The sequence below is a fragment of the Boleophthalmus pectinirostris genome, unplaced genomic scaffold, assembly GCF_026225935.1.
Source record: "Boleophthalmus pectinirostris isolate CB_2022bp ecotype Guang Dong unplaced genomic scaffold, ASM2622593v1 HiC_scaffold_21, whole genome shotgun sequence".
NCBI classification, from domain to species: domain Eukaryota; kingdom Metazoa; phylum Chordata; class Actinopteri; order Gobiiformes; family Gobiidae; genus Boleophthalmus; species Boleophthalmus pectinirostris.
The window spans coordinates 2,785,702-2,915,701 of NW_026571175.1; the positions used below are offsets into that span (position 1 = coordinate 2,785,702).

The following is a 130,000-nucleotide window of genomic DNA, read 5'->3' on the forward strand; positions in this document are numbered from 1 at the left end:
AGCTCCTCAGACCTGAACCTGTACTTGATTATTGGGTACTGATGATGTCATAGTGATAATAGTAGTATTTGTTGCTATAGTAATAATATACACCTGTGTTAGTAATAAAAGTATTTCCAAATAAAAACCAAAGCTGTTTAACAATGTGTGTATAGATTTATTCCACTTGCACAATGTGGCGTTTCATTTTGAGACATTTCACAGAAATGAGATGAAGGACCAACATGGCCGACGCAGTAGAGATGAATAAATAACAGACACGTAAAAACAACACTACAGCATAAATAATGAGGAGTTCTAATATGAACACAGTGAGTTTCAGTCGTGATTCAGTGATTTTAGCGTTAGATCTGCTTTGTTCACACCGCAAAAAACAAATCTCGAGTCAAATGAAAACATAAAATTCAGAATAACGATCTGGATTTGTGTCGTTTTGTTCAACCGTTTTTCAGTTTGTGTTACATTTTTGACTTATTTGAAGATCTCACAAACTGGTTCAATGTGTTTTCTAAATATAAGAAACATGTCTTTGCAAAGCTACACAGTGGTTAGTGTTTCAGTCTCATAACCAGAAGGTCACAGGTTTGACCCCTGTGGAATTTTCATGTTCCTGCTTTTCTTCCAGATAAAACGTGTACAAAAATCTCCCCCTCTCTCAGTGTGACTACCGTGGTTTCATAGAAGAGAAATAAATGACCTACCAGTGGAAAAAACTTCAACTCAAGAGAAGAATTATGCAACAAATCTGTATGTAAAGCTAAAATAACTAAACAAGTCCAAGAGGGAGTATTCACTGTGTATTAATTAATGCCTGTGAGAGATCGCTATATTACTCAAGCATGCGTGGATGATTCTAATGATTCTACAATCTCTTCAGGCGTGTTTCTGATGAGAGAATAATGTTATAACAAGGTAGAAAGCTCCAAAAAGTCAGTTTGGCAAAATACGCTCTACTCAAAATACACCCACTCAAACCTTCTGATTACAAATATTTTGTTACAGTGTACAACAGTAGTATCAACTTTTGTCCAGTGTTTTGTGAAATGATTTTGGTTTTTGTTTAGTTTTCTCCACAGTTTAAACAATGAGGCTTATTCTGAAGTCTGAATTGATTAAAAGCAACACTGCGTAACTTTTTAGAGGCAATTCACCTGTAGATTCCATGGAAACAGAAAGTTAAAACTTCAGAACATTTACCAATTTTGGATTGTGTTCTTTGTTTAGTTTTCTCCACAGTTTAAACAGTGAGACTCATTCTGAACTTTGAATTGGTCTAAAGCAACATTGTGTAACTTTCTAAAGGTGGCAATTCACCTGTAGATTCCACGGAAACAGAAAGTTAAGACTTCAAATCATTTTAAATTTTTGGATTTTGATTTTTGTTTAGTGTTCTCCACAAACATGAAACAGTGAGGCTTATTCTGAACTCTGAATTGGTTTAAAGCAACACTGTGTAACTTTCTAGAGGCAAATGACCTGCAGATTCCATGGAAACAGAAAGTTAAGACTTCAGAATATTTCCCATTTTTGGATTTTGTTTTGTGTTTAGTTTTCTCCACAGTTTAAACAATGAGAATTACTCTGAACTCTGAATTGGTTTAAAGCAACACTGCGGCAATTTACCTGCAGATTCCATGGAAACAAAGTTAAAACTTCAAAACATTTTCCATTTTCCCAATTTTGGATTTTGTTTTTTGTTTAGTTTTCTCCACAAACATAAAACAGTGAGACTTATTCTGAACTCTGAATTGGTTTAAAGCAACACTGCGTAACTTTCTAGAGGCAATTCTGCAGATTCCATGGAAACAGAAAATTAAATCCACACTTGAACATTATAGCTAAAGGAACAACATCTCCGTGGAAACAAGCAGGTGGGGGTAGGTTTGTGGAGATGCAAGCGCAATTTGTGGATCAGAAGTTTGGAGGTTTCTTTCAAAGACAGTGAATCTCGTCAAATTTTAGAACGTGGACAGAGATAATTTTGGCTAAAAAGTTCCACGGTGGAGCTTTAAGCGTGTAGTCCATCTGTGGCCTCCAAGTTTCTCATTGTCCCCAGCCTCAGTCCAACATAAAAACCCGTATTCAAAGCACAGTTCCTCCTTGTATCTTCTCGTTGGTGGACCCAGAGCCAGAGAAGGTCCCGTCAGGTTTGAACTCTTCCAGATGTTTCAAAGACACATGGAAAAGTGGAGATGGTTCATGTTTTTAGCAGGTTGAGCTGTTGGGGTCTGCTCCTCTCTTTTCTCCTCATCCTCCACTTCTCCAGAATGGTTCGCGTCTGGACCACGGCTCTCAGCTTCGGGGACAGAATCACTGTGTGCCGCTGTGGGGGAAATAAACAAAAGAAAAGATTAGATTCAGAAAAATATAGAAGTGTGTAAAGTACAAAATAATGACTCAAGTACAAACGAGTGGTCCCAGAAGTAAAAAAAAGTATTTGCTGAAACTATTAAACGCAATTTGAATAGTCAGAAAAAGTTCATGTAACAGTAACAAAACAGTGTTGTTTAAATCTTTACAAACACGTTCTGAAATATCCTGTGTGTCAGATGCCCTCCCTGTGTCTCCATGAGGTCTTCTTCTGTGTAAAAGCTGATAACCCTGAACTTTAAACTTCTGAAAATGTTCTGAAAAGTCAACTTCCAATGGACCCTAGGATGGCACTTTTTGAAGTACCAACTGTTGATGTGTTTTAACAGTAAGCAAAAAATGTTCTGAGTTTTGTTACGCTACTGGCCAGGCACTTGACTTTACTGAATTGGAAAAGCAAAAAAAAAACAACCCACCAAAATCTTTTGAGAGCAATGAAGCAATACTTAGAATTAGAAAAAAGTAAGAGAAACAAACTTTTATGCTATCTTCAATCTTTAAATGACTCTTTTAATAGTAGGTAAATATTGACACAGCCCTATAATATATCATTTCTAAAATTATTGTATATTTATTTATTTTATTTTTTGTGCAGGTGTTTTGTTATTTTATTTTATTTTATTGTATTATAATTTTTTTTTTAATTGTAAATATTTCATATTTTTATTTGTGCCAAACTGTTTTGGTACAGTATTTATTTATTTATTTATTTATTTCGGTCACAGGTATATTTTGACATTAATTAATATTTAACATACACAGACTGAAAAGGTGCAGGCTGAAGCTTAAGCTTATTCTGCCTTTACCCTTTATTCCTTTGTCAGAGCTTCATCTGACACCAGTTCATCTTCAAAAATACAGCAGGAAGAAACAAACAAATCAGAAACAGAACAACAAAGTTCTACAGCACAAACTAAGTCTCATATTTCATGTATCTGTCCAGAGTTAAACATTTAAACTTCTTTATGAAGTGAAAGAAAGTGGTGCACAATTTGAGGTTTTCTGTACAGTTGTTCCAGAGCTCCAGCCCCTTTAACAGATTTACACAATTTCATAATGTTTGTTCTGATTTTCTTTTTAATAAACATGGTCGTGCCTCTGAGCTCATATTGGCTCTTTCCGGATTTTGAATATGTTCTGTAATGATTTTGACAGGAGATTGTTGTTTACTTTGAACATGATTATCAGAGTATAAAGGTCGACTACATCATAAAATTTCAGCGTTTGAAGCTTTATAAATAACACATTGGTTGGTTCGTTATAAGTTGATAATGTGATGCTCTTATTGCCTTTTTTTGCAGGTAAAGACTGGATTTGTATTAGTCTTATATGTATTGCCCCAAATCTCAATACCGTAGGTTATGTAGGGCATTACCAGTGAGTTGTATATAATAAAAAGTCTGTTTTTATCTAGGGTATATCTATATTTATATATAATTGTGATCACTTTGGATCATTTATTTCTAATTGTATTTATGTGTGATTTCCAGTTTAAATTATGATCTATAGTTACTCCTAAAAATTTATTTTGAAAGACTCTTTCTAGTGGTGTATTATTGAGCATAATTTGTACATAATTTTGTACATTCGGTTTGGTACACGGCTGTGCACGAGTGAGTTCGTTCAACTTTGTATGTGTTTCCTGCAGTGCTTTATAATTAAAGCACCCGCCTTGACAACAATTGCCCCCCCGCCTTGACTCTGTCCCTCTGAACCACATGAATCTTTGCAAAACTACAGTCGTCGTGACCCCCATACACTCTTCCTCGCCAAAGTGTATTTTCAGTCGCTGGGGACGTTGTACCTACAGCAGATCTGCACTTGACAAGTTGTTTTTTCTGGCCAAAAATCTGAAGATTGTACCCCAGAGCATTTTATCACCCAAGAATCAGGTTATATTTACTTGGTTAGTAGTTAATAGTTGCTTTACCCTGATGACAGACTCTGCTCTGGTTTCTAAGAGTTGTGAAAAGCGATTATAACCTCATCGTGGTGAGTAATTACTATGCGCTGGACCACTAAAACTGTTTACAACAAGAGAGTTTTGTTTTCTGTGTTTTCAAGGCGGTAAAAATCCGGTACAGAGACTTGAAACCTGGAGTGATTCTTTAGAAGAGACACAAACATTCTTGATTGTGGTTCCTCCGGGAGCTCCGCCTCGCCTTAATGTGTGCCCTCAGGTGAATGCGAAGTGTTGGCAACGATCCGGAGCGATTCCAAACTTGTTTTCATGTACGGATAATACTTTAGCTCGCCGTCTCTCACTGCTTTCATTCTGCACGGGTTGATTGATAAACAAGAGGAAAGTGCTGATGGATTTTGAACTTTTGTAATGCTCTTTCAAACGACCTCAACTTGTTATTTTTGGCTCCCTATTTTTGGCTCCCTACATATGTGAATTACCGATATTTAACACATGTTTCCCAATATTATGCAGAATACTAAGGGCATCTGACACACATAGATATATGAGAATGGGAGGGCATCTGACACACAGCAAAAACTGGAGGCTTCAAATTTCAGGGTAAAGGTTCAGGGTTGATATAGTTGAATTTAATGTTAGTGCTAGTGTTCATTCAACTTTCCTTAGTGTTAATTCAACTTTCACTAGTGTTAATTCAACTTCCCTTAGTGTTAATTCAGCTTCCCCTAATGTTAATTCAACTTCCCTTAGTGTTAATTCAACTTCCCTTAGTGTTAATTCAACTTCCCTTAGTGTTAATTCAACTTCCCTTAGTGTTAATTCAACTTCCCTTAGTGTTAATTCAACTTCCTTAGTGTTAATTCAACTTCCCTTAGTGTTAATTCAACTTTCCTTAGTGTTAATTCAACTTCCCTTAGTGTTAATTCAACTTCCTTAGTGTTAATTCAACTTCCCTTAGTGTTAATTCAACTTCCCTTAGTGTTAATTCAACTTTCCTTAGTGTTAATTCAACTTTCCTTAGTGTTAATTCAACTTTCCTTAGTGTTAATTCAACTTCCCTTAGTGTTAATTCAACTTTCCTTAGTGTTAATTCAATTTCCCTTAGTGATAATTTGGCACCTCAGACCCACCACTTCAAACTCCTGCGAGAGAAGACCAGTTTGAAGCAGTTTTGTACATAATTTCATCTTAAATTAACTCAAATAAAGTGTAAAAATAAAACAACTCTGTGTGTTGTTTAGCTAAATCAGGATAACTCTACAAAGTGTTATTTGTTTACTCTCAAAATGTTAATCTAACTCTTGATTTTGGAGTTAAACAGGAACTTTAGTCCAGTGTTACTTAATTAATATTTCCAAAATCTTAAATTAACAGATTGGACTCATAAAAACTCTGAGAAATTGTTCAAATTGACTCTGTGAGAGTTAATTTGAACGCTCCACTTTTTGCTGTGTACATAAGAACGGGAGGGCATCTGACAGTAATTGTGTCTTCTTTTCATTTGTAACATTCCCTTCTCTTCATGACGCCGCACGTTTGACAGACGATGTCATTTGAAATTCTTTGCGATTTTGAGGTTTTTGCCGTCGGCTTTAGCGAACAGCCGACTCGGAGCTGACACGCGTCATCTCAGTCTTCACTTCTGGAATGACATTTTTCAACTAAAATTGTCGAATTCATCACGTCCAAAAATGAAACACAATGTACCAAAACAGCCCTTACGTAAGAGTCACTGAGTGTGTTTGGAAATAAAGCTGGACTTGGGTTTGACCTAAAAACCACAGTACCAGAATATTGGCTTTACGAGTGCTACCTTCAATAAACAAAACCAGGTCTAGACTAAACCAAAACTGTATGATCAGGTCTAAACCAGGACTACAACAAGGACCAACGCATGTGTAGACGAAATATGACATCACGATTAGAAAGAAAGGTGTAATGAGGAATAAATGAGGACTAAAAATGACCTAAACCAAGCCTGAACCCTGTCTAAACTAGGACTAAACTAGGACTAAATAAGATCTAAACCAGGTCTAACCCAGGACTATACCAGGTCTAAACCAAATCTCATCCAGGATTTAATCAGATCTAAACTAGGACTAAACCACTTCTAAACAAGGACTAAATCAGATCTAAACCAAGCCTGAACCCATTCTAAAATAGGACTAAACTAGACCTAAACCAAGATTAAATAAAAACCAGGTCTAACCCAGCACTATACCAGGTCTAAACCAGGACTAAACCAGGTCTAAACTATGTAGTAACACCAAATTAAATTAACTTAATTGGACTAGGTCTAGACCAAGTCTAAATCAGGACTAAACCTTGTCTAAACCAGGTCTAAACCGGGACTAAACCAGGTCTGAACTGGGACTAAACCAAATCTAACTCAGGACTAAACAAGGACTAAACCAGGTCTAAACCAGGTCTAACCCAGGACTAAACCAGGTTTAAACCAAGTCAAAACCAGGACTAAACCAGTTCTAAAAAAGGGTCTAAACTGGGTGTAAATCATGTGTAGCGCAGGTCCTCACCTCTGCGCAGACGTGAGGGGTGGAGGCTGTTGACAGCGGCTGCTGGAACACTCCGGGCTGTGGACAGACGACATGTTTTCAGACTTCTCCCTGAAACAGACACAAACGCTTTCAGGAGACTGACGCTGACTCACCGGGTTCAACTATTACAGTAACAAGGCACAACAAAAACACGCAGGGAAACACTGATCTCACGACAGAAATCATCTACAAACACCTCTCTTTAGTTCAGCTCTCAGACTCTCGACTCGTGGTTTGACAAAAATGTTATAACTGTCAGAACTTGCTATTGCATGCAACATTTGAAGGACTTTTCCCTTTCAAACGATGTCATAGTTTGTTTTCAGTTGTTAACAGCTATGGCAACGCTTTTCATCTTTCAAGATTCTGAACATTCGATAAGATTACTCAACTTTGACAGGTTCAAACTTTTTTTTTTTTCTTCGTTGTTTGTTCAATATTAGGGGGCGGATGGTTCTAAACGAATCCCATTTTAAACCTGCTGTAGACTTGTAGATGCAGTTCTGGTCTAGTCCAGGTTAAGTTTTGGGTTTAGTTCTGGTTTAGTCCCAGTTTTGATGTGGTAAATGTGTAAATGTGATAAAGCCTTAGTGTCAAAATAAGCTTATACAAGAGTTTCTATGGTATGCAGGGTTTGGCTATTCACTCCCAACAATAGTTTTTGATCAGAAACAGCAAATGGAACTTGGACAACTGAAAGAATCTTTTGGGAACTTGCATTTGTTGATTTCATGTTTCATCAGGATTACCACAATATGATTTTAGTAACATTCATTCAGATATACTTGATTTCTTTAAAGTTACTGCACATGGCACGTCACCTGCATGATTCCGTGGAAAGTTAAAACCACACTTTAGAACCTTCTCCGTGGATTTCAGATTCTAGGATGTGATTATGTCATACTTCTGGATGGGGGCAGAAGTATGTTTGAACTGTTTGAATCGTTTTGGTTGTGGGTGCAGTGTTCGTTCACACTAATCCGATTGAAAACGGCTCCAGAGACGGAACGATCTGGTGCCTCCAGCTCCTACGAATCTGAGTACAGATCTGATCCGGCACTGTGTGGACGTCTGAAAACACTGATACTCTGATGGAGGTCTGTGCGTCACGAAGTAATTCACCGCCAAAACACTAAGAGGCTAGAATATATGTCCATTCATATAAATGTGTGTCTGTGTGTACGACCTGCAGACTTATAATCTCTGAAAAGTTTCACATGAACCATCTCCAACACGACAGAAACACAGAACAGACTCACCATAAGCAGAACACCCCTCTGTCACAGAAAGAACACTCATATTCCACTGAGTCATGCTCTTTAGTCCGACAGAAGCTGAACTGCATCAGCGCACAATAGCGAGCTGTTTTTTTGAGCACTTAATTTATGCAAATGAGTCATGTGGTCTTAAGTTTTGTTTCTTTAAAATGTAAACAAATATGCTCAAAGCTGTGTGGATAGGGAAGGATTGCGGTCACAGAAACGACGTGTGTGGACGCAGATCATTTCCGATACGGTGATACGGTGATACAGTGATTCATTTAAGTATAAACGTAGCCCCAGTTTTTCCTTTTAATTCCATTGTACTTTGCCATGAAATATCAGGAAGGTAAATTCACAAATATGGAACTTGGAACTTTGGAACTTGGAACAGGTGAACAATACAAATTTTAGCTGTCCCCATCTGTATTAAATAATATTGGCCTATAGAATGCTGTGATGTCAACTGAAATACAGGAATATCCAAAGGAACAACGTCTCCATGGAATCAAGCAGGAACATTTTATGTTCTCTCGAGCTTAAACAGAAGCGTAACCCACCTGTGCTCTTGTGTTCGGGGTTGGCAGAAGTGGTCACAGGTCCGGTCGTCCCTCTGGAGACACACGCAGCGGGTGCTCTCGGTGCTCCTCGACCCCGGGACAGAGCGCCTCCTCCTGGGAGCGTTCCCCAAACCGTACGACACCACCCTCCTAGAACGAAAACACGCGAACATCAGCACACGGTCCAGGTATCCAAACGATCTCTAACTATTATTGTGTGTAGTTTTATAGTTTCTTTTTAGCTCTTATGTCACTCTCTTTCATTAATGCCACAGGATTTGAATAAAAGTTTGATTTACATAGACATAGACTGTCTTTTTGTGTCTTTTAAAGAAATGTGAACTTTTTGGGTGCACTGGCTTTCACAATTGCATGCTGGTTCCAGTTTTTCTGTGTTATGACGTACATCTTTTAGGGATGGGACAAGATCTCTCTCAAGATCTTGAGAGATTTTGTTCCAGGTGTTAACATTTGAACCGAACAAAAACGTGTTAAGTACCGATGAGTTTAATCTTTTACAGTTTCGAAACAAGTACTAGAATGTTAACAAAACTATGAAATCAAAGAAATTAAAAATGGTGAGACCAAAACTGGAAACTGAATCGTGAAATTGAAATATTAGAAGTTATGTTTAAATCTCATGTCTTGTCTCGTCCCATCCCTAACGTCTAATCACATCAATATTCATATCTATTATAATGAGCTGAGCTTTGTTCCGCCACATTCCAAACTATATGAGGCGGTCACCTTTCACATGTGTGTATTTACTAGACCAAAATGAGTTTATTGCTATAAAACGACTTTATTATAGAGCATTTAGCGCTCTTAAACTCTCCAGATTTGCTGCGTCAGGTGCACAGTGTTGGCTACGTTCAACCCAAATGAATGACTTTGCAATATGAAGATTTCTTATCGTGTTTTTCTTATCACAATTTTCACAACAATAACACGCAAACCTTTAAATGCTACTGGAAGCGTCTGGTTTTACGCGTCGTTTCCAAACTTGCTTATTCTTTGCAACATTTTAAGATCGGATCGGATCTAAACCAGGTCTAACCCAGGATTAAACCAAGACTAAACCAGATATAAACTCTATATTAACACCAAATAAAATGAACTTCATTGGACTAGATCTAAACCGGGACTAAACCAGGACAAAACCAGGTCTAAACCAGGTCTAAACCAGGACTAAACCAGGTCTAAACCAGGTCTAAACCAAGACTAAACCAGGACTAAACCAGGTCTAAACCGGGACTAAACTAGGTCTAAACCAGGACTAAATCAGGACTGGTCTGGCTTTACGCACCGTTTCCAAACTCGCTTATTCTTTGCAACTTTCCAAACAAAAAGATATAAGATGTTGTTTTAAATTGTTAATCACTATGACAACGGCCCTGAACTGCACTCATCGTGAGCCCCGTGCGCAGACTTACTCGGGCGTGTTGACCCAGATGATGTCCAGGTGGCAGAAGTACACGCACTCTTTGTCCAGGAACGTGGCGCACGAGCAGCGCTTGGTCCGTACGCGCCCGCCGCCGCTGCTGTGGGTGGGGGAGAGGTCGCGCGGGTGCTCCGTGGGTGCTGCCAGACCTGGGGGTACGAAAACACGACATCAGCACGCGGCTCTGATCTTGTTACCTTTGGATGTGACCGTGCGTAAAAGTGGGAATATTCGATTCAGTGTAGTTATGTATTGCCCAAAAGCACAAAAGCAGTCACCTTGCAGGACTTAACACTAGAGCTAGATACATTTTGAACAGAAAATTACTAAATTAAACAGTGATCAAAAACAAAACATAAACAAAACGCGCGCATGACTCTAAGAAAAGTAACGAACCAAAACGTGTGTCCAATGTGCGTAAAGTGCGCGCGTCAAAATCGGGACTAAACCAGCACTAACCCCAAACCTAAACCTGGATTAGACCAGAACTAAACCAGGACTAAACCAGGACCAAGCCAAGTCCACATGGGGACTAAAACGAGCTCATTTTAACACCAAATAACAACAACAACAACAAGTGTGAACGCACCGTGAGATAAGAAACGAACTCAAATACGCAGAGTTAAATATTAAACTAAAAAGAAACTATTTACGATGTATGTGGTGGTTAATTGATAAACAAGGCAAACAATGAAATTATTCCTTGAAACACACCGCTCCCTTTACTGCTTTTAAGAACAACACGTTTATTTTGATAACACCAGACTTTTGTTTGATATGCAAATAGTTTTACTGATTCTTTTTTGATTCTTTTTTGCACGTTTTTAATTTTTGCAATGAGTCTTGACTGAGGTTTTAATTGCACTGTGAAGCACTTTGCAACGTGGTTTAGAAAAGTTAAAAATTTAAGAATGAAAATATGCTCTTAACACACGAATTTACTTCTTAATTCGATTATTTCTAAAAAAGCAAGCGTTAATTGCTATTCAAATGATCGAATTTTCACAAAAAGACGCACTACGCACCTGCGCTCAACACGACAGAGAACATCCCCAACACCGCGGAAATCAAAAAGTACAAATCCATTTTCAGAAAAGTCTCCAAAAGTCGCGTGTAATCCACAAAATATCTAAAAGTTCTTATAATATTTCCTCCGTTCGCTCTTGCGCCTTCAGCCGTGCGTCTTGGCGCGCGTAAAAGTATCCAGAGCGAGTCTTGGTTCAGTTTGTGTCTCCACATGTGCGCGCGTGGCTTTATACGCAGGTCCCTCCCCTCTCCTCCGCTCCCTCTCTCTTTCCCTCCGTCTCTTTCTTTCCCTCCTTCTCTCCGGGTGTTGTTGTTGTTCTGGCCCGCGACACAAAGCGCTTCTCCGGCTGCGTGAGGGCGATAAGGCTCGGGGCTTGGAGCTTTCTCATCTGTGGTTGAGAAAGTGCCAAAGTTTAATGAGGCGCGGTGAGGGAGTCTGACAGCAGGGGGCAGAAGAGAGCGGGGCTAGTCAAACCGCAGTGTTTCACCACATATTTGCAGAATTGGGAGACAGATTTAAGAATCCAGATTTAACTTTTTTGGAATTTGAAGGTGCATTGTGTAACTTTCCTGGAGGAGGGTCTGTCAGGTGGTTGGTGGTTCAAATCCTGCTCTTGACATAAACATCATTGGTTGAGCAGTCAGATCCACTGACCCACAGGTTGGCTGCTGTCGTTGTGACCTTGAGCAAGACACTAAACCCACCTCACCCCCAGTGTCTGTACACTGGTGTGTGAACGGGTGAGGGGCTCCTTGTTGTAAAGCAGGCATGTCCAAACTATGGCCCGGGAGCCAAATGCGGTCCTCATACAAATTTTTCTTGGCCATCAGACTTCCAGATGAATTGGCCCAAATTACCTTGCATCAATTAAAAAAATATATTTTTTTTTACTGCAAGTTTTTTGAAAATCTGCCTTGATAAAGCCAATATTTAATATTTAGTGTTTGGCTTTAAGGATCTTGGCATGAATAAAAACTGATGGCTCATTCTAACATGATAAACATGCACACATTTCAATTATTCCCTGTACTGAGTCTGGCCCTCGATTGGCCCTCTGCTTCATCTGTGTTTAAATATGTGGCCCTTGATGAAAAGGTTTGGACACCCAGCCGATCCTTTTTTCAAGAAAGCTGCTTTTCTGTTGTTTACAGTGTGTATGTATACCTGATTATTGTTTCTCTCTTGGCACAAGCTCAAAATAAAAATGAATGAATCAATCAATCAATAAATTTCATAGACATATGTCACAAAGATGTTTTACAGAGTATTATTCATTCACTCCAGACCCAGTGGTGGTAAACTACTATTAAACTACTAACTGCTGGAAGTGAAGCTGCAAATCTGCTCCATCAGTCCCTCCGACCACCACCAACACTCACGCTCAAACCACTTTCACACTGGGCAATGTAGATGAAGTGTCTTGCCAAAGGACACAATGACAGTTTTTGTGACTGGTGCCCCCCTGTGGCACCTGATTTTCCCAGAAGTTTCCCATCCAAGTCCTGACCAGACCCGACCTCTGACCTCCTGAGATCTGAGGGGATCAGGTTTGACAAACTGAAATGGCCACAAACTAAAACAACCTGTGATTGAATAAATGTAAAGTAGAGCTGTTTAATGTCACACTGTGGAACATTCCAGGCAGAGAAATGAGCAATGACATCTCCTTAGAAACAAGCAGGTGACAGACCCCTAACCAAAACGTATTTTATTAGAGAAAAAAAAAAGGAACAAAAAGTGTCAAAGTGTCTATTTTTTTAATACGTTGTTCACATTCTAAAGCAGGGGTGTCAAACATACGGCCTGGGGGCCAGATCCGGCCCTCCAAGACCTTTAATCTGGCCCTCGGCTGATTTTCAACTAAAATATTTTAATTATACTTTCTATTAAAATCTTGTTAATTTTCTGCGGTGTTTATCACAGCAGCGTCTCCAGCGTCTCTGTACGTGGCCCCTCCCACCAGAGCAGCACAAATGAAGACTTGTCTCTTTCCAAACGCTCTTAAAGGACGATCGTTTTGACTGTTGACCGTGACACCCTCATCAGAAAAATGTCCAACATGAGAAAAGTTGGACGCTGAGTGCAAGATACAAGTTCATGTTGAAACATTGTGTTGAAATTGCATTTTTCTTAAAGTTTCAGGTTGTTCATAATATTATAAGATTTTGTAAAAGAAAGAGTTCATCAATTAAAAAAGATTTCTGTAACAGATTTGTGTTTCTCTCCACAAATATTTGAACTTATTGTTATTTTTGGGGTTTATATGACATGAGTTTTCTGATCCGGCCCCTTTGAGATCAAAGTAGGTTGGATACGGCCCCCGGACCAAAATGCGTTTGACACGTCTGCTCTAGAATGTGATGACGTAATAGTTACACATGGAGGGCAGGGGCCTGTATAACTCTTCACTATTTTTGGAAGAAATCTCCAAACTTCTGATCCACAAATATTTCTCCTTCTCGTTATTTGTTTGAAGTCGGCTCCGCAAACTTGTCATATTAATCTTACGGCTTAAAGTTCTTTCACCTGACAACAAACACATTTTTGGCGAATACTGGCACCACTTCCTGAAGCGATTATGAAAAAATAGTTTCTCTTTTGTTTATTTACACTGGCAGAGATTACTTTGAACTTTGTGCCAGTTTTTGTTTCATGTGGATAGGCCCAGTAATTACAGATATGAACCATAAACCAGGTCAACAAATCTGCATCTGACAGTTCCACAGCAGACTCCACCTGAGAACTAGTATTTTCCCAAGAACACAGGGATAATATACAATGACCAAAGCCGGAATTGAACCGTCAACAATCCCGGTAACATGTGGGTCAAATACATTAGACACAATTTCCTGTGAAGTGTAAACCTGAATAACCTTGCTCTTTGTTTGGTAGGAGTCGTGTCTCACAGTTGTGGGTGAACTCCTCCTGCTGCAGCTGTGCCTAAGAATAGTCCAAACTAAACTACACCCAACATTCCAGCAAAAGTCAACAGCTCTATCTGCCATTCTGTCACTCAGCAGCACCACCTGTGTGTGTGTGTGTGTGTGTGTGTGTGTGTGTGTGTGTGTGTGCGTGCGTGTGTGTGTGCGTGCGTGTGTGTGTGTGTGTGTGTGTGTGTGTGTGTGTGGTGTGGGGGGGGGCTCTAGAGTGACACCTGTGGATCATTTGGATATTTTAAATCACAATATTCATTTAAAACAACTTACTAATACTCCCTACAACTGTACAACACCTCACTCTTATGTAACAGACTCCCTACAACTGTACAACTCACTCTTATGTACACAATAATACTCCCTACAACTGTACAACACTCACTCTTATGTAACAGATAATAAGATAATACTCCTACAACTGTACAGTAACAACTCACATTATGCAACTTAACACTGTGTGTGTGTGTGTGTGGGGGGGGGGGGGGGGGGGGATCATTTTAAAAATCACAATATTCATTTAAAACGACTTACTAATACTCCCTACAACTGTACAACACCTCAACATTATGTAACAGACAATACTCCCTGTAACAACTACCTTATGTAACAATATATACTCCTACAACTGTACAACACCTCAACATTATGTAACAGACAATACTCCCTACAACTGTATAACAACTCACCCTTATGTAACAGATAATACTCCTACAACTGTATAACAACTCACCTTATGTAACAGATAATACTCCCTACAACTGTACAACTCACCTTATGTAACAGATAATACTCTACAACTGTACAACTCACATTATGTAACAGATAATACTCCCTACAACTGTATAACAACTCACCCTTATGTAACAGATAATACTCCCTACAACTGTATAACAACTCACACTTATGTAACAGATAATACTCCCTACAACTGTACAACTCACTCTTATGTAACAGATAATACTCCCTACAACTGTATAACAACTCACCCTTATGTAACAGATAATACTCCCTACAACTGTACAACTCACCTTATGTAAAGATAATACTCCTACACTGTACACTCACCCTTATGTAACAGATAATACTCCCTACAACTGTATAACACTCACACTTATGTAACAGATAATACTCCTACAACTGTACAACTACTTATGTAACAGATAATACTCCCTACAACTGTACAACAACTCACTCTTATGTAACAGATAATACTCCCTACAACTGTATAACAACTCACCCTTATGTAACAGATAATACTCCCTACAACTGTAACAACTCACCCTTATGTAACAGATAATACTCCCTACAACTGTACAACAACTCACTCTTATGTAACAGATAATAAGATAATACTCCCTACAACTGTACAACAACTCACTCTTATGTAACAGATAATTAGATAATACTCCCTACAACTGTACAGCAACTCACCATTATGCAACAGATAATACTCCTTACACTGTGTGTGTGTGGGGGGAGGGGGGGGATCATTTGGACATTTTAAATCACAATATTCATTTAAAATGACTTACTAATACTCCCTACAACTGTACAACACCTCAACATTATGTAACAGACAATACTCCCTACAACTGTACAACACCTCAACATTATGTAACAGATCAAACTGTACAACCCTTATGTAACAGTAATACTCCCTACAACTGTACAACTCACCCTTATGTAACAGATAATACTCCCTACAACTGTATACAACTCACCCTTATGCAACAGATAATACTCCCTACAACTGTACAACTCACTTATGTAACAGATAATACTCCTGTACAACTACTTATGTAACAGAAATACTCCTACAACTGTACAACTCACCTCTATGTAACAGATAATACTCCCTACAACTGTATAACAACTCACCTTATGTAACAGATAATACTCCCTACAACTGTACAACAACTCACACTTATGTAACAGATAATACTCCCTACAACTGTATAATAACTCACCATTATGTAACAGATAATACTCCCTACAACTGTACAACTCACCCTTATGTAACAGATAATACTCCCTACAACTGTATAACAACTCACCCTTATGTAACAGATAATACTCCCTACAACTGTATAACAACTCACACTTATGTAACAGATAATACTCCCTACAACTGTACAACTCACTCTTATGTAACAGATAATACTCCCTACAACTGTATAACAACTCACACTTATGTAACAGATAATACTCCCTACAACTGTATAATAACTCACCATTAAGTAACAGATAATACTCCCTACAACTGTACAACTCACTCTTATGTAACAGATAATACTCCCTACAACTGTATAACAACTCACCCTTATGTAACAGATAATACTCCCTACAACTCCCTACTACCACTATTACTTCTAGGACTACCACTACAATTAATAACCTGTGCAGCACGGGGTTACTACTATACTACTGCTCTTACTACTACTACTACTGCTTCTACTACCACTACTACTTCTTGGACTACTTATACCTCAAATAGCCTGTGCAATACTGGGTTATTACTCCTGCTACTGCTACTATTACTACTGCTGCTGCTAGTACTACCACTACTACTTCTAGGACTACTCCTAGTACATTGAATAGCCTGTGCATTACTGGGTTACTACTGCTACTGCTACCATTACTACTTCTAGGACTACTACTATGAGTACTACGACTACAGTACTACTACTACTACTACTACTACTACTACTACTGCTACTGCTACTACTACTACTGCTACTACTACTACTACTACTACTGCTACTGCTACTACTACTACTACTACTGTTACTACTACTACTACTGCTACTACTACTACTGCTACTACTACTTACTACTACTACTACTACCGCTACTACTACTACTGCTACTGCTACTGCTACTGCTACTAATACTACTACTATTACTATGACTACTACTACTACTACTACTACTACATTGAACAGCCTGTGCAGTACTGGGTTACTACTGTTACTACTACTGCTACTACTACTACTACTACTACTACTACTACTACTATTACTAATATAATAAATGGCCTGTGCAGTACTGGATTACTACTGCTACTATCACTACCATTAATATTTCTAGGACTACTACTATGACTACTACTACCACTACTACCACTACTACTTCTAGGATTACTCCTACTACATTGAATAGCCTGTGCAGTACTGGGTTACTACTATTACGATTACTACTTATAGGACTACTTCTGTGACTACTACGACTATAGTACTACTACTACTACTACTACTGCTACTACTACTACTACTACTACTACTACTATTACTACTGCTACTACTACTACTACTGCTACTACTACTATTACTACTGCTACTACTAGTGCTACTGCCTTTACTACTACTACTACTACTACTACTACTACTACTACTACTACTACTACTACTACTACTACTACTACTACTACTACTACTACTACTACTACTACTACTACTACTACTACTACTACCACTACTACTACTGCTGCTGTTACTACTACTTCAAAACAGTATTTTAATAAAATAATACAATATATCCCCCATTTGATGTTTGTAACTTCTCTTAAACGTCTCTCCTTGTCTGCAGTGTTGTTCAGTGGCCGGTAGGTGTCTCTGTTTCCTCGCCTGTGATTCCCGCTGCAGTTCCGTGCTCGTCCTGAGTGGGGCGCCATAGTCCGCGTGGCGTGGGTGCCGGATGAGTCACCCTCTGAGCGCGTGGGCCCTGGTGCGCGTGGACACTGCAGTTATGAATGGACACGCGTGTTTGTGTGGACGTTTGAGGGATTTAAAGGGACAGGCCGAGCACTGGGAGCGCGCCTCTGTCATTCAGAAAGAGCGCGAGGGCTCGATTTAATCACGTCTGAATCCATCTTGAAGGAATCTGTTTTTACTGAACAGAAAATCCTGCACATGTGCTTTAGAGAACGAATACACTCACTTTGTCATGTCATGTTAGAAATTATTTTATTTCTACTTGTCACATGCTGGGATTGTTTATAATATTTTCGATTTCCCTTTTCACAAATACATTTTCAGAAGGTACAACAACTATTATCGCTACATGAATACTACTACTACAGTTACTTCTAGGATCACTACTACTACACTGAATAGCCTGTGCAGCACTGGGTTACTACAACAGTTATTGCTACTGCTACTGCTACTACTACTACAACTATTACTATTTTTAAGACTATTACTATGACTACTACTACGACAATTACTGCTACTACACTGAATAACATGTGCAGTACTAGGGTACTACTGCTACTGCTACAACTGCTACAACTGCCACTACTACCATTAGTACTTCTAGGACTACTTCTATGACTACTACGACTACTACTACTACATTGATCAGCCAGTGCAGTACCGGGTTACTACTACTACTACTACTACTACTACTACTACTGAATAGCCTGTGCAATACTGGGTTACTAACTGCTACTATCACTACTACCATTAATACTTCTAGGACTACTACTACTACTACACTGAATAGCCTGTGCTGTACTTGATTACTACTACTGCTACTGCTAGTTCTAGTACTACCACTACTACTTCTTGGACTACAAGTATATTGAATAGCTTGTGTAGTACTGGGTTACTACTACTGCAACTGCTACTAATTCAACTCCTACTGCTAGTACCACTACGACTTCTAGGACTACTACTATATGGAATACCCTGTGCAGTACTGGGTTATTACTACTGCTAGTACTACCACTACTACTTCTAGGACTACTACTATATTGAATAGCTTGTGCAATACTGGGTACTGAGCTACTACTACTGCTTTTGCTAGTACTACTACTTCTAGGACTAGTACTACGACTATAACTTTGACTACTACTACACTGAATAGCCTGTGCATTATTCAGTTACTGCTAATCGTGCAGCTGCTACTACTACAACTACTACGACTACTACAACATTTTTTATGAATTACTATGCTTTTTTATTATTATTAATTACTACAAGTACTAATAGTACATGTAGTCTGTGCAGTAGTGCAGTTGTGTTTTTGTGAATGACGACTGTAACACCAAACAGTTATAAAAATGATACAGAACTCAGCCTGTGTGAATCTAAAAATATCTTTTATTTTTGTTACATAAACATTTTAATTTTAGCCTGTGTGTTCTGTATCGATCATTTTGTCCAATCACGGCTCAGTGCTGCTGCTGCTTCCACCCACGTGTACTTTCCTGTACCTCACTCTTATAACGAGCTACAAGTGCAACAAACTCTACCAAGTTTGAATGTCAGGTTTGGAACTTTGTACGCCTTTTCCTAGACTTTTAATTTAGAGATCCACATCGCCCTGTGGAAATACAAGAGTGTTCTCTGTTATTTCATCACATATACAGTAGCTCATATCCAATTAATGCTTTTCAGATTCTAGAATGTAATGAGGTCACACTCGCAAATGGGGGCAAGGGTCAGACTTTCCCATTGATTCCATTGAACTTTGTCATGAAATATCCAAACGGTAATGTCATAAACACTGACCCTGGTAGATTCAGTTCATTACTAAACCCTAGAAGTCACTGTATTACAACATCATTTTGCTTTTTAACAATATTTTTTTTTAGCTGCCTGCCATTTGTCTTAATTAATAAGCCCTATAGATCCTGTGATGTCATCTGAAACCACCAATTGGAAAGTAAATGTTCCATCTGAATGGCCAACCATCCTCAAAGTGTCACCTTTTAAACTAAAGCTAAAGCTCATTAATAACAGTGGCTCAGTGCAGCAGTGCTCCCTCGACCTGAAGGTCAGACGATCGATTCCTGCTCAGACCGAGTTCTGTTCTGTTCAACTACAACGAACAAACGTGGTGGTAAGAGTGAGTCGTGGTGGGAGGAGCCAGTGGTATAGATTGGCACCCCACAGATTCCAGATGATTCCAAACAGCACATGACGTCTGCAGTCTTCATTTTACACTGGATTTGATCAGTCGGTCTGTGAGCCCAGTGTCGGGAACTACACCAGAAGTTTCATCGCATGTTTCCAAACGTCTTCCTGGTTTGTGACGTAAGCGTGAACAGAGCGTAGAGTAACTTAACACCACCGAGTGTGAGGTGAAAGAATAATGACCACAGTGCAGAACTTTGAGATTCTTCAATAAGCTTTTTATCAGTGCAGGGCTTTTTTGGAAGGTCAATATACTCTGTGGCCTGTCCAACCATCAACACACACACACACACACTCACACACACACACACACACACAGCAATTTACTTCAATCCCATTTCGATTTAAAGAGCCACTAATTGGTGGTTTACTGATTTTAGACTGTAGTGATGTCAAACTCCCAAATGGGGGAAGCGGCCATGTTTCCCTATAGCTTCTATTGTACTTTATCTTGAAATATCTAAAAGGTAAATGCACAAATGTGGAATCAGATCATTTCTATTAGTGACTAGACTCAAGACCCTGCTACATTGCAACAAAAATATGCAATTAAACAATATTCATTTTAGCTGCCTCCCATTTGTTCTCATTCATATTGGTAGTTTTCAGATTCTACAATATGATGATGTCATACACCCACTTGAGGGGCAAAAGCCAGATATTACTATTAATAACATTGTATTTTGCCATGAACTATCTAAAAGGTAAATTCACAAACACTGAACCTAATAATTTCATTTACGTATTGGCTAAATCCAAGAACTCACTATCCATCCATCCATTTTCTTCCGCTTATCCGGGTCGGGTCACGGGGGGCAGCAGTCTAAGCAGGGACTCCAGCTCCTCTGGGGGGGACCCCGAGGCGTTCCAAGGCCAGCCTTGAGACATCGTCGCTCCAGCGTGTTCTGGGTCTTCCCCGGGGCCTCCTCCCGGTGGGACATGAAGACCTCCCGAGGGAGACGTCCAGGAGGCATCAGAACAGACGTCCGAACCTCAGCTGCTCCTCTCCACATGAAGGAGCAGCGGCTCTACTCCGAGCTCCTCCAGTGTGAATGAGCTCTTCACCCTATCTCTAAGGGAGCGTCAGTCACCCTGCAGAGGAAACTCAATTCAACTGCTTTTATCCGTGATCTTGTCCTTTCGGTCATTACTGACCTCACTGTATTGCAACATAGTTTTACATTTTAAATATATAAATTTTAGCTTAGCCCATCTGTATTTATTAATACTGGACTATAGAATGATGTGATATTATCGAAAATCCAGCAATTGTCCTATAGAATACTGTGATGTCTTATGAAACCTACCGATTGTTAATTGCTATGGCAACTGGCAACTCGTGAATAGAATTTTGATCTGTCCTGTCCAGTCATTACATGAATGTCAACATTTAAACAATACATTATATAAGCCAGGTCCTGTTCAACAACATATTTTTTTCTGACTTATTCCCATCAAACACGTGTCCTGTTAAAACTATATTAGTGTGTCGATGTGCTGAAAAACAGTCACTGGAGACAGATTCCGTGACATCACTTGTATTTTATTACCAAATATTTTACTGATACATTTAAGAATATTGATACAGCCATGTAGAGCTACCATCATAATGCACATGAACCTATGGACTGAAACACCACTCGGAGGAGCAGAATAAATATATAACATCACATCTGTACACACGCTGCTCCCGTCCAGAGAAATGTACAATTACTGATACAATCCATCCAATTTACGAAAAAAAAAAAAAAGATCAGAATTCTCAAATTACACAAGCCACTACGCAAAGAAAATATGTACAAGTTACTCCATAAAGGCACAATTGTCTATACAACATTTACAAAAAGAAAAGTCAAAACAAAAAGTGACAAAACGTAAAAATAATTGGTCGTAATAATAATAATTGATAAGATTGCACCGTTGTTACGAATGTCAGCATCTGTGCTTTTTGACAGCGATTTGCAAACACACAAACCCCTGAAGAAGTGTTTTTCAAAAGTCTTTAAAAGTGACAAAAGTTACAAAAATTTCACGTTCTCGTTCAGGTGGCGATGACCAACCGATCCTCATCATCGCTGGACGCTTCGTTGTAATCCTCCGTCGATTTCTGCCACGTTTTGGCGGGTTTCATGATCTGGCTTTCAGGAACTGGTGATAATTTTTGCTCTGTGAATGCGTTCACTTCCTGTTTATCTGCTGGTTTTGCGTCGCTGCAAACGTGTGCAGGGCTGGCGCTTAACATCGGAGGACTGTTGGCCACCATGGGAGCGGGCGATACTGGCATTTTCACCGGACTTTGCCCGCGTTCCGGTTGCGCTTCCGGGCTCCCTTGCCTCTCTGCTCCCGCTGGTAACGGACTCAGAGCCGGGATGGGACTCATGGACGGTATAATCGCCGGTAAAGCGATATTAACTATTTGCAACCCCGGTACTTGCGTGCTACTTTGAGACGTCGGGCTCGCCGCTAAAACTTGCAAACCCAGCGTGGCGTTTAGCGTCAGGCCTTGTTGTTGGAGCAGCTGCGTCGACGCTAGCCCCGTATTTGCGATTCCCATGATGTTCAGCGTCTCTAAGTTCAGCGGCTGTAGCGTTTGCGCCACAGGGAAGCAAGGAACTACGCCAGCTGGGTCTTGCACCAAAACGGGATTACTCTGGATGCCCTCCCCCGGCTGCGGAGACATATTCGGGGCCGGTAGAGGGCTCGTGTTACGGTGGATCACCCCGACGGCAGGTATGGTGAGCTGAACTTGCCCGGCTTGGATTGGCACAAACGTAGAGTAAGCGGCTAAACCGGCGGGGACCAGCTGGATGCCCCCTACTGGCAGCATGTTGTAGTTGGAGCGCGGGGGTTGCTGGGAGTGGAGGGGGAGGTGGCTGAAGAGGTGGGTCTCTCCGTTGAGGGGCAGAGCGGAGGGGCCGGCAGAGGGCGCAGGAGAGGGGTTTTGGGGGAAGAGGAGAGGAGTGTGACAGGGGAAGATGGACGTCTGGGTCCCGCGGTCGACGGGGAGGGACAGATCTGAAGAGGGGGCAGAAGAGGGCGCTGGAGAGTCCTGTGGAGAGAAAAGAAGAAGGAATTATTATTGTTTGTGTTTTTTTGTGTACTATCATTGCAAAAAAGCTTGGCCATTTTGGGAAAATATTGCAACCGTAATGGAAGAGGTATTTGGCTATAAAATACTACTAATAATACAATGATCCACAGGTTATGTATTTTGGTTTGTTGCATGAAAACAATATTTGACCTGAGGACTTGTTCAAAGCAGGAGTCTCCAACCTGGAGCTCGAGAGCTACCGGTAGCCAGTGTTGGGGAGTAACAGATTACATGTACCGCAAATACGTAATCAGAGTACAAATTATGAGTAACTGTATTCAGTTACAGTTACTGTTTCAATGAGTGGTAATTGGATTACAGTTACTTTGTTGAAATAAATGGATTACATGGCGATATTTTCCTGTTTTCACGTTTGGGGCTATATCCCCCCTTTTTTTTTTTCCTCAGTAATTCCACTCATTGCTGGACACTAAACCAGGTCTAAACCAGGACTAAACCAGGTCTAAACCAGGACTAAACCAGGTCTAAACCAGGACTAAACCAGGTCTAAACCAGGTCTAAACCAGGACTAAACCAGGACTAAACCAGGTCTAAACCAGGTCTAAACCAGGTCTAAACCAGGACTAAACCAGGTCTAAACCAGGACTAAACCCAGGTCTAAACCAGGTCTAAACCCAGGTCTAAACCCAGGTCTAAACCAGGTCTAAACCAGGCCTAAACCAGGAATAAACTAGGTCTAAACCAGGTCTAAACCAGGTCTAAACCCAAGTCTAAAACCAGGTCTAAAACCAGGTCAAAAGATAGGTCTAAACCAGGACTAAACCAGGACTAAACCAGGTCTAAACCCAGGCCTAAACCAGGTCTAAACCAGGAATAAACCAGGTCTAAACCAGGTGTAAAACCAGGTCTAAACCCAAGTCTAAAACCAGGTCTAAAACCAGGAATAAACCCAGGTCTAAAACCAGGACTAAACCAGGTCTAAACCAGGTCTAAACCCAAGTCAAAAACCAGGTCTAAAACCAGGTCTAAACCAGGTCTAAACCAGGACTAAACCCAAGTCTAAAACCAGGTCTAAAAGCAGGTCTAAAACCAGGTCTGAACCAGGTCTAAACCCAAGTCTAAAACCAGGTCTAAAACCTGGTCTAAACCAGGTCTAAACCAGGACTAAACCAGGACTAAACCAGGACTTAACCAGGAATAAACCAGGTCTAAACCAGGTCTAAAACAGGATTTAACAGGACTAAACCAGGTCTAAAACAGGATTTAACAGGACTAAACCAGGTCTAAAACAGGATTTAACAGGACTAAACCATGCTGCGCAGACCGTATCTCCTCCTCTTCATCAATAATATTTTTAAAGATTTGGCCTTTTCATTTTCTTTTAGCAGATAAAACATCTTATGTGAAGATTTCCTCATCTTTGCTTCTCTACAGCAAATCAAGTAATCCAAAGTATTCAGATTACTTTACTCACTTTAAGTAATTTAATGGATTATGTTACAAACTACATTTTGGGGTGTGTAATCTGTAATCTGTAGGGGATTACATTTTAAAAGTCACCTTCCCAACACTGCCTGTAGCTTTCCAACCCCTACCAAGTAGCTCGCCAAGGGATTTCTGAATTACTTATATAGTGCAGAATAAGTACAATTTGATTAATTGAATGCCTTTGTACACTAATAAATGTATAATGGTTAATCTATTATAAACATCTAACTTAAAGTGACCAGATTCTCACCCCTGGTTTGAGGTGGTTGGTAATAAAATTGTGAAACGAGCGTAATTAAGGAAAACTTTTCTGCACTCGACTCGTTCATTACTAGTGACATTTTCTTTGTGTTTTGGTCGTTTTTATGCAGCTTTTGTGTATTTTACCTAAACAAATGAGAATTTATGTCTCTCTTTACTGCTGGCAGATATTAAATTGGTGAAAAATAGGAACACCTGGGACATTTCTTCTATAAAACTGGGACAAATCACAGCTTTTGGATAAATCTGCTGGGAGAGGGGACACAAGGCTCAAAACTGGGACTGTCCCAGGTAAACAGGGACATCTGTATCATCTGTGTCATCTAACTGTATCTAAGGCTCGCGGTGGCGCTTTTATATACTAAATTTCTTGTAAAAGCTAAAACTAGTAGCTCTCTGGCATTTTTGTTTTGTAGCTCACAGGAGGAAAAATGTTGGAGACCCCTGGTTTAAAGTGATGTTCTTAGCTTGCAAGAAAGTATAAGAAGGAATTGGCTGAAGAGTGACCCTTTGAAATTGCAACAATGGACAGATATAATGGAGGAAATTTATGTGATGGAAAAAATAACTTATTATATGAGATTGAAAGCTGGTAAATTTGAGAAGTGATGGTCAAAATGGTCTATTTACAAGCTCACACCAATGGATAATGTATTTGATTTTTTACATTTTTGTAGAACTCTAAATTGTGTGTTCTTCTATGTACATTTGTTAAAACCTTCAAAAAGCACAAATAAAAAGTAAAAAATAAAAAGCTTGGCCAAAATTTAAGACATAAACACTTGAATCTATCAGGAAATGACTTAAAAGTGGTGAAATGATGTGTCCATGCAGCAAGATCATTTTACTTGATGAGTTCTCTTAAAATAAACGACCTCTAGACTAAAATGAAACATCTCAGAACTAGTAAGTGAATAATAAATCTGAAAACAAGATGAATAACATGATTTAAGTTTTAAAATCTTGGCCAGATCAGAGAAATTGGCAGTGATTTTATTGACAGGTTTAACCCAGAGCTACTGAAGAATGGGTCAAATGCTGAAGAAAATATTCTGTGTTAACTACAAATTAGAAAAAAAATCATTCTGATTATTTTTGACTGATCAATATGAAGAAAGAAGACAAAAAAAAAAAAAAAAAAAACATATCAGGAGACTAAGAAACCATTTTTCAAAATTCAGTATGACCGACCCCCACACTCCAACATTAGACCAATTTTAATCTTGGTATGACCAGTGTTTTAATACACATAATTGGAGAGATAAATTGGACAATATTTTGGATTCAATTCTATTAATTTTGAAAGCCATACAAATATGCAAAATTTGGAAAAACTTCAAATTTCAACAAGAATTGCCAAAATTATTGGACTGCGAAACGATGTCAAATTCTTTGGGACACCCTGTATTATGAGACCATCAGGAAACTTACAAAACATGCGTATATTTTTGACTTCTAAGATGTTTCTCTAACAAAGGCATAAAACAGAGTCTAATTTTTGGACAAAGTGGATAAATCAACATCATAATTTTCCGTACCTGTCCGTTCTTGGCCGCGTTGTTCCCAGGAGCCGTGGGACTGGGTGGCCCTTCGAAGTCTGGGAAGTCAATGGACATTTGTCTGCACGGGGACACTGGACTCATCATGTGGACCGACTCTGTATCTGACACCTCTGCCACTCCAGCAGGGGGCGCTACTGCTGCCGAGTGAGACTTGTGCACATCCAAGACCCCCAGTGCCACGCTTGCCCCTCCGCCGGCCGTCAGCTGCTTCGGACTCAACATGGGGACCGAATCTGTGTCGGAAACGCCCGACTCGGTGAGCTGCTGTTGTTGGCACAGCGGGAGCACGGAGCTGATGGACATTTGAGCGAGCAGGGCGCTTGGCGGGGCATCTGACTCTTTGCAGGGGAAGTGCTGAGGGCTGGCGGACACGGACGGGTTGGTGGAGAGTCCAGATTCGGCCTGACTGTCCTCCTCCTCTTCCTCGTTCTCGTCGTCTTCATCTGAATCGTCTGCGTCCGAGTCGGGGCGGTCGGCGCTGCTCACGTGGCTCCGGTCTCCTGAAGGAAAAACAGAAATAATGTAAGAATTCTGCAAAACTGAAACATCTGAGTAATCCAGTCCAACTTTATTTGTATCACACATTTTACCAACACAAAGTCTCAAATAATACTGAATAAATAGTGAATAAAATAGCAAGAATAGCAAATAAAATCAATTTTTAAAAAAACCACACAATTCTCACATGTTAAAAGTCAGTGAGTAAAAGTGTGTTAAATTTTCTGGGAGTGGCATATCCCCTGCACAATTCCTTAGAAATAGAAAGTTAACTTCGGAATATTTGGAGACAGAGCAGTTTTATACCAAGATTATAGCCAAAGGGATATTTCCATCGCCTGATTCATCAGCCGGTTTCACTTTGTGGAAACTGTCTGACCTCAAAGCATTAGGATTCATTCGCTCGACGGTAGGTACTTTTTTAAATTTAACCAGTCGCTGCTATTTGGTTGTGACATATGTAATGTGCCAAATCCTGTAGTAACGTTTTTCCCCTTGATAAAATTCACCAAACATTCTCTTTGTTCCAGCTTTAAATCCTCAATCCCGGGAATCGTTGACAACACAGAATGTCTGTCTTCATCTACGTCCATCTCGACGCTTTGTTTACTGTTGTGCTCTAACACAAAAGGGACCAAGACAGACGAGATGAGTTTGACGTCATGGCTTCACAGCTCACAGATGATTGGCCGGTGTGTGGTCTACAGCTTCCGGGGTTCATGCAAACCATCTACTGCAGGGGTGTCAAACTCATTTTGGTCCGGGGGCCATATCCAACCTACTTTGATCCCAAAGGGGCCGGATCAGAAAACTCATGTCATATAAACCCCCAAAATAACAATAAGTTCAAATATTTGTGCAGAGAAACGCAAATCTACAGAATTATACAGATTTATTTTTTTAAATTGATGAACTCTTTCTTTTACAAAATATGATAATATTATGAACAACCTGAAACTTTAAGAAAAATACAATTTCAACACAATGTTTGAACATGAACTTGTATGTAAACAGGAATAATTCTTAGAAAATCCTGCACTCGGCTAAACTTTTCTCATGTTGGACATTTTTCTGATGAGGGTGTCACGGTCAACAGTCAAAACCATCGTCCTTTAAGAGCGTTTGGAAAGAGACAAGTCTTCATTTGTGCTGCTCTGGTGGGAGGGGCCACGTACAGAGACGCTGGAGACGCTGCTATACTAAGCACCACAGAAAATTAACAATGTTTTAATGGAAAATATAACTAATATATTTTAGTAGAAAATCAGCCGTGGGCCAGATTAAAGGTCTTGGAGGGCCAGATCTGGCCCCTGGACCATATGTTTGACACCCCTGGTCTAGTGTATTCTGATTCCTGACCTAGAGGTCGCTGGAGAGAAATGAAGTTGAGCGGAGGCACTAGGTGGCACCAAAAAAACAACAACAGCATTTTATTTTTCTGCATTTTTTGGTTAAAAAGTTACATACTTGGGCTTTAATCTTATTATCATTGTTTGAGTAAAAATGTGTAATAATCTTTTGTCTGGCTGACTAATCAAAAAGTAATTTCAGACCATTACAAACCGTTACTCACAACCCTCCACCTCCTTCTCCCCTGATTCACCATGTTAACAGTGCACTGCAAACAAGCTTGGCCAAAATGTAAGATATAAACACTTAAATCAATCAGAAAATGAGTTAAAAGTAATGAAATGATCTGTCCATGCAGAAAGATCATTTTACTTGACAAGTTCTCTTAAAATAAACTTCTCCTAAACTCAGAAAAAACAAACAAAACTGGGACATCTCCATTTTTGTGGTGGCTGGTAATAATAAAATTGTGGAATGAGTGTGTAATGAAGGAAAAATGTCATCCAGAGACCATTCAAAACAAAACAAACATGTGCCAGTATAGTCACATTTTCTTTGTGTTTTGGTCGTTTTAAAGCAACTTTTCTGTATTTTACCTCAACAAATGTCAATGCATGCCTCTCTTTACTGTCAACAGGATCAGATTGGTCAAAAATAGAGATACCTGGGACATTTCTTGTATAAATCTGGGACAAATCACTGGTTTTGGGTAAATCTAGAATCAGAGAAGTCTCAGAACTAGTAAGTAGGTAATAAATCTGAAAACAAGATGAATAACCTGATAAAAGTTTTAAAATCTTGCCCAGAACAGAAACATTTGTGGTGTTTGCTTGTACATTTCGCCCATTTCCTCCGCCCGGGCTTTAAACAGGCGGTGTTGTCGTGTTCGTTGCTCTAATTGGACTTTCTAAATGCAGCGCTAATGCTAACTCTGCAGCGCTAACTCTGCGGCTAGCGTGGGCGGCTAGCAGCTCCGCGCCAAGGAAACTGCAGAGGCTAAATTTAGAAAAACTAAACAAAAAAAAACAGAAAAGAGGAGGGAGGTCAGTGCTGTCACGCTGGGAGGAAAACCTGGAGGAGGAATTCTGACAAACATGGAAAACGCTGGAGGATTAGTGGAAAATGATGTGAAAAATCGAACATGGAAATAAAGGAGAAACGAGTTACGGAGAGAGTTACATAAAAATCCCTCTGTCCGCCCACAGCAGCACAGACCTGCTGTTTGTTACAAGTTTAAACTGGACAAAATGTGTTCACCGATTCAGTCAGCAACTGTCACAAAACAGAATGATTTAATGCCACCGTATGGAACTTTTAAAGGGCTCATATTATGTTATTTTCTGACCTATGTTCTAATTAGGGCTGGGTATCGTTGAGAAGTTGCCGATACGATACATATCTTGATACACAGGAGACGATACGATACATATCTCGATACACAGGAGACGATACGATACATATCTCGATACACAGGAGACGATACCATACATATCTCGATACAGTGCATTATGGGTTTGATACGATACATTTCAAATCGATTCGATACAGTTCAATTAAAAAATAAAGGCTAAATCTGGTCTGTGATATTAAAAGTCTTTGTTAAACCACTTCTTGTGCAAAGTTCATATGAAACAAACATTTTAATCATCAAAACAGTGGAAATGTCAAATGTGTTGGTGCGATATCTAAACAAACAACAAAACTGTGGTGCTGTAAGTGAATAATTTAGTGAAATATACCAAAAAATACTCTTGTCGATATATCGATACAGAAGCCCACAATATCAATACTGTATCATCACATTAAGCGATAAGATATATCGATATTTCAGTATTTTTGTACACCCCTAGTTCTAATGTTGTTTCCTCATCACAAATGAACCTGGAGTTGTATTTTGTTTCATTCATACTTTTAAAACAAAAATCCTGCACATTTAGGCTGAAATTTTCTCTCAAACAGAAAACACTCGGTTCCACCTTGTGATGTCATGCAGTATAAGGCTGCAGAAAGTGCTCCACTGTGTTTTTAAACTCCACACACCTTCAGTAAAATCATGTTGGATAATTTCAGCCCTGGAATTGCCGATCTCTGTTGAACTAAAAGTAAAAGGAACTATTAACAGGGTTCCCACTCTTTTTCACGGACAAAATTTCAAAACAGTTTCCATGATTTTTCATGACCTAATGCAAGGCATGTCCAAATGCGGCCCTCAGACAAATTTTTCTTGGCCCTCAGACTTCCAGGTGAATTGGCCCAAATGACCTTGCATCAATTAAAAATATTTTTTACTGCAAGTTTTTTGAAAATCTACCTTGATAAAGCAAATATTTAATTTTTACTCTGTGGTTTTAAGGATCTTAGCATGAATAAAGACTGATGGTTTATTCTAACATAATAAACATGCACAGACTTCAATTATTCACTGTACTGAGCATCAGTCTACAGCCCTCGATCAGCCTCTGCTTCATCTGTGTTTAGAAATGTGGCCCTTGATGAAAAAAGTTTGGACACACCTGACCTAAAGTGAATTTTCCATGGCTTTACAGCACTTAAATATGTAGATTTGATCAGACTTTTAGGGCTTAATATGAAATGTTAACCTTTCCATTCACCTTATGGTTTGGGAATATAGTTTTGAACATTCAAAATCCTGTCAGTGCATTTATTGTCGTCTCTTTTAAACAATAGGTTCAGACATTCAGAAATAATAACAGCCTCATGAGAACTTAACAAAAAGCTGGAGTTGTGTGAAAGAGATACTAAAGTTCCATGACTTTTCCAGGATTTCCATGACTGTGGGAACACTGTGTTAACTTGAAACACATGACAAGGTGGAACACAGCATTTTGAGCTTTGGAGATAGACAATAATACTGTATTTTCTGGGTTATTAGGCGCACTGTCATTAAATGGTCTATTTTTGAACTTTTTTCACAAATAAACTGCACCGGACTTTAAATGAAACCCAACAGTGTGATGGGTGAGTGGTTTTGTTTGTTTGTTCGTTCACGGTGACTCTGGGCTTTGTTCAGTTGTGGCGTGTAGGGAGGGTGTGTCTGGGACCAACGGATTGTCGGCGTGTTCGCAGTGACTCAGTTGTTCAATTGTGTCTAGAAGTGGCACATTGCACTCGCTTTTTCGGTTCGTTCCTCCGTTCCGTTCCTCGTCGGCGTGGAGTGATGAGTGTGTCTGTGGGTGTGTTTCCCTGTGCGGTCGCTGTCTGCTCCGTGTGTGTTTGTGTGTTCTGTGGGTGGTGCGGCTTTGTAGTTTACTGAAGTCGTGCTGGGACACCTGAGTGGATTGGTGTATAGGGTGCTCTGGATTGTGGCGCACAGTCGTTTTTTGATGGGGTAAGAGGCTTAAGAGCGCGACTAATAACCCGGAAAATACGGTAATAATAAAGGAGTTACTCAAACATGTGTGAGTGAAACAAAACTCCAGGTCTGTTTTGAGGAGGTAACAACATTATAACAAGACTTAAAGCTCACAGGAGTTCATTTTACATAATATAGGAGCTTTAAGATCAATAGACGGAATAATAATAATAACAACTTGATTTCTCACCAGAGTCTTCTGCGTCCTGGTCGTCCAGCGGACCCTCGGGGACCCCCATCTCCAGACACCTCTTACTGTGGCCTTTGGACTTCATGTGCTTCGTCAAGTTCCCTAAAACAAATAAAATAAATCACATAAAGTTGAGTTTTGATCTTTTACTGAATTGTTCTGGACTTTTTCAACATCAGTTTAGGCTTGTTTGAACATGTTTATTCTCCTTTCAACAGAAAATCCCAATGGAATAAGACTTTTAGATGTTCTTTATTTTTTTTATTTGGATGGTGATTGCCATTGTAAGTTTAAAAAAAAAATCTCAGACCAGAAATATGCAAGCAGCAAGGATAGATACAAAAACTATATATAATAATAAATAAAAGCATTTAATTCAACATTACATAAAACATGTAATTAAGCAGGTTTGCATTGTAAGATTGTGAGGACTTTCTCTTGGTTGTTTTCCTCGAGTTGCTCCTCCCTGTGCCTCCTGCAGCAGTCGAGTGGAGGTTGGTGGAGGTTTGTGCTCTGTGTTTCTATGATTCACTGCAGGAGCCCACGCCTCACATCACATCAGCCCACGTCCAGATCAACCTCTCCTGCTCTTCTGCCTTTGCTCCTCTGCCTCTGCTAAACTCAAAATGCTCTGTTCCACCTGGTGATGTCACGAAGAGGTGGTTTTCAAGTGAATTGCTCCTTTTACGTTTAAGTCAGTAGAGATTGAAAATGACACGTCTGAAATCATCTAAATCATCCAAATGATTCTAGTGAAGGTGTACGCAGTTAACAACACAGTGCAGTACTTCCTTTATTACTACATGACATCACAAGAATCCGTGTATTATTCGATCATCGTTTTTCAATATAAAACCAAAAATAAGAAAACAAAAAAACAACAGTTTTCTTCATTATTTGTCTCCAAAACCAAAATGAAAAAACAGAAAATGATTTGTTTTTTCAGTTTTCGATTTTGTATTTAAATGAAAAATGGAAAAAATGGATAATGGCCGTTTACGTGACTTCTGTGACTGCGATGCCGGACTTTTACACCACATATGGACTGAACCAGGTCCAGGACCAGACCAGAACCAGACCAGGACTGAGACCGGGACCAGACCGAGACCGAGACCGAGACCGAAACCAGACCAGGACCAGAGCGGGACTGAGATTGAGACCAGACTGGGACCAGACCGGAGGCTCAGAGACCATGGCAGGGCTGAAGCCCGAAGCTGAGGCTCGGACCCGCGGAGGCTTGGAGTCAAAGCTCGGAGTCCACTCTGGTCCCGCTCTGGTCCCGGCCTGGTCCTGGTCTGATCTTGGTCTCAGTCCCGCTCTGGTCCTGGTCTGGTCCCGGTCTGGTCCCGGTCTGGTCCCGGTCTGGTCCCGGTCTGGTCCCGGTCTGGTCCCGGTCTAGTCCCGGACCTGGTTCAGTCCTGGTTCAGTCCTGGTTCAGTCCGTATGCGGTGCAAAAGTCCGGCATCGCAGTCAAAGAAGTCACGGAAACGGGAAACGGTCGTTATCGTTTTTTCCATTTTTCATTTAAACACAAAATCGAAAACTGAAAAAACAAATAATTTTCAGTTTTTTCATTTTGGTTTTGGAGACAAATAATGTAGATAATAGTTGTTTTTTTCATTTTTTTACTTTTGGTTTTATATTGAAAAATGCATGAACGAATGACACACGAATTCAGGAACGAACTCAGCCTAAATATGTATGTGAAACAAAACATAACTCCAGGTCTAGTTTGTGATGAGAAAACAACATTATAACAGATCAGAAAATAGCCTGATGTGGACCTTTTAAATGCATTTATATTTGTATTTAGTTCAGTGAAATCAAGAGTAGGTAATCATCAAAAACGTATGAATTGTTTTTGCTGGTATAGAACTAGTCTATTTATGTAAGATTCACCTACACAAAAACAGTTATAATCTTCAACAGAGGAAAGGAGGAGACAGTAGTTGCTAAGAGCAGCAGAGGGAACGGAGGCTGCTGATTGGCTAAAAATGGACGAATCACTGTAAACGACTGCACAACGATCAATTTGGAAAGATAGATCAGACGTAGCCTTTGGAACCACACAGTGTAAACAAGAAGAGAGCCAGCGTGCAAAAGTAAGAAGAGAAAACATATCGTTAAAATCTATTAATAATAAAATTGTAGAATGAAGGTGGTGGTGAAAACAGAGACAGATCAGAGCAATGACTCAAGCATGTATGGATCTAAATACAACTTTGAGAGGGCAAATGTGAAGGAAACAACTATAACCTGATTGCCGTGACGTGTCGTGTGGATTGTACCTTTGGTTTTGAAGGAGAAGTTGCAGTGGTTGCAGTGGTAGGGCCTGACGTCGGAATGGGTTCTGATGTGTTTTCGGAGCATACTGGGCTTTTTACAGCGGATCCCGCACTCCTCGCAGATGTACTTCCCTCTGCCTCGGCCCCGCACGTACACATACTCCTCGTTTGACTTGTACCTGGACCACAGAGACATCGTTTACACTTAACATCAAAACTAGTGACATCACAATACTAACATTTCAAACTCGATTTTGATACTAAGGAATAGACTTAATATCGATTCTGATACCACAGTGATAATAAAATACTCTCAGAATGTGATTTTCCGCATTAAACGGTAGTACCGTATTTTCTGGGCTATTAGACACGCTCTTAAGCCTCTAACCCCATCAAAAAATAACTACGCGCACCGCAATCCAGAGCGCCCTATACACAAATCCACTCAGGTGTCCCAGCACGACTTCAGTAAACTACAGAGCCGGTCCACAGCGCACGCAAACACACACGGAGCAGACAGCGACCGTGCAGCGAAACACACCCACAGACACACTCATCACTCCACGCCGACGAGGAACGGAACGGAGGAACGAACCGAAAAAGCGAGCGCAATGTGCCACTTCTAGACACAACTGAACAACTGAGTCACTGCGAACACACCGACAATCCGTTGGTCCCAGACAGCACCCTCCCTACACACCACAACTGAACAAAGCCCAGAGTCACTGTGAACGAACAAACAAACAAAACTACTCACCCGTCACACTGTTGTTTAAAGTCCAGTGCGGTTTATTTGTGAAAAAACTTAATAAATAGACCATTTAATGACAGTGCGCCTTATAATCCAGAGCGCTTAATAGCCCAGAAAATACGGTACTTTCTTTTCTCTTCCCATGTGGTCTTATATGAGTGTAATCCCTCAGTGGTGCAGGTAGGTTCATAGTGTATACGAGTCTATGTGTTCTTATAGTTGTTCTGATACAGCTCAACATCATTCTAAATCTGTTCACGAAAGCTTCATTTCTGTCCTGTGAATGGCACTTTTTTGTATCGATACCTGCTCAAATGAGTGTCTAGTTTCTGTACTAGTGTTAGTACCAATTAATATCTGATTTTCAATACTTTTAACAACCCTAAGAGACCTATTACGACTCGTCGACTAAAGAAAATTTTGATTGACTAAAAACATGTCCTGTTTATCAGTTAGTGAACTAAAAGAGTGTGGTGCAGACAAAAGCTCTCAAAACTAAGCTATCTAGATGATCTGATCAAATAGCTTACTTAAACTATACTCACAAGACAACAAGCTCTGAAGATTGCAAAATAAAGTATGTACAAAAAAAATACTTGTAAAGTAGGTATTCACAACTGAAAATCAAAGGCAAAATAAACTCCCAATTTACTCAAATATCTCCCAGTTAAATAACTCGGTGACAAATAAAAGTCTTGAGCAAATAATCAACTAAACAGCTATACAAAAAAGTAAACATAAATGATTGAGTAAAGCAGACATAGTGAACTGTAAGTGCGTACCCTCCGTCAAATATCTTGACCCGTCTCGGTTCGCTCTTGGTGGACAGGTCTTTGTCCGACTCGAGGCTGCTCTGGATCTCTGGCTGAGCTTTGGGTCTCACAGCAGCAGATTTACACTTCTGAGGCAACGGCACCTGCACAGAGGAGCAAACAGGAGGAAAATAAAGACATAAATATACTAATTTGTGTATTAATTAAAGTATTTTTGCACATTTTAATTGTTTATCATAATTATCCCCATATTTATTATTATTTTTTTATATAATTTAGCAAGTTTCTTCTAACTATTGTTTAATTTGTTATAAAGAAATAATGTGATATTAAAGACTTATCGTTTGGAACTTGGAAGTAACATTTTGGAAATTAAAACTCAAACTGTAACTGAATGAACCAAACTATTACCACAATGGTGTTGCAAATATGAAACAGAATCCTGATAAAACTTTACGTTAAATTTTGTAATTACTGGCCCTATTTACAAAAATCTGCACAGAAACAAATCTTCAAATTTTAGCATAGAATTCTGATCTGTACTCCAGCTTAGTTTAAACTACTCGTATAGAGGTTTGTAACCCATTAAGAATGTATAAATATTTGGTATGCTTTGCTTATATAGAACTAGACAATTATTTGTCTAAGATTTGTTGCACAAACAGCTGCAAACTTAACCAGAAAAGACACTAGTTGCTAAGAGAAGCAGAGGAAATTGAGGTTGGTAAAAAAATTTGACCAATCACAGTAAAAAATTGGGAGACAAAAACAAGACTAATTGTGAAATTATTAATAAAATACCCCTTAATTAAAATATTCATTCAAACTGTTACCAACAGCTGCATTCATCAACCTTTCTCACCTTGGGCATGACGTCCTTCAGCTTCCCAGAGTAGGACAGAATATCTTTGACCCCACTCGTCTTTATGGCCGAAGTGTAGAGGATTTTCTTGGAGCTTTGTTTCGAATTAAACAGCGACATCACCACCTTGGTCGGCAGCCCCAGCGGGTTTGGGTTATTGGGCGAAACGGACCACGTTGAATAGGCCGACGTCTTCAAATCCGTCTGCTGTACGTGGATCGACTTCCTCTTCATCAAAAAGCACCACGTGTACGTCGTTGTCGTTTTGAGACTTGGAAATGACAAGCGATGGCTGTCTTTAGTATTAACAACTGACACAGACGTCGTTAGCTTCACTTGTCCGCTACTAAAACTGGAAGGTCTTATAGGAGATTTCGCCAGAAGCCATTTTTGTTCCTCAATTTTGTCTTGAGTCTTTGAAACGGGCATAGACTGGGTTGTGGTATTCAAAGTCTCTTCTGGTATAATTGTACATGTTTCTTTTTCAATTCCGGCGCTATCGGGCGACATCGGTTTAATGTCGTCTTCGTTCGTTTCTCCTTCTTTCTCAGTTTCAGATTTTGGCGGTGACAACGGAGGCGCTTCTGTTTCTATTGGGCTATCCGCCGGTTCGGTCGTGCAAGTTTGTCGAACCAGCATCAGTTTTCTTTGCCTCGTAACTTCGGACATTTTCGAATTGAGATAATTGATCGATCTTCCATCCGTGAGGCAAGCGACTCCATGTTCGTCTTTAGCGCGTTTTTGATGCTTCTCCATGTATATATCTAAACTGTTCGCCGGGGACAGCATACGTTTACTTGAAGCGGTCGGCTCTTGCTGCGGGCATAGCGTTACCGATGCTAGCTTTTGCGTGCACTGTATTGGGCCAATTGAAGACACTAGCCCTGCGTTGCTACTTGGACTGCTAGCTGGCGGGTTTGGCGGATTCTCTTTCTTTGCATCATTTTCAATAGACTGCGTTGACATTACGACATTTTTGTTTGTCGGAGCTTGGTTAATTTGCTCGTGCGTTATCAAAATTTGCGGTAGCGGTATGGCACTAGCTTGTGACTGAGTTTCACTAGTTTGCTGGCTAGCTTGTTGTGCGACGTAGACATTTTGCATTATTTCTGAAGATTTCGAAGTGCTCAAAATCGGATTGGCAATAGGTATGGTTAAAACTGGCAGAGCGATTTGAGTTCCTTGCGTGTTTGAGAATGTAAAAGTTTGGCTGGCTCTAAGATTCGAGCATGGAAGTTGGTACTTAGGGACAAAATTAGCCTTGTCGTCCTTTGTCTGTTGGCTTGTTTTGCAAATTTTCCCGACAAACTAGGATCTGATTGAGAGGTTGTTGAGCTTTTTGGCAAATTTGAACTCTCGATGTCTGATGCCAGGGATGCGGAAGCCCGTGAATTTGCGGTTGTAACGTTGGACTACCCAAGTTTATACACTGCACAAGCTGCTCATTCTTTTGCAAAGGCCTGTCTCCCGTCTGCAGCACAAAAGGTTGACTTGTTGTATTCTTATTGGCGATATGAATTTGCTGCGGCTTTGATTGCGACAGCGAGTAAACGTTAGCTACTTTTTCAAGCGGCGTGACACTTTTACGAACAGGTTGTTGGCTTTCAGGACCGATTTTCAGTGACATTTGCCGTACCAATGGACCACGTCTTCTTTCAATAAGCGGTACTTGCGAAGTGCTTTTTGGCAGACCAATTGGAGACGCAGACCTGCTTGGCGATACATTTCCACAATCAAAAGACTTACTTCGATGCTCAGTTGAAACCTCCACAGATGGTTGCGTGCAAGTAATTTGTTCCGAAGCGGCACGACGCATAGTTCCTGGGACATTTAATGTGTTAAAAGCTGCAGGCAAGCCTTGTAAATCGGAATTTTTGTTAATATACTCCACTCTTGATGGACTTTCTGACCGTAAAGTCTCCTCTCTGTCAAAAGATGCCGAAATACTCGATCCACGAGACAAACTACTATCTCTGCTTAGACTTCGGGACAAACTTGACTCAAAACTTGATTCGCCAGAAGATTGATCCATTTGCGCCAATCGGATTCTTTTCTTTTTAGGTGGCAACTTTTCTGCAGGTAATTTTGACAAACTTTCACTTCTTTGCGGCCAGTTAAATTGATCGGTTGACTTGTCTGACGGATCGATGTTTTGTGAATCAGTCTCTCTATCTGGTTCTTCTGTTACGAGTATTTCAGGAACTTGAATGTTGTTTTGACGTACAAGTCGGGACTGATGCACAGGAGTAGTTGGAATTTCAACAACTTTTCCTTCACTGTATTGTGTTACTCTTGTTTTCCCAAAATCTCCACTTTTAGATTTACTTTCATGACATGCATCCTTTGAAATATTTGCTACTTGGTCAGCTTTGGGCTTATTTGCAAGATCTTTTTCCATATTTTCCACTGGAGATGCTCTGTCCATTGATTCTGTGTCAAATGAATTCGGTCGACTTAACGAGTTAGTATGCCTTATAACTGATGTCCCACTTCCTTGTCTTTGCAACTCCCCTTTATTTGCAATTTTCGTCTCTCGTATCGGCGAAAGTCTTGCATCAGATGTACCTCTTGCTACAAGTTGAATTTGAGGTAGCTTTGCTTGGTTGTTTTTCGGTTGCACATCTACAATAACCGCATGGGGAGGAAATGTCCGGTTTGCAGTAGTTAACTGTCCTGAATCGAAACTAACCGAACAAGGCGGGACCGTATCTGTTGGGGACTGGTCATCCTCATCGCCTACGCTTTTCATTTTCATTCTACGCTTCCTGAAAGACGTTTGTTGATCGATAATTCCGGAACCAGACGCAGACCTTGAGATTATTGACTGTTGCATATGTACATGGAAAACCTCTGGCTCAACCTCTTTAGCTGGTTTATTTTTTGGCCCGTGCAATTCCGAGCAATAAAATTTCTTATGTGTTTCAAAATTTTCCAACTTCCTGTACCGATTCCGACACGTTTCACATTCGTACATAGTGCCTTTGTTTTGCAGCGGTTTCCTGGTTTTATCTTGGTTGTGTTCGAAAGATCTGCTACGTTGCATTAATTCTGTCATATTACTTGGCGGTCCTTGATATCCCTCGTCCATAGACCTCACAGTTGGAAGAACATGTCCGTCATGACTTGTGGAAAAATCTTCTACGGCTACTTGTCGAACCAAAGTTCTTGCATGCATTGCTGGATTTGGCGTTGGAGGTGCAGAAGAGAAGACATCATCGTTGAGTGGGCTAATTTTCTCATCAAATGACTGGCAAATTCGTAATGGGTGAGGAAGCGGTGGTACATTAACTGGCAAAGCTGAGTGTCCCGGAGTAGTTGGCATCGAGTTACTTCTAGTTATTGGCAAGCAGTCCATTGGAGGGTACTGCGAAGGTACAGAGAGCAAGAATACTGGTTTTGACTTGTCTGTGGGTGTGAATGGCGATTTTGGGATGTCAGAACTCGAACTGGACCTTCTCCCCATCGGTTTAAGATCGAATTGAAAAGAATCTTTGAAAATATATGATTTGGGAGAGTCTATGCTACCTCGCCTTGACAGAGACGTTCGCCTTGGTTTGACGCTATCCAGTTGTTTATTATCAACGACCGCTTCATTGTCAGAAATCAGTTTGGAAATACGTTCTTCTAATGACAATGCTTTCGGTTCTAACGGTGGTCTCATCTGCCCTTCTATTGGTCTTACTTTAGGTCAGTTTGCACATGCATTACTGTTGCAACAATCGGTGGCATACTTGGAAGAACATTTTTGTCAATTTCTACAGGTGGGGTTATTTTTACAAAAGGACTTGGTGGACTCATAGCTTGATCTGCACTTTCAGACCTGGAGAAGTATCCTGAGTCGGTGCTACCCAAGCTTCTCGGACTAAGCAGGCATTTCGGTTGCTGCTGTTGTGAGAAATCGGTTGCTTGTTGTCTTTGGAGCTGTGCATGCCCTCCCAGTAGTGGAGACTTGCATTGTTGATCCTCATCCTCACTTACATCTATAGACGCATTCGTCCCATCAACCTCTTTCAGCGAAGACAACACCGTGACACTTGATCTCAAACTTGCCGACTGGAATTCGCGTTGACGTGCCGCTGCTTGCTCCGGTGCTGCCATAGTAACTCTTGGGCTATCCGCTCTCAAGGGTGAAACATTTACAGGATAAACAACAACTTTTGGAAGCGCAGCCGTAACTTTTGGTTCGTAAGATTTCTGAGTTTGAATTTTGCAAGAATCAACCACATTCGATTGATCAACTTCAGCTTGGTTTAAACATTGCAAACTATTTTCAGAAACTGCTACGATATTACTTTGCGTCAAATCTTGTTCTAGTTCATGGTTACTACCTTCTTCATCACTCTCCCCTGTATCTTCCGCCTCCGAATGCGTCCCTCCTCCTTTTTCCGACTCTTGGGATAACGAACCACCTCCTGATTCCGATCTCGCCATCAGCCCAAGTTTAATTGCGTGCGCGTGCGATTTTTTGTGCTTGTACAAATTGCTTTTTGTTTTGAACGAGAATCCGCAGGTCACGCACGGATATGGGCGTTCCCCTGTGTGGGATCGGATATGTTTTAGCAGCACGCTTGGTTTGGCACATGCTCGGTTACAGTATTCGCAAACGTATTTTCCTGGCTTCTTCGGCTTTTGGTCTTTGGAAATCTGATCTCCGAAACTCATCACAGTCGCCATTTGAACTTGGTTGCTTCCTGGAGTTACTGGGACCTGGATAGAACTAGGAACAGTTGCGGATAAAGACTGGCAAGTTTGGACTATTGGCGGTTGGCTTTGCGGTAATGCATTTGATCCGTGGGTTATTGCCACTGGCCCTGGGTTAAAACTCATTTGCAATCTTGGCTTTTCAGGATTCGCAACTGGTATAAAATGAGTCCCACTTTGCAAAGTCTGGGTCCCTGCTTGCACTGTTCCTTGTATCGGCGCAGCTATACCAATAAAATTCCCTTGTTTGTCAATGTAATAGGTTTGCATGTGTGAAGATTGGATTCCGACGTTAAGCGTAGGCATAGCTTGGACTTCGCCGATGCTGGCTTGTGCGCTAACTTTTGCAACTGGCTGATTTTTCCTTTCTGCTAATGTGCTAAAATCCGGCTCCATAGCTTTTAGCAAAACATCTAGCGGCGCACTGCTATGATAAGGTTCTTCTTCGTGTTTAGGAGACTGCGTGTTGTTAATCTGAGTTGGAGAAGGTTGAGATGTTTCTAAAGACACCTTCTCAATTTTAAATGATTCCGGTGATTTCGGTTCTTTTATAATCTGATCTAGTTCCGGAATTCCTTCTTTTGGGGATTTTTCAGTTCTCGGTACATTTTGGATATCTGTTTGTCCACTAGTTGGCGCTGTAGGGTGGTGGATGGGACTGTTTGATGAGGAAGAGGAGCACAGCGGAGTAGTTTTGTCTGATGGCGTTTCTTGGCCAGTGGAGTCACATGGCTTTGACTGTAAGGGTTTTTTCACTGGAGATTTGGGGATTTTCTTGAGCTGGTTGCCCGCAACTACTTTCTTCCTCTTCAGGCTCTGAGACTTGTCAACATTTCGGCGGCTGATTTCAGACACACCTGAGAAGAGAAAGAAAGAGAGGTCATGTTAGACAAACCAGAACCAAATGGACTATGGACTGCTTTGCATGAAATGTCCCACAGTTAAGTTATCTATCTCTATGGAAACCAAAAGGTGACGTGACCAGGACATGTGACAGGTCAGATCTGTTAAGCAAAAAAAAAAAAAAAAGAGCAAGAGAGATAAGTTTAATGACATACTGTGGAACATTTTAGACATAGCAATAACATCTCCATGGTGTTATGTAGAGAGGTGGAGGCAAAAGAACTGTTCCATTGAACTAAGCAAGAGGAGGCCACAGTTTTTCAGTGCAGTTTCAATAAAACAAACCAAAATGAAAAAAATATACATACAATAAAATTCATTCCATTGTCACTAAAGGGTCACGCTTAAAAAAACTAAAAAAGTTAAAGTGTCACTGCTTTATGCAAATGTTGACATAATTAAAGGTGCATTGTGTAACTATTTCCAATCAAGGGTTTACCACGTGCTTGTCTTCATGGAGATGTTATTGTTGTGTCTGGAATCTCCCACAGTACAGTATTAAACTTATCCACCTCCACGGAGACAATGAGGTGATACTATCAGCCAAAGCTACAAATCTGTGGAGGAACGACCCTGCTCACAGGTTGTTTTTTAGTATATTTTTGAAAGTTAAAGCCTAAAATTGAATAAATACACGATGGATATGTTTAATATACTGTGGAACATTCTAGACATGGTTGTGAAATTTCCAAGCAAGCAAGCAGGTGGCTGACCCTCCACATGACGTTACATTGTGCACCTTTAACTGTTTGTAAATAGAGACAGTGTGACTCTGATGATCAGCACTGTACAAACCATTACAGCCCCTAAACATAAGTCACTGTTTACTTTACAGCACCTGAACATAAGTCACTGTTTACTTTACAGCACCTGAACATAAGTCACTGTTTACTTTACAGCACCTGAACATAAGTCACTGTTTACTTTACAGCACCTGAACATAAGTCACTGTTTACTTTACAGCACCTGAACATAAGTCACTGTTTACTTAAACCATTACAGCTCCTGAACACAAGTCTCCGTTTACTTGGCAACCGCAGCCATTGTAAAGCCTCGAACCAAACAAGAACATTTACGACGCTGACAACAAGAAAGCAGCCAACACCCATTCATCCACTCACAAAACAAGCCCGTAAACCAAACCACTATTTCTCTTTCAAATCGAGCCTTCTGCTCCGGGCTCTTGAGGAATTATACTCCATTATAATGTTATTTTGTCCCCTCTGAACTGCAGTTTTGTGGTGTATTTTATTACACTGTCGACCCAAAACAAAAGCTATAATTAGTCAAGTGTTATCTGGCCTTTTTCATTACATTGCTTCTTACTCCTTAGCTACATTATTTTAACTAGTTTCTTTGCAATTTTGACCAGGGTTAAAGAACGATTTAACACATGCTAGGAAAAAATGTGATTGTGAAGAATGAACTAACAATTATTTTATGACTTATTATTCAGATGAGTGGCCACAGTCCTGCTCTTGTGATACAGATCTTCTTTCCAGTCAAGTTGAAAACATCATTCTTCTGTTCAAATTGCAGTTTTCATTTGTGCACAGTTTGCATTGTGACTTCTGCTTTTCCTCGAACACAGTGAATCCTCTGACCCCGGCACGCCCAAGGTCTCCCCGAAAGAGTGTAGGGGGAGGAGAGGGAGAGAAGTAGAGAAGGAAGGGGAATCGAAGAGAGAGAAAAGGAAAGAAAACAAGAGAAGAAAGAAAGAAAGAAAGACAGAGAAAGAGAGCCACAGAGAGACAGAAAGGAGAGAGGAAAAAGAGAGGAGAAAAACAGAGAGAAAGGAGTGGAGATGTAGACTGTTGCGTAAGCCCCGCCCTGTCAGCAGTCCCAGTTGAGGAGGTATTTCCCGGAGCTCAGGATTCCCTCTGAGCTGCAGAATTAGAGCAGGAACGCCCCGGACTTTACATAACTCTGCTTCCACTGTAAACAAGAGCCACTGGGACCAGCTCAGGGGAGAAGGACGAGGAGGAAACTTGGAGTCTAACCAGCAACTTCTGCACTATTTTGTATTTTAAGACCTATTGTGCGTGTGTGTGCGCTATAGTTATAATCTATGACACATGTGGATCACTATGTTGCATTTTGGAAAGTCTAAATTGTAATACTGAACTAAAAAAGAAAAAAAAAAAAAGGACTGCGGTGTTGATAGACAGTGTTGGGAACGTTACTTTTAAAATGTAATCCCCTACAGATTACAGATTACATACCCCAAAATGTAGTTTGTAATGTAATCTATTAAATTACTTAAAGTGAGTAATGTAATCTGAATACTTTGGATTACTTGATTTGCTGTAGAGAAGCAAAGACGAGGAAATCTTCACATAAAATGTTTTGCCTGATAAAAGAAAATTTAAAAACCCAGACTTTACTGAACCAAATTAAAAATATTATTGATAGAAGACGAAGAGACACGTCCATGCAGCATGATTTAGTCTTGTTAAATCCTGTTTTAGACCTGGTTTAGATGTGGTTTAGTCCTGGTATAGACCTGGTTTAGACCTGGTTTTAGTCCTGGTTTAGTCCTGGTTTAGCCCTGGTTTAGTCCTGGTTTTAGTCCTGGTTTAGCCCTGGTTTAGTCCTGATTTTAGTCCTGGTTTTAGTCCTGGTTTAGCCCAAAATGTGAAAACAGGAAAATCCCGCTGTGTAATCCATTTATTTCAACAAAGTAACTGTAATCCAATTACCACTCATTGAAACAGTAACTGTAACTGAATACAGTTACTCATAATTTGTACTCTGATTACGTAACTCCAATACATGTAATCTGTTACTCCCCAACACTGTTGATAGATGACTCAAACATGCACAAATCCAATATATATGAGAGAGATGGGAAGCGGAGATGATAATAAGATATATCAGTAGATTCCTGGGAACAGATATGTACAGAATCACATCTTGTTACAAACTCAACCATCTGGCGAGAATTCAAGTGGAAAGTTGTTACCAGATTTTTCAGAACTCCAGATATAACTGCTAAAATGGGTCCAGTACATTCCGTCTTATGCTGGAGAAACTGTGGTGTGGTCAATGATAACCACACACATATATTTTGGCATTGTCCTAAACAGTGTTGGGGAGGTGACTTTTAAAATGTACAGATTACATTTTACAGATTACATACCCCAAAATGTAGTAGGTAACATAATCTGTTAAATTACTTAAATTGAGTAACGTAATCTGAATACTTTGGATTACTTGATTTGCTGTAATGTAGCAAAGATGAGGATATGTTCACATAAGAAGTTTTAAAAAGCCCAGTCTTTACTTAACCATATTAAAAATATTATTGATAGAAGAGGAGGAGACACGGTCCATGCAACATGGTTTAGTCCTGTTTTAGTCCTGTTTTAATCCTGGTTTAGTCCTGGTTTAGTCCTGGTTTTAGTCCTGGTTTAGCCCAAAATGTAAAAACAGGAAAATACCACCATGTAATCCATTTATTCCAACAAAGTAACTGTAATCCAATTACCACTCATTGAAACAGTAACTGTAACTGAATACAGTTACTCATAATTTGTACTCTGATTACGTAACTCCAGTACATGTAATCTGTTACTCCCCAACACTGGTCCTAAACTGGATTTGTTTTGGAGGGAAGTTTTTGATGCCCTTAAAGTTATTTTTAATCAACATATCCCATCTACTCCAGTAGTGGCATTACTAGGAGTGCAGTGTTGGGAAGCTGACTTTTAAAATGTAATCCCCTACAGATTACAGATTACATACCCCAAAATGTAGTTTGTAACGTAATCCATTAAATTACTTAAAGTGAGTAACGTAATCTGAATACTTTGGATTACTTGATATTGTCATGATTTTTAAAACTACATGAATGTAACAACCACATCCTGCAAATTCTCGTTTGTTCAGTCTTTACTTGACCAGATTAAAAATATTATTGATAGAGAAATTATTTTTATATGAGATCACTGCTGCTTTAAATGATGTCCATCCTACTGTTAGTGTCATATTGTATTAGTTTAGTCCTGGTTTTAGACCTGGTTTAGACCTGGTTTTAGTCTTAGTTTAGTCTGGGTTTAGTCCTGGTTTAGTCCTGGTTTAGTCCTGGTTTAGACCTGGTTTAGACCTGGTTTAGTCCTAGACAATGAATTACCACTCATTGGAACAGTAACTGTAAACCAATACAGTTACTCATAATTTGTACTCTGATTACGTAACTCCGGTACATGTAATCTGTTACTCCCCAACACTGTAGGAGTGTTACCTGCAAGTATTGGCACACAAGATGAAAATACCTTTTGAATATTTTACTTACTGCTGCTTTAAAATGTATAACCATCAGATGGCTCAAACCAGATCCTCCCTCTTATAACATATGGATTCAGAAAGTGTGGGGTATACAGTATACCAAAAGGAGCAGATAAACTATTCTTTAAGGATTCAAAAACCCATTTTTATTAAGCGCTGGAAACCTGTTATGCCTCTGCTAATACAGTAGAGATGACATGGGGCTTCTTTTATAATTGTCCCTGATACATAAAGAGTGGACGTTTAATTATGTCATTATTACCCTGTTGCTTGCTTATTTCTTTTTTGTTACAAACTTATATTATTTTAAAAATTGAAATGTTTGCATTGATTTTAAATAATTGTATTATTGCTGAAAAACTAAATAAGAATTAAGTAAAAAACAAAAAACAAAAAAAAAAACAAAAACACAAAAAATCAGTCCAAATACAACTTCAGAGGGTAAATGAGAAACTCACTATAATATGGTTTAAAAAGTCAAGTCTACAAAAAATGACTCTTTAAATGTTTTGTATCCAACCAGTTCTGCATCTAAACAAAAGACATTTATATCAGAGGACTTTTTACACTCATTTGGTTGCTTTTTAACTATTTTGACATACTAATTTTGCATTTTCAAAGCATTTGAAATATTTGTAGAAACATATTACCCCCTTGTTGTTGTGTACACATTTGAAGTGCGTAGGTTGCTTTTAGCATGGGCAATGCTCAATCTAAAACATAATGTTTGTGCAATTCTCTTCAAATGTATGCATGTGCTCCCTGTGTTACTGTGGCAGAGTGGTTAGTCTGTCTCCTTGCATAAGACGGTTGTGGGTTAGACTCCTGATCTCTCTGGCTGTTTAAGCTTCTGCCTCCCAATGAGAGTGCATCTTTAAATGGACAGTGACGAGGTGAGCCAGGGACAGATAATGAGACTAGTGCATTAGGCCGCTTTACATAACAGCCTGAGGAATTTATTGGGACTGCACTTACTTTTAAAGATACACCTGAGTAACACTTTCACTTTCATAAAGAGGACAGCAATTTTGACATAAATGATTTATTTATTTATTTTTTGGATTAGGGTAATGAGGACAAGGTGACTAAATTCAAGTATCAAACTTTCTATTATTTTTATTTTCAGTCACCAATAATACAATTGTTGTTCTGGAGTTGTGCAAAACCATATTTTTTCAGTTTTTTCCCACATCTCACATTTGATATTAAATTGTGATAAATTCACTTTATCAAATCAAACTTTCTTAACAAGAAAATAAAGCTGCCTACAGACTTTTTTTTCCCTTTTACACTTGTAATACACTTTGTTCAAGTCTCTCAAAGCACTACCATGTAGTCATTATTCATTCACTCCATACTTTCGCAAGAAACTATTGTAGCGGTAGCCACAGCTGCCCTGGAGCAGACTGACAGAAGCAAGGCTTCCAGTCTGCACCATCAGCCCCTCACACTACCAACATTCACACATACACGCACCATTCACACTAGGCAAGGTGAGTGAAGTGTCTTGTCTAAGGACACAACAGCAGAACTTGGGTTGGAGAACCACTGCTCTAACCACTGAGCCACTGTCGCTGATAAATGACAGTGAATGAAGGTTTCACAGTTGTTTGGTCATGCTGCATCTCTATGGAGATAAACAGGTGGAGCCACAAGGCCAAGATACAGGTCTAATCTATGGAGAGGTGAGCACCATTGCGTGCATTATGCAGAGTGCATGTTTTTCAGGTATTTCTGAGCAATAAAAATACCTGTAAAAGATTAAATAAAAAATAGATATATATTTTTTATTATTATTCTTATTCAGTCCAAGTGTTTTTATTGGTAAAAAACATTACTTAAAAACATGCATTTGTACTCTGATCAGAGTTGCCTTTCCACAGATATGACCTGTAACCTTGACCTGGTTGAGTCACTTGCTTTCATGCAGACAGATAAGTTGAATTAATACCATGGAAAATTCTAGTCAAAGCAATAACATTTCCAAGGAGACAGGTATCAGAAAAGTGACACCTTCACCTTGACGTGAGTGTGCGTGAATGTGCTGCTGGGTAAAGTCTCTTACCTTTCTGAGAGCTTTTGGGCTCTTTCAGCTCCTTTTGTGCTTCTTCAATTTTATCTGAAACAAAAAAAGAGAAAAATATCGTTTCAAAAGAGTCCACTTGTGCAGAGCCCCACAGCCTCACAGAGAGACGGTACACCTTCAGCTCGCACCGAGGAATTCACTCACTCTGTCAGCAAAACATGAATGAGAAACTGTTAAAAGTCTGTGCAGGATGGAGAGAATACAGAGAGCAGAGTCTGGGACACAGAGGAGTGCAGGGTCTTTCCAATGAAAAACGGAATCTCTCTCTCTCTCTTTCCATGTCTCTCTCACTCTCTTTCTCTCACTCTGCCTCTCTCTTCTTTCTCCCACCTCGCTTCTCTCTCTCTTTCCCTGTCTCTCTCATTTATCTTTCCATCTCCCTCTCGGCCTTGCTCTTCTCCCTTTCTCTCTGTCCCTCTCTCTCCCGCTCTCTGTCTCTTTCCCTCTCTCCATCTTCCATCACGGAAAAACCGACAGAGGGAGCGGACATGGAAACTCCAGCAGTTTAAAAGCATTACTCGACAAACTCAAGTATGGTCAGAGCCATGAGAGCCAGATGCCCCGCAGGAAGTTGTTTATCAGAAATGATTAGAAATTTATTGTGACTAAAAATGTTTCATTTCATTTCCATGTGATTACACAAAAATCTGAGGGTAAAATATTGTTTTTAAAAAAGTGTTATTTGAACTATTTGAAAGTGAAATGGGGGTTGAAGTTGGGGTTATTTGCCAGAGTTGATGTGGCTGAAGTTAATTCAACTTCCCTTAGTGTTAATTTGGCTCCTCCCACCCACCACTTTAAACTCCCTCCAGAGAAGAACCAGTTTGAACCAGTTTTGAACATCTTAAATTAACTCAAATAAAGTGTAAATATAAACAAACACCTCTGTTGTTTAGTTAAATCAGGATAACCATACAAAGTGTTATCCATTTATTCTCAAAACATGAATGTAACTCTTCATTTCAGGGTTAAACAGGGACTTTGGTCCAGTGTTAATTAATTAACATTTCCAAAAATGTTAAATTAACTCTAGAACAGATTGGACTCATATAAACCCTGAGAAAAAAGTTTCACTGGATCTCTCGAGAGTCACTTTTAACTCTCCACTTTTTGCTGTGTACATAAAGAGTAAAATATATAAAAGTACAATGCATAATTTGGATTCAAAACAAGTACGATGTGTTGTCCAAAGAGTCTGCTCTGCTCTAAGTAATCTCGTGATCTTTTCTGGGCCCTGTTCAAAGCCTCCTTGTAGTTAGCTGGAAGATTCTGTCCAGTGCTCTGCCCACAAGCCATAAATTAATACAAAAGCAGGATACAAAACAATACACTCCAACTTGACAAATCTGATCTGATGTGATGACACCATGTTATAAACCATGCTAATATGCCATTTCTGACTAACATGTCAGTTTCAAAACAGGGTAACATAGTGATTTCAATGTGTTCATGTGTTACTGTTTATAGCCCATAGAAGTAAAATGTCCCTCTATGAATAAAAACTGTATCTTCTGAATGGGGACAAATATTTCAACTGTTGTATATACCAGAAAGCTTAACTCCATGAATACTGTTTTATATTCTTTATTTTATTAAGTGTAATTTACTTCCATTTTATTTTAAATTGTGTGTATTTGATGTATTTATGAATTGTTCAAAACTGTTGTTTAGAATATGATCACATCACATGACTGCAGATTCTTGGTTGCCTAGCAACCAAGAGGAATCTTTGTGATCGGTCGATTCCATTCTATCCTTTATGACATCATCAGCTTTTTGTCTCCGAAGATGTAGGCGTGAACAAAACTCCTAGATTTAAACCACAATTTACATTCACACGTGAGCGAGAACAGCAGACCAACTGAACGAGATAGAAGAGACAGAGCGAGAGAGAGTTTAGAGAAGTTTCAGAATCTTGAGCTAGAAAAATCAGAAATGGATACTGTAAAAATGAGAAACGAGGAAGCTGAGGAGGGGAGCTATGACATTTTCAGCCCCGAAAACCTGGACGAGAGTGAGCTGCTCAAGGCTTGTGACGTCTTTGCTCCGTTATTGGAACTGATCCTGAAGAACAACGCCATTTTGAAAACCGCAATCCTGATAAGAAAACACAAAGGGAGAGATGTCAAAGCGCGATACAACATGCTCAAATCTGAGATAGAAAAGGCTATGAAAATCAATCAAGACCTCCAGGCAGATTTAGGCACACAACAAAACTGTGGAGTAGAAAAGGCTGCAAGCGAAATGCAAGACTTAGCTGGATTTCTAGATCATTACAATAATTTAGAAGCAGAAAAATGTCAAATCAATGAAGTGATCCAGGTACTCCAAAACCAAAACACGGAACGACATGGGGAAAAAAAACAAATCAGTTTACTTCGAAAAGATGTATTAATATTGAAAAAACAAAAAGAAGTTCTGGTTGAAAAATATAATGACGTACAATCCAAACAATTCCATGAAGACTTCCAAAGAAATTACGACGAATTAAAATCGGAAATAGATCAGATCAGCCAGGACAACAATGAAATAAAAGACAACATCAACAAATTATACCAGAAAATCGCCCGAGGTTTTAGCTGGGAGAACAAATGCAAAGTGATACGACTGGAAAAAAAGGCAGTGGAAAGTGAAAATGAGCTGCTGAAAACATGCTTTTCCAAATTAAATCTGGAATACACTGAGGGCTGGTCAGATAAATATAAGAACGAAGTCGAAAGGCACGAAGAACTGAAACTTAAGAATGAAAAGCTACGGCAAGAGATACATGAAATGGAGGTCAAAATATCCAACGACAAGATCGTGAAGGAAAACTATCGCCAACTTGAGAAAAGAAATGCAGAGATTGAAAAGTTAAACAAAAAATTGGAGAAGGAAAAACGATCTCTTGAGAAGAAAGTAGCTAATTTCACACAATCTAAAGAGGAAATTCACAACTTAACAGTTGACATGGACGATTTGCGACAGAAAAACATGAACTTGCATCAAATAATCCAGGAGTTAAACCAGCAAATCCTGAATGAAAAACATTTAAAAGTTAATTTGAAAACGAAGAAAGACGAGAAGAAATCGATAATGAAAAGAAAGCATCAGATGGTGGTGGCTATTGCAAAGTTGGAGGAGAAAAAGATCAAGCAAGATTGGGTACTTAAGGACATTTTACTATCAGAAATGCAGAATCAATTTATGCGGCACACGAACGAACAAATGCAGGGCATATATGAGGAACTGTACGTGAAAACGCGCCTCCTAAATGTGCTGCCCCAAATTCATCAGGAAAGGGAGGAACAGAGGAGAGACTTGGAGAGACTCTTTGTTCAGAAAAAAATGGAGATCGACCAGATGATGGATGACTATAGAAAACTTTCCTTTCCTAAACAACCAGGAATGACTGACTGTGTTAAGTTCAAAACTACAGCTTTAGGATACAAGATGGGAGAGAACCTTCCGAGACGTCAAAATAAAGTCAGTCAATTCTCATAGGTTTACCCAACAAACAGCTACCTTAACCCCAGCCCAACTTCAGGACCTAACCCTAACTCCAAACTCCTTCATTAACTGTTGGGGCCTGGTTAGTATTGGATGGGAGACATCGAGTAAGAACCAGGATGGAGATGGCGAAGTCATGTTTTGGGTCAGAATCATGGGGAGCAAGTAGCTCGACCCCTTTAGGGTCCCTGAAGGACTGAATCAGGACTGAAACAAGACTGAACCAGGACTGGACCAGGACTGGACCAGGACTGAACCTGGGCTGGACCAGGACTGGACCAGGACTGCTAACCCTGTAGTTTAGTTTTGTACAAACATGTTGTAAAATGTGATTCTTGTATTCATATTTGTCATTTCAGATTTCTTGTCTTTTGGTCAAGTCTTCTGGACTTGTTTAAATCATGAACTTTGAAAAATAAAAATAAAAACATTAAAGCATAAATCACAAATCTAATCATAATTGCAAAATGATTTCGAGATATTTCTTCATATATTCGATATCTTCCCCAAACTGTTGAGCCCGGTGCAGTTTCAGCCCATTTGAGACGTGAGTCTGTGGTTGAAAATCTGGTAGGAAAACTGCAGGAGATTGAATAAAAGCGAATGGCGTTGTTTATGTTACAAATGACGAGCTCCGAAGTCATTGGACATATATTCCAGCCTTAGTGTTGTGATGCTGATGCTGAATTTGCTGCTTCACGGCGCACAGACCTACAACAGAGTATCAGTGTTTTCAGGCGTCCACACAGGCGTCCACACAGTGCCAGATCAGATCTGTACTCAGATGAGCTGGAGGCACCAGATCGTTCCGTCTCTGGAGCCATTTTCCATTGGCTTAGTGTGAACAAACACAGCACCCACAACCAAAACCATTCGAATACACACTAGTGTGGACAGGGCCTGAAATAGCTTTGAATTTCAGTAATACCCATATGGAAAAGTCCTCCCAGGGCATCCTGGGTTCAAATCCCCCTTCTGACTCCAATTTTGTTTTGTTTTTTTAACTACAACATATAATTAAAAAATACAAACATTACATGGAACATACAAAGAAAATGTAGTTTATCATGCACATGACCTGTAAATGTCATGCAAAATGTTCACTTTATCTTTACTAGTTTTTCATCAGATAGTTGTATGAGAAAAATGTAAAAGGGGGACACTTTCAGGAGTAAACCACACATGACACATATTAACCTTATATACAGATTTACTACAAAGACACTGGTAAATTCTGTTATTTTTTTTTTCCAGTTTCTTTTCCATATGGGTATGCTAATGCTTCTAATTGAAAAATAAACAAATGACTACTTTCAGTTTAAATAACATTGTTTGAAACTCTGTTGTGCATAATCATTTGGAACAGTGCATTTTATTTTTGAAAAGACATACTGTTATCATTGGGAGTAGAACTCTAAAGGTTGATGACGGTCATTTATACTGACAATTTGGCAAAATCAGAGAAAAAATATCATTTGCATAATCATTTGGAATGCAGTGTAGTACAAGCTGTTGTTGTGTCCTTTAGCAAGACACTTCACACACACTGCACCCACCTGTGCTGAGCATGAATCATTATAAAGAATGATACAGGAGTTTATTAAGCCTAACCTTTCTTAAAGCAGACTTATTCTGCAAAATGGACTTTTCAGAGCTTTTAACCATGTTATAGTTGTTTCTCATCGTTTACTCTCCTGAAGTTGTATTTGGAGTGATTTGTGTCATCTTTAATCTCTTATTTTCAAGACACCATTTTGCCAAACAACTCATGTTTTGACCTGATCTCCCTTTTTCTAGCGTGAAAATGATCCGATGTGTTTCTTTTATTAAGTCGTTTTAGATCAACTGTGAAAAAAAAAAAAAAAAAAAAAAGTAAGAAATCTTTTACTTGTAAGAAAGTGAATACACCTGTCATAAACAATCCGCCTTTACCCCATATGGAAAAGGTACAGACAAATCATACACCATTTTAACATGTTTTATCTGAATCTTAAAAGATTTGTATATGACAGTGAAAACTGTTGCAAGATCTTTGGTAAATCTGTGCAGCATGAAACATATAAAACTTTGTAACCTGCAAGTGGTGAATATGACACTAATCCCACACACAATCTCCTCACAAGTGTTGGACAAAGGTCATTTTTACCACAGAATCATAGAAAAACTCGATTGCTGTGTTGTGTGTGTATGAGAGTGAGAAAGAAAATGACAGTGTGTGTCTGTGTGTGTGTGTGTGTGTGTGTGTTGAGCAGCATGGGTGTAAACACAGTCTTGCAAATATTGAATTACAACCTTAAAAAACATAAAACATTTGGGTCTGGTCAAGTGGTAACGGAGGGAAACAGGGGCAGATCTTTGACATTCAAATAGCTCTTATTCAGAAACTAGAGGGACTATTGAAATAAGTAAAGTATCAGAATTAGAGCCCGACCGATATGGATTTTGTTGTGGCCGATATGAAACCGATATAATGGGAATTTGAGCTGCCGATAGCCGATATAATCGCCGATATATTTAGTGATGTAAAAATTCACTGTAAATGTTGAACTGTTAAAAAACTTAAGTTTGGCTCTGGTGGATTTTAAATTGGGTTTATTTAGGCAACATTTATTGTTATTCTGCCTCTTTACATCATATTTCCAGACAGTAGGTTTGGCTTAATGGCATTTTTGCATCACATTCTAGACACTAGTGATGGGTATTCCAGTTCTTTTTAGAGAACCGGCTCTTTTGGCTCAGCTCACTAAAAACTGCTGGTTCTTTTGGCTCCCAAGTGGCTCTTCAGATTGTTTTGTTGCAAACAGGTCTAAAGCACATCTAAACCAGGACTGAAAAAGGACTAAACCAGGACTTATTTATTTTATGCTAAACTACAGCCAAATATGCTAGTTTTTTTTTTGTTTGTTTTTTATCCTATGTACACGCAAATTTCTCAAAGTTTCGTTTTCAGCCGCTGCCGCTGTCAAACTACCATGAGTCTGCACGCGGCGTGAAGAGAAAAAAAGTGAGAGAAAGAGAAAACACGGCTCCCAACAAGAATCAGGCTCTCGTTGTTTGTTTCAAAGAGTCGGCTCTAAGAGCCGTTTCGTTCGCGACCGACCCATAACTAGTAAAGAAACTAGCGCTATTAGCCTTTAGCCGTAAATGCTGCGCAGTTTAACTTTACCAACAGGGTAAAGTTAAACCTGTGATATTCTTTCAAGTTGTTGACAAAAAATTAAAAAACTCATGTCGGTAACTAGTGGTTCTCACTTCCATATCCTTAACAAACTGGTTTGAATATTTGCTTCATATAGTTTTCTACCATATGGTACAAGATTAGGTTGAAAAACCTTTTGAGTAATGAGATTTTTTATTAAGAAAGGTCATGGTAACGGAGGGAAAAGTAACGGAGGGAAAATTGTACAAACAAGTAGAAGATGCAGGATTTTGCATCATTTGTCAACTTTTTTCTTCCGAATACTTTAATATTACTTCAAAATGAAAGGAAACTATTTCTATAAAATATGTCAGTCCTTCCAAGTAAATTTTGATCATTTTAAATACATTTTTTTGAAAAATCATGAACCTTCATCAACAGTTCAAAGATGGAATAACACAAGATATGATGAAATACATCCACTTATTTACATGATTTGCAGGTCTTTGAAATTTGGGAAATAATTTTTGTTCCATGTTTCATACATGGTCTGTTTAAAACATATGGAACTTTAGAACCAAAAATGGTACAGAACAAAGGTCAACAGTTTCATAAACTAGAGTACATATGTATCTGTTCAATACATTTTTATATCAGATGAATTAACTTGAATTTTTTGGCCTTGCTGTTTACTTCTGCTTGACCAGGCCCATGTCACTCTTCCACTGATATCACAGTGAACATACATCAGGCTGTGAAAAGATTTTTACTCTGCAAAATCCTGTAGCTGCTTTCCTTGTTGCCTCTTCAAAGTTGTCATTTGTTTGGGGGATACAGAGGTACTTGTAACTGTCCTCAACATCTGCTATAGTTCCTTCCACAGACAGTAACTGGTTTGCTCAACTGGTAAATCACTGGACTATCACATGGGCAACCTGGGTTCAAATCGTCCTTCTGACTCATATTTTGTTTTGTTTTTTTTAACTGCAACATATAATTAAAGAATACAAGCATTACATGGAACATACAAAGAAAATGTACTTTATCATGCACATGACCTGTAAATGTGATGCAAAATGTTCACTTTATCTTTACTAGTTTTTCATCAGATAGTTGTATGAGAAAAATGTAAAAGGGGGACACTTTCAGGAGTAAACCACACATGACACATATTAACCTTATATACAGATTTACTACAAAGACACTGGTAAATTCTGTTTTTTTTTTCCAGTTTTTATCCATATGGGCCAGTCAAACCAAATGCACGCTGTTATTTCAGTCCACTTCTCCATAACAGAGCCTCATGTTAGTGCTTAGCTCATTTTAGCTGAGCTCCTCTGACATCATCCTTTCCTCATCCAGAACATGTGTGGAGAGTTAAACATGTGGAACCCCAAAAGCCCAGTGATTAGGGCCCCAACAAAATCCCATTACAACCAGTTTCAACGACACAGATCCCATTTCAATGTTATGTAACCAACCACAGCCGCGACCGGACCAGGACCGGACCAGTACTGAACCAGGACTAAACCAGGACTAAACAAGGACTGAAGCAAGATTGAACCATGACTGGACCAGGATTAAACCAGGAGAAAGCCAGGACTGGACCAGGACTAAACCAGGACTAAACCAGGACTGAATCAGGACTAAACAAGGACTGAAAGAAGATTGATCCATGACTGGACCAGGACTGAACCAGAACTGAATCAGGACTAAACCAGGACTGGACCAGGATTGAATCAGGACTGAACCACTGACCAAGAAGACTAAACCAGGACTGAATCGGGACTAAACCAGGACTGGGCCAGGACTAATCCAGGACTAAACCAGGACTAAACCAGGACTAAACCAGGACTGGCCAGGACTAATCCAGGACTAATCCAGGACTAAACCAGGACTAAACCAGGACTGGACCAGGACTGCTAACCCTGTAGTTTAGCAGTTTAACATGTTGTAAAATGTGATTCTTGTATTCATATTTGTCATTTCAGATTTCTTGTCTTTTGGTCAAGTTTTCTGGACGTGTTTAAATCATGAACTTTGGAGAAAAAAATAATAAAAAATTAAACATAAATTGTAAATCTAATCACAATTGCAGTGCTCGTCAGAAAAATGATTTCTAGATATTTCTTCATATATTCGATATCTTCCCCAAACTGTTGAGCCCGGTGCAGTTTCAGCCCATTTGAGACGTGAGTCTGTGGTTGAAAATCTGGTAGGAAAACTGCAGGAGATTGAATAAAAGCGAATGGCGTTGTTTATGTTACAAATGACGAGCTCCGAAGTCCATTAAAAAGGGCTTTGTGGTGAGAGACAATTGGATAAAATCAAGATGTGGTGGATATAGAGTTACCATAGGAGCGGGGTGTTTTAAAATGTGAAAAACAGAACGAGCTTATAGGCGAGATTCATTGTTGACAAAAGCGTGTGTTGCATGCTGGGAATTATTTTGGTCGGCGGCAATAAACACTAATTCAACATGACGGACGGAGCGAGAAAGCACGTAAAGGGTATTGATCCTGGTTATTTATCCACTCTAACGGCAGAGGACCCAAGACCATTTGACCAGAAATTCGTCATAAGCATCGATGGAGCCAAATCACCCTTTTCAACCCCGACAAAAGGTGGACCAAACCAAATTTCTGGTCGGAATTTCCAACTTCCTGGCGGGGGAGTGGGGGCGGTCGGGGGGCAGAGGCTGTGGGGCTTCTGTCATCTCGTTTTTATTTTGTAAGATTTTGTATTATTTGCATCTTAGGCTGCGTTCAGACTGCAGCCTGAAGTGACCCAAATCAGATTTTTTGGCCCCTATGTTCCTGTATCTGATCTTTTAATGACAGTCTGAACCACACAGATCCCATTTTTTCAAATGTGACCCAGGACACTTGGATATGTGCTCCTGAAACTGATACATATCTGATCTTTTGACATGTGACTTCAGTCTGAACGGCCAAAGCGCATTCATCTGACCTACATGTTATCAACAAGACACAAACCTCACTATTCTGCGCTGAAGTAGGAGAAAACTGTTAATGAACTCCATGTCACTGAAGTGAAGCACATCTCCACTCACCACTCTTGGCTACGTCTCCACATCCACACGTTCCTTTCAAAGGATGTTGCTGCCGCTGTCCCACAAAACACCACGGCCAAAAACCTCGTCCTTCTCCTTCTCAATCTCCTCCTTAAAACAAGTAAGTTGTTCATGTTCTGGCTCCGGTACGAGAGGAACTTTAAAATCTCCAGGTGCTCAATGTTTGGACAACTTCTGTAAACACAGAGACGCTCGCTGCGGTTGACGTCGTCGTGTCTCCAGTGTCACATGCGGGACACTTTCGGCCCGTTTAACGTTCACACTGGAGTCACATACAAGTCGCATTTAATTGGAAATGTGAACGACCTCACAAAAACATCGGATTTCACAAAAAAATCCGAATTGAGCGTTAAGCCCTGCAGTCTAAATGTTTCAAATATAATGCACAGGCTTCTATATAATATCAGATATACAAACTGTAGATTGTGCAGTCTAGTCTCTCAGGTCTGATCTGATTCTGGTCTGGTTCCTGTTTTGTCCAGTTCATTAAATATACTAAGTTACACATTCCACGATTTTCAACAGTGATGGTTCATGGTTAGAAAAGTTAATAAAATTAAAGTTTTGGACATTTGATTTTTCACAAGTTCAGCCCAAATACTACACATGAAATGAACACAATCTGATCCTGCACACATCTCGGATCTTATTCTTTTGCTCTTAGTTCATTTTATAATTTTTTATAGAAGTATCGGTATCGGCAGATACTCAAAATCAAATGACTCGGGGGCAAAAAAATGTGATCGGGACATCCCTACTTTTAACACTGTCTGACTTTATTTATTTGACTTATTTACTGCTATTTTATGATTTTTATAGTTTTGCTTTTATTTGATTTGACTGGTTTTATCATTTTAAGACTGGTTTGGTATTTAAATTCAATGATTTTGCCACACCTAAATTATTGCATTACTACTTGGACTCTGACAAATAAAACTACTCTTAAATTAGCTGAAACTATATATAAAAAATCTCAAATTATCACTGTTGTAGAATACTTGACCTAACCCTAACCCTAACCCTAAATTGGGACAACACAATCAAATATGCAGGTTTAATTCTGGTTTACAAAGTTTTTAATCATCTTGCTCCACCTCCTCTAAAGGAGTTTGTGAAAAGAAATTCAAATCGCACAACAAGAGCAGCTCTAGAGGCGATGCTCTGCGCCGTTTAGGAAAAGTACCTTTGGACAAACTCTCTTTTGATTATCGAGCTGCTCAAACATGGAACACAGAGCTGCTCATGTACGAGAACTTTCAACATTGGCAGCATTTTCTAAAGCTTTAAAACACTGGTTATTCAATGGTCAAATATGTCACCATGTTTAACCAATTTATATTTTCTTTTATTTTGAGGGTTTGTTGGTTTAACTCTTGACTTAATTCTTAAACTTCTGACTTTGCACTTCAAATGAACTGTTTGAAACTAATTGTGTGTACAGTGAGTGTGCTGGTGTTGTGTACTTTTGTGTGATTGTTGCTGTACTTTTCCTCGTCCTATAGATGATTTTACATCAACCTGCCGAGGGACTGAAGATGGAAATGAGCCACGTTGGCTTTAATCTTTGCATATTTATATTTTTTGTGTTCATTAATATGTACTGTCCCTTTACAAATAAATAAAATAAGAAAATAAGAAATTTTCTGATCTCTGTGCAGCACTTTGTTTGTAAAATGCGCTGTAGAAATAAAGTAGATTTGGATTTGGAACATAAAAATCACACTTTTCCTCGTGTCTTTTGCCCTCCGTTTGCCCGACCCTGGTCTCTGTTGCTGTCCGCCGCTCTGAGACCCAATTAGAAGCGTCTTTACGTGGGCTGAGTCTCGCGCCCGCTCCCCTCACTGTCATGACAACCACCCATCTCCGGCTCTCCTCCTCTTTTCTCTCCTCTCTGTCCACGCCCCCCTTTCTCTCCTCCTTTCTCCCTGTTCTCTCTTTCTCATCGCTTCATCACTCCCCTCTTTTTTTCTCCCTCACTCTCTTTTTCTACCACCCCACATCTCTCCTCTCCTCATTTTCCCGTATCTCTTTCACTTCTTCCCCCTCCATCTCTTCTTCCATTCCATCTCCTTGCTCACTCTCCTCTTTCTCTCTCCACTCCGCCCTCGCTCTCCCCTTTATCCTCTCTCCCTTCTGGTCTCCTTCCCTCTCTTCATCCCTCCATCTTCCCGCTGATCCGTGCGTGTTTTTTTCCGTGCGGGGAGGCGGAGAGAGCGATGAGAGCCTCTCCCCGGAGCCCGCGGCGACGTCGTCTCCGCCCACGCACCCCGGACCCCAGCACGTGTCCGGGGCCGCGCTGACGTCCAAGGGCCCCCGGACGCTGCGGATGTGACTCCGCTGAGGCTGCGGCGGTCGTATTTTAATCAAGATCACGATTCAGTCATGTCTAATTAATGAACTGATGGATAATTAATGAATGGAGAGGTCGAGAGCCAATCCTCCGTCAGGAAAAGAATGCGGTTTGGAGCCGAAGCAGAAGAAATGTCGCAGTTTTTTTGCGTTTTAAATTGCACTGTTTAAACATCTGGATTGTTTTTGTTCATTAAAATCAGTGCTCAAAGCCAAATTAATTAAGATATAGAGAAAAAAAATATCTCAATGTGAACAGATTCGAAGGTTTGTCACGTGAGAAATACATTTACAACACGTCAGCGATCAAACATCTTTAAAGTGATTTCATCGGATGGAATAGATTCGTGCAAATTTTCGGATACAAGAATAAGAGATTTGGCCAAAAGTTTAAATTTTATCTCAAAACTGTGACCATTTTTAGACCGAATTGAGAATTTTGAGCGGAGCAACCTGTTTCAGAGCCAGAGAAATTGCTGCAGTTGTGTTAGAGTAGTGCAGATTTTCGACCTCTGACGTCAACATTTTCATCAAAGCTCAGGTGAAGTGAATGAGTTCTGTTTGGCTGCGTTTACACTGCAGCCTGAAGTGACCCGAATCTGATTTTTTGGCCCCTATGTTCCTGTATCTGATCTTTTAATGACAGTCTGAACGACACAGATCTGATTTTTTCAAATGTGACCCAGGACACTTGGATATGTGCTCCTGAAACTGATACATATCTGATCTTTTGACATGTGACTTCAGTCTGAACAGTCAAAGTGCATTCATCCACCTACACGTTATCAACAAGTGACAAATGTACACAAATGTTCTTCTTGTCAAATGAAAACTGTTAATGAACTCCGTGTCACTGAAGCGAAGCACATCGCTATCCCACCACTCTTGTCTACGTCTCCACATCCACACGTTCCTTTCAACGACTGAACCACAAAACACCACGGCCAAAAACCTCGTCCTTCTCCTTCTCAATCTCCTCCTTAAAACAAGTAAGTTGTTCATGTTCTGGCTCCGGTACAGAAGAACTTTAAAATCTCCAAATGCTCAATGTTCGTGTCCATGTTTGGACAACTTCCGTAAACACAGAGACGCTCGCTGCGGTTGATGTCGTCGTGTCTCCAGTGTCACATGTGGGACACTTTCGGGCCGTTTACTGTTCACACTGGAGTCACATACAAGTCACATTTAATTGGAAATGTGAACGACCTCGCAAAAACATCGGCTTTCACAAAAAAAAAAAAAAAAAAATCCGAACTGAGCATTAAGCCCTGCAGTCTAAACGTAGCCTTAGAGATGCACAGATCCATTTTTTTTTTTTTTTTTTTTAAACTCCTGATACTGATTTTGACACTATAGACTGAAGTATCAATAAGTACTATCTATCTGCTGATACTGATATCAGCTGATACAGATGCCGACTTTTATCACCTGTACCATTCATCTCCACAAAACAAAAATAAAATGAGATTAAACTGATCCAAATGTGTTTTGGAGCTGTTATTTAAGTGACCACAGAATAACTTTGTGTAAATGAAAATTGAAACATTCTGAAACTTTCTGACTAGTAAATATTCTTATCACATCGAGTTATATGTTATATGTCTAACCAGGATATCGGCTGAAACGATATTTGGAAGCCAATATTCGATCCAGCAATTTATCAGTATTGACATACCAGTATCACATCAGTGCATCCCTAAATGATGTCAAATATGTTTAGCTGATAAAAACAAAAAAAACAGTGATAATATGTGGTTCAATTTTTGGGATGAAAATTTCTTGATGAGATTTGAGATGAGAGTTGTTATTCCAAGCAGGCACAGCAATGGGCATGGAGAAATCTGCACATCAAACATACAGGACGGCCTAGCAGTAACAGTGTTCCAAAATCTTGTGTGTTTTAATGGAGAGATCTACAGCCAATCCTCTGCCAGGAAAAGATCAGACACAAGACTTTGGAGTAAAAAAATTACATTTGTTTGTGTTAAAATGACAGGAACAGAGTTTAGTGCTTCGCTCCTTGATTCTGCAGAAATATGCCAAGCTTCTTCGTCCTCGGTGATGTTTTTTTTCTTTCTTTTTTCTAATATGGATGGATGATGCTTGTCCGTGATTGGCTAATCCTCCTGTCAATCACACCATTCTGAACATGGAGAAAGCCCAGTGACCAGACTCACATCTTCTGACAGTATTGTACTTTTGCTCATTTTGACTGAGAATATTGTTGCTGGAGGTTTATGAAAGAGCAAAGCACGTGTGACAAGTTCTACTGCAGAACAGATGTGTTTTTGTGTCTACAGTGACCTTTATGGAATCAGTCTGAAATACATTAGAGAGCAGAGCTGGTATCATTCAGAAGTTGTTGATACTATACATCTCTCAATACACAGGCCACAATACAACACATAGATCAATACAGTGAGTTTTCGATTCGATACAATTCAATACGATATATTTCAAATCAATTCAGTACAGTTCAATAAAAAATAAAGACTAAGTCACTTAAAGTCTTTGTGAAACCACTTCTTGTGCAATGTTCATATGAAACACAAACCTTTTAATCATCAAAACAGAGAAAATGTCAAATGTGTTGCAAAAACAAATTTCCTTTCACGAAACAAGCAACAAACCTCTAGTGCTACAACAAAATTATTTAGAAAAATATACGAAAAAATACTCTTGGTGATATATCGATACAGCAGCTCACGATATCAATACTGTATCATCAGATTAAATGATATAATATTTCGATATTTTTGCACGCACCTATAACAGAGTATTATTGTTTATATAATTTATGTGCAAACTCCACATAAATTGTGCAGACTGAATTGCCCTTTGGGATTAATAAAGTTGTTGATTGATTGATTGATTAATTGATTGACTGAAACGTAAAGATAAGTGCTTTGACAGGGACAACATGGACTGTGGATGGACAAAACCCCATTTGGACAAAGCACAGTAAAATACAATGATATACTGTTGTAAAATGTCAAAATGTATGTGTATAGGTGAGTTTCATTGTTGACAAAAGCGCTCGTTGCATGCTGGGAATTATTTTGGTCAGCGGCAAGAAACACTAATTGAACATGACGGACGGAGTGAGAAAGCACGTAAAGGTTATTGATCCTGGTTATTTCTCCACTCTAACAGCAGAGGACCCAAGACCATTTGACCACAAATTGGTCATAAGCATCGACGGAGCCAAATCACCCTTTTCAACCCCGACAAAAGGTGGAACAAACCAAATTTCTGGTCAGAATCACCAACTACCTGGACAAATATTCACTTGGGCGATATCCACAATGACTTGGTGGAAACTCCTGGGCCATTCACAGCAGAAAAGATGAAAACCTCCAAGAGTCTCGATGTGTTGTTGAACTTGTTGGAGTCCACGGTTTGTTAGGATCTTCTACCTTTGCTCTGCGGATGTTTGAAAGACGTTTAATTCACCGTTAGTGGTTCTTTTCACTCAGAATATGAAAAAGACATTTTCCTTCTTCCGTGCTTCTATTTGTGCATCCGATAATGCAGCAGGAATTTACCATTATCGGGGATAAATACGCGAGGTTACGCACTGTGTTTGACGCTATCGTGTTTCTTGCCTCTGACCAAAATATTTTTGGCTTTTAATAACAATGACGTCAGCTGAAACTCACCTATATATACTTGTATGATGTACTGTATGTGTAATTGCGTTTTGCGGTTGCCAAAAAAAATAAATTAAATAAAATAAAAAAATTATTAAATTTTTAAGATTTTAAATTATTAAAAGATTATTACAAGATATGTAATATGCATAATAAATATGTAAATGCAAATTTGATTTGACAGTCCTACAATGTAAATACACAGATGCAAACAGTGCACTGAGAAACTGCAGTGTTATTATTGTTGCTTTGTTGGCGGGTGTCCTTTCCCTCAAAATAACAAAATTATTATTGAAAAAAAACAAAAAAAAACACTCAAGATGATCAGTGACCATTAGAAACAGCTCGATCTTGATTAAAATGAGATTAGCAAAAGTTCATATAAATAGTTTCTTTCACTGAGAAATCCCAAAACTGCTGTAATCTAAATGTCATTGTAATCATAAAAATAATATGTTCATATTGTGGTCGGTGTGTGTGATAACGGCGAGCGCGGGGAGAGCGCGGCGGACATTTTGGCTCCTGTCTCTGAACCATCTGCCTGTGGACACAACACGAGCCACGAGCCACGCGCCGCCGCTAAAGCTGTCACACTGTTAGCCGCCGCTACGCTAACACATTTCCCACAATCCCGCTGGGTCCGGCTCGAGCCCAAATGGCCGCCGGTGACAGTTTGTGACGGGACATATGCGGCGCGTCACCGCTTCAGATGGAGAGCGCCGCCGGCCGGTAGCGACAGGCTGGGCTCAGCTGACCACATGTTTCAGTTTAGCTTCTCTTTGTATCGTCGCTGCATCAAGAAAACGGAACAAAAGGCTTGAACGAACACTGGACACTTATTTAAACTTTTGTATTATTTATTTTTTGAATCAAGGGGATTTTTTAAGTGAGGGTACACCATTTGTGACATCGATGTGATGAATCCCACTGACCCCCCGTCAAACAAACATAAAGGCGACAGTCCAGTAAAAATATGTAAAATTTGATGGGTTTTTTTTGTTGTTTTTTTACTCAAAATGATGCGGAATCATGTTATTAACATTAACGCTGTTCATAATCAACTATAGAACACAAAGCATAGAAACAACACATGAACCAGGACTAAACCAGGACTAAACCAGGACCAGGACTAAACCAGGTCTAAACCAGGACTAAACCAGGACTAAACCAGGACTAAACCAGGACTAAACCAGGACTGAAAACCAGGACTAAACCACGACTAAAACCACTAAACAAGGACTAAACCAGGACTAAACCAGGACTAAACCAGTAAACCAGGAGTAAACCATGACTAAACCACGACTAAACCACGACTAAAACAAGACTAAACCAGGACTAAAACAAGACTAAAACAAGACTAAAACAGGACTAAACCAGGACTAAAACAAGACTAAAACAGGACTAAACCATGACTAAACCAGGACTAAATTAAGTCTAAACCAGGTCTAAAACAAGATTAGACCAGGACTAAACCAGGACTGAACCAGGACTAAACCAGGAATAAAAAAGGACTAGGACTTTTACAACGGACGTCGGGAGAACTGACTCGGATTTATCCACTATCGACAAAAGAACATCTCCACGGAGACAAACCGGTGCATTCCCTCCACACAATTGAGGGTCAGGTCTGTGGAAAGGCGAGTTTCCTCACACCAAGTATATACTGTATCTTTTGATGGTTTTATGTGCGTATAAGTACAACAATTTTATTTCAGTTCATTTTGGGCATTAACCCTTATACAGTGAGGCTTTAAAGCTACAGTATGTAACTTTCTGGATGTGGCCTGGCACCCGCGTGATTGTATGGAAAAAGAAAATTAAAACTCTACTTTGGAACATTCTCCACGGAAATAAATAGAGAGCCAAAGGAACAGCTTTTCCATGGAAACAAGCAGGAGAAGAGCGAGGTTTGTGGAGATGCAAGCCTCATAGTAAGGAGGGATGTTTTTCAGTGCAGAGAGAGGGAGGGAGCGAGGGAGCGATAGAGAGATAGAGAAAGAGAGACAGACAGAGAGAGAGATAGATAGAGAGAGAGAGGAGGCTGTGGGCGGAGCTGCAGCCGTGGTGGAGGAGAGCGATTATAGCTCTGCGTGGGAGACGAGTGAGGAATGGATACGGGAAGGGTGCTGCGGGGGAGAGGAGGAAGAGGGGGGGGGAGTAAAGTGAGAGAAGGAGAGAGAGAGAGGGAGGAGAGGATAGAAGGAGAAGGGTGCTGCAGAGGAGAGAGGAGGAGGGAGGGAGAGGAGGTGGGAGACTGCAGCACAACACAGGAAACACAACAGGTGTCAGCGTACAAGACTGAAATAAAACTGGAGCTGACCAAAGACTAAACCAGGACTAAACCAGGACTAAACCAGGACTGAACCAGGACTAAACCAGGACTAAACCAGGACTAAACCAGGACTAAACCAGGACTAAACCAGGACTAAACCAGGACTGAAACCAGGACTAAACCAGACTAAACCAGGACTAAACCAGGACTAAACCAGGACTAAACCAGGTAAACCAGGACTAAACCAGGACTAAACCAGGACTAAACCAGGACTAAACCAGGACTAAACCAGAACTAAACCAGGACTAGAACTGGACTAAACCAGGACTAAACCAGGAAAACTAAACCAGGACTAAACTAAACCAGGACTAAACCAGGACTAAACCAGAGACTAAACCAGGACTAAACCAGGACTAAACCAGAACTAAACCAGGAAAACTAACTAAACCAGGACTAAACCAGGACTAAACTAAACGAACTAAACCAGGACTAAACCAGGACTAAACCAGGAAACTAAACCAGGAACCAAACCAGGTAAACTAAACCAGAGTCTAAACCAAGACTAAAACCAGGTCTAAACCAAGGTCTAAACCAAACTAAACTAAACCAGGTCTAAACCAAGACTAAACCAGGACTAAACTAAACAACTAAACTAAACCAGGACTAAACTAAACCAAGGACTCAACCAGGTCTAATCAAGGTTTAAACTGGGACTAAACCAGGTCTAAACCAGGTCTAAACCAAATACTAAACCAGGTCTAAACCAAGAAAACCAGGTAAAACCAGGTCTAAACCAGGTCTAAACCAAAGACTAAACCAGGTCTAATGCAGGTCTAAACAACCAGGTTTAAATAAACTGATCTAAACAACCAGGACTAAATGAGGTCTTATCGAGGTCTAAACAAGGTCTGAATTAGATCGAAACCAGGTCTAGAACAAGACTAATCTAAACCAGCTCTAAACCTTATCTCCCCCGCACACACAGTCTTGAGAAAAGTTTGTGTGATTGGCCAATGGTCACAATGCAACATAAATTTACCAGAAATGTATCAGTCAAAACCGAAACTAAAAGCGCGTGTGTGACGTCAGAGCAGAGGCGAGCTCACACCTGCCGCACTCGTCTGTGGTTTTCTTTTTACAGCCAACGTTCAGTTCACAGTTCACACTTTAAACATGTCCCAGGGCATTCACATGTCAGACAAGATTTAAATCTCAGGGAGGGCATCTGACACACAGGGAGGGCATCTGACACACAGGGAGGGCATCTGACACACAGGGAGGGCATCTGACACACAGGGGCATCTCAGAACATGTTTGTAGAGCTCTGAAATACAAGGTTAGCAGTTTTTACATCATCTTGCACTACACATTTTCTACAGATTCACTATAACTTTCTCTACAGCTTTGTCTAGAACATTCCAAAGTCCAAAGTATGCCATTATCCATCTCAATGACCAATCACCAGGCCTTGTTTCAGCTCAGATCTGTGGAGAGGCGAGCCGACTCACAGTAAGAATGCGTGTTTTTCAAGGTGTTTCTTAGCCATAAACCCACCTGTATTTCAATAAATGCAAGACAGATAGGAAAACTTAATGCCATACTGAGGAATATTCCAGACAAAACAGTAACATCAAGAAAGTGGACCAGAAAAGTTACACAGTACAGCTTTAAATAATAGTATTAAAAATAAAATGATTGGAGAAATATGTGTAATTAAGTTCATTTCGATACTAAGGAATTGCCTCGATACTCAATACAAATTCTGACCACAAGGATAATAAAAAACACTTTTTTGAGACAATCGAATTTGATTTTAAATGTTAAATAAGTTATGATACTAAATGAACATTAGTGTGTGCGATATGTTTTAATGACCTGTATGCGTTACATCAAGTGAGTGCGTAAATGACGAGAAGAAACGTCTCAAACTTCAGTAGACGGACATCCATTCATACTGATCCATACACCTATCCCCGCCCCCGAGAGAGACTGAAATCTGCTGAAATCCTACAAGACACTGACATGATACCAGACAGGACAGAGACTCTTTCTGCAAGAAACATGCGCAGTAGAGCGAGACGTGACAGTTGTGCAAGAGCGAGACAGACAGGTGGAAGAGATGATTCGCCGAGGAAGATGAAAGTTTGATCGTCTTTTAAGTTGAAAGTAACTGATCTGTCTGTCGAAGAAGGAAATGGAGCTGCTGCACATAAACTCGGCATCAGTGAGTCGATGTTGAGACGTTGGCGACGGCAGCATGATGAACTGATTCAACGCAAAAAGACGACAAAAGCTTTCAGAGACAATAAAAGCAGACGGCCCGAACTTGAAAACGTTGAATGAATGAATAAATTAATGTTTATTATAGGGCTGGGCACGTTAATGCGTTAATTTTGCATTAACTAATCAATTCATTAACGCCGACAATTATTTTAACGCTGTTAACGCAGTTTTTACTTATTTTCCACCACGAGCGTTTCTTTAAGTTTGATGTCTTTCCTTTACATTTTTTTGACTTTTTTCTGACCACGTGAGATGTAACGTGTCCGAGCCTCCGCGAGCTGCAGGCGCGGCCCAGCTGCAGAGACAGAACCCGCGGCTGAGCCCGCGGCCGGATCAACCGTGCGCTCTGAGCTTCCAAGGGCTCCAAGCTCCAACCGGGCTGCGCGCTCCGGTTCATGGGTCTTTGTCTTCTCCTTCTTCCAGACGCCCCTGAGGCGTCCAAACAGAAGTGTCCAGTGTGGTTTTCGTCGCTGCGGTCTCGTTTACATAATGCTTTACAGGGTATTCATGGTCCGGAAGATTTGGTGATATGATTCTGCCCATAACTCAGTGAAATATGATTGGCTCAGACAACTGTCAATCTCAAACTTCGTTCCAGATACCGGTTCAGCGCTGCAGGGAGAGTCACTGATTTACCCAGATACCATTGGAAGAAAAATTGTGATTGGTCCATTTCCATTCTATTATATTAACTTATAAAAGGTTATAAATAACCTTTGTTTCCCAAGAAATATCAGTCCAAGTTTCTAGCTATGATCTAGATATTATTACTAGTGTTTATTACTCACTGAATAAAAAATATTGGGAAAATATATTAGTCGTACAAAAATGTATTCAATATTTTTTTCTTGAGCCTTCAGAATACCTTGAAGGCTCTGAGGGTTCAACTCTGAAAGAAATGCTGTTTGCACAACAAATGCTTGGCTCTTTCATTTACATTTCCAAAAAAAGTCACTATACACTACTTTTTAATTCATTAATTGGTTTTGCGTATAACATGCGATTAATCGCGATTAATCGCACTCGAACTGCGATTAATCGTGATTAATATTTTTTTTTATTTTTGCCCAGCCCTAGTTTATTATTATATTACAGAACCCGATTCAGCCAAATGTGGGAATAGTGATCTGGATGTTCTGGATGATAAAACCCTCTGGCGTCCTGAGGCTGGGAGCATGTTGGTGGCGGAGCACTGGGTGTATTTGAAAAGGTGACGACAGAGCGTTCTTTTGTCCAAAACAAAAGAGTTTTTAAAAACAGCTGAGTGAGTCAACAGAACCCAATGTGCTCCTCCTCCTCCACATGTTAGCCAGCCGCAACCTGTAATTATGCACTGAGCTAGCAGCATGACGCTAACACCGGCTAACTACTCCACATCGTCCAGCTACAAGAGCGCGGCTTCACTGAGCCTGGTTAACCCAAGACGCCTCTGCACTTGGACATTTAAAAGAAACCTACATTTACACATAGGATTTAGCGAAAATTCTTGCCTAATTTTCCAGTTTGATGATTTTAGAATTTCATTTCCTGTTTGGACGTGGGCAGCAGATGTGATATTGATGATTTTCAGATTCTAGAATGTGATGATGTCAGATTTCCCTAACAACATTTTCCTAATAAACTTTAAAAACATTGTACTTTGTCATGAAATATTCAAAACGTTTATTCACAAATTTAATGTAATCTTTTCTATTAGTGACTAAACCTAGTAATTTGCTATTTTATGACAAAAACCTACATTTTAACTCTTTAACTCTGGGGAGCTAAATTATTGGCCTATAGAATGCTGTAATGCAATAGGCAGAGATAATTTCATAACTGTTACCTAGCAACCATACTGTATCAACAACCAAACAAGTTTCATTTACAGAATTGTTATTATTTGGTAAAAAATTGTCAATATTGTTCTGTCTTTAAGGGTCTTTATAGGTGTAACTTTTCTAGTGGAGAACCTACAAGTCTCTATGGAAATGTTAGTGCTCTGTAGACAATGTTCCAAACTATGGCATTAAACTGGTCTTCACTAAATCTTCCACATACACAAGCGAGTGACACCATCAGACCAAGTTACAAGTCAGATCTATGGAGAATGTGTTTCTTTTTGCAATAAAAACACCAGTAATTCAATCATATTGGCTATATATATGTTTAATGCCACACTGAGGAATATTCCAGATAAACAATAACATCTGGGAGAGAAGCAGGTGATGGAACCACTTCCAGAAATGTTACACAGTAAGATCTGAATAGGTTAGTAGAAGTTTGCTATAGTTATATCTTCCACCATTATAAACAGTCAAAAAGGAGAAAAAAATCCAGAGTATGGCATTAAACTTATCTGTGGAGTTCTGCAGTCCACAAAGTTGAAAGATGACCAGAGTAAAGTCCAGAGTGTAGTGTATGTGATCATGTGTTGATGTGTGAGAGTCATTCATAAAAAGCGTGAGAGTGCAGGATGATGATGATGATGATGATGATGATGGTGATGATCCTCTCACCGTCTCTTACATTTCTACTCAGTGTATACACTTCTAACAAGACACTCAAATCAAACTGCCAGCTCAGGCAGTAGAAGTAGTAGTATTGGTAGAAGTAGTAGTATTGGTAGAAGTAGTTGCAGTAGCAGTAGTAGCAGTAGTAGCAGCTGTAGCAGCTGTAATAATAGCAGTAGTATAGTAGCAGTAGCAGTAGCAGTAGTAGTAGTAGTAGTAGTAGTACTAGCAGAAGAAGCAGTAGTTGTAGTAATGGTAGCAAAAGTGGTAGAAGTAGCAGTAGGAGTAGCAGAACCAGTAGAACCAGTAGTAGAAGTAGCAGCAGTAGCAGTAGTAGTAGTAGTAGTAGTAGTAGTAGTAGTAGTAGTAGTAGTAGTAGTAGTAGCAACAGTAGCAGTAGTAGTAGTAGTAGTAGTAGTAAGTAGTAGTAGCAGTAGTAGTAGTAATAGTAGCAGTAGTAGTAGTAGTAGCTGTAGTAGTAATAATAGCAGAAGAAGTAGCAGAAGCAGTAGAAGTAGTAGTAGCAGCAATAGTAGTAGCAGTAGTAGTAACAGTAGTAGTAGCAATAGTAACAGTAGTAGTAGCAGTATAGTAACAGTATTAGTAGCAGTAGTAACAGTAGTAATAGCAGTAGTAACAGTAGTAGTAGCAGTTGCAGTAGTAGCAGAACAGAATATGAAATACTGAAGCATGTACATGATGCTAAACACCAGAAAAGTGCGCCGAGTCTTGAGTATTTGTGTACCCTGTAGTAAATATACGCAGTAGAGTGTAGCAGTAGGATGCAGTAGCGGTTGTGTGTGTTTGAGATGGAGTTTGCTCGGTCTCCGCCCCCTCAGCTCCTCTGCTCTCCCTCCTCCAACGGCTGTGGGCGCTTTACATAATACAGGCCCAATAGTCTGTCTCCACCCGCCCTGAATGTCCTCTATCCTCTCTGCAACGCACCACAACAGAAAATACAAATATACTGAAGTCTCCACCCGCCCAAAAAGTCCAACATTTTATCTCTAACGCACCAAAAATAATAACTATAATAATATATATCCGTCTCCATCGTCTCTACCTCTCTCTAATGCACCACAATACCAAATACAAGCCCAAAATGTCCCCTGTTCTTTATCTAATGCACCACAACAAGAAACACAAATGTACAGATCTCTCCACTCGCCCAAAATGATCACTAGTATGTCTCTAACGCACTACAACAGAAAATACAAATATACAGATGTACCCATTAGAGCAGGGGTGTCAAACATACGGCCCGGGGGCCAGATCCGGCCCTCCAACACCTTTAATCTGGCCCTCGGCTGATTTTCTACTAAAATATTTTAATGAAATTTTCTATTAAAATATTGGTAATTTTCTGCACTGCTTTGCATAGCAGCGTCTCTGTACGTGGCCCCTCCCACCAGAGCAGCACAAATGAAGACTTGTCTCTTTCCAAACGCTCTTAAAGGACGATTGTTTTGACTGTTGACCGTGACACCCTCATCAGAAAAATGTCCAACATGAGAAAAGTGGAGCCGAGTGCAGGATTTTCCAAGAAAAATTGACTTATTCCTATTTGCATACAAGTTAATGTTCAAACATTGTGTTGAAATTGCATTTTTCTTAAAGTTTCAGGTTGTTCATAATATTATAATATTTTGTAAAAGAAAGAGTTCATCAATTAAAACAGATTTCTGTAATAGATTTGTATTTCTCTGCACAAATATTTGAACGTATTGTTAGAGCTGGGACCAAGTCTTTGTTTTGCAAGTCTCAAGTCTTTGACCTCAAGTCTGAGTCAAGTCCCAAGTCAAATACAGGCAAGTCCAAGTCGAGTCTCGAGTCACTGGCCCATAAGTCCAAGTCAAGTCCAATTTGTCTGCTTTGAGTGTCAAGTCACTTAAAGTCTTTAAACCAAAGTACCAAATATAGTTTTGATTTTGATTTTGTTTTTTTATATGAATTTTAAACTTTTAAAAAATTTAAAATGTTTTAATTGTACTTTAAAAAATCATAATATATTTATATACGAGTATTTATAGAGTATGTAAGAGTTGTAGAAATGTTAATGTTTCCTTTTTAAATGTCTTGAGTGAATCATTTCAGTCAGAATAGAAAGAATTCAGATTTAAAAGTGCTTCTCAAGTCTTCTCAAGTCACAGTCCAAGTCAATGACCTTCAAGTCCAAGTCGAATCCCAAGTCTTAGGCTGTGTTCACACTGCAGCCTGAAGTGACCAAAATCTGATTTTTGGCCTTTATGTTCCTGTATCTGATCTTTTAATGACGACACAGATCCGATTTTTTCAAATGTGACCCAGGACACTTGGATATGTGCTCCTAAAACTGACACATATCAGATCTTTTGACATGTAACTTCAGTCTGAACGGCCAAAGTGCATTCATCCACCTACACGTTATCAACAAGACACAAACGTCACTATTCTGCGCTGAAGTAGGCGAAAATTGTTAATGAACTCTGTGTCACTGAAGTGAAGCACATCACCACTCAACACTCTTGGCTCCGTCTCCACATCCACACGTTCCTTTCAACGGACGTCGCTGCCGCTGTCCCACAAAACACCACAACCAAAAACCTCGTCCTTCTCCTTCTCAATCTCCTCCTTAAAACTGGTTTAAATGGCTTAAGAGAAACCAGATCTGTTACCACTAATGTTATGCTCCTATGTAAATGTCAGTGCTGTATGTCATGCTTGTGTATTTGTCTATTGTGACGCATTTTATGTTCTTATGTTTTATGTTTTATGTCTCCATCTCTCTGACCTGCCATGCCTGCGTATTTACAAGTGTATGTTCATGAATATGCATTGTCCCTTTTAAATAAAAAAAAAATTTAAAAAGTTGTTCATGTTCTGGCTCTTTAAAATCTTTAAACTTTAAAATCTCCAGGTGCTCAATGCTGCGTCCATGTTTGGACAACTTCTGTAAACACAGAGACGCTCGCTGCGGTTGACATTGTCGTGTCTCCAGTGTCACATGTGGGACACTTTTGGACCGTTTACTGTTCACACTGGAGTCACATACAAGTCACATTTAATTGAAATGTGAACGACCTCGCAAAAACATCAGATTTCACAAAAAAATCTGAATTGAGCGTTAAGCCCTGCAGTCTGAACGTAGCCTTAGTCCATTTTATCAAGTCAAGTCTCAAGTCCTAAAAATAGTGACTCAAGTCTGACCTGAGTCCAAGTCATGAGTTGCAAGTCCCACCTCTGGCTCAAAATGTTCACTAGCATTTCTCTAACGCACTACCGCAGAAAATACAAATATACAGATGTGTCCACTCACCCAAATGTCCACTATTTTATCTCTAATGCACCAAAATAACAAATATAAGAATATAAATCTGTCTCCACCCGACCAAACTGTTCACTAGACTCTCTCTAATGCACCAAAACCTCAAATAAAATCATATATTTGGCTCCACAAACACAAGCGATCCACTATTCTATCTCTAACGCACCAAAACATCAAATTACTGTCCTCTAGTCTCTCAGATGCACCACAGCAGAAAGTGCAAGCAAATACAGATGTCTCCACTCGCCCAAGATGTTCTCTATCCTTTCTGAAACGCACCACAACAGAAAATACAAGCTCGACCTCTGTCTCCACCCACCCAAAATGTTTACTACACTCTGCGCTACACTGTTTACTACACCCGCCCGAGACTTCTTTTCTTTTATCTCTAACGCACCACAATAACAAACAGAATCCCGGCGTGTTGTCTCCACCCGCCCCAAATGTCCACTATCATCTCTCTAATGCACCGAAATATCAAATATAAGCATATACATATCGTCTCCACCCACCCAAAATGTTCAGTGCTCGTTATCTAACGCACCACAACATAAATTTCAAGTCTTACGTTTGTCTCCACCCGCCCATGATGTTCCATAAGCTGTTTAACGCACCACAACATCAAACACAAGCACACCCCATCTTAAAGCTACAATGCAACTTTCCCGCTGGAGGGTCCGGTAAAGGCTTGTTTCCATGGAGATGTCTTTGTTTTGCCTGAAACTTTCTGCAAAATGGCATTAAAACATATTCAGTTTTCAGAGAAGCAAGTAAGCGACGCTTCAAAGCCAAGTTTCAGGTCAGGGGTCTCATTTAGAAAGTGTGCGTACGTGACTTTCCACGTGAAGTTTGTGATGTATAAAAAAACTAGGGCTGGGTATCATTAAGAAGTTGCCGATACAATACATCCCTCAATACACAGGCCACGATACGATACTTATCTCGATACAGTGCACTTTTGATTCAATATGATATATTTCAAATCGATTCGATACAGTTCAATAAAAAATAAAGGCTAAATCATGACTGTGATACTAAAGTCTTTGTTAAATCACTTCTTGTACAAAGTTCATATGAAACACAAACATTTTAATCATCAAAACAGTGAAAATGTTAAATGTGTTGCATAAATGAGTTTCCTTTCACTCCACAAGCAACAAAACTGTAGCTCTGTAACAAAATAATTTATTAAAACACACATAAAAATACTCTTGCTGATATATCGATACAGCAGCCCATGATATCGATACTGTATCATCACATTAAACGATACGATATATAGATATTCCGATATTTTTGCACACCCCTAAAAAAAAACCAGACCATTTTCATGCAAAGTTGTTTTTTTAATCGATTATTATGTCCCAAAAAATATTATTATGTCCCAAAAATGTGACATCATTTCACAGGCCAATAATCTTGGCAATTCTTATGGAAATACCCTAAAATTTTCACAGAATGTATAGAAACAAATGAAGATTTTATATGTAATATTTTATTTTTGTTCTGTTTTCAGGTTGAGTCATTCACTCCCAAAGACAAGGCATTTTGGCTACGTTCAGACTGCAGGGTTTAACACTCAATTCGGATTTTTTTGTGAAATCTGATGTTTTTGCGAAGTCGTTCACATTTCCAATTAAATGTGACATGCATGTGATCCCCTGTGTGAACAGTAAATGGCACAAAAGTGTCTCGCATGTGCACTGGAGACACGACGACGTCAACCACAGCGAATGTGCTCTGTGTTTACGGAAGTTGCACCTGGAGATTTTAAAGTTCCTCTCGTACCGGAGCCAGAACAAGAACAACTTAGTTGTTTTAAGGAGATTGAGAAGGTTTTTGGTCGTGGTGTTTTGTGGGACAGTCCATTCAAAGGAACGTGTGGATGTGGAGACGGAGCCAAGAGTGGTGAGTGGTGATGTGCTTCACTTCAGTGACACAGATTTCATTAACAATTTTCATCTACTTCAGCGCAGAATAGTGACGTTTGTGTCTTGTTGATAACGTGTAGGTGGATGAATGCTCCTTGACCGTTCACACTGAAGTCACATGTCAAAAGATCAGATATGTATCAGTTTCAGGAGCACATATCCAAGTGTCTTGGGTCACACTTGAAAAAATCGGATCTGTCATTAAAAGATCAGATACAGGAACACAGGGGCCAAAAAATCAGATTTGGGTCACTTCAGGTGCAGTCTGAACATGGCCTATGTGTCTTGGAATCTGCTGCACACACTCACCCAACACTGTGCAGCTTCAGTATAAAATATGGAAAAACTTCACCAATTGGCAAACAAATTTGGACTTGGGACCAAAAATGTAAAGAGTTCAGCTGCTTATCCAGGACTAAAGGATCTGGTACCAACATCAACATCAGAAGAGAAGGTCGAGCAAGTTCATGAAAAACTTGTGAAGCTCCAAGAAGTCCATAAGGAGAACAAGTTTGGAAACCCAGATTCTTTGAATGACAGTTTAGAATAACCAGATCCTTTATTCCTACATAATCAGCCTTACATTTTTTGGTCCCAAGTTCAAATTTGTTTTGCCAGTTGGTGAAGTTTTTCCAAATGTTGCATTGAAGCTGCACAGTGTTGGGTGAGTGTGTGCAGCAGATTCAAGACACAAAATGACTTCTCTTTGGGAGTGAACGGCTCAATCTGAAAACAGAACAAATATAAAACATCAAATATAAAATCTTGATCTACTTCTCTACATTAGGTGAAAATTTGAGTTTTTTCAACAAGAATTGCCAAAATTATTAGCCTGCAAAATAATGTCACATTTTTGGACACCCTGTATTCTGAACTTTGGACTTTGCAGTGAAAGAAAAGACAATCGAAGCTCTGAGAGACAAGAAGTGAGAAGGTTTGTGGAAGTTTATATGTTGTCCTTACACTTTTAGTAATAATTCTATGTAAACTTTTACAAATGAGACCCCAGTTCTGTGTCGAGGCAACTACGCTGTTACGCAATCACAATTTGTACTTTTGTCTCTGTTACAAAACAATATGTAGTATCTGAAGGGGCCAATAAAACATAAGCAACTGAACAAACGCAAAATCACAATGGCAAATACACAACTGATGGAGATTATGAAAAAAGGAAACCAAAAAAGTCACATTCGATGAGCCGTATAGGTCCATGGCTCGACTCGGACCAAACAAGGACTTCACCTGGACTAAACCAGGTCTTAAACTGAACTAACCCAGACCTAATTTTAGACTAAGTCACAGCACCAGCCGTCCGTTTCTCAATCAGTGCTTCTCAATGAATGACTTTTCCATCTGCAGCTCCACCTTTCATTCACACAAACTCAAATTATTCCACAGCTTTTTCTTTCCAAACGGGTCCAATCACAGCGCGGAGCCAGAGGAGCTTTCCCAAAACCGGAGAGGATTTTCCAAACAGGAACCTGGAAAATTAGGACACTTTTTTTTTTTTTTTTTAACTCTACTAAACTTGAGGACACCTTGACATTCATTTCAGTTTTAGAACTTAAAGGTGCACTATGTAACTTCACCTGCTTGTTTCTATGGATACGTCATCGCTCTGCCTAGAATATTCCACAGTGTGACATTAAACAGCTCTACTTTGCGTTTATTCAATTACAGGTGGTTTTATAGCTCAAAAATACCTAGAAAGAAAAACAAACATTCTGGCTAAACGGGGTCGCCTCTCCACTGATCTGACCTGTAACTTGGTCCGGTTTGGTCTCATTTCACAGACCCTCCACCAGAAAAGTTACACAATGCAGCTTTAAGGATTGCCTAGGCTCCAGAAAACACACTTCTCCGATACTTTATGATTAAGATGTGAGTCTGGTCACCAATCAATCTCCACCAGTTCTGATGATTGACAGGGGGATGAGCCAATCAGGGACTTGTATGGTCAATCCACATCAAAACAAATATGTCTGCTCTAAAAGAAAAAGGAAAACAGAACAGAAAACATGTTGCATTTCTCGGAATCAGTGAGCGAAGAGTTGAACCGTTCCTCTGAGGTGAGAGAAATGATTGATTTGCTTCACATGAGTCACTGAAATAAACTAATCTGATTGGACGTTCGTCAAATACACAGAGGCATATCAGTCTGGACCTGCCAGGAAACGGTGCAATATGTCACTTTTCTGTCACTTCAGGTCTCCATGGAGATGTTAAGATTACATTTCAAAAAAGCTTGGCCAAAATTGAAGATATAAACACTTAAATCGATCAGAAAATGACTTCAAAGTGGTGAAATGATGTGTCCATGCAGCAAGATCATTTTACTGTTCAGTTCTCTTAAAATAAACAACCTCTAGACTAGAATGAAGCAAAAACAAGATTAATAACCTGATATAAGTTTTAAAATCTTGGTCAGATCAGAGAAATTTGCAGTGTAATCCACATTAAATGTATCAACATTGCAAAAAAACAAAATCCAGCCATGTTAAAATGACTTAAATTTATAAAGTTTTATCATGATTTGACTCAATTTCACTTGAGAAGTAAAATGATCTGTCAATAGAACAAGACTTTTTGTACTTAAAATATGAAAACACATATTGCTGCACTTAAAATAAGAACAATAAGAACAACAACAACTTTTTCGCACTTAGAAACAAAATGTAATGTTGCTTGAATTTAGAAAAACACACTTGCTCCACTGGTCGATCATTTTACTTGTCAAGTTGAATAGACACAAATAAAATAAAATGTTCTTAATTTATGTCATTGTAATTTAGCTAGATATTGTTTTGTTTTTTCCCAGTGTATCTTGTTTGAGCCAAGTTACAGATCAGATCTATGGAGAGGCGACCCCACTCACAGCAACAATGCAGATTTTTCAGTGAATTTTTAAGTACTAGAAACACAAATCATTTAGTTAAGCAGGGAACTTTCAAAAGTCATTAGTTTGACTCCAGCTCAGACATACTGCACACACTGTGGCTGTGTCGTTGGGCAAGACACTTTTCTCAAAATACATGTGTGTAAAAGTGGAGCCGTGACTGACGCTGCACCGTCCACATGGAGCACTGCAATGACGTAATGCCACAGGGTTCGACAACATGCACTGCAGACGGCAAGCTTTCAAGACTTACAACGCACAAGAAATCTTTTCAAAACTACGTTCGTTATCATCAGAATTAGCCTTATTTGAAGATGAGAAATGTGAAATGACAAGTATAAAAAAAAAAAAGAAGCAAAATCTCATTCAACAGGTGGGTGATGTAATGCCGTGTGAAAACATGGGCATTCAATTTGCAAAAAAATACTCTTTAAAATATGTATACTAAAAAATATAGGCTAAAATAATGTTACACTGATACAAAAATATTTTTAAAAAGTCAAATTAAATTAATAAATAAACTAGAATGCAACAAGTGGGTGAGGCAATGCTGTGTGAAAACATGGGCATTCAATAAGCCAAAAATATGCTTTAAAAGATATATACTAAAATATGTGCAGACTAAAATAATGTTTCACTGATACAAAAATATTTCCAAAAAATTCTAATTAAATTAATAAATAAACTAGAATGCAACAAGTGGGTGATGTAATGCCAAAAATAATAAATAAAAAATACATTGATACAAAACAAATATGATTAAAATTAGCCATAACACTATGATTTACTTTAATGATGTAAAGTACAGTAAAAAAAAAATAAAAAAAAAAATAAAAATAAATAAATTGCATCCAACTAGTGCAAGTGTGCAAGATGTAATGCAGTAAAAACTTTGATGTAAAAATAACAAAGTTAAATTTAACCACATGCATAACGGCGTAAACATGTTCTTCCAGTGTTTAAATAGTTAAATCTAAAAATATATAATTACAAAATGTTCCTCCAACAAGTGGGTGATGTCATGCCAAAAAAAAAAAAAAAAAAACTGCTGAAACTTTGTCAAAATTAAATAACATTTTTCTTACCATTCACCATTCACGTTTGTATGTCTCCAAGCTGCTCTAGTTTCGATGTTTGAAAACTGTCGCCCGGGGAATACCTCGTGCACTTATCCAAGAAACGTCTCCTTTCCTACCTCCTGGCTTTGCTTCCTACCTCCTACCTCCTAGCACCTACTCCTCAGTCACTAAACTACGCTCAGAACTACGCACGAGCCCGGACGTCTTTCTCTGCGTGCGCTCATTCCGCTTCTGTTCCGTCTGCAAGCGTTCTCCTGCTCTCCGTCCCCTCTCCTCCTCCTTAGCCTGTTCCTCCTCCCATTTTGAACTCAGGGAAAGCCCTCTCTCTCGCTCGCTCCCTCCCTCCCTCCTTCCTTCTCTCTTTCTCTCTCTCTCTCTCTGCAAAAGCCAAAACAAAGCGTCTAAAAACAGATGCGCGCTTCACCGTTCAGGAGGCGAGCGTCAGCGTGCCGGATTAGAGGGTAACCTACTTGTAGCGCGGGCTAAAAATATCCCTCCGTCATTAGCATTGTCACTGATCCTATCCCCCGCTTGGGCTAATGCCGCTGCTAATAATGGTCCAGAGGAAGACGGGAGCAGACACAAGTGACAGAGGGAGAGAGAGAGAGAGAGAAGGAGGAGAGGAATTATGCAATAGGAGTGGTCCAATGAGGTCCGAGGAGATGCCTGATTGGAGATGGTCGGAGACACGAGAAAGACTTTGTTGTTTACAGACAGTAGGGAGCAGTGTCCCTCTTTCACACGGAGCAGAATGACGAAGAAGATGAAGAAGACGAAGAACACGAAGATGAAGAAAAAGACAAAGAAGAAGAAGATGACGACAAAGAAGAAGGGTTTTAAACATGTTATTGTATTGTCCCTTTTATCAAAAACTGTGGTATTGGCAAATGTTTAAAGAGTACGAGCATGTTAAGGAAGCCAGGAATACCAGTATCGGTATCGGTGCATCCCTACACCAAACCAATAATCCAAAGTTGTCTTCACAGAGCTTCAAAAATGCTCTGTTTGCATTTTACCTGTTCAGTTGTGTCGCAGATAAAACTTCTACACAGTTTTTATACTAATGTTATGGTGACCAAAAGCATGTTAAAAGCATAAAAAACTGTGTATATGAACTTTTAAACCTGTTTTTACTTGAACCTCTGAAAGCCCCGCACAAGAATTCCACTGTGTACAGACGTTAGTGTACACACAAAAGGCAAATGAGTTTCTTGAATCTCGAATCTATAAAACAAAAGTTGCGTAACGTAAAACCGAAATCACAATTTGAATATTATCCCAAAGACACACATGATGTTTTTTTTAATTCCAAATAAAACGTTCTGAATTAAATAGTTTGTAATTAAAATCCTAATTCTCCTCCTTCTTTAAGTTTACATGGATAATAATAATTCTGAATTGAGGTTTACATGGAAAACTCGTTAAATCGTCTTTATTTAAAGTGTCTCAGAGTCTGGGGGTGGGGAAGGTTCTGATTGGACAGAGACACAAACGGATTTACATCAACCAGAAGAAAACACACACTTCAGCTGCTCCCGGCTCATCTCGGTTTGTCGTTACACCACAGACACAAACACGATCCAAACTTTTCCCGCAGTGGTTCTGATGATAATTGTGCAGCAGCTGGAGAATTGTCTCATCACACTTTACGTCTGTCGGCTGAGGAGGAGAAGGGAAGAGTGTCGGAGAAGAGAGGAAGAAGACAAAACCTCAGCCCACTCCCACATCCTGCTCACAAATCCAAAGAGGAAGAAGAGGAGGAAAGTCCAAAGACACAACTAGTGGAGCTGGATCATCCACATCGAGCACGCACTGAACCACCAACATTATTTTTAACGTTTACATGAATGAAGAGAAAACGACTTAAAAAAAAGAAACAATGCGCTGACTTGTGCATTAGAAAACAGTGGACAGCTGCACATCACACTAGAGGAAAGCAATTTTTAATATTTGGATCAAACTTACGATGCAGTGCTATAGAATCCTACGTTTATCACCAATTAAGAACATTACATTGGAAGTAGAGAGCAGAGATAGACTGATACATCAGTTGGCATCATACCAGCTGATTATTTGGAATGTTTAGTGTATCGACTATTGGCTTTAAATCTTGAGTGTCGGTCGATATTTAGTTTTGTTCAATCTGCTGCAACAAAATGTGACTGCACAGATCTTTTATGGATCCGTGGTACAGATAAGGGCTTGGGGGGAGTTTGCAGTAAATACAAATGACAAAATTTGGGAAAAATATTCAAAATTGGGCCTACATACTGGCTCAAAAATATTGTTAGGGATGCACCGGGTTACACCACGGACACAAACACAATCCAAACTTTTCCCGCAGTGGTTCTGATGATAATTGTGCAGCAGCTGGAGAATTGTCTCATCACACTTTATGTCTGTCGGCTGAGGAGGAGAAGGGAAGAGTGTCGGAGAAGAGAGGAAGTAGACAAAACCTCAGCCCACTCCCACATCCTGCTCACAAATCCAAAGAGACGTGGAAGAAAGTCCCAAGACAGAACTGATGGAGCCGGATCGAAGGACGACACAACGAGCATGACCCTAATTATTTTTAAGAAGAATAAACGTTTACATGATCAAGGAATAAATGAATTCGGCTTTAAAATCTGAATAAACCACCCTCTTACTTCAGAGTTTAAGTTTAATACTGAATAATCATTTTCATTAGGAATTAAGTGTTTACATGGTCTTTTTAAAAACAGAATTAATTACATTTTATTTGGAATGAAAGCTCTCACGGAAACTTTGCAAGTGTCTGGGAATCAAACCCGGGACTGTCTGGCTGAGACTAATTTCACTGGAAAATGAGGGTCCGTGAAGTGTCTTGCTCGGGGCACGACAGCAGTCGTGCAGAAACACGTTTCAAACATTTATCTCTCAGGTGCTGTGAGTGACATGGAAAACAGACACGGCCTAAACAAACCAGACCCGTGACTCAGATCCGCGGTGTTTTCTCCAGGACGTTCACAACAACACATGAAGAACAGATGAACAGCAGATGAATAAGAGATAAGAAAGTTTTTTTTTTTTTTTATGAATGAGACACCTGAACTCACCTCAACTCACCCGGCCGCACCTGAGGATTACTCACAGCTCAGATCACGAAAAACAAGCCGGGCTCCAAAGTTAACCTGGTTTATGGACTCTGACTCACTCAAACCAACACAAAGGTTCCCACCACTTCACTCTCTGGGCTTCTAACAACAACTGCAACGCCGGTTTATTCCTTATTACAACAACACCGGAGATGGAATTTGACCTGATGTGTGTGTGTGTGTTTTGGTTGTCAAGACGATTATCCAATTAGAAACAGGTTGCCAAAATATGCAAACCAAATACTAAAAGGAAAAACTAATTTGAGCAGGAAATGATACTAAAACATTTGCCACGAGAGCTTTAATTACGAACAAAAATAATTTAATTCTGAATAAAAATGTATTCTGCTTTAAAAAGACCACGTAAACACTTAATTCCTAATGAAAATGATTATTCGGAATTAATTATAATTAATTAAGCGATTTAAAAGCCGATTTAGTTTATTCCTGGATCATGTTTCTCATTTATTCTTGTTAAAAATAATGTCGGTGGTTCAGTACGTGCTCGTTGTGGACGATCCGGCTCCATCAGTTCTGTCTTGGGACTCTCCTCCACGTCTCTTTGGATTTGTGAGCGGGATGTGGGAGTGGGCTGAGGTTTTGTCTTCTTCCTCTCTTCTCTGACACTCTTCCCTTCTCCTCCTCAGCCGACAGACGTAAAGTGTGATGAGACAATTCTCCAGCTGCTGCACAATTATCATCAGAACCACTGCGGGAAAAGTTTGGGTCGTGTTTGTGTCCGTGGAGTAACGACAAACCGAGATGACAGAAAAGCCGGGAGCAGCTGAAGTGTGTGTTTTCTTCTGGTCGAAGTAAATCCGTTGGTGTCTCTGTCCAATCAGAACCTTCCCCCACCCCCAGACGCTAAGATGAATTAAATAAAGATGATTTACCGTGTTTTCCATGGAAACCTCAATTTGGAATTATTATTTCCATGTAAACTCAAAATGAAAGTATTTTAAATCAGAACTATTTGATTCTGAATTAAAAACATCATGTAAAGGTGGTCATAGACTAGTATGGGCTCAGCCTTTATCATCAGAAGAGCCTCTAGTCAGAACATCCATGTTCAGGTCGTGTTACAAATTCTTACAAATGAAATTGTATTTCAAGTTTTAAATATTTTAAAAAGTAAATATTAAAAGTAATGAATATATTAAACCCTTAAAATACAGCAAAAATGTTTGAGGAAATAATGATTTGGGTGGAAATGTCTGTCTTAAGTGGAACAGGGTTAATAATTGTCTGATTTTCAGGCAACAACTTGCAAAATGTTCAGTAATTCGAGCTCTACAACCTTCATTTCAATTTTATTTTAAATCTTTTTCTTTTAATATAGCATTGGTGGGTTTGTAAACCAACAAATTAAGTAATGTTGGCCTTAGCTAATGCTGTTATGCATGATTATGTGTTTTCCTGTCAATATCTCTAACAATGTTGATGTTGCAGCCATTTTTAATTGGTAAACATCCAAAAGTTTACTAATTCTTCCCTGATATCCAGGGATTATTCCCTGTTGCTTTCATCAAATATACATTCAGTTGTTCAAGAGAAATGTTGCTGGCAAACCAATAGAAGAGGGAATGATTTTCTGACTAGTGGACCTTCTGACTACAGGGCTTTCTGACTAGTGGGCTTTCTGACTACAGGGCTTTCTGACTAGTGGACCTTCTGATGATAAGGCTGTAACGACTAGTACACGGCCATGGACAACTACAGAAACTACCTGGACCACTGAGGCACTACAAATAGAAAGAACTACCATTTAATATTGAAAATCACATTCTATTGTCTAAAGAACAACTTTTTTTTATAGTGGTATCGGTATCAGTATTGAGTATCGAGTCTATTCCATGAAATCAGAATCCAGTTGTTTTAAACCTAAACTGTCTCTCTGATCTGAACAGTCTCTCCCTAAACCCCAGCACCTGCCCCAGTCCTGAGTCAGTGCTAGTGCAGCCTCTGCAGCTCAGGGAGGGAACGTTTACTACACGAAGCATGACACACGATGAAGACAAACGTCGGCCTAAAAAGTCCCCAAAAGAGTCGCACAAGTGAAAAACTGGCTCAAAAATGGCCAAAAATCACACAGTGTCCGCCGAGCTTTAAGGCTCTGGAGACACAGGTTCAAATGTGATTGTTCACTGCAAAAAATCTTCCAAAATGTAAGATATAAACAATTAAATCTATCAGAAAATGACTTAAGCATAGTGAAGTAATCTGTCCATGCAGCAAGATCATTTACTTGACAAGTTCTCTTAAATAAACGACCTCTAGACTAGAATGAAGCGTCTCAGAACTAGTAAGTCAATCACAAATCTGAAAACGAGATGAATAACCTGATATATTTAAAATCTTGGCCAGATCAGAGAAATGTAAAGTGGAATTACAGATGCAGGATTAGTCATTTTTATAATCACAATTACAAATTCACAAAGGCTCCTGTGTCTATTTTTTGTTGTATTTTTCCCATTTTTTTTTTTTTTTTGTACAAGTTGTTTTTTTACACAAGTCCCTGTAGTAGTTTTAGTTAACCATTATCTCACTAGTTTGAGTTTCTCCCTGCGATTCCTGTCTCCCGTGGCAACAGCAGAAGTCCCCCACTCTTACGCAACAGGATCGTCCATCTCTCCTCGCTCCCTCGTTTCCTACCTTCTCTTTGTCTCTCTGTCCTTTCTTTCAGTTTCTTCTCTTTCTAATCCCCCTCTACCCGTCATTTCTGTCCCTCCTCTATACATTTCTTTTCTCCGTCTCTCTTTTTATCTCTCTCACACCCCTCGTCTTTCTTTCTTTCAGCCGTTTCTCAAATATCAAAGGTGCTGTACCTGATTTTTACTCTCTTTAAAAACATTTTTTAAAAAACAGAACTACTTCATTTTTAACAGTTTGCAGTCGTCCAAAGTTCTTCCTCACTCATTCAGACCATCCTAACTCTTCACCACGATGAGTTTATAAGCGCTTTTCACAACTTTAAGAGACCGGAGTGGAGTTTTGCCGTGTCCGTAAAGCTAACAGCACACTTCCTGATCATCTGGTAATCTTTATAATTAGATACGAACAGTGCAGAGGATTTATTTGGACCTCAAGAGCTGCTGTTACAACACATCTGTACTCAGGGAATGTTGCTCAAATACAAGTGATTAAAATGCTGATGTACAGCTCCCTAAACGCTTCAGATTGACAGACTTTCCGGTCGTTTACGATGTGCACGGTGAACATTGAATCCTGCTTTGAAAACCCCTATTGAAAATCTATTTGTAGTCATTAAAAATACCCAAATTGCGCAGCTCTACTTTACAGCTTGTTTAGTTGGGTTATTGGTTTATTGATTGTTTGCATTGACATCACGCTGGGGGTGTTCTACATGTATCCTTATCACGGAATGCTCTGAAGCAGGGGTCGCCTTTCTCCACCGTTTTCTTCTGGTGAGATCACTTTACAAAAAGAAAATGCCAAACAGCTCCTACTTTTTCTTCAGCATAGAAACCCTTCGATTTGGAACAGTTAGACGCCTGTAAAACATAAACCTTTATCCTTTTAACAGTGCACGAAGTTAGGCATTCAGAAATCATTTGGTGAGCTGCTTGGAAGGGGCCGGAGAGCTCCCGGGAGCTCCCGAGCTACAGGTTGGAGACTCCTGCTCTAATGTTACCATGGAGACACAATGCACACAAACTGTAAGCAAACAGCAAAAGAAAAGGTTAAAGATTGTCTGAAAACGAAATGGATTTAAAGAGCAGATTTTCAGGAGTCTGAGATCAGTGCGAGTGTTCATGGTCAACTTTAGGAGTTTGATTTACAATAAAAACATGAAAGTGACTCACTGAAAAACAAACTAAAACATGGATGGATGTATATTGGTGGTTGGCAGGAACCAGATTTTCCTGTTGATCACAAGGTCAAGCAATGTCCAAAATGTAAAGTCACAAATTTTGGATCTGATCATTTCTATGAGTGACTAGACTCAAGAACTCACTGTAGTACAACACAAATATGAATTTTAGCAGTATACATTTTACCTGCCTAACCTGAGCTGGTTTCACTTTGTGGAAACCGTCTGACCGTCGCAGCATTTGGATTTGTTCGCTCGACAGTAGGTGGGTACTTTTTTTATTTAACCAATCGCTGATGTTTGGTCATGACGTATGTAATTTGCCGCTAATGAGACTAACTGGTATATTAAACTTTTCCCAAATCCCGTAGGAAGAAGAACAATAACGTCTTTCCCCTTGATAAATCAATTAATTAATTAATCATTGCAATTATATAGCACCTTTCAAGATCCCCAAAGCACTTTACAGTTTATTATTCATTAACTCAACACAGTAGTGGTAAGCTACTACTACTACTACTACTACTACTACTACTACTACTACTACTACTACTACTACTACTACTACTACTACTACTACTAGCCACAGCTGCCCTGGGGCAGACTGACAGAAGCGAGGCTGCCAATCTGCACCATCAACCCCTCCGACCATCACCATCTCTCTCACACACACACACACACACACACACAACACTTTTATGCTAAAATTCACCAAACATTCTGTTTGTTCTGGCTTTAAATCTATGATCTCAGGAATCGTTGACAACACAGAATGTCTGTCTCTTCACTGATTGGCTGGTGCCCGAACTCACACTTCCGGGATTTTTGAGAACTGTCTCGTGTACTTTGATTCCTAACCTGGTCTAGGACAGAAATGAAAATGAGTAGAGGCACCAAGTGTGTCAGCCTGGCTTTTACCTGCCCCCATCTGTATGAAATATTATTGACCTATAGAACATTGTGATGTCATCTGAAACCAGCAACATGTGTGTATGTGTGTGTGTATGTGTGTGTGTGTGTGTGTATGTGTGTGTGTATGTGTGTGTCTGTGTGTATGTGTGTATTTCTGTGTGTATGTGTATGTATGTATGTACAGTATGTATGTGTGTGCATGTGTATATATATATATATATATATATATATATATATATATATATATATATATATATATATATATATATATATATAATATATATATATGCATATATAGTTTTTTACTATTATTTTTATACAATTTCTTTCGGTTTTGTTTTCTGAAAATTTTGAAAATAAATGTCTTAAAAAAAGAGAAAGTGTTGGATAATGCTGTCTCGCTTGTCCCTGTCGTTTATATGAGGGGGACTCGTTTTACAGCACAAACAGTTCCACATAAAGCAGCTCTTCCTGTTAGATCGTGTTAAAATAAAGCTGAGTTTAAAGTCTATCACGTCCTCAGACAGAGCGGTGCCTCCAGTTAGCTCCACCCCCCCCCGAGGGAGCGTGTGTGTTTCCTGGAGAGCGGTGTCCCCTGCGGCGGCGGCGCGGTGGGGGGGGGGGGGGCTCTGTGGACTCAGGACAGTTATAAATAGCAGCAGAGGGAAGCCTGCTCTGCGTCGTGGTGCTCGCGTTTAGTCATCCTCACCCCCCTAAACACATGTGACCGCAAACACGCGAGCTCATTGGACGGTCCAGCACGACGGGAGGCAACGGGGAGATCTGATTGGACGGTGTGGGCCGTGATGGAAGCATGCGGCCCACGCAAAAAGAGAGCAGAGGAGGAGGGATGGAGAGAGAGAGAGATGGGATAGAGAAAGAAAGAAAGGAAAAAAGAGGAGAGGAAGAAGGAGAGAGAATTTAAAGGAGGAAAAGAGGAGAGGAGGAAAAGGGGAGAAAAGTAGGAAAAGAGGAGTGAGAGAAAGAGAGAGGGAGATGGGATAGAGAAAGAAGGAAAGAAAAAAGAGGAGAGGAAGGAGGGAGAAAGAGGAGGAGAGAGAAAACGAAGGGAAAGAGTTGAGGGGGAGAAAAGTAGGGAAAGTAGGGAGAAAGAAAGGAGAGAAGGGATTGAGAAAGGGAGAGAAGAGAGAGAGAGAGATGGGAGAGAGAAAGAAGGAAAGAAAAAAAGAGAAGATGAAGAAAAGAGATAAAGGGAGAGAGTATTTGAAGGAGGAAAAGAGTAGAGGGGGAGGAGGGAGAGAAAAGTAAGAAGAAAGAAAGGAGGAGATGATGGAGAGAGAGAGAGAGAGATGGGAGAAAGAAGGAAAGAAAAAAGAAAATGAAGAAGAAAAAGGGGGGAGAGAATTTGGAGGAGGAAAAGAATAGAGGGGGAGGAAGGAGAGAAAAGTAGGAAGAAAGAAAGGAGGAAATGATGAAGAAAGAAAGGAAGCAAGATAAGAGAAAGGAGATGGAGAGAAAGAAGAGCGAGAGAGCTGATTACACCCACAACATTAAGAAGAAAAGAAAAAAAAGAGGGAGAAAGAAGGAGGGATGCAGCAGGAGAGAAGTGAAGGTGTAAAGTTGAAAGAGAGAAGGAAAGTAGAGGATGGGCATAAAGAATAAGGGAAAGAGAGAAAGAGAGAGTGACACTAGGTGAGTGTAGGAGAGCGAGAGAGAGGGAATGAAAGGATGAAAGGATGAAAGAGGAGACGGAGTGAGGGGAGAGTCCGTGGAGGGTTGATGAGGCAGTTTTTTTTCAGCTGAATGTGCCCACAACATTTTAACATCTGCAGAAAAACACGCAGAGACATCACTGAGAAAAAAGAGAGAGAGGGGGAAAGGAGGAAGAGATAGAGAGAGAAAGAGAAAGGGAGAGAAGAGGAAAGATGGAGTGGGGTAAAAGAAAAGAGGGAGAGATTGGAGGAGAGGAAGAGAGCAGAGTTGGAGGGCTGACGTAGGAAGAAGGAGGAGAAGTAGAGGAGATAGAGGATGAGAGAAGGAAGAGGAGGAGGTAATGGAGCGAGAGAGGGAAGCGTCTGGGGAGGGGGAAGCCCAAACCTTGAGCCTCGTAGATTTAAAGGAACAAACAGAAACTCTCCGATCATTCTTGTCAAAAGGTGAGATCTATTGTGCTCTATAGTTTTTCTGAATGAAGTTATTCTGATTTCAAATATTTTCCTTCAAATTTTCCAGCTGATTATTTGGCATGTTTAGTGTATCGACTATCGGCCTTAAATCTTCAGTATCGGTCGATATTTTGTTGTGTTCAATCTGCTGCAACAAAATGTGACTGCACAGATCTTATAAATCTGTGGTACAGAGATGTTCTTGGGGGGAGTTTGTTGTAAATATAAATGACATCATTGGGGAAAATAACAAAAATTGGTCATACGTATCGGCTCAAAAATATCGGCAGGGTTTATCTGCAATCAGTCGCTCTGTGCTCTAAACAATCAATATCAGTGTTGGCCATGAAAAAACATAATGATGGTGAAAACTGGGGTTGATCAGTGATACAGCACCTTGACATGATGTGATTTAAAGTGTGATTGAAGATGATTTAAAGATGTGTCTGAGAACAGCATGCACTTCTATTTAACTTTGTTCAATAGGGTACCAGATGTTCTTTAGTGTTCCAGGTGAAACCTGACTAAACACACCGTAAAGAGCTCGCAATATTTAGCAAAAACACATTCAATCTGGCAACAACACGAACCCCCTGTGTCGTATCACTGATGCACATCATCAAAACAAAAAAGCAGCACAGAGGCGACTGGAACAGCAGCAACAAGGATTCATCATGTGAACATTTAAAAGAGTCAAGGAGCTGAGGACGAGAAGAACCTCATGTTTATACGAGAACTTTCAAAAAGAAAATCCACACTTCAGTCACATCAGCATCAAACCACACACTGAACGGAAACAAACGGCATTTTGACGCACATGAAACACGAACGGCGCACGTACACACACACACACACACACGTCTCTCAACCACAAATCTGATATGAACATGAACTTTAACACAGGTTCATTGTTTCAACTGATCAAATAATCACTGTCTGTGGTTCTGTTTGGGCTTTGACAATGACATCACTCTTAAAAAAATTATAAATTCATATATATATTATATATATATATATATGAACTAGTTCATTTTCAATTATGAACAAACCATTAACTCTAAATCAGGGGTGTCAAACATACGGCCCGGGGGCCAGATCCGGCCCTCCAAGTCCTTTAATCTGGCCCTCGGCTGATTTTCTACTAAAATATTTGAATTATATTTTCTATTAAAATATTGGTAATTTTCTGTGGTGTTTATCACAGCAGCGTCTCCAGCGTCTCTGTACGTGGCCCCTCCCACCAGAGCAGCACAAATGAAGACTTGTCTCTTTCCAAACGCTCTTAAAGGACGATCGTTTTGACTGTTGACCGTGACACCCTCATCAGAAAAATGTCCAACATGAGAAAAGTGGAGCCGAGTGCAGGATTTTACAACAAAAATTGACTTATTCCTATTTGCAAACAAGTTCATGTTAAAACATTGTGTTGAAATTTTCTTAAAATTTCAGGTTGTTCATAATATTATAATATTTTGTAAAAAAAAAAAAAAAAAGTTCATCAATTAAAAAAAGATTTCTGTAATAGATTTGTGTTTCTCTGCACAAATATTTGAACTTCTTGTTATTTTTGGGGTTTATATGACATGAGTTTTCTGATCCGGACACTTTGGGATCAAAGTAATTTGGATACGGCCCCCGGACCAAAATGAGTTTGACACTCCTGGTCTAAACAATTCTGAACTATGAACGAACAAGGTCATTTTGAAATTTGTGACCAGAACTTTCTACTTTCATGTAGAAAATGAACTTTTTTTTATAACATGGTTAAAGGATCATTGTTTGAAATATTCATCAGTAACTACAACAGAACTGACAGAAAACTGGATCATGAACGATGTCTGTTTATATCTCTGAATTATTATATTTACTTTTTAAAGTTTCAGTACTTTTACCTCTGTGTCATTAAACCTCACTCTGACTTCTCTCTTGTTTCTATGGTAACTCTGCTCTTTCACAGCAGCTGCAGACGGCGCCCCCACCTGTCCACACGCCTCCTCTGCGCCTCCTCCTTCCAAATGTGTTGGGTTTTTTTTCAGTCCATTCATAAAGTTAGATTTCCCTCTGCTCAGGTTTTCCACACTCGTAAAACGTACTGCCCCACATACGTCACCCGCACAGTACAAAGGCCCTTATGTGTAATATGTGTGAGCCCGCGTTAACACCGGCACTTTTACTCTTAAAGCTGCACTCTGGAACTTTTCTGGAGGTGTTATTTATTCAATTACAGGAGTTTTTATTGACAAAAAACATGTGATTTGGTGACGTCATTTGCTTCTCTCCGTGGAGATACTTGAGTAAATGACAGACGTTTCTCGCAGTACTGTGGAACATTCCGGACAAAACAACATATCCATGGAGAGTAGAAAACTTCAGACCCTCCACATAAAAAGTTAGAGAATATTTTACTTTATTTTACTTTATTTTACTTTCAATCATTTGCTTAAAGGGCCCCTGTCTCTACTGAAGTAAAGGTAAAAGGAGCTGTTAACTTTTGTCCTCATCTGGATGTTTTTTTTCTTAATTTTGCTTTTAAAACTCACCCTTTTACGTCTATTGAAGTGTTATACATCCTTTTTTCAGTACAACCTGTTATTTCACAATCTGCTGCTGTAGTTGTGTCATACAAACTGTAATAAAAGCTACAGGACCAGAAATACAAAAACAAAAAAAATAAAAAATAAAATTCACACTCTTTGATACAAAACTCACAGCAAACCTGTAAAAACAACTTTTTGGACATTAAAAAAATGCTTAATTTAGGGCCTTAGCTACAAAAGTGCAAAATATCAAGTCTGCAAGTAAACTAAAAATAGCCTTACTGCCTCAAAACAAAACAAAAAGTGCAATGGCCTCATGACTTTCCTGGTGTCAGTCATGGAAACAGCTGGTGTCAGGTCCAGGGCGCAGAGCCACATGTTTCCTGCATTTCCATGGGGTTTTGTACATTTATATTTGGAAATTTGGACTGAAATAAAACCTTTCAAGTAAAAATAGCAAGAGATGTGCAATTACACGGACCAAAATGTGTAATTTGGCATTTATTGAGAAATAAGTGTACTTAGAGTGGCTTTTTCAATTGTTACAAACAAAGACGCTCAGAGCATCGACTATTTTGACTCACTACACTCTTTGGCAAAGTTTGGACCAATCAAAACGAATGAAGCGAATGAGTTTGGTGGAAAACTAAGTTCCTATCGGACACTCGTTTTTCCTACGTCATCACTCAGCGTGTGATGAAGGATAATGCTGGAATTAAACCCTGAAAATGTAACTCTTCTAACCTGTTTTTCTCGTGCCCAGTGAGCTCCACCTACTGGAAACAATCAGAAGTTTATCTTTTCCAGAATGTACATGTCTCAATAATGCTTATAGAAAAAAATATCATTACACACTATACACAGCAAAATGAAAAAAGTGAAAAACTAATTTATTTATTTATTCTTCTTGGCAAATACTATCCAAACTGGTGCAACCTAGTGCCTTCATTTAAATTCATTTCTCTCCAGCAACTACATCAGGATCAGAATACACTAGACGGTTCACAAAAACTCCAGAAGTGCAAGTTTGAGCACCAGCCAATCAGAGAAGAGAGAGACATTCTGTGTTGTCAATGATTCCTGAGATCGAGGATTTAAAGCTGGAACAAAGAGAATGTTTGGTGAAGTTTAGTATAAAAGTGTTGTGTGTGTGAGTGATGGTGCTGGTCTTAGGGGTCAATGGCACAAATTGGCAGCCTCGCTTCTGTCAAGTCTGCCCCAGGGCAGCTGTGGCTACAGTAGTAGTTTACCACCAGTCAATGTTAAGTTAATGAATAATTAACATCTTGAAAGGTGCTATATAATTGCAATGATTAATTTATTAATTGATTTATCAAGGGGAAAGACGTTATTGTTCTTGGGAAAAGTTTAATATACCAGTTAGTCCCATTAGCGGAGCATTACATACGTCATGACCAAACAGCAGCGATTGGTTAAATGAAAAAAATTCCCGCCTACCGTCGATCAAACAAATCCTAATGCTGCGAGTGAAACCGTCTGATGAATGAGACTAGGCAAATACCATATTCATAGAGCAAAATTCTCCATAACGAAACCTTATTTTCCATGACTGCTCATCGAAATAAATCATTATTTTCAATCTATTCACCACTTATCCTGTAAAAAAAGCCATTTCAATAACCAACCTATGCAAAGACTTATGGGTCTGGTCAAGTGGTAACAGAGGGAAACAGGGGCAGATTTTTGACATTCAAATGTCTCTTATTCAGAAACTAGAGGGACTATTGAAATAAGTAAAGTATCAGAATGTAGGAAAGAGTTACACTCCAACAGGGTCAAGTTAAACCTGTGAGATTCTTTCAAGTTGTTGACAAAAAATTTAAAAACTCATGTCGGTAACGGAGGGAATGAAATATGCAGGCACTTTTTGGTCAATAAATCCAAACAGTGATAACTCTTGGTTCTCACTTCCATATCCTTAACAAACTGGTTTGAATATTTGCTTCATATAGTTTTCTACCATATGGTACAAGATTAGGTTGAAAAACCTCTTACTTTTTGACTCATGAGATTTTTTATTAAGAAAGGTCATGGTAACGGAGGGAAAAGTAACGGAGGGAAAATTGTGCAAACAAGTAGAAGGTGCAGGATTTTACATCATTTGTGGCTTTTTTCTTCCAAATACTTTAATATTACTTCAAAATGAAAGGAAACTATTTCTATAAAATATGTCAGTCCTTCCAAGCAAATTTTTATCATTTTAAATACTTTTTTTTTTTTTTTTTTTGAAAAATCATGTCCCTTCATCAACAGTTCAAAGATGGAATAACACAAGATATGATGAAATACAAACATTTATTGACATGATTTGCAGGTCTTTGAAATTTGGGAAATAATTTTTGTTCCATGTTTCATACATGGTCTGTTTAAAACATATGGAACTTTAGAACCAAAAATGGTCCAGAAAAAAGGTCAATGGCTTCATAAACTAGAGTACATATGTATCTGTTCAATACATTTTTATATCAGATGAATTAACTTGAATTTTTGGCCTTGTTGTTTACTTCTGCTTGACCGGGCCCATAAACACAGGTAGATCCTCCCCCTCTGATTCCATCAGTCGCTGATGTCTCTTTCATTTTGTTTCCTTTATTACGTTGATCTACAGTCATTTATTTGATTTTATGTGTCTGTTCTTTTTTTCCCACACTGTTATGAATGACCACAAATGTCTACTTCATGTGTTTATACTGGGTATATTGTATTGGATCATAAATAAAATGTAAAAAAAAAAAAAGATAATGCCGGAACTATCCTCAAAAAACATCTCAGCTTTTCAACAGAAAAAAAGGTAAGTTTCTATCTTTTATGGTTGTGAAGTTCTGTGCGCTTATAAAACATATTCCCAGGTATCGAATACTTTACCGCCGATCTGGAAGGGTTACCCTGCAAACTACCACTACATGACATCACAAGGTGGAACAGAGCATTTAGAGCTCTGGAGATGAAAACTAATAATAAAGAGTTACTCAAACATGAATGAAACAAAACACAACTCCAGATCTGTTTTTGAGCAGCGAACATCATCAGAACATGACGTAAAGCAAAAACAAAAGTCAAAAATTCGTTTTTCCTCTTTTTGAAGGATTACACTGTTAGAAGTTTCATTTTCATGCTCATCTATTTTTTCCAGCTCATTTCTTTCTATTTCTAAATCATATTGCAATATTTTTTAGACGTCATCTACTTCCCTACGAAGCTGAAACTGTGATGAGATGCTAAAACGGTTTCTCCAACATTGAAAACATATTACTAAAGCTGTGAGACGACAGGAGTTTCTGCAATACTTTAGAAAATGAAACAAAATATCCCACGTTAAAACAGATGCCCTTCCCCAGGCTTGGTGTTTTATTTGGTCAGAGCTCAGAATGTCCACGTGAGGATGTGAGGACGTGACGAGGTTTGGTTTAATCATAATCTCGGATCATTAGCGTCGTGTCATTGGGCAAAGTGCAACAGTTTCTGCACGACCTCAGGCCAGCGGAAAAATCAGAGTCGTTTTTGTGGTCAGTGGCAAATAAGAAAGTTTCAGTATTACTCTTCATCATCTATATTTACTTGAGTACTTCATAATGTAAGACTGTGACGGGCCAAGTCGTACATCACACAAAACTGACTCCTGTGAGTTTAAGTTAAGTTAAGTTAAGTTAAGGAGAAAACCAGGTCTAAACCAGGACTAAACCAGGACTAAACCAGGACTAAACCAGAACTAAACCAGAACTAAACCAGGACTAAACCAGGGCTAAACCAGGACTAAACCAGAACTAAACCAGGACTAAACCAGGGCTAAACCAGGACTAAACCAGGACTAAACCAGGACTAAACCAGAACTAAACCAGGACTAAACCAGGACTAAACCAGAACTAAACCAGAACTAAACCAGGAAAACTAAACCAGGACTAAACCAGAACTAAACCAGAACTAAACCAGGACTAAACCAGGACTAAACCAGGACTAAACCAGGACTAAACCAGGACTAAACCAGAGACTAAACCAAGACTAAACCAGGACTAAACCAGAACTAAACCAGGACTAAACCAGGACTAAACCAAACTAAACCAGGACTAAACCAGGACTAAACCAGGGACTAAACCAGGACTAAACCAAGACTAAACCAGGACTAAATCCAGGACCAATACCAGGACTAAACCAGGAGTAAAACCATGTCTACCCCAGAACTAAACCAGAACTAAACCAGGTCTCTCTCTCTCTTTCTCTCTCTTTCTCTTTCTCTCTCTTTCTTTCTCTCTCTCAGTTTCTCTCTGTTGTCGTTCACGTAGGAGCGGTGTGGACGTGTGGTTTGTTTCTCTCTCTGTCTGTTTCTCTCTCTGTCTGTTTCTCTCTCTGTCTGTTTGTCTCTCTGTCTGTTTCTCTCTCTGTCTGTTTGTCTCTCTGTCTGTTTCTCTCTCTGTCTGTTTCTCTCTCTGTCTGTTTCTCTCTCTGTCTGTTTGTCTCTCTGTCTGTTTGTCTCTCTGTCTGTTTGTCTCTCTGTCGTTCTGTCGTTCATGTCGTGTGGACGTGTGGTTTTTGTTTTCTCTCTGTCGTTCTGTCGTTCATGTCGTGTGGACGTGTGGTTTGTTTCTCTCTCTTGTCGTTCTGTCGTTCATGTCGTGTGGACGTGTGGTTTGTTTCTCTCTCTGTTTGTCGTTCTGTCGTTCATGTCGTGTGGACGTGTGGTTTGTTGTAGCGACCGTTGCTAAAAGCTCAAGGGCTGAACCAGAGACTCTGCGAAGGACGGAGGGAAGGAGGGAAGGAAAGATGGAGAGAGGGAGAGGGAGGAGAATACAGGACATCCCCTCTGTGTGATTACTGAAGAAGAGAGGGAGGAGAGAGAGAGAAAGAACCGAGAGAGAAGGAGAAAACAAGAGAGAGACAGAAACGATAAAGAGAGAGGGACAAGAGAGACAGAAAGAAAAGAGAGAGAGAAGAGAGAGGGAGGGAAGGAAGGAGAAAGGGAGAGAGAATGGTGAGAGAAGGAGAGAGGGAGAGAGAACGGTGAGAGAAGGAGAAAGGGAGAGAGAAAGGTGAGAGAGAGAGGAGAGAGGAAAGGAAGGAAGGAAAGAGCGAGAACAGTGAGAGAAGGAGAGAGGGAGAGAGACAAAGAGTGAGAGGAGAGGGAGGGAAGGAAGGAGAGAGGGAGAGAACAGTGAGAGAGGGAGAGAACAGTGAGAGAGGGAGAGACGAAGAGAGAAAGGAGAGGAAAGAAAAGAAGGAGAGAGGAGGAGAGAAGGGTGAGAGAGGGAGACAGAAAAGACAAAGAGAGAGGGATTAGAGACAGAAGGAAGGGGGGGTGAGAGAGAGAATAAAAGAACGTTGAGAGAAGGAGAGACGGAGAGAGATAAAGAGAGAGGGACAAGAGAGACAAAATGAAGAGAGAGAGAGGGAGAGAAAGAAGAGAGAGAGAGAGAAGGAGATAGACAAAGAGAGAGGGAGGAGCGAGAGAGAGAAAGAGGAGGGAGGGAAGGAAGGACAGAGAGAGTGGGAGAAAGAAGGGGGAGAGAAAGATGCAAAGAGAGAGGAAGAAGAGAGAAAGAGAAAGAGAGGAGGGAAGGATAAAAGGGGAGAGGGAAGGAGAGAAAGAGAGAAGGAAGGGGGAGAGAGAGAGAGAGAGGAGAGGAGGTCAGACAAGTTCCCCTCCGGGTGTTTACAAGGGAAGACACGGAAATATTGAGAAAGGAGAGAGGGAGGAGAGAGGGAGGAGAGAGGGAGGAGAGAAAGGGAAGTTCCCGTCTCTCTGTTTACAAAGGAAGAGCCGGAAATACTGAGGGAGGGAGGAGAGTGTGGGGGGTAGAGAGAGTGAGAGAGAGAGAGTGAAGGCAGGACGGGGCACGTTGAAGAAAGAGAGAGAGAGAGAGAGAGAGAGAAGAGAGAGAGAGAGAGAGAGAGAAAAGAGAGAGAGAGAGAAACCTCCTAAAGTGATTCCTGTCAATGACATTTGTTCAGTCAGCACAGACCAATAGAAACTCTCTCTCTCTCTCTCTCTCTCTCTCTTTCATGTTTACTCCCTTCTTTCTCTCTCTCTCTCTCTCTCTCTCTCTCTCTTTCCCTCCTTTTCCGTGTAAATCGCTCCTGGTTGCAGCTGGTGTATTTAAAGAGGAACAGGACAGAGCGAAAGAGAGAGAGAGAGAGGGGGGGGGGGGGTGAAAAAAGAGAGGGAGCAAAGGGGAAAACAGAAACTCGTGAATTAAAGTAAACAGAGAAAGAGAGAGAGACAAACAGAGGAGCGGGGGCTGGAGAGAGGGACAGAGAGAGAGAGAGAGAGAGAGAGAGAGAGGTCTTCCCCCTCCCCCTAAAAGAGTGAGACAGAGATGACAGAAGAGAAAGAGAGATGGATAGGAGAGAGAAAAATGCATAAACAAGAGATATAGAAAGAAAGACAGAAAAGAGAAAGAAAAAAAAGGGAGAAACACTAGCAAATAAGAAAGGGGGGGGGGGGGGGGGTGGAGAGAGAGTCAAACATGGACAGAGGGATTTCTAAATGAAAAGCTGGAAAGACGGCGGTTCGTTCACAAAGAAGATTGGACTTTGAAACAGAATTATATAAAGAGTTTTTAAACACAAAGAGTTTTTAAATGTAAAACGTTTTTAAACACATGAGTTTTTAAACAAAGAGTTTTAAATATCGGACCGTTGTGGTGAAGAGGAGCTGAGTCGAAAGGTGAAGCTCTTGATTTACCGGTCAGTCTTCGTTCCTGCCCTCACCTCTGGTCATGAGCTCTGGGTAGTGACCGAAAGGACGAGATCGTGGATACAAGCGCTTGAAATGAGTTTCCTCCGCAGGGTGTCTGGGCGTCTCCCTTAGAGACAGAGTGAGGAGCTCAGTCACAGGAGGAGCTCGGAGTAGAGCCGCTGCTCCTCCACGTCGAGAGGAGCCAGTTGAGGCTCGGGCATCTGTTCCGGATGCCTCCTGGGCGTCTCCCTCGGGAGGTGTTCATGTCCCACTGGGAGGAGGCCCCGGGGAAGACCCAGGACACACTGGAGGGACTATGTCTCTGGTCTGGCCTGGGAACACCTCGGGGTCCCCCCAGAGGAGCTGGAGGAAGTGTCTGGGGTGAAGGAAGTCTGGGAGTCCCTGCTTAGGCTGATGCCCCCGCGACCCGGCCCCGGATAAGAGGAAGAAAATGAATGGATGGAGTTTTAAATATATAAACTTTTGAATTTGAATTTATTTATTTGGAGGATAAGTCCCTTGAGATGTGTCACCATCTCGTTTTCAAGGGGTCCTCAAACATAAACATGAAGGAGAACGTAAGAGTTTTTAAACATAAAACTGTCAATATTTCAGTGTTTTTCATTTGTGTTTTTTTTTTTTCTTCTTCTTTTTTGATGCTCTGAGTGTTTCAGAGCGTTTCAGAGTGTTTCAGAGCGTTTCAGAGCGTTTCAGAGTGTTTCAGAGTGTTTGAGAGTGTTTCAGAGCGTTTCAGAGTGTTTGAGAGTGTTTGAGAGTGTTTGAGAGTGTTTGAGAGTGTTTCAGAGTGTTTCAGAGCGTTTCAGAGTGTTTCAGAGTGTTTCAGAGTGTTTCAGAGAGTTTCAGAGCGTTTCAGAGTGTTTGAGATCGTTTCAGAGTGTTTCAGAGTGTTTCAGAGTGTTTCAGAGTGTTTCAGAGTGTTTGAGAGCGTTTCAGAGCGTTTCAGAGTGTTTCAGAGTGTTTCAGAGTGTTTCAGAGTGTTTCAGAGTGTTTGAGAGCGTTTCAGAGCGTTTCAGAGCGTTTCAGAGTGTTTCAGAGTGTTTCAGAGTGTTTCAGAGTGTTTGAGAGTGTTTCAGAGTGTTTCAGAGCGTTTCAGAGTGTTTGAGAGTGTTTGAGAGTGTTTCAGAGTGTTTCAGAGTGTTTCAGAGTGTTTCAGAGTGTTCAGTTTCAGAGTTTCAGAGTTTTCAGAGCAGTTTTCAGAGTGAGTTTTCAGAGCGTTTCAGAGTGTTTCAGAGTGTTCAGTTTCAGAGTGAGTGTTTGAGAGCGTTTTCAGAGCGTTTTCAGAGTGTTTCAGAGTGTTTCAGAGTGTTTCAGAGTGTTTCAGAGTGTTTCAGAGTGTTTGAGAGTGTTTCAGAGTGTTTCAGAGCGTTTCAGAGTGTTTGAGAGTGTTTGAGAGTGTTTGAGAGTGTTTGAGAGTTTTGAGTGTTTGAGAGCGTTTCAGAGTGTTAGAGTTTAGAGTGTTTTCAGAGCGTTTCAGAGCGTTTCAGAGTGTTTGAGAGTGTTTGAGAGTGTTTGAGAGTGTTTGAGAGTGTTTGAGAGTGTTTCAGAGTGTTTCAGAGTGTTTCAGAGTGTTTCAGAGTGTTTCAGAGTGTTTCAGAGTGTTTCAGAGTGTTTGAGAGCGTTTCAGAGTGTTTCAGAGTGTTTCAGAGTGTTTCAGAGCGTTTCAGAGTGTTTCAGAGTGTTTCAGAGTGTTTGAGAGTGTTTCAGAGTGTTTCAGAGTGTTTCAGAGTGTTTCAGAGTGTTTGAGAGTGTTGAGAGTTTTCAGAGTTTTCAGAGCGTTTCAGAGTGTTTCAGAGAGTGTTTCAGAGTGTTTCAGAGTGTTTCAGAGTGTTTCAGAGTGTTTCAGAGTTTCAGAGAGTTTCAGAGCGTTTCAGAGCGTTTGAGAGTGTTTCAGAGCGTTTCAGAGTGTTTCAGAGTGTTTGAGAGTGTTTCAGAGCGTTTCAGAGGGTTTCAGAGCGTTTCAGAGCGTTTCAGAGTGTTTGAGAGTGTTTCAGAGCGTTTGAGAGTGTTTCAGAGCGTTTCAGAGCGTTTGAGAGTGTTTCAGAGCGTTTCAGAGTGTTTCAGAGTGTTTCAGAGTGTTTCAGAGTGTTTCAGAGTGTTTCAGAGTGTTTCAGAGCGTTTCAGAGTGTTTCAGAGCGTTTCAGAGCGTTTCAGAGTGTTTCAGAGCGTTCAGGGGCAGTTGGTGACTGCAGGTGTTCAGGCACAGATTAAGCTTTGTGTGGAGAGAGAACGAGAGGAGGAGAAGAGGAGGGGATAAAGAGAGAGAGAGAGAGAGAGTAAGAGGTAAGAGGGGGGTGAGAGAAAGAAAGTGAGAGAAGGGGAAAAAGAGAGAGATAGAAAGGAGTGTGAGGAGAGGACAGAGAGGGGGATGAGGGGGTTAAAGAGAGGAAAAGAGAAAGGAGATGAGAGAGAGAAGAGAGGGAGGAGGGGAGAGGGGCTGAAGAGAGGAGAGAGGGAGGAGGAGATGGGTTAGAGGGGTACAGGGAGAGGAGAGAAAGGACGAGAGTAGAGCTATAGATGAAAAGGGGAGAGAGAGAGGGAGAGGGATGGAGGAGAAGAGAAAGAGAAGAGAGGGGGAGAGAGAAGAGAGAAAGAGAGAGGGAGGAGCTGAAGAGAGGAGAGAGACAGGAGAAGAGGGAGAGGAGAGAAAGGAGAGAGGAGTGTGAGAGAGAGGAGAGAAAAGAGGGGAGTGGATAGAGAGCAGGAGAGGGAGGAGAGAGAGAGAGAGGGAGGCAAGGAGGAGTGTAGGAGAGAGAAGAGGAGAGACAGTATGTTCAGACAGGAAGAGGAGAGAAAATGGAGAAAGGCAAGAAGGATGGAGGGAGAGGAAAGAAGAGGCATGGGAAAGGAGCTGAGAAAAGAAAGAGAGACGTGAAGGAGAGAGAGAGAGTGGATGTGTTTATTCCGGTGCAGGGTCATTAAACACAAGATGATATTTTTAAACCGAGACAACGGCAGGTCACATGATCGCTCCAGACTAATATTAACTCCAGAAAGTGTTAACGCAGCAAAGTGATGAACAAAAAAACATCCAGATTTTTGTTTTGATCCGACGCCAAATTGGGTTTTCAAAAGTATCGGAAAATCTGATCGAAACTAGAAACTCTTTTGAGCGAGTATCCGTATTCAAAAGTCACATCAGTCACGTTTACATGATGTTTTTAAATTCAGAATTAACTGTTCGGAACTGAATTGTCTGGAATTCAAATATTGACATGGAAATAATCATTCCGAATTGAAGTTTACATGGAAAACTCGTTAAATCGCCGTTTTAATTTCGCTCAACGGGGACACGAACGTATTTACGTCGACCGGAAGAAAACACACACTTCAGCTGAGGAGGACTGACGTAGGAAGAAGAAGGAGAAGAGGAGATAGAGGATGGGAGGAGGAGGTAATGGAGCGAGAGAGGGAAGCGTCTGGGGCGACGGAAGCCCAAACCTTAGCCCTCGCAGATTTAAAGGGACAGGCTCACACTGACGTAGTGCTGAAGGAACAAACAGAAACTCTCTGATCATTCCGACTATTAGAATTTGGACACTGGCCAGTTCTGACTGAAAATATTCTTTACATGGAAATAATCATTCCAAATTGAGGTTTACATGGAAAAATTTGAATAAAATTGTATTTACATCGATGAAGAAAACAAACACTTCAGCTGCAACCGGCTTTTCTGTCATCTCAGTTTGTCGTTATGCCGCGGACACAAACACAATCCAAACTTTTTTCGCAGTCGATCCAAGGACGATCAAGGAGCAGCCCACTCCCACATCCCGCGCACAAATCCAAAGAGACGTGGATGAAAGTCCGAAGTCGGAACTGGTGGAGCCGGATCGCGTCAGAAGAGTGACACAACAAACATGCGCCGAAGCACCGACATTATTTTTAACAAGAATAAACCAGAAACATGATCCAGGAATAAAAACATTTGGCTTTAAAATCGGAATAAACCAAACACTTACTTCGGAATGAACTTTGATTAATAATAAGTATGAGGTCCATTCCTTATTATAGTCACAGCGCTGTACCGAACGGAAAACCTCAATGCAGGAGACATATGAGGGGAAAAGTACAGTTTGGCGTGAAAACCACAAAGCTGCACCTGCTCAGACCCACACACTTTAAATGTCAACACAACCGAATGACTGAGCTGCGTCCTCGTGCGCTTACAATACTAACATCTCAAACTCTATTTATACAAGGATGTAATAACCGAAATATTGTAATATCGTATCGTAAAAGGTCTCCCAATAATATCCTGGGCCATCGCAATACAGGGTGTCCCAAAAACTTTAACATCATCGTTGAAATAACCTCAAATTTTCACAGATTGTATAGAAACAGGTCAAGATTTTATACATAATGTTTATTTTTGTTCTGTTCTCAGCTTGAGCCACTTCACTCCCAAAAAGAAGTTATTTTGTGTCTTGGAGTCTGCTGCACACACTCACCCAAGACAACATTTGGAAAAACTTCATCAACTGGCAACAAATTTGGACTTTGTACCAAAAATGTAAATAGTTCAGCTGTTTATGCAGGACTAAAGGATCTGGTACCAACATCAACATCATCACTGAGCTGGACTAAGTTGTTTTCAAGGTAATTGCTTTTCAAATGATTCAATGATTAAAATGATAAAAGCAATTAAAAGCAATGTTAATGTTAAATTTTAAAAGCAATTAAAAGCAATTTTAAAAGCAAATTATTTGAATTATTATACTGAATCAAGGGTCTCTTATGGTGCAAAACTACCTGAAAACAGAGGGAAACTACACAGACCATGATCCTTTGCTCCATATCAGTGCAGACTACAAGAAGAAATAACAGTTCTAACACTTTTGAGTCTTAGTTCTTTGGGTTAAGTCTTGTCAAGGCATTTTAAAAAGGAAAAAGTAACAAATTCACAGTTTTGTTCATCTTCACAAAATATTGCAGTAAATATGGTACTGTGAGATGTATAATTGTGAAAAGAATTTTCAATACTCAATACTCAATAATGATTCTGATACGACAATGTCAATAAAACAACGAAAACTGACACTTTCATTTAAGGCTACGTTTACACTGAAACGAATCACTGTATCACCGTATCACCATATCGGAAATGATCTGCGTCCAGACACGTTGTTTCTGTGTCCACAATCCTTCTCTATCCACACAGCTTTGAGCAGATTTATTTACGTTTTACAGAAATGAAACTTAAATCCACATGGCTCATTTGCATAAACTAAGAGCTAAAAAAAAAGCTCACTATTGTGCTCTGATGTGGTTCAGCTTCTGTCGGACTAAAGGACACGACTCAGTGGAATATGAGTGTTCTTTCTGTGACAGAGGGGTGTTCTGCTGACGGTGAGTCTGTTCTGTGTTTCTGTCGTGTTGGAGATGGTTCATGTTAAGTTTTTCAGAGATTATACATCTGCAGGTTGTACTGATAGACCAGACATGTCAAACTCAGGACAGTGATCTAATTATATTTGGCCCGCGAGATCATATCAAGTATGTGCTGCCTGCTGGCTACAGATAGACTATAGAGACATTATGTATTTACCTTTTTTTTTTTTTTTTTTTTAATGACGCTTGTTCGTGGTTCAATGTTTAAGAAAAGGTTTAAAAAATGTTTCAGAAAAAGCGCTTCCTGGACCTCCAGAGGATAATACACAGCAGATCCAACTCAGTGTTTGTCTTTGGGAAGGGAAGTCAGTACAAAGATGCAAAAAAACCCAAGGCACTCACTGGTTCAAAATAAAATGCCTTTATTAGTTTACGGCATTTTCCACAGGTGAGTCTCCACTCCTTCTCTTCCAGGTGGAGCAGCCCTATTGGTGGGTTTTTGTATTTAATTCACATGATTTGCTCTCAGTTCTGTTTGTCCCCTGATCAAAGCCATAGGCTGAAACGCGTCGGGACTTTTTAAGTTGTCCATTAAGACATGCCGTAAACTAATAAAGGCATTTGATTTTGAACCAAGAAAAGGTTTAACTTTACATATCTCGAAAGAAGAGAAAACATGCAGATAGTGAAATTTTTCAATAAATATTTAGTTTGGCCCACGACTTAATCCCAGTTTTTAATTTTGGCCTCTATGAATTTGAGATTGACTCCCCTGTCACAGACACACATTTATATGAATGGACATATATTCTAGCCTCTTAGTGTTTTGTCTGTGAATTACTTCATGGTGCACAGAACTACATCAGAGTATCAGTGTTTTCAGGCGTCCACACAGTGTCGGATCAGATCTGTACTCAGATGAAATCGTGGGAGCTGGAGGCACCAGATCCTTCTGTCTTGGAGCTGTTTTCAATCGAATTAGTGTGAACGAACACTGCACCCACAACCAAAACCATTCGAATACACACTAGTGTGGACGGGCCTTAGACAATAGAAAAGAGTAAATGTTTAGTTTCAATACTAGTTTTCATATCGATCAGAATGTGATGTTGGATACTTTCGACAGCCGCACTTCGTCTTGCTCCGTTTTTAATACAAGCAGTGAAAATTAAAGTTTCGATTTTCACTATTTTCCAGTTACAATAAATGACTTTTGGAACATTTGAAAGGATTAAAGAATTAAACCGAGACTCGGGTAAACAACATGTTTTTGTTTAGACAATTTGTGCAGCCACAAAGATCACACAATTGGAACGGCTGTAATTTGCAAATCACAAAGACTGCAATCAGTTCCCTCCAAACAACTAAATATACTCTGTTATTCTGTGGAAAAGATGCCCTCCCCTCCTGTGTGTGTCAGATGTCCTCCCTGTGTGTCACGGGTTAAGTTTATCAGTTTAAATTTCTTTTCTCAAGATGCGTTTAAAATTTTAACTTTCAAACAATTAAAACATTTGAAACATTTGCATCTATTTCGAAACTAGTTGTGGCCTTTAGTGCATTTGAATGATGGAAATTCTAAAAGTAGACATTTGGTTTTAAAAATGATTTACCAGTAAAAGCGAGATGGAATGTCACATGGTTTCTGCAGACGAGTGCAGGAGGCTGAACTTTAAAAACAAGGTCACAGTGATGCGTGTGGGAGTTTGGTGGTTTCTAAACTTATGTCCTGAGATGTGAACTTGAATTAGTCTGAGTTGGCCTAGTCTGATTTAGCTCAAGTTAGTCCAGTTTAAACGTCTTGCAAAACTGACTCTTGTGAGCTTTAAAGTTGCTTTGTATAACTTTTTTGGTTCAAGGTTCGTCAAATACTTTTCTCCATAGAGATGTTACTGTTTTGTTTGGAGTGTTTCACAGTATGACATTAAACTTTTCTATCTCCATGGGTAGGGCTGAACAATTTTAAGAAAAAAAAGATACTGCGATTTTGATTTCATCCACAATTTTTTTCAAATCAAGTTAAGTGCACATGAACATTTGCAAACATCACAGAAACTTCACCAGAATCCTGCAATGATGGGCCCTAACTATGTGTCAAAACGATACGGGCTGTGATGGGTCCTCTCTACTAGTCTGATTCATCAGCTGGTTTCACTTCGTAGAAACTGTCTGACCTCACAGCGTTAGGATTCATTCGCTCAGCGGTAGGCGGGTACTTTTTTTATTTAACCAATGTATATAATGCACCACAAATGGGGCTGACTGGTATATTAAGCTTTTCCCAAATCCCGTAGGAAGAAGGACAATAACGTCTTTCCCCTTGATAAAATTCACCAAACATTCTCTTAGTTCCAGCTTTAAATCCTCGATCTCGGGAGTCGTTGACAACACAAAATGTCTGACTCTTCGCTGATTGACTGGTGCCTGAACTCACACTTCTGAGGTTCTTGCAAATCGTCGAGTGTATTCCAATTCCTAATCTAGTCACAGAGAGAAATTAGTTTGAGTGAGCTCTACACACATTTCCTGTACTCAGTTTTCTTTTCTTTCAGTATGCATTGAGTAATAATGTGTTTAATGCAGCTTTGAGCACATTTGTTTATGTTTTACAGAAACAAAACTTAAAACCACATGGCTCATTTGCATAAACTATAAGCTCTCAAAAAAACAGCTGGCTCCTTATGCATTGATGTGGTTCAGTTTCTGTCGGACTAAAGAACACGACTCAGTGGAATATGAGTGTTCTTTCTGTGACAGAGGGGTGTTCTGCTGATGGTGAGTCTGTTCTGAGCTTCTATCGCGTTAGACATGGTTCATGTTAAACTTTACACAAATGCTGGGTTTAAATTCTACCCTCCGAGCATTCTGGCGGTGAATTACTTCGCGGCACATAGACCTAAACACAGATGCAAAAATCTAAATCGACAGCGACAAGGTGACGGCGGCAGTGTGTGTTGAATCGACGCAGAACTAAATTTCATTTAAATTGCGCTTTAGGAGCACTGCAAAAACAACACGGCTTTGACGCTCAAAAAATCGTGTCATCTGAGATTGCAATTTTTGGTTCAAAACAATAGATCGTTCAGTCCTACTCCATGGAGACCAAATCAGACCAAGTTACAGGTCAGGTCTGTGGAGAGGCGACCCCGCTCACAGTCAGAATGTCTGTTTCTCTGGGTATTTTTGAGCTATGAAACCACCTGTAATTGAATAAATGTAAAGTAGAGCTGTTTAATGTCACACTGTGGAACATTCAGGCAGAGCAATGACATCTCTATAGAAAAAAAAATAAAAGTTACACAGTGCACCTTTCAGCCATGTTATAATGTTATAATGTTTGTTTCAGTTTGTTTTTTTCACATGTTTGAGTAACTTTAACTTTTTTTTTACTAGTTTGTCTACATCTCCAAAGCTCCAAATGCTTGTGATGTCATGAAGTGGTAGTTTTCAAGTTAACAGCTAATTTTAACTGTTAGTTCTGTATAGATTTTCAATTCCAGGGCTGAAATTATCCAAATGATTCTAATGAAGGTGTGTGGAATTTAAAAACACAGTGGAGCAGGATTACAATTAGATATGTTCCTAAATCGTTCGGTTATATTTTAGAAAAAGTCTTTTCCAGTGACTGCACCCAAACACCAGCTGTCCACACACACACAAACACACACAAACACACACAAACACACACTGCTCATTCACAAACGACTAAACTCTCGGAGCAGAGGAGAGAGTGGAAAGTCAAACATGAGCTCGTGTGTTCCTTTTGTCGAAGCTTACATGAAACTCAGGCCTCGAAAACTACTCAAATATTCAGCAAACAATTCAAAGTTTAAATTTTAAATTTGAGTCAAGACAAAGAAGAGCTGAACCCGCTTGAAACTGGAAAATATTCAAGAGAGAATGTCCAAACCTCAGTGTGTGTTTTAGTAGCAATGGCAAAGAGATGCAGGCTGTGATAAACCAGGACTAAACTAGGACTAAACAAGGACTAAACCAGGGCTAAACCAGGACTAAACCAGGACTAAGACAGGACTAAATCAGGGCTAAACCAGGGCTAAGATAGAGAAAACCAAGAATAAAAAAGGACTAAATAAAGGACTACACCAGGATTAAGACAGGAACAAAACAGGATAAAACCAGGACTAAGACAGGACTGAGACAGGACTTAACCAGGACTAAAACAGGACAAACACAGGACTAACACAGGACGAAGACAGAACTAAGACAGGACTAAACAGGACTAAAACAGGGCTAAGACAGGACTAAAATAGGATTAACCAGGACTAAGACAGGACTAAACCAGACCTAAACCAGGACTAAACCAGACTAAACCTGGACTAACCAGGACTAAACCAGGACAAACACAGGACTAACACAGGACTAAGACAGGACTAAATCAAGACTAAACCATGCCTAAGACAGGGATAAACCAGGACTAAACCAGGACTAAACCAAGACTAAACCAGGATTAAACCAGGTCTAAACCAGGACTAAACCAGGACTAAACCAGGATTAAGATGGGAACAAAACAGGACAAAACCTGGACTAAAGCAGGACTAAACCAGGATCTAAACGAGGATTTAAACCAGGACTATAAACATATGTGCTGTAAGTGAAAGGGATCAATTTCACTGGATAATCTGATCAAGGGTTTCCGCTTCCTGTTTATAGGCACCATATTGAGGACTTTTGGCCCCGACACAGGATATTAAGTGGATAATAAGTACTGGATTTAACAACTTCTGGAGTTAAAAACAATGCCTCCTCATAACAAGCATGTGATGTGAGGAACAGACTTGATACTCAAAACCGATTCTGATTCTTTGGGCTGGTCTAAAAACAACAGGAGGAACTCTGCCATTGCGTGAACCCAGAATGTACCACCATCACCACGGCAACCAAGCAAAAACACTAAGACTAATAATAGATGTTATAGTTTCTCTTTTAAATTTAGAATGAATCACAAACACAACAATCCACAGCAAACAAAACACGGACAACTTTTAACATTTCAGCAACACAACATTTCTCAAAGACATACAACTCTTACTTAACAATTTTCCCAACATTTCAGAAGCGATTGTAAATTTTCCAACTGGCAAAATGAAAGAATGTCTGATATTGGGGCTGCACACTCAGAACAGTGTTAATAATGCAACACTGGCAGAAGCAATGACTCATATCACAGATTCAAATGTGTAACACCAGGTTTTAAATGGAAATGCGACTATAGACAGATTCTATTTATTATTGTTGTCAAACCCGCAATTTTATTTTTAAAGCCACAGTATGTAACTTTGTAGTCCAAAAAATAGACAAGAATAAAGATATAAAACCATGCATCCTTAATAACCTCGTTTACATGATGGGTTTTAATTCCAGATTAATTGTTCTGAATTAAAATATCATCCTTGGAGTTTACATGGAAATAATAATCCCAAATTGAGGTTTACATGGGAAACTCCTTAAATCATCTTTATTTAATTCTGTTCAACGTCTGGGGGTGGGGAAGGTTCTGGTTGGACAGGGACACGAACATATTTATGTCGAACAGAAGAAAACGCACTTTGTCGTTACACCACGGACACAAGCACAATCCAAACTTTTCCGGCAGTCAACCGATGATAATTGCGCAGCTTTATGCTTCATGCTCTCAGCTGAGGAGAATGGAAGAGTGTGAGGCTGCTCTACCTCAGCCCACTCCCACATCCCGCTCACAAATCGCAAAAAAGCAGTGGATGAAAGTCTGAAGCCAGCTGGAGCCGGATCATCCGGATTGTGTCAGAAGGGCGACACAACGAACATGTGCTGAACAACCACAATTATTTTTAAGAAGAATAAACGTGAAACATGATCCAGGAAGAAATTAATTTGACTTTAAAATCGGAATAAACCTCCCACTTACTTCAGAATTAAGTTTAATTCTGAATAATCATTTTCATTAGGAAATAAGTGTTTACATGCTCTTTTTAAGGCAAAATAAATTTTTATTGAGAATTAAATTTTTTTTTTTTTAAATTAAAGCTCTCATGTAAACGTGTGACATGTGAGGCTTGCATCTCCATAAACCTGACTCTTATTTAGCCTAGAGGAAAAGCTGCTTGTTTCCATGGAAATGTTCCTCTGGCTGTTTTCTTACACAGTAGAACATATGCAGACATACGTCACTGTCAAAGCCTGAGCTCGTCTGATCTCAGAAGCTGAGCAGGGCTGGACCTGGGCAGGACTTGGATGGCCACTGGCAAAAACGATTGTTGTGTCCTTAGGCAAGACACATCATACATGCCTAGAATAAATGTGGTGTGTGACTACTGGGGCGACAGAACAGACTGGCAGCCTCACTTCTGTCAGTCTGTCCCAGGGCAACTGTGGCTACAATAGTCTCTCACCACAACTGAGTATGGATTAATTAACAGTCTCAACAGTATTTATTAATTAACTGATCTATCTCCATGGAGAACGTTCTGAGGGTGTGGTTTCTGTTTTCATGGAATCAAGCAGGTGACATTACACCTTCAGAAAGTTACATACTGTAGCTTTAAATGAGTGTAAATTAAAGCATGCACATTTTAGACATAATATAATGTCAACAAGTGTACTGGGACATTCCAAGTTCATAATAGTACAGTAGAGGAGAGGAGAGCTCAGTCTGGTGTTTCCCATAAGGTGCGGTGCTCGTGGAAAGTGGGCGTTACCTTTCAGATTCTTGGGGTTGTTTTGCTTGGTCCGCGGCATCTTTCTGCCCCTCTGATTCACAGGTGCATCATGGGAAAGTTACAGGAAGGGCTTCGCGTCAAGTTTAGTCCTGGACTCGAGTCAGGAAACATCTGCAACAGGGAAAACCAGTGAGCAATACCGGGAATCTAACCCACAACCTCCAGGATCAGGAGGAGAAAGAATCAGCACTCTGCCACAGGAACACACACACAATTCTGTTATTTAAAAGGGCCAAGATTACACAATTTTCTGATCTGTGTTAAAATGTCCACTTTCAAACAGAAAACACTCTGATCCACTTTGTGATGTCATTTGGTAATACAGGAAGTGCTCCACTGTGTTTTTAAACTCAATACACCTTCATTAGAACCATTTGGATAATTTCAACTCCAGAAATTGCCAATATCAATTAGGGCTGGGTATCATTTAGAAGTTGCCGATACAATAAATACCTCGATGCACAGGCCACGATACGATACATATGTTGATACAGTGCACTTTAGATTCGATACGATATATTTCAAAGCGATTTGATACGGTTCAATAAAAAATAAAGTCTAAATCATGTCTGTGGTAATAAAGTCTTTATTAAACCACTTCTTGTGCAAAGTTAATAAGGCAATGTTCAGACTGCAGCCTGAAGTGACCCAAATCCTATTTTTTGGCCCCAAAGTGACCTGTATCTGATCTTTTAATGTCAGTCTGAACCACACAGATCTGATTTTTTCAAATGTGACCCAGGACACTTGGAATATGTGCTCCTGAAACCGATACATATCTGATCTTTTGACATGCGACTTCAGTGTGAACGGTCAGGTCACATTCATCCACCTACACGTCATCAACAAGCGACAAACGTACACAAATGTTCTTCTCGTCATATGAAAATTGTTAATGAACTCTGTGTCACTAAAGCGAAGCACATCACCACTCACCACTCTTGGCTACGTCTCCACATCCACACATTCCTTTCACCGGACAAAACACCACGGCCAAAAACCTCGTCCTTCTCGTTCTCAATCTCCTCCTTAAAACAAGTTGTTCATGTTCTGGCTCCGGTACGAGAGGAACTTTAAAATCTCCAGGTGCTCAATGCTGCGTCCATGTTTGGACAACTTCTGTAAACACAGAGACGCTCGCTGCGGTTGTCGTCATCGTGTCTCCAGTGTCACATGTGGGACACTTTTGGGCCGTTTAATGTTCACACTGGAGTCACATACAAGTCGCATTTACTGTATTTTCCGGGCTATTAGTCGCGCTCTTAACCCTCCAACCGCATCAAAAAACGACTGCGCGCCCCACAATCCAGAGCACCCTATACACGAATCCACGACTTCAGTAAACTACAAAGCCGCACCACCCGCAGAACACACAAACACACATGGAGCAGACAGCGACCGCACAGCGAAACACACCCACAGACACACTCATCACTCCACGCCGACGAGGAACGGAACGAAGGAACGGTCCCAGACAGCACCCTCCCTACACGCCACGACTGAACAAAGTCCAGAGTCACCATGAACGCGCCAAACAAAGTCCCACTGACCCATCCAACTGTTGTGTTTCCTTTAAAGTCCGGTGCGGTTTATTTGCGAAAAAAAGTTAGAAAAAAGACCATATAATGACAGTGCGCCTTATAATCCAGAGCACCTAATAGCCCGGGGAAATATGGTAATTGGAAATGTGAACATCCTCGCAAAAACATCGGATTTCACAAAAAAAAAATCCAAATCTGCAAGTCTGAATGCAGCCTATGAAACATTTTCACCCATTTTACTATTTACAAAAAAGTGAAAATGTCAAATGTTGCATAAAAGAGTTTCCTTGGACTAAACATACAACAAAACTGTAGCACTTAACAAAATCATTTAGTGAAATATACCAAAAAAACAAATACTCTTGGTGATATATCGATACAGCAGCACGCGATATCGATAATGTATCATCACATTAAACAATACGATATAGCGATACTTCGGTATTTTTGCACAATCTTGACTGAAGTAAAGGTAAAAAGGAGCTGCTTCGTGACATCACAAGGTGGGACAGAACATTTTGAGCTTTGGAGATGAAAACAAACTAATAATGCAGAGTTACTCAAACATGAAATGAAACCAAACACAACTCGAGGTATTTTTTTGAGGAGGAAACAACGTTCTAACACGTCTTAAAGAGTCAGACTTGTGTAATATCCAGGAGCTTTGATACGGCCGTTCATCTGACTCTAGAAAAATGCAATTGCTTGATTTCGATTTCGTTTAAATGTAAAGGAAACGTGTCCAGACAGACGAGCGTGTATACCTCCTGACTCACACTGAAACCTCGCAGCTGTTCTCGACACTGCTGTGGCAGAGTGGTATCCTGTCTCCTCCTCTCAGTGGGGAGGTTGTGGGTTAGACTTCTGAGTGTGCATGTTCCCTCTGTGTCCCTGTGTCCGAGCGGTCGCCGTTTAAGCGCAGACTCTCAATGCTCCGTAGTGAATGAATGATAGAGAGTCCATTGTCCAGACTGTATCCAACCGCACCGCAGGCATAGAGTTACTATAGAAACTTACAATGCATTAGAATGTGACTCTTACACAACAGAGGTGTGGATAAAGCTGTTAGAACAATGACAGAAGATTTTTTGGAATTAAAGAATCCTGAAATTTGAATTCTGCAAACAAAATCATTGAGAAAAACTGGTCAAATCTAAAAAACGCTGTTGCCTTTTGAGCAGTATTACAGCTGGTGCATGTGTGACTGCTGCAGAAGCCGTGACCCTGTCCTGAATGCTGATTTTTATCTCTCCTTCCCCGACAATAAGCGCAATGTTACCGGTTTAACGCCGCTCTGCCCCCTCTTCTCACAACCACAACTGGCCCTTTTACGCCCAAGTCACAAGCACATCAGATACTACATGCTAATAACCAAGACCACACAACTTCTCTAGGGGTTTCTGATCGTCTTCTTCTAAACATTTACGAGCCAAAACATGCAAATGATCGCATGGGAAACGCTACAACAGAGAGATAAAAACGCTGTTCCAGTTTGCGTGAAAACGACAGCAGCAATTTACGCATGCACCACGGCTGTTCATTGATAAAAATCCTTTCTTTCTTACCGTTGCATCATAAAATCGTAGCCATCAGACCCACGCAGAATAACGCATCACCTGTCCTGGACATATTAACGTAGTGGGAATGTCTCAATAGCCAATCATTGTTCGCTCGCTTTTCCAATATTACATAACTCTTACTACAACTGGCTGCTCGTGGATGCTCTCCCGTGGCGCTACAGCAATGACATCATCCCCACGGGTCGTATTTTCCACAAAAACAAAATTAGGGATGCGAAATCTGGCGGCGTGCACCGAGACGTACGCGTAAAGACGGTATCACCAGCCTGGTGTTGGTGATTTTTTATTTTTTTTTCTTTGGTTGTGTTTTGGCGCAGAGGCGAAAGGGAAATAAAAGAATTGGCTACGTACAGGTCGTCTGTCAAGATGCCAAGCGCTTTTTGAGGGAACACCCTGCCTTAAACGGCGTGCCAATGGAGTGAGAGCGCATCCAAACGTGGACACATGCCAAATAGTTGTAGGAGATGTCGCTGAAACTGGACTGTTATGTAAAAGTGCAGGGCGTTGGGTGTTTACGCGTGAAAATAATGGTGTGCAAACGTGTTAAAATTGTGCTCATGATGTATTAAGTGTAATAAATTGGCGTGCGTAATTTGGATGAAGAAAAACGAGGTGAATAGAGCAAAAACAATACATGGGAATAGCGTATTTTTGAGCCTGTTGCTACACGTGAACGCCCTGCGAAGCACCGAGGGAGGAGCCAGGGAAAACCCCTCAGTCGCTGCAATAGCTGTGGCCTGACTCAAGTCTATTCTGAACGTACAGCGCCGCGCTCCGTGTGTGCTCCTACGGTCCGCTGTTTATTTACCACACTGTTAGCAATGTCAGCACGCACTAAACACGCCAGGCTCACGCACAGTCACCCTTTAGCCCCTCTGTGTCCGCGAGAGGCGAGCACAGAGAGGCAGGCGGACCCGAGCGAGCCGAGCCGTGCGTTTGGGTGAAAATAGCTCTCAGCAACACAGCCGAAAGGGAAGTTTAGAGCGAGCTAAAAGTGCAGAGCGAGCACACGAAGGCACACGCACGTCCGCTGCAGCCACAATGACGCAAAGTGACGGAAACAGACGAAGCAAACCCATGCGTGAAGACGCAAATGCGTGTTTCTGGTACTCACGGATGCACTTTGATCCGCTGTCAGGGGTTTAAAGGCCGTATTTGTGCCCAGGACGCGCGCGGAGCTCTGGGTTTTCTCTCGTTGCTTTGCGCTGCCTCACTTTCTATTGCAGGAAACAGCCACTGACGTCAGCGGGGGTCCCGTCTCCGCCTCCAGCGACAGCGGCCTCCGCGTGGAGAGGGGGGAGCGCGACAGACGAGCACAGAGGCACAATGACATCGACAACTGTACACTGTGCATAATAAACAGACTGTAAACCAAACAGTGGACCTGCACATGTGACCAGATCCACACAGGAAACAAACAAACCTGTGCGTAATGGCCAAGACCGATGCCAAACACATTTTAGAAACATAAAAAAACGTTAAAACCATTCTCCACGGACACAGATATGCCGTACTGAGGAAGACCAAAGGAACAACATTACCATGGAGACAAAGAAGCAAAGTTAGAGCTGTGGAGATGCGAGCCCGCTCATAATAAAGACGCATGTTTTTCTGTGTTTCAGGGCAATAAACGCAACCAAAAAGAAAAACAAGACAGACATATTATCAGTGAGACGTTTATTACAACCAATACTAGTCAGTACATGTTCTGGTATCTGTATTAAAGGCGCACTGATGAAAAAAAAAACCCGATTAATTCACACATTTATATCCAAAGCAGATCGTTCAAATCCTCGTGTCTTGTGTACGTCTCTCCTCGTCGCTGCTCTGGTCCCTGCGCGTCGCCCGTCGCTCTCCCCCTCTCCCGCCTCTCCTCTCGGCTTTGCGCTGACGGTTTTCCCGGAGGTTCCTGGTTCAGGTCACGTTGTGGCCCTGAGCTGAGAGGCCGGGCTTCCCCGCGCTCACAGCCGCAGCAGGAGCGCCTTCCCCGGGCACACACACGGGCCAAACTCCGCGGGACGACATCAAATCGTCTCTGATTTCAGTTTCACAAAATAGATCGTGTTTCAAAGCCCCGTCTGTTCTGTTTTGTTTTTGTATGCGCGCTCTGTGGCTGAATGTAGGCGAGAGGTCAAAAATGTTCCACAGCAGTGAGACTAAAACTGTTCTGTCATTCATCACCGGGACAAGGCAGTGACAGCGCTAAGCCCAGTCAGATCTGTGCAGAGGAGACACACTCACAATAACAATATAACAATACATATTTTCAAAGTGATTTTAAAGAAATAAAAAATTCTAAATGGAAAAATGCTAGATAGACCAGTTTAATGCCACACTGTGGAATAATCAAAGCAATGTCATCTCCATGGAGACAAGCAGTGAAAACTCCACCATAAATGACCAGAGTGACCTGTAATCAGTGTTGGGGAGTAACAGATTACATGTACCGGAGTTACGTAATCAGAGTACAAATAATGAGTAACTGTATTCAGTTACAGTTACTGTTTAAGTGAGTGGTAATTGGATTACAGTTACTTTGTTGAAATAAATGGATTACACGGCGGTATTTTCTTGTTTTCACATTTTGGGCTAAACCAGGACTAAAACCAAGACTAAAGCAGGTCTAAAACAGGATTTAACAGGACTAAATCCTGCTGTGTGGACCATGTCTCTTCGTCTTGTATCATTAATATTTTTAATGTGGTTGAGTAAAGTCTGGGCTTTTTATTTTCTTTTAGCAGACAAAACATCTTAGGTTATGATTTCCTCGTCTTTGCTTCTCTACAGCAAATCAAGTAATCCAAAATATTCAGATTACGTTACTCACTTTAAGTAATTTAATGGATTCTGTTACAAACTACATTTTGGGGTGGGTAATCTGTAATCTGTAGGGGATTACATTTTTAAAATAACCTTCCCAACACTGCCTGTAATCATTTATAATGTGTCATAAATTTTCATTTCCCATAATGAATCTAAACCATAACCTTTGTGTGAGTAAACACGTGGGTTTATTCACACTCACATTTACAGCACTGCAGACGCTCTGCACATACACCAGATTAACCTTAAAATCATCCGAAAATATTATGTTTTGCAGAGCTGAGCAAACAGATTACAGCGATTAACCAAATTTTAAATTCAGATCAGTTTTTTGGAAGAAAACTTGAGTTTTATTTCCCACACTTCCCTGCAGTGGAAGCTGTAGATAGAGACAGTGTGCTGTGTGCAGTCACATGAGCAGAGAGGAGAGATGTGCACCTGCTTCATGAGCCTCTGAGAAAAGGGTTAGCACAGGACACAGCTGATCTGAAATCAGTGAGTTTAGCACAGGACACAGCTGATCTGAAATCAGTGAGTTTGGCACAGGACAGAGCTGATCTGAAATCAGTGAGTTTAGCACAGGACACAGCTGATCTGAAATCAGTGAGTTTAGGGTTAGTTTTTTGTTTGTTTCAACTCATTCGTAAAATGGAGACAGATTCCCCAACTGCTTTTCACTTTTATACTTTATGCTGTGTTTAGGCCTTTTCTTTTTACAGTGCACAACAAAAATAAACATTTAGACCAAAGGAGCGCACTATTTACTGCACGACAACTTTACTTCAAACTTTTTTTGTTCTGTAGTTTGCAGAACATTTTGTAGACAGGAAGATGAAAATTGAAAATCAAATATTTACCTAAAAACGGGTAGTTGGGTTGTTGGTGTGTTTTCTTTGGAGTTTACTTTTGTAAAAGAGGAACCTGAGACAATGTGGCCGCAGCATGTGAAACTATACAATAAACTCCAGTGAGATTATACATATTAGTTATTACAGTGATACTCAGGGTTTTTTTGGAGTTATACATTGTACATGAGCAACTAGAAAAATGATGACTTTTTTATTTTTTGGTCTGAAGTCCCCTCTCACCTCCTCGGGCTAATTTTACCTCGTGTGCAGTGACCTCCTCCTCCTCCTCCTGGGCCTGACCCTGTGTGTGGTCACTCCTCTGGGTCGGATCAGTGGAACGCTCCTGCCAAAGGTCCACGGCTATTTATGGAGCCGCAGACTGAAATAGCCTCCAGTTAAATGTCTGTAAACATCTATAGAATCACCAAGCAACAGCCGCAGACAGAGTGGGGAAAGGGATCACCACGGCAACACCAGGAGGCGGAGGGAGAGAGGGAGGGAGAGGGGGAACACGAAGGGAGGAGAGATGGAGGGTAATTAGTGAAATACTCAGGCAATGTGATGTAGCTACTGCACTGAAATAAAGGTCGCTGGATTTGCATAAAAAAGTTCTGGAAAGTGGCTGCATGCAATAAAATAATGTTTAGGCTTTGAAACTTATTTTGATCTTGTCTACACATATTTTTCTCCGAACATGAACGTCACTTTTTCATGTTGATGAAATTTGATCAAATCATGCTGAATAAGCATATTTATCTTATGTTACCTTATCGTGAAATGTATAAGTATGTATAATTTCATTTAATTGATCTAATTCTGTAAAAGAATACAAAAACAGTCTTTAGTTTTCCACAGTTCTGTTTTGTCTTAAACAGAATCAAACACACAGAGACACACAAGTACAGAGACACACAGTTTGGAGCTGGACAATGTGAAGATTTATTCCAGTGAAGCTCTGGTCTCTGTGGACACAGAATAACACATGATGATCACATTCTGATGATCTACTCTGTTGTACATGTTTAAATACATTTAAAGCACTTATTACTACAATAATGGACCAGAACAGAAGAACAAGAACATTAGAAGTGTATCTGCAGAAACAAAACTCACCATGTGCTGCTTTTCTTCCTCTAAACACAGTAACAGGGAGGGCATCTGGTATAAAGTCTCCTAGTGCCACATCACCTTGTAGAAACACAATAACTGTTTCAATAGGAAGTTCATTTTGAAAAATTATTTTAAAATAATTTTAGTTGGTTTACTTACTTTGTTCATCTGTGCTCTGTGTTTTGTTGGTTATTAAACATCTTCCTTTTTCCTGAAACATCAGCTGTAACATTCATGAACTTCCCCACAGCTCCAGCAGAACCTGGACGTCACTGTTTGTTTGTAGACGACTCTGGAACAAACACATTCAAATCTTATACAACTGTCCCACTCTTGTAGATGGACAGTCAAAGACAATTTGTTTCATGGAAACAGTTCTTACATTAACTCTAATTTCAAATAAAACACCACAAACATGTTTTAACAATGACGACATTCTAGTCCAGAGAAACATATAACATCTTTGAAAAGTCTCACCTCCAGATCAGCTCTGATAATCCTCCTGCTCCACACTGTGTGTCTCTGCTCCTGGAACTGTCCTGTGTCCTGTTACATTTGAATTTTCCCTCCAAAAGTTTTGGGGAGGAGAATTCCAGAGGGAGGAGCCTCACCACAGATTAGAATAAAGTCATGTTTCCTCAACCTGATTAAAACCTGCAGGTCTCACATCGACCACAATCAAGTGACCTTTGTAAGATTTAAACATGCTGGACAGAGAAATGTAAAAAAGTCAATGGAATGGAAAAAAAAAAAGTCCTTACATTTTAAATTCTCACTGTTGTTTATTTTGTACGATTATAAATGATAAACTTGTGTGCGTTCTTTATCATTATTACTAGACGCACGCTGATGGTGTTGCGATAGGGGAGTGACTTAGCACGGAGAGCAAAGGGAGGGGAGATACTGAGTATTAAAAATAAAACTGAAACTTCTTAAACATACATTGGTTTTGGTAAACAGAGTAAACAGTAACATGGCTCTGTTCAGTCTGCTGTGAAATCGGGGTTGGACATGATACGTTTATTTAAATTTCACCCTCCTCTTTTTGAGCGCCAGAAATGCTCCCAAATGTTTGTCATGTACCTACTTAAAGAAATGTATTTTATTTATTTATAAGGGAAGCCCCTTGAGATGTAGTTTCTCGTTTGCGAAGGGGTCCTAATTACGGAAGCCGAGAAAGGTCACAACAAACGCAAACGCAGCAACAAATACAAATGTGACAACACAACAAAAAGCCACGACAAACCAAAAAAAGCGGAAATGACCGTGGAACCCTATTTTAATGCAAAACGCCACAACAAATACACATGTGTATGTGATCCCCTGTGTGAACGTTAAACGGCCCAAAAGTGTCCCACATGTGACACTGGAGACACGACGACGTCAACCGCAGCGAGCGTCTGTGTTTACAGAAGTTGTCCAAACATGGACATGAGCATCGAGCACCTGGAGATTTTAAAGTTCCTCTGGTACCGGAGTCAGAACATGAACAACTTACTTGTTTTAAGGAGGAGATTGAGAAGGAGAAGGACCAGGTTTTTGGTCGTGGTGTTTTGTGGGACAGTCCATTCAAAGGAACGTGTGGATGTGGAGTCAAGAGTGATGAGTGGTGATGTGCTTCACTTCAGTGACACAGAGTTCATTAACAATTTTCGCCTACTTCAGTGCAGAATAGTGACGTTTGTGTCTTGTTGATAACGTGTAGGTGGATGAATGCACTTTGGCCGTTCACACTGAAGTCGCATGTCAAAAGATCAGATATGTATCAGTTTCAGGAGCACATATCCAAGTGTCCTGGGTTGCATTTGAAAAAATCAGATCTGTGTGGTTCAGACTGTCATTAAAAGATCAGATACAGGAACATAGAAGCCAAAAAATTGGATTTGGGTCACTTCAGGCTGCAGTCTGAACGCAGCCTTAGATATGTGCTGCTAAAACTGATACATATCTGATCTTTTCACATGCGACTTCAGTCTGAACAGGTCAGGTCACATTTATCCCACCTACACAACAGGCTCAGAGTCTCGTCAATGGCTCGTCCTGGCTCCAATATGGATGAAAAATAAAGACCTTACGAGCCAAACACAACGACTCCAGCAAACGAAGCGGCCGTGGACGTGTAACCTGTCCATTTTACGAAGATCTGGATCGTATTTTGGGAGACAAGCCCAGAGTTTAGGCGACTTCTGTAAACACTGAGCACACTCGCTGCACTGCGTGTGACGTTGCCTTGTCATCCAATGCTCATGCGGGACACTTTTGGGGTGTTTAAAGTTCACACTGGAGATCACATGCAAGTCACATTTAATTGGAAATGTGAACGATCACACAAAAAAATCTGATTTAATTGAACATTAAGCCCTGCAGTCTGAACGTAGCCTATGTATCAGTTTTAGGAGCACATATCCAAGTGGCCTGGGTCACATTTGAACAAATCAGATCTATGCGGTTCAGACCGTCAAAAAAAGATCATATACAGGAGCATAGGGACCAAAAAAAATAAGATCTGAGTCACATCAGACTGAACGTGGCCTATGTTACAGTTTACTGTTTTGAAAATGCTCTAATCACAAAAACAATGCATAGTTAATAAGTTTCAGTTTTGTTTTTAATGCTCTGAGTTCCCCCTCCCTTCGCTCTCTGTGCTTAGTCACTCCCCTATCACAACACCATCAGCGTGCATCCTGCTAATCAAACTACTGCATCACATCAAGTTTGTCAAGTTGTTGTGCACAGTTTTGCATCATGTTTTTTTTTTTTTTTTTTTTTATATTTATGCAGAATTGTCATGTAGGAGCATGGGGGATATAGGAGATCTCTAGATTACTCAGACATGCATGAATGGCCTATAAAACCCCTTCAGGCATGTTTCTGATGAATCTTAGAACACAGGAGAAAACAAACAAACAAAAAAATCGATCTTGCATAAACACAGTCGTGGCCCTCACTAAAAGGCTTTTTTTTGCATGTTTTTTTTTTTTTTACAGTGTATGAGCGTGCATTGCGTTCTATCCCCTGCATCCTGATTGGATAAGGGACTGTAGACCATTGTCAATCAGTCTCCTCCGTGTCATGTCTCCTGTACAATACAGAATGTGTGTCAATAAATGGATGTATTTCATCATATCTTGTGTTATTCCATCTTCGAACTGTTGATGAAGGGACATGATTTTTCAAAAAAAAGTCTTTAAAATGATAAAAATTTGCTGGAAGGACTGACATATTTTATAAAAATAGTTTCCTTTCATTTTGAAGTAATATTAAAGTATTTGGAAGAAAAAAGTTTTCAATTTTCCCTCTGTTACTTTTCCCTCCGTTACCATGACCTTTCTTAATAAAAAATTTCATTAGTCAAAAAGTAAGAGGTTTTTCAACCTAATCTTGTACCATATGATAGAAAACTATATGAAGCAAATATTCAAACCAGTTTGTTAAGGACTAAACCAGGACTACACCAGGTCTAATCTTGGACTTAAAAGAGAGAACCTTGAGCCTGTGGAGGAGGGTGTCCGCAAAGCTCGATCGGACGACAGCTGCGCTTACCTAGGGTGACAAAAGTCCGTTTTTCAACGGACATGTCCATTTTTGACGTCCTGTCCTGTTTTTTTTTATTTTTTTAAGTGATGGAAATGTCCGGGTTTTCATTACCTTTCATTGGGGGCATTAAATTGAGCAGCTCTCGTAGCGTGTGACTCAGAAGGAGCGAGCAGACACAAACAGTCGGTCAGTCTGCAACACGCCGAAGCACAAATGCACATTTAACGATGACTTCTTTATTTTCCAAGTGGGAGGTGCTCAGGTTGTGAGGTGAGAACAGCTCAATGTCGACCCCCCCCGCCCGGTAAGGTGTCCGGGTTTTCACAAACAGAAATATGGTCACCCTAACTTACCTGAGCTCTGAGCTGGTCCTGTCTCCTGCTCTACCTGATGGTCTACACGGGTACAGCTCCGAGCCCGTCTTCACAGTGATCCCTGGTTCAGTCCTGGTTTAGTCCTGTTTTAGTCCTAATTTAGTCCTGGTTTAGTCCTGTTTTAGTCCTAATTTAGTCCTGGTTTAGTCCTGGTTTACTCCTGGTTTAGATCTAGTTTAGATCTAGTTTAGACCTGGTTTATTTTCCGGCAATGAGTGGAATTACAAAACAAACAAAAAAACAAAAAGGGGGGATATAGCCCAAAATGTGATAACAGGAAAATACCACCATGTAATCCATATATTTCAACAAAGTAACTGTAATCCAATTACCACTCACTGAAACAGTAACTGTAACTGAATACAGTTACTCATCATTTGTACTCTGATTACATAACTCTGGTACATGTAATCTGTTCCTCCCCGACTCTGCGTGTGAGTTTGTTTGTGTCGTGTTTTGGTTCCTCTCGTCGGTGTTGTTGTAGTTTTCCTCCTCTCTTCTTCCTCTTCCTGTTGTGTTGCGGTGTTTGTGCTGCAGAGGGACTCCACTGACTCACCTGCTCTCCGCTCAGAATAGCTCCACCAAACAGCGCCCCCTCTGGACACAGAAGTCAACACAACAGCGCTCTGCTCCCGGTTCACACTCAGCACCTTTACATAACTCCAGGACAACACCATGGAATATTCAGAGTCCTTTAAAAAGCGAGCCCTGACGCAGCACGGGGCGGTTAAAGCAACACTGCGTCACTTTTCGATGGAGGGTTTGTACGTTTTAAATCTCAATATTGATCTAAAATGACTGAACAAATTTTTCAAATTTGGACCAAACTGTGAGTTAGAAAATGAAAAGAGAAACAATTATGACATGGTTAAAGACTAAAGAGAAAAGATGATTTTGCAGAATATTGTAGGTTTGCATTGATTTTTTCATTCCTTCTTTCTCTCTAAACCCTCCTTTGTCCCCTTTGTCCCCTCTCTCCTCTCTCTCTTTCCTCTCTTCTTTGTCCCCTCTCTTTCCTTTGCTCCCTCTCTCCTCTCTCTCTCCTCTCTCCTCTCTGTCCTCTCTCCTCCTCTCTCTCCTCTCTCCTCTCTGTCTCCTCTCTCCTCCTCTCTCCTCTCTCCTCTCTGTCTCCTCTCTCCTCTCTGTCCTCTCTCCTCTCTGTCTCCTCTCTCTCCTCTCTCTCTCCTCTCTGTCTCCTCTCTCCTCTCTGTCTCTCTCTCTCTCTCTCTCTCTCTCCTCTCTGTCTCCTCTCTCTCTCTGTCTCTCTGTCCTCTCTCTCTCTGTCTCCTCTCTGTCCTCTCTCTGTCTCTCTCTCTCTGTCCTCTCTCTCTCTCTGTCCTCTCTCTCTCTCTCTCTGTCTCTCTTCTCTCTCTCTGTCCTCTCTGTCTCCTCTCTCTGTCTCCTCTCTCCTCTCTCTCGTCTCCTCTCTGTCTCTCTCTCTGTCTCTCTCTCTCTCTCTCTGCTCCTCTCTGTCTCTCTCTCCTCTCTCTGTCCTCTCTCTCTCTGTCTCCTCTCTCCTCTCTGTCCTCTCTCGTCTCTTCTCCTCTCTCCTCTCTGTCTCCTCTCTCCTCTCTGTCCTCTCTCCTCTCTGTCTCCTCTCCTCTCTCCTCTCTGTCTCCTCTCTCCTCTCTGTCTCCTCTCTCCTCTCTGTCTCCTCTCTCCTCTCTGTCCTCTCTCCTCTCTCCTCTGTCTCCTCTCTCCTCTCTGTCTCCTCTCTCCTCTCTGTCCTCTCTCCTCTCTGTCCTCTCTCCTCTCTGTCTCCTCTCTCCTCTCTGTCTCTCTCTCTCTCTCTGTCCCTCTCTTCCTCTCTGTCCTCTCTCTCTCTGTCCTCTCTCTCTCTGTCTCTCTCTCTCTCTCTCCTCTCTCCTCTCTCTCTCTGTCTCTCTCCTCTCTGTCTCTCTCTCTCTCTCTCTCTGTCCTCTCTCCTCTCTCTCTCTCTTCTCTCTGTCTCCTCTCTCCTCTCTGTCCTCTCTCCTCTCTGTCTCCTCTCTCCTCTCTGTCTCCTCTCTCCTCTCTGTCTCCTCTCTCCTCTCTGTCCTCTCTCCTCTCTGTCCTCTCTCCTCTCTCTCCTCTCTCCTCTCTGTCTCCTCTCTCCTCTCTGTCTCCTCTCTCCTCTCTGTCCTCTCTCCTCTCTGTCCTCTCTCCTCTCTGTCCTCTCTCCTCTCTGTCCTCTCTCCTCTCTCCTCTCTCCTCTCTCCTCTCTGTCTCCTTTCTTCTCTCTGTCCATTCTCTGATCTGTCCCCCCTCTTCTCTTTGTCCCCTCTTTCCTCTCCATCCTCTTTCGCTCTCTACTCTCTGTCCCCTCTCTCCTTTCTCTCTTCTCTCTGTCCTCTGTCCCATGTCTCTTCTGTAACAGTTTCTTAAATGTATTTTGTTTAAATCCGTCACAGAGCGTCTTTTCATTCTGTTTTCTCACATTTTCTTTGCACCGACCTGGTTTTAAATAAACAAATGCAAAATAAATAATAATCTTCTCTTTTTCTGTGGCGGTTTGATCAGTTTTACGACGGGGACTTCCTCTTTCTCTCTGATAATAAAAACAGTTATATTTATACCGCCGCGGTCACACAAACACGTGAACGAACAGAGAGGCTTCTGTTCGTCTGGGACACTTTCAAACACAATCTGATTAAAAATGCACTTATTCACAAACACAATACGCTTTTCTTTTTTCTCTTTCTTCAGGCGTTTATTTGGATGGAATTCAGAACAGACACTTGGTTTATAAAGTTTCGGAAACAGATTTGTAATAATATTATAGGTCTTGTGGTCACTGGTTTGCTCAGAGCTGATGAGAATCCACGAGGCATTTGTTCACTCGGTTTTCACAATAAAACCAAAAAGGAAAAAAAAAAAAAACATCTATTTTCTTTATTATTTTTCAGTTTGGAATTTTGAGTTTAAATGAATAATCCGGGGAAAAAAATGGATAACACCAGACTAAACCAGAACTAAACCAGGACTGAACCAGGACTGAACCAGGACTAAACTAGGACTAAGCCAGGACTGAACCAGGACTAAATCAGGACTAAACCGGGACTACACAAGGACTACACCAGGACTAAACCAGGACTGAACCAGGATTGAACCAGGACTAAACCAGGACTAACCCAGGACTAAGTCAGGACTGAACCAGGACCAAGTCAGGACTGAACCAGGACTGAACCAGGACTGAACCAGGACTGAACCAGGATTGAACCAGGATTGAACCAGGACTGAACCAGGATTGAACCAGGATTGAACCAGGAGTGTCGGGACGGGCCCGGAGGTGCGTCTGCGTAGACTGTAGGGTCATCAGGACTAAGACCAGGACCAGACCGGGACTAGGACCAGGACTGAGACCAAGACCAGCCTGGGACCAGGACCAGGACTGAGACCAGGACTGAGACTGGGACTGAGACTGGGACCAGACCTAGACTGAGACCAGGACTGAAACCAGTAGTCCTGGTTCAGTCCTGGTTTAGTCCTGGTTCAGTCCTGGTTCAGTCCTGGGTTAGTCCTGGTTTAGTCCTGGTTCAGTCCTGGTTCAGTCCTGGTTCAGTCCTGGTTCAGTCCTGGTTTAGTCCTGGTTCAGTCCTGGGTTAGTCCTGGTTCAGTCCTGGTTTAGTCCTGGTTCAGTCCTGGTTCAGTCCTGGGTCCTGGTTCAGTCCTGGTTCAGTCCTGGTTCAGTCCTGGTTCAGTCCGGCATCGCAGTTTAATTCACAAAAAGGGGAAACGGTCCTTATCAAATTAGTTTTTATTTCCATTATTCATTCATTATTATTCATTTAAACACAAAATTAGAAAACTTTTTGAAAACAAAATTGAATTGCGATACTAAAAAGTGTCGTAATACCGGCATGTCTAAACAGAGACATGTCGTAATGAAGAGGTGTCGGAATAAACCCCAGATCAGACCTGTATTTTGGTTTGGTTTAGTCTCCCAGACCCATTTCCACGGAGAAGAGCATTTGACGTAGCTGCCACCAGAAAAGTTACACAATGCACTTTTAAAAATGAATGAGAAATGTACTTCTGGAACCAGGGGGCGGGCAGTCTCTGTTGAGCTCCGTAATGTCTCCCTGAGCTCAGATAGACGTGATTGACAGGTGGATTAGCCAATCATGGACACACATGGGGCACTCTATCAAAACAAAAATGACCAAAAAAAAAACAAAATAAAATAAAACAAAAATCACCACAGATATTTTCAAGCCTTCAAATTCAACAGTCAAAATTCAGAGTGTAAAATTCGCAATGAAGAAAATTCACAGTAAAGATCTGAGATGCCAAGGCAGAAGCAATCGACCCAAAGTGATCCGATCTGACTTGGTAAGAAACAGGAAATGTTGCAGTGACGTGATCTGATCGGTCAAAATTAGCCTCATCAAAACCTCATCTCTTTGATTTGTTAAGTGTAAACCCCGCCCACCGATGAGAACAGCCAATAGGTGAGTTTCATTGTTGACAAAAGCGCGCATTGCATGCTGGGAATTACTTTGGTCGGCGGCAAGAAACACTAATTCAACATGACGGACGGAGCGAGAAAGCACGTAAAGGGTATTGATCCCGGTTATTTATCCACTCTAACGGCAGAGGACCCAAGACCATTTGACCAGAAATTGCATCGACGGACGCATCGACAGACGCCAAATCACCCTTTTCAACCCCGACAAAGCCTGGACCAAACCAAATTTCTGGTCAGAATCGCCAACTACCTGGACAAATATTCACTTGGACAATATCCACAATGACTTGGTGGAAACTCCTGGGCCATTCACAGCAGAAAAGATGAAAACCTCCAAGAGTCTCGATGTGTTGTTGAACTTGTTGGAGTCCACGGTTTGTTAGGATCTTCTACGTTTGCTCTGTGAATGTTTGAAAGTCGTTTAATTCACCGTTAGTGGTTCTTTTCACTCAGAATACGAAAAAGACATTTTCCTTCTTCCATGCTTCTATTTGTGCATCTGATAATGCAGCAGGAATTTACCATTATCGGGGAGAAATACGCGAGGTTACGCACTGTGTTTGACCACTACCGTGTTTCTTGCCTCCGACCAAAATATTTCCCAGCATGCAACGCGGGCTTTTAATAACAATGACGTCAGCTGAAACTCGCCTATAGGAAACAGCCTCTGTCCTCCTCGCTCACATGATCGATTGCTTCTGCCTTGGCATCTTGGATATTTGCTGTAAAATGTTTCACTGCGAATTCTACGTTCTGAATTTCAACTGGTGAATTTGAGGGTTTGAAAATATCTGTGGTGATTTTTGTTTTATTTTGAATTGAAAGTAAACTTCAAATTTCAGCCACTAAAGTCCAGAATAAAAATAATTCAAACATCTTTTTTTCAAAATTAAAAAAAATCAAAGTGAGAAATTCAGTGGTACACATCAAAAACTGGAGGGTTAAAATTTTAGGGTAAAATATTTCAGAGTTGTTTTTAACACCAAAAGTGTTATTGTAACTATTTGAAAGTGAAATGTGGGTTTGAGTTGGGGTCATTTGTCAGAGTTGATGTGGTTGAGGTTAATTCAACTTCCTCTAGTGTTAATTTGGCTCCTTCACCACTTCAAACTCTTGTGTGAGAAGACCAGTTTGAACCAGTTTTATACATAATTTCTTCTTAAATTAACTAAAATAAAGTAAAAATAAAATAAAACACCTCTGTGTGTTGTTTAGCTTAATCAGAATAACTGTACAAAGTGTTATCTGTTTACTTTCAAAACGTTAATATAATATCTAGATTTTGGGCTTAAACAGAAACTTTGGTCCAGTGTTACTTAATGAACATTTCCAAAAATGTTAAATTAACTCTAGAACAGATTGGACTCATATAAACTGAGAAAATGTTAAAGTTGATCCTGTGAGAGTCAGTTTTAACACTCCACTTTTTGCTGTGTATTTAAAATTCAAAATCTGATGGAACAAATGATCTTTTTTCTATTTTTTTTCACATTTGAGTCTGTGTCGCTCAACAATTCGGAGATGGGGACCCCCTGAATCTTGACGGGTATTTCACACACTGATGGCAGCTCCACTTGTCTCGTCTGTCAGCTTCAACCAGGATCTGATACAACTGAACCTCTGTGTGTTTGTCTCTGCTGATCACAGCTCTGTGTGCGACACTTTTACACTGTGAATCTTAACGTGAAAAATAAAGGAACGACTCGAAAATGTGCTCACCTTACAATGGCATGTACTGGCTCACTGGTCCACTGGAAATGGATCAGGGAAAGACCTTGATGTCACATGCTGGGTCTCTATAGGCCTATCCATGTGCTGTTCTATAGGCCTATGCATGTAGTGTTCTATAGGCCTATGTGCTGTTCTGTAGACCTATATACTGTTCAGTAGGCCTATCCATGTGCTGTTCTATAGGACTACGTGTGTGCTTTTCTGTAGGCCTATCTACTGCTCTATAGGCCTATGCATGTGCTGTTCCATAGACCTATGCATGTAGTGTTCTATAGGCCTATATACTGTTCCGTAGGCCTATGTACTGTTCTGTAGGCCTATGTACTGTTCAGTAGGCCTATGC

General features: G+C 40.2%; 2 protein-coding genes across 2 annotated transcripts; both read right to left on the reverse strand.

The window, feature by feature from the left end:
* Window positions 1-1,864: 1,864 nt before the first annotated feature.
* Window positions 1,865-11,319, reverse strand: edn1 (endothelin 1). The gene is made up of 6 exons (XM_055157576.1): window positions 11,135-11,319; window positions 10,102-10,258; window positions 8,669-8,818; window positions 6,829-6,918; window positions 2,729-2,753; window positions 1,865-2,323 (listed from the first exon to the last, which is right to left on the reverse strand). The coding sequence occupies exons 1-6, from the start codon at window positions 11,193-11,195 to the stop codon at window positions 2,198-2,200; spliced, it is 609 nt and encodes a 202-aa protein (XP_055013551.1). The 5' UTR covers window positions 11,196-11,319; the 3' UTR covers window positions 1,865-2,197.
* A 10,190-nt stretch (window positions 11,320-21,509) lies between these two features.
* hivep1 (HIVEP zinc finger 1) lies at window positions 21,510-115,819 on the reverse strand. The gene is given in 11 exon segments (XM_055157086.1): window positions 21,510-23,036; window positions 26,327-26,850; window positions 31,762-31,863; window positions 34,050-34,225; window positions 35,580-35,713; window positions 36,433-37,704; window positions 37,706-40,119; window positions 40,122-41,990; window positions 48,389-48,442; window positions 111,646-111,777; window positions 114,773-115,819. Coding segments are annotated over 10 exon segments (7,593 nt in total). The 5' UTR covers window positions 111,686-111,777; window positions 114,773-115,819; the 3' UTR covers window positions 21,510-22,028.
* Window positions 115,820-130,000: the final 14,181 nt, after the last annotated feature.

Coding starts and splice junctions, on each gene's coding strand:
- edn1 (XM_055157576.1), bottom strand. CDS start 11,195: ATGGATTTGTACTTTTTGATTTCCGCGGTGTTGGGGATGTTCTCTGTC. Junction 10,259..11,134: donor CTCTGTCGTGTTGAGCGCAG/GTGCGTAGTGCG, acceptor TCGTACCCCCAG/GTCTGGCAGCACCCACGGAG. Junction 8,819..10,101: donor ATCTGGGTCAACACGCCCGA/GTAAGTCTGCGC, acceptor TTTTCGTTCTAG/GAGGGTGGTGTCGTACGGTT.